The following is a 130079-nucleotide window of genomic DNA, read 5'->3' as shown; positions in this document are numbered from 1 at the left end:
ATTTTCCAAGAGCCTACTAGCCGCTTGGTCCAGTTCTAGGCACTAGTAGTTCACAAACAGTAAACAAAATAGACAAAAACTCCCACTCTAATGGAGCTTACAGACTAGTGGGAGGGAAAAAGATCATGAAATTAACAAGTAAAATACATAGATTGTGATCATTGTTATGGAGAAAAATAAAGGAGGGAAAGAGAATAAAGCAGGTTTCTGTTTTAAATTATTAGGGTAACTTCTGAATAAAGACCAGATGGTTGTGAGGAAGAGGAAACAGAGATGAGGCCAGAGAATTTGGCACAAACCAGATCATGAAGATCCTTGGAAGCCATTGTGAGGACTCCTTGGCTTTTATTTTCAGTGACTGGGAAACAATTGAGGGTTTAGAAGAGACAAGTGTCAGGATCTGATTTACATTTTAGAAGGATCACTGGCTAGTTCTATCTTGAGAATAGACTGCAGGGCTGGGGACACAGGAGGAAGACCAGATCAGAGGCTATGGCCAACAGAGATGCTGGTAGCTCGGACCAGGGTGGTGGAGGTGGTGAGAAATAGCAGATTCTGGCTAGATTTTGAAAGTAGAGACAACAATATTTACCGATACGGGATGTAAAAGAGAGGAGTCAAGAATGACTCTAAGATTTCTGGTTGAACAACTGGATATATGAAGTTACTGTTGACAAAGACAGGGAAGGCTGTGAGAGGAGCAGGTCTGAGGAAAGATCAGGAGTTCGTTTTTCCACCTGTTAATTTCAAGATGCCTGTTACATATGTAAGAGGAGGTGGCGAGGAGGCAGTTCACTCCTCCCCAAAGATGATGGCCAACCTGCTTCCCTTACAGACTCCACCCCTTCCTACACACAACCCATCTCTCTCTATCACTCCAGGAGACCCTGGTCTGAATACAGCAGAGAAAGTACAGACACCAAGCCTAGATGACTGAGAGCCAAGTGCTAGGGAATGCCAAGCTGGCAGGAGCTCTGGGCCTGAGTCTCCTGGGGTTAACTAAGGCTCTGCGATTAATGGAAGTCTTAGGCACAGGAAGGAAGCTCTGGGACTGGAGGACTCTGACGATGAGGTGGGAGGTGCTCTCAGGGAGGGGGAGCAGGCGGGAACAGCATCCACTCTGAAGAGAGCTGGGAGGCAATGGGGACTCTGAATCTGATCTTCAGGTCCTGAGAATGTTGCCCAGCAGGATACTGGGAGTGAGAAGAGGAGGCAGGCTCACAGGGGAGGCTCCAGAACCTAGATCTTCTGGAAGGCCCAGAAACCTAGATTGGGGAACCCTGGAGATCCTTGCCCTGTGGTGGGGAGTAAGTGGGGGTAGATAAAAGGTAGGCGTGGAAGAAGCAGTCATAGCCTGAGTCCTGGACAGCTGATCACTGTGATATTGCACAAAAGGCCCAGGTGTTTGGAGCCAGACAGACTTGAATTCAAATCCTTGTTCTTTCACGTATTCATTGTGTAAATCCTGGACACCTCTTTGTAACTGAGTTTCCTCATTAGTGACATGGGGTTAGTAATACCAACCTTGAATCTAAAAAAAATTATACAAATAATCTTATTTACAAAACAGAAGGAGACTCACAGACAGAAAACAAACTTATGGTTACCAAAGGGGAAAGGGTAGGGGGAAGGATAAATTAGGAGTTTGAGATTAGCAGATACAAACTACTATATATAAAACAGATAAAACATTATAAATCAACTATACTTCAATAGAAAATTTTTAAAAATTAAAGAAAATAGATAAACAACAAGGTCCTATTGTATAGCACAGGGAACTATATTCAATATCTTGTAATAACCTATAATGAAAAACAATATATATTTATAACTGAATCACTATGCTGTACACCAGAAACTAACACAACATTGTAAATCAACTAAACTTCGAATACAAAAAATTTTTTAAATAATAATACCAACTTTTCAGGGTTTTCTGAATACTGAATTGATTAATAGATGTGAAAACACTTTGTAAACCAGAAAATGCTGCTAATCTATAAAGTACTTTGTATTATTACTTTGCTCCCAGGGATGAAGCTGCCCTCTTCAGAAGAGGACAGGTATGATTTGAGGCTTGTCATACATTCAAGGGGATACCCCAAGCGTCTACTACACCAGAGAAGCCCCGGCCTGAGCCTGCTTCCTGTTCCTACTGTTTCAAGCTGGTTTGGTTCTGCTAGGTTTCTGTTCTGCTAGTCCCTGGACACAGCTGTAGCTGCCGCTGCTGCCACCACTGCCACCCAGTGGCCACTTCAGAAAAAGAGCTTTTCCAACGCGCCCCAACGGGAATCGAGCTTCCTCTGACATCACCAGGGCCAAAAGGAACGCATGTCTTTATGCAAGGCTTCAGAACAGACTCTCTCCTGTGAAACTCTTCCTTATTTTCATTTCTGTGACTTTACATTGCTTTGATTCTCCTGTTCCTCTGGACATTCCTTCTGACTCCTTCCCTGGCTCCTTTTTGTTCTCCTTCCTCCAAACGTGACCCTTACCCAGGGCTTACTTCCAGAATCTCTTCACTCCCTCTCCACTCCTCCATTGTTTTTCTCTCTCTCCTCTCTCTGTCTCCTTCTCTACCTCTCTCTCCATCCACTCTCATGATTTAACTTAGAAGTTATGAATAATTATAATGACCAATGAGATTTCAGCATAAAGATGTCTCTCTAATCAAAATTTCTCTCACACTCTTACCACATTTGATTTCTACTGAGATTATGGCACATACCACAGACTGCCTGGAATTGTACTCATTTGTGTTTTTGTTGATCTCCTCCCGATCCTCCCACCCCTAAACCATACCCAGAACTCCCTGAGGACAAGCACCTGGTTTTACTTCTGTCTTTCTCACAGCCTTCCAGGTAAAGTTATGATAATATATGTTTCAGGTTTTTTTCTCCAAATTATATACCTTGTTGTCCAAAAAATGCCTTTCAATTCAGAGTTAAGAAAATAGATACCTTGCACATAGTAGGTGTTCAATCAATGTGTGTTGAATGGATGAATGACTCAGTTATAGTTTGTTGAACTGAATGATTTCCACATCTATAATCTAAGCCCTTTATATATAGTTTGCTGTAGGACATATCCACTTGGGTATCTCATTGACATCTAGAATTTAGTGTGTCAGGCAAGGTTTATTATCTTTTTTTAAATAATTTTTGGGGTAGGAGTAATTAGGTTTATTTATTTGTTATTATTTTTTAATGGAGGTACTAGGGATTGAACCCAGGACCTCATGCATGCTAAGTGAATACTCTACCACTGAGCTATATCCTCCCCCCAAAGTTTATTATCTTCTTTTCCCTGGCAGAGATAAATAAGCTGTATGGAAACCACTAGTGCCGAGAGCCTTCCATTCCCCTACTCCTCTAGTCTTTTCTAGCCTTCCCCTTCTTGGCTCCTCACATCTAATATTCAGAAATATCTTGGTGACAGTTTGTCTGCAATGTTTGCTGTTTCCTTGGGGCCTAAAGAAGGAGAAGGGGGAAAGGCATGGTTTCTAATCTCTTTCTCTGAGTTGGGGTGGGGGGTGCGGTGGAAGGAAAGAAGGAAGGGAGGGAGGGAGGAAGGAGAAGGAAGGGAGGGAGGGAGGAAGAAGGAAGGGAGGAAGAAAAGGGAGAGGGAAGGAAAGAATTGAAGGAAGGAAGGAAAGTGAAATAGTGGAATCAGACAGACTTTGAGTTTAACCCTGGCTCCATCACCACAGCTATATGACTGTGGATAAGTCTTCCTGAACCTCCACTTCCTCATATGTAGAAGGAAGATACCAGCACCTATCCTGTTGTGAGGAGAAAAATAAGGCAATGCATGAATGCAGAGTATCTGGCAGTTATCAGCCTCTTCATCATTAGGAATTAAAATATAGGTGAATTTGGAGGGTGTTGGAGATGGGGAGGCTCACCCCAATTGCCTGGGTTTCCTTTATGAAGTGAAAAAAGGAGGTCACCAGCTGAGGAGAATAAGATGCAATGAGTGGAACAAAACAGTCACCACAACCTTGATGGAAAGGAGCAGTAATCGGAAATCCCGGATAATCCAAATTGACCAATAAATTCATGGTAAAGTGACTGGCTCCATGTAAATGCACCCAAGGTAGCCTTGTCCAGGTGTCGTTTTTGTACTGTACCCTTTTAGTCTTTCTGAATGTCTGTTCTTTATTTCCAGCAAGGCTCTTAACAACTTTAGAAGAGATCAGTACCGCTGTGTCCAGTACCTATGACAGCAGTGGAAGTCTCCGTTTCTACCATTTGATTCATCTGTCTCCTTTCCATCCACCCCAACTGAGTCAATGCCGTTGTCCAGATCTCACTTAAGTCAGCTGGTATGGTTTCAGCTACAATAACAGAAAATTCTAACTCAGCTGACTTTAAAATAAGGAAGTGTGTTATCTTGCATCAAAGTCCAGGAGCAGGCAGCTTTAGAATTGGCTAATTCAATAATTCAACAGTGTCATTTAAAAATCTTGATTCTTCCTTCCATCCTTCTGATCTGCCACCCTCAGCATGTTGTTCAGCGAGTCTCACGGTCACAAGGTGGCTGTTGTATTTCAGGCACTGTATCCAAACATGGAAATATCCAACGGTAGGAGAGGGAGGCCTCTCTTCCTGTGTGTTTATTTTTATCGCCCTTGAAATCTTTCCCAGATTCTCCCTAGCAAGCGTCCCCTCATATCTCAGTGGCCTGAGTTTCATCATGCCTATAACTAAACCAACCACTGGCAAGGAGGATGAAATGATCGTGACTGGCTGAGAGGAACAGAGGGCCATGTGGAGGAGGGTGGAGCACCTAAAAAATTGGGGATTCTGCCCACAAGAAGGAAGGAAGAGATGCCTATTGAGCTGATCAACAATCCTGTCTGCTACAATCCCTTACAGAATATCCCAGCCCTTCCTCACTTGAGATCTGATCATCAGTCACTTTCTAACTGGAAAGCCTGGGTGGGAATACCATTGGAGTGTGCAGAGTGAGGGTTCGGAAGGACCTGAAAATACCTCTACCATCAATCTATCATAGGGGCCAGAAACTCCACCATTAGAGATGCATTCCCTTTGTCTTCTTACTCTTGCTTCCTCATAAAATGCAAATACTTTTGGTCAAAATGAAACTATGGTGATTGTTCTCTTTGGGAGACTACTAACTGGAAAGGAACACGTGGGAATTTTCTGGGGAGATGGAAATGTTCTGTATCTCAATCTGGGTGGTGGTTACCTGTGTGTAGACATAGGTGTAGTTGTTTCGTATTGCTGCTATAAAAAATTACCACAGACTTGGTGGCTTAAAACCACTCATTTGTTCTCTTACAGTTCTGGAGGTGAGAAGTCCAAAATCAGTTTTACTGGGCCAAAATCAAGGTAGTAGCAGGATTATGCCTGAAATGCGACAGCCCCCTTGCAACCATGAGAGACTACAGAGGAGAATAGGAGAATCCGTGTCCTTGCCTTTTCCAGTTTCTAGAGCTGAATTCCTGCACTGTGGCCCCTTCCTCAATCTTCAAAGCCGATAGCATAGGGTAGGAGGGTAATAGCTCAGTGGTAGAGTGTGTGCTTAGCATGCACGAGATCCTGGGTTCAACTCCTAGTACCTTCATTTAAAAAAAAAAAAAGCCAACAGCATAGCATCCTGCTTCAGTCCTCATATTGCCTTCTGTCTCTGCTATCTCCCTCTATCTCCCTCTGCTTTCCTCTTATAAAGAGACTAGCGATTACCTTTAGGGCCCACGGGGATGATCCAAAATAATCTCCTCATCTCAAGATCCTAAATTTAATCACACCTGCAAAGTCCCTTTTTACCATATAAGGTAACATTCATCGGTTCCGGGGATTAGGGCCTGATTATCTTTGGGGGCCCATTATTCAGCTTTCCACAGTAGGTAAAAATTCATCAAGCTGTGCAATTAGGATTTGTGCATTTTACTTTTTCTAAATTATACCTCAGTCAAGAAATGCACATACTCCTGAAAAAGAGAATTATTTAAATTCAATCATAATAACAAATGAAAGGCCTACCAGATCTACTTTCTTCCTGCTGAGAAGACCAGGGATCAGAGTCAAAAGAGGGCCTAAGCTTCAAGGGTAGGTCTCAAGACAAAAACGGGTTGAAGGCTAGTCCAAAAGTACATTCATTCGGACTTTTCACCTTCCCCATAGACACCAACCTTCCCTGCAGAGTCCAGTCTTCTGGCTCTAGCTGAAAATCCCTGAGGAGAGAGTTACAACAACTAAAAGCCCTGGGGCACATACTAACAAAGAGTGGCAAAGGCTAGCAGTTATTTGCGCAAAGGGATTACAGGACAGCTGTCCAGAGCCCACAGTGGGGAGCGGGAGGTAGGGAAGGTCCAGCCCTCTGAACCACAACCATAGCTACCCTCTGAGGAACCCACAGCCTGTCGTGGAGGGTTGAGGCCTGCATCTATGGATAGATACTAAATACTGACCAGCACTATGGCGAGGTGAAGGGGGTAGAGTCCTGTATTCCCCAGAGCTTGAAGATATATTCTCCATGTCCATGAAGCCCAGGCCTGGGCCCTATGGGAAGGACAGCCAAGAAAGAAAGATTACTTTTGTTGCTACCATTGTGGGGGTCCTGGCAGCTGTTGGACAGAAATATCTCTAATTCCATGAGTGGTCATATGAGGCAAGGGAAGCTGCTTAGAGCCTATAGCGTGGACTTAGTTTTAGGGATTGGAAAGAGTCAAGGGCTGGGGGGCGGGGAAGGTATACTTTAGGTGAGGGTGATAAAGATGTCCATTGCTTTTTCCTTTCAAATGCAACATCCTACCAGGAGAACCTGCCCCTGGGCCAAGAATCCTTTGTTACCTTCCTCCCCAACAAGAAAAGAAGTTCAAGGCTCACAGAGGATGGGTGCACGCACAGCTCAATACACTCAGCTGCCCCTCCCCCAACCCACCCTCATTTACAGGAGATTGACTCCTGCTGTGCACATAAGCTGGGATAATCAGGGTTTCAAAACATCCCTTCCAGAGTCCCAAGTCCCCAGTAGTTGGAGGCTGGGGAAGGGGTGCTCTTTCCCATATCCTTGGCTTTTGTGTGGCCTGTAATAGCTGATCAAGAGATATAGAAAGACTGGAGTGTAACACAAGGCTCCTTTCAGAATCACAAAGGCCTATACTTTGAGCCTTCCTATTTCTATCCCTCACCATGCTTTTCTTTTAATGTCCCTGACTCCCCTTTTGATCCTGGTCCTCGGGGTCAAGGCCTCACAAGGCCAAAACCCTGTAGTTCCCCTTCTCAAGCTCCCCTCACTTTAACACCATCAGACTCAACCCCTGACCCCCACCCTGTCCCAGCAGCAAGAGCCTACTAATCTTTTAGCCACTAATCTTAGGCCTCTAATCTGCTTTCCAAACTCTTGGCACCTGAGCTATTTATAAAGCAGTATTTCATGCCCCCCCCAAGAACCCCATTCTTCTCCCCTGACCCCCACCAATCTAAAAACTCAGAGGACCTTGGGTATAAGAGGTTGGGGAGGCGAGCATAGCAACCAGAGCTGGAGACGGATGTGACCTTCATCTCCCTCCCAAGGTAATAGTCCAAAATCCTCTATTTCCAGCCCATACTAGGTCCCATATCCCCTCCCCTTAGCACCCCCCTCAATATATCAAGAAGCACTTGAGGGGCAGCTTTCCTGACACAGCTGGCAGGCACTCAGGCTGAGAGACCCTGCCAGAGACCTCCGGAAGCTCCCCTAAGCTCACCCCTCGGGCCAGACCTAATATGCATCAAAGAGAAACACTTAGAGAGACATCTTTCTCTCTCTAAGGATCACTACTCCAAGGCCTAATACCTTGGGCCATGGATGGGGATAAGGATGGGAAAATCTGGGGAGGGTGATGAGAGAAATGAATAGGTTCAAGGATGGCTTTCAACCTCCATAGAGGTTTCTGCCACCAACAACCAAGAGCATGAAGGCAACAACCTTTTCTCTCCCACACCTTTCTCCCTTCTTAGCTGAGTGTTAAGGCCGCAGTGAGGGGAACTCAGGCTCAGAATCCATTGCAGGAGCACAAGCAGACAGAATCTGGTTTTTCATTCATTCATTCATGTATCTAACAAACATGTCTTGGCACCTACCGTGTGCCAGGTGATGCTCAGCCTCATCCAGTCCAATTTTCCTCATACTTTCTTGGATGGAGGGGCCTTTCTCCAGCCCCTTTCCAGGTGAATTCCTTCTCTTTGAAGGCTCTCAAGAGTGTCCCAGCTATTTCAAGAAGCTTTCCCCTTTCTGGAGAATAGACAGTATGGTTAGTCAACAATTCATTAAAAAAAAAATAGGGAAGGTTTCTTCCTGTGTCTCAGATAGCTGAGAGTATGGCTGTTTAAGAAATCTTGGCAGGAGGGAGAATAGGACGGGCTTGATGGTGGTGAGCTGTCTATCTAAGGAGGAAAGGGTACATCACACTACATGTCTGGATGGTATACCAGAGTCGGGTAAGGAGAATAGGGACCAAATGATTGAGCCTTCCTCCTTCTTTCCCTCTTGCCAGAAAAGGCTCAACATCAACACCATGGCCAACACGTCCAAGTAAGTAAGATCTCCTAACTTGCTGATGCTGTCACTTGTCACTTACCCAAACTCAAGTAGTTGCCTTTAAGGTAGAGGGGTTGGACACCTCTCCTCAACCTGTGTCTTGGACTCTATCGCAACTACCTCCACCTTTGTGCCATTTCATGCTCCTTGGGCCTCTTCTAATCCTAGAAATATTTCCTTTTCTCCCCACTTCCCTGCCTTTCTTTTCCCTTCTCCTCTTCCTTTCTCTTCCAATCCCCCTCCCTATCCTATGATTTCCTCCTCATAGGGTATTTAAGAAGACCTGCTCCAATGGCAAGGTGAGAGAACCTGGCCCAGCTGGGCAAATGAGAGGGCAAAAGGGATAGGTGGGTACATCCTTCGAGGTCTCAGGGGTTTGGATTGGGGGCATCAGGGGAATCCATTCAAAGATGATTATAAGAGTAACATGGGAGGTTGTTCCACAACAGCTCTCCATCTACCTGGGGAAACGGGACTTCGTGGACCATGTGGACATGGTGGAACCCATTGGTCAGTGAGTTTAAAAAGGGAAAGAGCCTGGGGAGAAGGGAATGGGAGCCAGGGAGTAAAGGAAAGCCAAGAAAGGACCACACAGAAGAGGAGGCCAATTAAAGGGGAAAATCGGAGGAACCATTCAGGGATCAACTTCTGTTTCATGGTTTGAGGACTATTCCTGACCAGGGTGCCTGTTGTCTCTCCCTCTCCACAGATGGTGTAGTCCTGGTTGACCCTGATTACTTAAAAGGTCGAAAGAGTAAGTAAAATTCCTTGTTTGTTTATGTGCCAGGGACCCCAAACTAAAATGTCATGCATACCAGACAAGCAACCTGAAAGAATGGTCTGGACGAGTGGACCAGAGGGGTATAAGAAAATTAAAAAGTGGTGAGAACTGTGAATGTCTCACCTGGTGGAGGTCAACAATTGGGAATTTCAGCCCAGTGTGGCCAAATTTTCTGATTATTAAAGAGGAATCAGAAATAAAGCTCAGAATAAGACCTTTAGAGATCCAAAGTCTGAAAAAGATTATAATGCCCCATTCATTCCCAAATGACATCCAAAATAAATATATTTCTAAAGCATATGTGTTGAAATCAAAATAGTTTTTTTCCCTAAAATTTCTGATTTTCTCCATTATTGTTGGTAGTACCCCCCCTTCACTGCTGTGCCTATAGGAAGATCCAATACACCAGAGATTGAGATTTTTATGCAAATTTCCTGAATTTCAAGTGTTAGCAACTAATTAAAAGATTTTGAAAGGCCTGGCTAGGTCAGAAAACTTTATTTTTTCATAGGCTGGATGTGGCCCTCAGGCTGACATTTTGCAGTCTCTGGCATATGTCTTTCCATCTCTCCCTTATGTAGGGAAGCCATCTTTTCCATTAAAAAAAAAATCCCAAATAAACAAACAAAACAATAACTACAGCAAGTAACAGCAAGAGACATTGCTCTGGCCACAGAATAAGATACTACAGATCAATATTACACTGAATTGTTTTTTTTACTGCTTTTTTCTCTTTTAATTCTTACTCTGTGATCCAACTAGATTGAAATTGAGTTTGATTTGAAAAAGTCTCAGAACAAATTGATGAATACTAGTTCAGATATAATCTTTAGATGTTGTGGAATAAAACAGACTTGAATCTCTCAGATTAAACAGTATGGAAAGGCAGTCCACCCAGTTTTAAATATCAGAGGAACTTTGGGAACTAGCCAGTAAATTAACCAACTTATTTAAGACTCTCAATTACTCTGTAGTTCTAAAATCTAAATCATTTTTTACAGCCCTACAAAATCTTCAGAATAATGTACAGAAAGAAAGCTTTAGTTTAAAAAAAAAGAATGTTGATCCAGGAATAAGATGTGTTTTTTCCTTTGATTCCAATCTTTTTTATGTCCCTTAATAGGTTTATATTACTATTAAGTTGTATATATTTCTGGAGTTTATTCCTTAGCTATTTTATATGTTTTGTTACTTTTATGAATATAATCTTATTTGCATCGTATTTTCAAATATGTTTTTTTTTTTCCCGAGGTGCATTTGTTGATGTAAAATATGCTTACACTATACCACTGAATGAAAACGGCCGGTTGTAGGGCAGCATATGTGGTTGTGCGAATGAAGTGTTGTTTAACAAAAATCTCTGGGGGATTTCTCTGTATTATTTCTTATAAGTGCATGTCAATCTACAATGATCTGAAAATAAAATGTTTAATTTCCAAAAGGCAATGAGAGAGAAGTCATAAATACCTAAGGTGGCCTTATGTTTAATTACAGAAACAAATTTGGGGAGCAAACTCAACAGACATCAATAATAGTTATCTCTGGAATATCATGTATGATGGCAGAGCTTGGATTTCCCTTTTGGTGTGTGTTTTCTGATTGTCACACAGTTAGTACGTATTGTTTGTGTAATAAACACAAATCTAAATTAATGACTTTATAATAGATGTTGAATTAAAAAAATAAATGCAAGCTATTTACTAACAAAAAAAAAAGATGATTCTAAACTGCCCAAGAGCCAATAAGATCTTGGGGGGCGGTGATGTCCTCCCCACATGCCAACAGGAGGATGTGCCAAATACAACTCATCTGATTAACATCCTCACGTTAGGGGCTACTAGATACCCTTCTGCCCGGCCCCTCCTGATTGTTTCCTGTCTTATTTCTCATCTCTTTCATTTCCTCCCATTCCCTCCTTCCTTCCAGCCACCTCTTTTCCTCTTTTTCTCACCTTCTCTGTCTTTTCTTTTCCTTTCTCCCTTCTTTTCTTTTGCTTTTCTTTTTCTCTCCCTTCTCCCACTTTAATTGGCATAATTGAGAACCAAGGTGAATTTATCTGTTGTTGATCTTTTGAAAATTAAGTTTTTCTTCATTGTAGAAAAATTACAAAGTGCAGATGAAGGAGGAAAAGACTGTAATCCTATCTTCCAGAGACAATCACTAATATTTTAGTTCATATTTAGTCATATTGTCTGTGTAAAAAATCTATATTTTATTAAAAATGCTATATTATAAATAATGTTTTCTAATCTCCTTTTTTACCTATGTCAATATATAAAAACCTATAAATTTTTAAGATGCCTACCACTATATTGTATGGGTGTACCATAATGTATTTAGCCAATCTTCAATTGTTGAACATTTTTTGCTATGATAAACAACCCTGTAAGGTACACACTTGTATAGATTTTTTTCATACCTGTCCAATTATTTCTTTAGACTAAACGCCCAGAAAAAGAATGAATGGCCAAAGGGCAGTCACACAATTTTAAAGCTTTCTATCGCCAAATTGCCCTTCAAAATGATTGTACCAATTAACTCTCCCTCCTGCAGGGTACAAGGCTGCCCATTGCCTGTGTCCTTATAAACACTACCATTATCATTACTTTCAGTCTTTGTTGTATCTTTTGAATATAGACTCATTTTCTTTGCTTGTTTGTAATTTTAAAATCAGATAATCTGACTTTTGATATTCTGATCTCTTAAAAACACAAAAATAGATTGCTTTCTATTAGTGTGTGGCTTTTGGTAGTTTTCTTTTCATTGGGTCAGGGCTCCTGATAAAAATAAGATTCCCCACCCTTGTTCTAAATCTTTCCTTCCCCCCATCTCTGTTACTGTCCTCTGTACCCCATCCCAAAATCCACTAGAGCATTGAAGTGGCTTTCTGTTTGCCCCTAATCTTAGGTACTAGCTGCAAAGTATAAGTTCCATTTCTCCAATATTCCCATGCTGATGATCATAATCAACATCGTCCTCATCCTCCACATCTATAATTACAATTTCCAAAGGGATTTCTTATACATCAACTCCTTACAGCCATCCTATGAGTTAAGTTGGGCACATACAAGTCGAGGCTTTGGAGTCAGACTGGCCTGGATTGAAATCCTGGGCTGTCACTTGACAGCTTTGAGCTCATTTTCTCTCATTTTCAGAGGATTATTGTGAGGTCTAAATAACATATGGAGAGCTTTTAGTGCACTCCTATTATTGACAGGTGAAATAACTGATGCTAAGACAACTCGAGGGATTTATACAAGTCATATTCAAGCCCAGGTATTCTGACCCTAGAGAATTGTGTAAGGAATACCCTGTACCCACTACGTAGCTTTAAAAAGAATTACAGAAACAAACTGAAGTCTCCCATGTGTCCTTCCCTGATCCCATGCCCCTTCTTCCCTCCCTCCTCTTTCTTCCTTCACCCCCAGGTAACCACTATCCTGAATTTGGTGTTTATTATTCCCATGATGTTTCTACACTTCTACTCTACATTTATATACCTGTGAGCAACTTCGGTATTGTTCTACATGCTTTTCAATTTGATATACACGATCTCAGGTTGTGCATATCATTCTGCAGCTAGCTCTTTTTTCTAACTCAACAGTTTTTGAGATTTAACCATGTTAATACATGGAGTTCAAGTTCATTTGTTTTATCCCCAGTTTAGTATTCCATTATATGAATATACCACAACTATTTACCCATTCTCCCATTGATAGGTACTTAAATCGTTTCCAGTTTTATGCTATGACAAACACATTGGCTCAACGGACATTCTTATGTGTATCTCCATATAGACATGAGCAAGAGTTCCTCTAAATTCCTTAGGTCATAAGATATGAGCAGATTCAGTTTTTACTGGATGGCGCCAGTTTTCCAAAGTGGTTATATAACACCGCAGTGTGTAATGAACTCCTATTGCTCCACATCTGGAGCACAGCTCAATACTTGCTATCAGACTGAAAAATTGCTGACTATCCCAAGGGTGTGAAATGTTATCTCTGTGGTTTTAATATGCATTTATCTGATTACTGATGAGACTAGACATGTTTTCATGTCTTATTGGCCACTCCCCATTTTGCACTTCTGCAAAGAGCCTACTCACATAATTTGCTCACTTTTATATTGGGACATTTTTATTTTTATCACTGATTTGTGGGAGTTCTTTATATACTATGAACACTAAACTTTTGTTTGTGATATATTTTGCAAATGTTTTCTCCCAGGCTTTTATTTGTTTCATTATTTTAAAAGATTTTAATTTTTTTATTGAAGTATAGTTGATTTACAATGTTGTGTTAATTTCTGGTGCACAGCAAAGTGATTCAGATACAGATATATATATAGAGATATATACATATATTCCTTTTCATATTTTTTCATTATAGGCTGTTATAAGGTATTGAATATAGTTTCCTGTGCTATATAGTAGGAACTTGTTGTTTATCTGTTTTACTTAGAAAGACTCAATGTAAAGAAGTTTTAAGTTTTACTATAGTCAAATGCATTAATCCTTTTCTTTAAGGCCATACTGTTTTGATCATATTACATTGTCTCTCCATGTCTTCCTGTGAGCCATTTAAGATCGCCTTTCCCTCTCAGGCCTGACAGGTCACTCTCTTCTTCCTTTGCCTACAGTGTTTGTCATGTTGACATGTGCCTTTCGCTATGGCCATGATGATTTGGATGTGATTGGTCTGACGTTCCGCAAAGATCTGTATGTACAGGTCCAGCAAGTGGTCCCAGCTGAGCCCAGCAGCCCGCAGGGGCCCCTCACAGTCCTACAGGAGCGACTGCTGCACAAACTGGGGGAGAATGCCTACCCTTTTACCCTGCAGGTACTGACCCCAAGTCCTGGATAAGGCTTTCAGGGAAGATTGAGAGGAAGTTACAGAAGGAGAACAGAGAAATGGGGTCCTTACTTCTTCTGTTTGTTGACCTCCTTCTGATCCCCTAGATGGTTGTCAACCTGCCCTGTTCAGTGGCATTGCAGCCAGGTCCTGACGATACAGGAAAGGTGAGGTCTGGGTTCTAAGAAAGAGGGGCAGATGTCAGTGCTGGGAGGAGGGACAGAGGGATAAACAGACAAGACTGGAGAAATGGACAGCTAAGGGATGGGATCAGGTATCTTTATAGAGCCACAAGTAAGAGACGGGCAGTGTTGGAAACAAGTTCTCTTTGTCCCTGCCCCTTTGCAGTCCTGTGGTGTTGACTTTGAAGTGAAGAGTTTCTGTGCTGAAAACCTGGAGGAGAAAGTCTCCAAGAGGTATTCTTTGGTCCTCTCCAAAACCCCTGCCTCCAGCCTGTGCCAGGAAACAGATCTCGCTTTCAGGACAGAAACAGACCTACTTCTAACCTCCACAGCACCATCACCACCAGCTCAGATGCCCAGTTCTGAGTCCCCTCTGACTTCTCTTCTTTGCTCTAGAGCAAAGGTCAGCAAACTTTCCCGTCAAAGGCCAAAAACTAAATAGTTCGGCTTTGTGAGCAATATAGTTTCTATTGCAATTACTCAACCATGCCACTGTAGCATGAAAGCGGCCACAGGCAGTCCGTAAATGAAGGAGTATGGCTGTGTGCCAATACAGCTTAATTACAGACACTGAAATTTGAATTTTATATAATTTCCACATGTCATGAAGTAGTATTGTTCTTTGATTTTTTTCCCAGCCATTATAAATGTAATAACCATTCTGTCCTTGCAGGCCATACAGAAACAGGCAGCAGGCCAGATGTGGCCAGAGAGCCACAGTTTGCTGACATGTGGTCTAGATATCTCACTGAGGGTTCAGAGGTGTTGTTGGAGCGAGGTTTTCTGCTACCTCCACCCCGCAAGCAAGGACTGGGCTATGGGGTTGGCATGGGAAAGGTCTGTGGGTCCTAAGGAGACGTTCTAGCTGACCTCTTGGCCTCTACTCAGAGACTCTGTGCGGCTGGTGATTCGGAAAATACAGTTTGCACCCTTGGAGCCAGGCCCCGGCCCCTGGGCTCAGACCGTGCGCCGCTTCCTCCTGTCAGCTCAGCCCCTACAACTCCAGGCCTGGATGGACAGGGAGGTTCGTTACCCGCCTTTCCTGTCCCCTACCACAAACCCCTTTGAAACCCCTTCTTCACTGATCTCCTACTTGGGTAAGACAAGGATTGAAGCCAGGGTGGCAACAGCACTAAGGAAACAAACTCAAGGGCTTGATCTGGGTGTTCTCCCTCCAACCTCGCCATGAGCCTCCCCTCCTGCTTCAGGTTCACTACCACGGCAAAGCCATCTCTGTCAATGTTTCCATCAACAACTCCACCAACAAGGTCATCAAAAAAATCAAGATTTCAGGTGAGCTTCTTGTCCTATCCCCAGGTACTTGGTCCCAAAGCCACAGGTTTTTTCCAAAACTCTGCCCCACTTCCCCAGTCTGCATTCATCTAGGCTTTCCCTCCAATGCAGGTTCATCAAAACACATATCTTTTGTGCTGAATGCATGGTGTGCCTATGTATAAGGTCACATCTGAGGGCCGTGAGTTGGGGTCTTGAAGATGACTGACTAATTGTAGTCATGTGCTTTTTCCTGGCTCTTCAGTTGATCAGATCACAGATGTTGTCCTGTATTCACTAGACAAGTACACCAAGACTGTGTTCATCCAGGAGTTCACGTGAGCTGGGGCTGGGGCCAGGGTCAGAGAGCTGAGGGGTAGGGTGGTGGGAAGGGGGCTGGGGTCTGGATGCAGAGGAGGGGGTTGAGGAAACAAGGAAGCAGAGAAGAGCCCAGGACTGAGGAAAGTCAAGGTGAGGGTTGATGTGGAGGAGAACTAGAGGGAGGATACCCCCAAGAGGATCATTGAAATGCTGAGAGGGCAGGGGCATGAGGATCTCTGACCGGAGTGAATCGTTCCTACTCTCCACAGCTAGACATGCCAACTCCCTTGGATACTCTAGTAGGTTCACGGAATCGTGCAAAATGCTCTTGAGGATGAGAATTACTTAGTTGGCAAGCCTAGCTTAAGATCTTCTCTTCTTTTCCTTTTGAAGGGAGACTATAGCTGCTAACTCCACCTTCTCCAAGAGCTTTGAAGTAACCCCACTCCTGGCTGACAACTGCGAGAAACAGGGCCTGGCACTAGATGGCAAATTTAAGCATGGTGACACCAATCTGGCCTCTAGCACAATGTAAGCTCAAATGTAACTCCCAACCTTCATTTTCTATCCCCAACCCATTCTGTGTGCTATATATACAGTCCTGAGGTTTTGTCTTCAATGAAGCCTACCTAGTTTAAAGAATGTCCCTAGGCCAGTGTTCCGACATCCCTCCAGGCTGGAGGAACAGGATGCTAAATAATACCCATGGGACCAATGGCAGGTTTAGGTCCTAGGCCCTAGGCAACAAGAAAGGAAAAAGTGGAATGGAAAAATTCCTTATGTTGTATATTTTACAGCTCACAAAGGCCTTACATATGGTAGTATGTCATCTTCATAAGAAACTCATTCAAGTTGGCTGGATACGTGTTCTTGTTCTGTTTTACACTTAATGACCCTAAGGCTCAGAGAGATGAAGGAACTTGTCCAAGCTTCCATAGCTAATAAGGGGCAGAGGTGGAACAGATTCTATCTCACGTCATCTGGCTCTAACACTGCAATCTCTATAGCAGCTACTCTCCAGTGAAGACAGGAGTGGAGTGGAAAACTAGGAGGTGAGAAATGGAGGGAAAGGAAGACAAAAAAGGAGAATAATACAATAGGAACTGACAGAATTCTATCAAATCATTCATTTGGTCCTATGCCTAAGACTTGGCTGCCCTAGTGTTGTATGTGTCTCCCACCAAAAGCCATCTGCCACCCTCTGTCAAGCGTTAATTCCCACTGCCTCTCTCTATGCCCTATCAAACATGTAGCTATAGACTGTTACTGTTAGAATGAGCCTGCAAAATCATCCAGACAGCATTATTTTATAGACAGAGGATCAGCATCCCAGAGCAATGAAGAGACTTTCCCAAGATCATATTGCTTTCTGTGTCTTATTTTTCAGTCAGTGGGTTTCCACTGAACACCTGTTACATGCTCATCCCCATGCTAAAAGCATTGTGGGAGGACATAGAGAAGTTTAAGACTCTCCGCCTTCAGTCAATTTGTGGCCTAGATAGGGAACAAAGAGGAATGCAAATGCAATCTAACAGTTAAACGTTAGTATATGCAGTTCAGACAAGAAATTAAACAGGAGTCAAAGAAGCCAGCGTAGTTGGCGAGGGCTTCCTGGAGGAGATAGAATGAGCTAGATCTTCAAGCATGTGTTGGATCTGGAGAGCAACAGAGGAAGAAAAGAGCATTCCAGATTGGGAGCCTAGCATGGACAAAGGCTGGAAAGCAGGAAGCCGCGTGGCATGTTCTGAGCATGGAGAGATGGATCGGCTTAGGTTGTAATCCAGGTGTCAGGAAGTTAGGGCAGGAAGGTTCTAGAGAGGCTAGGTGGGGCCAAATTGTTAAGGGTTGTGAAAGTCAAGCAGTGAAGTAGTTACATTCAGAAAGGTAGGCTCTTAAGCAGAGGGTGACGTGGTAAAAACTAGATTTGAGGAACAGAAAAGCAGTCCCCAAGAGTAGGAGATCTGAGCCTGGGAGACTTGTTAGATGACAAAAGGTGCACAGGACTATTCAGCCATAAAAAAGAATAAAATAATGCCATTTGCAGAAACATGGATGGACCTAGAGATCATCATTGTAAGTGAAGTAGGCTAGAAAGAGAAAAAAATACCATATGATACCACTCATATATGGAATCTAAAAAAATAAAAATGGACACTATGAACTCATCCACAAAACAGAAACAGACTCACAGACATAGTAAACAATCCTATGGTTACTGGGGAAAGGGGGTGGGAAAGAATAAATCTGGGAGTTTGAGATTTACAAATATTAGTCACTATATATATAAAAATAGATATTTTTAAGTTTTTTCTATATAGCACAGGGAATTATGTTCAACATCTTGTAATAACATTTAATGAAAAAGAATATGAAAACGAATATATGTATGTATATGCATGACTGGGACATTGTGCTGTACACCAGAAATTGACACATTATAATTGACTGTACTTCAAAAAAACAAAAAAAACCCCAAAAAACCCAAAAGGTGCACAGGAAGGGATGGGGGAACTGAATGGATTACCCTCCCCCAACACACAACAATGAATACTACCCGCTTTAGTCTTCGACCAGGAGTGGACAAAGAGCTGCTGGGGATCCTGGTGTCCTACAAAGTCAGAGTCAACCTGATGGTGTCCTGTGGAGGGTGAGTGAGGGTGCAGGGTCCATCTGGGCAGAGGCTAGGGAGCCACTTCTGTTTTCCTCCCAGTTGGACTGAGCCAATCAAGCTATTCCCCACTCCTTCTCCTGGACCCATTTCCCAAACCTGTGCGCTCTATGAGCAAGCCAACAAGCCACTCTGTGGCTGAGTTGGCCTTTTGATCCCTCATCCCCCAGTAAAATTAGGTTGCCCCTTTCCATTTCCAGCTGCTAATTTTAGGGTGTCATTCTGCCCTCAGCATCCTAGGCGACCTGACAGCCAGGTAAGAGAATGCAGGGAGGGGGGACAGGGGCAAGAAGGGGAGGATGATATCAGGAGACCAAAAGAGACATGAGGGAGAATCTGAGGGCAACCCAGGATCGGAAAACTGAGGGAGAGAGGTTCGGGGTGTGGACATGGAGGGAAATCTGTAATCCCACCTTGGGATCCTCACAGTGATGTTGGTGTGGAGCTGCCCCTGATCCTGATGCATCCGAAACCATCGAACGGTAAGTGACCTGGTGGGACTCACAGGAACAGACGGGGACCAAGCAGTTCTGATCTTGTGAATCGGGAACTGGCAGTTTGGATAGAGACTGAATAGCAGTAGGTAGGCTGGGTGTCTAGGTTTTCAGAGGAAGTTGTGTGTGTGTGTCTGTATGTTGTGCGTATGGGAGGAAGAGCGTTAAAAAGGACGAAGGAAGAGAACTAGACATTTCTGCTGGGAATTGAAGGGTCCCTTATCAGCCTCAGCTCCATATTTCCCTCCCTCTCCATGCTTGTTACAGAGGCTACCTGGTAAGAAAATGTGAGGCCTGGAAACCCCACCCTCCTTTCCCCATTGCACTATTTTATGATGATGGCAGTGTAAAAAAAGGTTCCCTGGAGTTTTGCTTACAATAGGTGTGCAGTAGCAACATGTGGTTTAGCTTTGTGTCATAGTTCAGTGCTTTTCATGAGCCCGCCTTTTCCTTCCTGAGTCCCCGCCCTCCACCTCCTGCTCTTCTCCCAATCATCCCTCCCCCTCATCGCTGTCATTTTTGTTTTTCCGTTTCCCCGCCCCCTCGCCATTCTCCTGTCTTTCATGCTTCCATCCCTTCTCTCCTTCCTACCCTCCATTCTTATTTCCCCTCCAGCCCTCAGGGGGGACTTTCCTGTTGGGAGATTGGGGAGGGAGCGAAGGAAAGAAGCCAGTGCAGTTGACGCGGGGCTGAGGATCTGAGCTGGGAAGCAGGGAAGGGATCACTCCTCTGGGATCAGGAGCTAGTACTGAATGTGGAAGACATGCAGACAGTTGTTTCTAACCCTCCATTCCCCTTCGCTGCTTCTGCAAGCTCTGAGGACATAGTCATCGAGGAGTTTGCTCGGCAGGAGCCTGGCAGCGAGGAGAGCCAGGAGGCTTTGGCAGCTGAGGGGGATGAGGGCAGCTGAGTGCCTGGCTCTGGTGCCTCTGTGTGGGAGCCCCACTGTAACGCTCTAATAAATCAGCTTGTCCAGATGTGCCTTGTGATCTCTCTTGTATTTCCTCCTCCGGAGGGTAATGAAACTACCTAGAATGAGCCCCTCCACCCCTATCAGTGATGAGATCTCCTGTAGCACATGCTTTTCCTCAAAATGAGTCCTGACTTCCCTCTGGCAAGGCCACTCGCCCTCTGTGGGTCCTTCAGCTTTCCTTCAAGTCCTGGCCATCCCCGCCTGACTATCACCCTCCCACAATCACCCACTGCCCCAGCTTCTCCAGCCGCCCCACCATGGGAGCCACAGAAGCTGAGGGCAGGGCCTGAGGAGGCATGGCCCTGAGCCCAAGCCTGGGGGCAATGCTGATGGTTGGATAGAGAGCACCATGTGACCTCAGGCAGCAGGTGCCGCCCACCTGCCCACATCCCTCGCATACTATGAGGCCCACAGACTAGGCTTCGGCCTGGAAACCATCAGACTCACTTGAGTACCAGTCTATGTGTGAAACCAAACCGCATAATCCTTGGGGAGCAGAGCAGTGGGGGCCTGGGTTGGGCTTTGGGGATAGGGAGGTGAGATGGAGTGGGGGTGGGTTCTCTAGGGAATTGATTAATTTCCTCCTGGCCCAGGGTGACAGTTGGCCTACGTATCATCACTTAGTTTATGTACAACAGCTTGAAGGCACCTGCCAAGGCATCACACAGTATATTTTTGCCCCCTTCTTTGGCCGACTTACCCGGGGATTCTTCTCCTCAAAGTTATCTACTGTAAATGTTGAGAAGCTGAGTCAGGAAACTGTTTTCAAGGGCCATTCTCCACTTCCGGTTCTAAGACTGTACTGGGGGTAGAGGAGAGGTACAGAGTTAAGTATCTGACTCTCCTTTGCAGGTAACCTTTGGAATTGACTAAGATCATGTACTTGGAGGACTGAAGAGTGTGTTCACTCTCATAGTCCTAACCCTATACCTCAATCGATTCATCACCATCCCATATTATCTGTGCATAAAGGGGAAATAAAATATGAAACCTCCTCAAATTACCAAACCCTGTGCTGTTTCTTATTCTCTCTGCCCTCATCTTATTTCCAGCTAACAGTAACAAAGTCCAAGAGGCCTTGCTTCCTTAAATCTGCTGCTCTATAGTCTTCCTTAATCGAAACAGTCTATTGGGATTGGACCTGACCTAGGATGGTAGGCACTTGGTTTGTGGTCATGCCAGCCACTTTTCAGGAACCCGATTTCCTTGACTCTTTTGATTTTGCCTTTATTAAGTTCTAGCCTTTAAGAGGCAAGTTTTGTTTCTTTCTCTGCCTTCTTTCTAAACATCTGTTTTATGCAGGTTCAGCTGCAGCTATGGAACACAGCTGGCCAGGAGCACTCTTGTAGCCTAATTTCTAGCAACATTCATGATTCAATAGCCGTGGTTGTCTATAACATCACGAGTGGGTGTTAAGCCATGTTTTACTTGAAAAAGGGATTGAGGGAAGCAATAGAAAGGTTGGTAAAACTAGCAGAGAGGATGGACAGGTACATTCTCTCTCCAACCCTCTACTAAATGTTTCAAATCTCTGCAACACATTCTCTTGTAAACAGTGATTATTTTAAGGAGGCAGATAAGTGGGTAGAAGATGTAGAGGCAGAAAGAGGCAATTACAGCATCATCATGTTGCTAGTTAGACTGACCTGAACAACAAAAGGAAAGGTATAACTACAGCTGCTCCTGGCATACTTAGAGCTCAATCCCTGCTGGGAGGGTCTACTCTGCTCTATTGACTTGGGAGGAGTTATTCATGTCAGGGATCAGAAAGGTCATGGGTTCAGGGCTTTGAGGGTTCCTGGTCCTAGGGAGGCATCATTATGACTCAGAAGGATCAATTTCTTTCCAGAACTCTGGTTCAGAAGGGGTCTTACCACTATCTGGTCCCTTACATCATTGTTCATTTATCCAGACAAGTCTCTACAAAGGAGGCAGAAGAAAAATTCAGAGATCTCAATGTGATGTTTATTGAGACCAGTGCCAAAACCAGTTACAATGTGAAAAATACTCATTTCTCTTTATGATCATTCTTATGCACTCATCTCTAGCTACCCACCACTGCTTACTCTTTGGATAACCTGGCTTGTCCTATCATGGGTTTGGGGGTAAGGTTCATCTCCCCATCATGCAGTGCAAAGGCCTGGAATCACGTCTCTGAACTTGACCTTTTTTCTTTTGAGCACACACGCACATTTATTCCAGTGCACAGCTTTTGCCCTTCCTGCTGGAGGTTAATTCGTCTCCACTGAGGGAAGAGAGGATCCTTTCTCCCAGCTTTGCTGGGAGAAGGCAAACTTCCTTTGCTGAGTTGATGGCCCTACCAATTTTTCTGCCTGATACTTAAAGGAAAATGGGACTAACTTCAGCCCAAAGTAGCTCCCTGGTTTGCCTTTAGGTGAAATGGATAAAAATTCCTTTTCTGTGTTTCCTAGATACCCCTGGGAGTTGAGATTTGACCCCAGCCACCACACTCTATTATCCTCCTACCTTCACACAGACCTCAATGGTAAAATCCAACTGGCACCCTCCAATGAGCCAGACATCAAAAGCCATTATTCCTGTTGATAGCTTAGGCTGTCTCTCTGCCTAATTTAATAAATTCATTGCATTTGGGCTTCCCAGTACCAGTCCTTCTCCCCCAACCTCACATTTATGGTTTAAATACTTGGCCACTAAGTAAGTAAGCTCTTGTCCAATTCCTAGGCTTAGGAGTAAAATGGAACTCTTGAAAATGCTATCATTTTTTCTTGACTGCTTCTCACAGCTCCTGGGTGGAAAGTTCTTACAGGGCCCAGGAATCCCAACTTACCTCCTCTGACTACTAAAAGACAATCTCTAGGGCATATAGCTCTATAGCAGCTGGGATACTTCACAGGCTGATACAGTTCCTTCTTATCTACACACTCAATAAATGACTGGTCCTTTCACCTTAGCCTCTGATTGCTTGCAGCTTCAGTACGCTCTTCCTGTACCTCCACCCTGCAGTTGTATCATGCTGGTGCCCCAACACAGAACCATTCAAATTCCTCAAAGTGAGAACCAATTTTGGGCAGGAGGGATTTTGCCTCTTAGGCCCCTGGCATCTGGCTGGGTTTGTTTGTTTTTTTCACCCTGTTTGCCACACTTCTTATATGAGTTGTTTTAAAGCCTTTTAACCACAGGGAGAGTCTTGGACCTCAACATTCAGTAGACTCAGCCAATATGCCTTTGTGTATCTCTGCCACTAGTTTCTTCCTCAGATGGCCATTGGGGGGCAGCAGAGCAAATACTACCATATAGTCTATATCGGGTGGGGGAGGGGAATTTCCCAGGAGGCATAGACACAGCTAGATTAATTCTACCTCCCGCAATGTTCACCAGGATGCTGCTACCTAACAATGGGATTGAGCCAACAGAAGAGGGCCCATCGTAGAGCTAGGGTGGGATTTATAGGAAAAACCAGAACTTCCTCACAGATATAGTACTAGTATTTAGAACTGTTTCCTATGTTTGTTATTCACCTTATTCAAAAATTCAGATTTCCAGGCTCCATCTCAGACCAAAAGAATCACTCTCCAGAGGAAGGGCTTTGAAATATATACTAACACTTCCCAGGATTCTTTCAAGGCAAATTTGAGACTTTTATTCCAGGGTCCTACTTCACCCCATACCTCTTTAGAAAACTTTCTATTCTGAATGGGTATTGTGAACACGCCAAGGAAATGGCATAAGGTGTGGCCTGGAATCTCTAACACAGATTGGTACGAAAGAACTAAGAATAGAGCAGACGGTTATTTGGGGGCTGAGGTGAAGAAAACTGGAGAAGTCAGAGGTCAATAATACTCAACCTATGAGGTGGAAATTGGGAACCAATTTCTTACTGTTGTCCCTGAAAAGAAGTGCATCTAAGTCTCTCCCTTAGTTTATGTTCCAGATGAATCTGGGAAAAGAGAAGACAGAATTATATTAATACTGCCCCCTTGCTGACAAATGTCCACAGTTCATGGGGGGAGGGGCACTGTTTCCTCCAGTACCCCTCACCCTATACCATTCCTTGGTTATACTGCAGATAAGCGTCCTGGGCCTCCCTAATGTTCTGGCCAGACAGAGATAGTTGCAAAGTAGGTACAGTGCTGCTCTGTTGCTTAGTGGCTCCTCTCTTTGGAAGAGCTTTTATTTTTCCTCAAAAGCATTTGACACCCAATCAGTATCATCCAAAAGTCACACCAATATTTCCTCAGCATTGTGTTTTACTTTTGGGGGGAAGAGATAGAAGGAGAGAGGGGGAAAAACAGGGTTCCACTGGAGTCTCCAAAGTTTATGAGACTGGTAGTGTAAGGATGGGATCAGAAAGCCAGGCAGATTAGATGGGAGAACCCCCCCCACCAAATCCCTGTTTTTCTACTGATTTCTATACTCTGATGAAAATGCTATGACATGTGTGGAACTGCCTAGCACATGGTATTTAATAAATGTCAGTTGCCTTTTCTAGCAGGGTTCTCCAAAAGCTAAGCTATACCCAGACATTGTCATCCTTCTCCTTTCCAGGAATGAAGCTCACCTAGAAAACTGGGGAAGTGAAAGTGCAGTACAGTTTGGATAATGCAGTTGGCTAGCTTGCTCAGTGCAGGGCCTCGTGTCTCCCCATCCTCCCCCTCCACTCTGCCAGGGTGGGGCTGAGAGTAGAGCTCCCCAAGTGGCTTCCCTGAGGTCTAGTTAGCTTTTCCTGGAAGATTCCACAGGGAGGGCTGTGGGTTCCAACTCTCTAGTGCACAGTCCTCTCTTTTTGGCGATGATAATCTGGGGAAAAGAGGAACAAAAAGGAGGAAAAGAGCAGGTTAGTTTCTGGCCTGAGCTCCCAATCGCCCATCTCCAACTTGTGGGGCCTCTAGTAATCAGCATTTAAAGAGTTCCTACTGAGGGCCCTGCCATGTAAGCGAAGAGTGGCACTTACTGTAGGGAAAGAAGCGGACACGCATGCTGATTTCGCGAGCTGTCTTCAGGATCTCAACAGCCTGGAAGGAACACAGCAGCTTGTACAAATGAAGAGATATAACCCAGGACAGAAGCACAACAGGAGGAAAGTAGTTTGCCACTCCAACCTCCTGGGTCACTAATAGCAGCTTCCCTCTTATCAAAGAGAGATTCTTTCCTATCAAGTCACAGATTAGGCTAATCCTGTCCAATGTGTCCTACCTGTGATGGCTTGTTGCCTGACCACAGCCCAGGTGCTGTGCTCACCTTGCTGTGCTCAATATCTTGGAAATCCACATCATTCACCGCTAGGACTTGGTCTCCTTCCTGAAGTCCTGCTCGATGTGCATCAGAGTCAGGAATCACCTGTTGGTAAGGAGAAAATAGATGTGAGAGAGAATAGATAATTTCAAAGACTGTAAGTGAAATTAAGTGCTATTCAAATGTAAGGTACTATTGTTTTGTGTGTGTGTGTGTGTGTGTGTGTATGACAATGTAGGGAAACAGATGGCTTGCCAGGTGGGAAGTTTTAAGTGGGCAAAGGTATCCTCATTATGCCCCTTCAATGAGTCTACTGAATCAGCCTGCTTCCCCACCTTGGGACATCAGGGTTCTGCAGTCTGATAACTTAATAAAGGGAAGTTGCTGTCCATACTGCCTACCAGGCATACCCACCTTGGAGATGAAGATACCTAGCTGGGAGGCCTTTCCTCCTCGGATGTTAAATCCCAACTGTAAGAAAAGAGCACAGAATAGGGGCATCTAGTAGCATCACTGTATGATAGCTTGGCTTGTATCCCTCAGAGAGAAGTGAGAAGTTGTGGAAGTGGTATTTCAGCTTTTCTGCCCACAAAAGGAAGTTTCTTTACTTCCCTGCCTGCGTCCCAATCCATCCCCCCAACCATGGCCAACTTCTGGGTCCGGTACCACCAAATCTAGCCTGGAATAAGATGCAATTGTTCCATAAGCTCACCTGAGCTCCAGGGGGCTTCTTCAGTGTGACGATACGGGGCAGAAACTGGGTCAACTCGTTGTTGTAGTCTGGGTGGTATACCCTCTGCAATACAGCAACCCCCCAAATCTTACTACCAGTCTTACTACCTTCATCCAGAACACAAATGCATCACCCTGAAGTCAGGAAAAGGTGAAGTTACAGACTTAGGTTAAGGAGAACAGGTAACACTGTCCAAATGGATATATGGATAGCATGGGGAAATGCTAGCAGCCCAGCAGCTCCCCACTTCTTTACTTCAACAGAATGGAAATTAGGGCTCCGAATTTCCAAAATTCTCTGATGTAAATGGATTCTATCAAGAGGATTCCATAAGAAGCTCCCAGTGGGCCCAGTTGCTCAGAATCTAATCTGTGGGTCTCCTGGCTATAACAAAGGTTAAGTTTACTCTCCATTGAGCTTTCTAACCCTGACATCCTACCTTGTGTATATCATCCCATTACTATGGGGAAAAATCCCCTACTCAAGGGTATAGATGGTTCCCACCTCATGGGGAGGAATCCAAGCTGGCGGATTCTCATAGGCAGGCAGGAAAACCACTGGGTAGTCATCGTAAGGAATCCGGCTGTCCATCTCTGGTAAGGCCCTATAATGGAAGGGTGAATCAAAGCTGATAAAATGTGTCCATCGACAGATGACTGGATAGAGAAGCTGTGGTATGTTTATGCAATAGACTACTACTCAGCCATAAAAAATAGTAAAATAATGCCTTTGCAGCAACTCGGATGAACCTAGAGATTGTCATTCTAAATGAAATAAGCCAGAAAGACAAAGAAAAATAACATATGATATCACTTATGTGTGGAATCTAAAAAAATAAGACAAATGAACTTATTTACAAAACAGAAACAGACTCACAGACATAGAAAACAAACTTCCCCAGGGGAGGAAGGGGTTGGGAAGGGATAAATTGGAGTTTGAGGCTTGCAGATACTAATTAATATATATAAAATAGATATACAACAAGTTCACACTGTATAGCACAGTAAACTATATTCAATATCTTGTAGTAACTTATGGTGAAAAAGAGCATGAAAACAAATATATGTATGTTCATGTATGACTGAAGCATTACGCTGTACACCAGAAACTGACATAACATTGTACCTCAATAAAAAATATATATAGAGAAAAAAAGCTGGTGAAAATGGTTCAGAAGGGCAAGTAGCCCATGAAGTTTCAGAAAACAACTCCAACCCATTCCAAGGCTGTCAGTCTACGGGCCCAGCCCACTTCTAGGTGATAAAGATTTTGGGAGAGAAGGGAGAAAACTATCTACTGAGTATCTGGATGCCAAGCAACCTGTTAGGCACACTATAGAAATAATCTCCTTCCTCACAACAATCCTGGGAAACAGATGTTACCGTCTTCATCTTAAAGAAAAGGAAACCAGGATTGCGTCTAAAAAGATCTGATTACTTTTGAAATCCAAGGGAATGCAGACTTCAACTCTCCACAGGGACTCAGGGCCAGGCCCCGCCCCCAGCTTCCCTAAAGTGATCAGTACCGGTCGGGGGGAGGGTCCCCAGATCGACCTTCCTTTACCACCAGCCACCTTCCAGATTCCCGTCCCGCATCCTGCCTGAGTCCCGCGAACACGACACGGTAAATATTGTACCACCTCTCCCGCCGGCAGGCCTCTGCCACCTCGGACTCAGCTCACCGCCAATTCTGTCTGGGAACCGGAAGCGGATGTTCGGCGGGGTCTGAAAGGGGCGGAATCGGAAAGGGGCGGGATCAGAGTGCGGCGCGCGGGCCCCCCTCCCCAAAGCGTCTTCTTGCGCGCGCCGCGTGCGTGCTCCTCCTGCAGGCTGTCTGCGCTCCGATTGGCTGGCGCCTCCGGGTCCGATTTGAAACTTGGCGGTTAAATCTCCGGTTGGGACAAGGGCGGCAGGAGACCAGAGAAGAGACGTTTAGTTTGGTGAGTTAAGGGGGCACACCTTAGTTCAGGATCTGACTTTCCCGGCACCCTGGGACTTTGGTTCTTTGTCGCCATCTCCGTTGGGCTTCTCCTTTCCATTTCAGACGCCACTTCGTTCTCTTCAGAGGGTCGGGCTGACGGGCAGTCCTGTAGTGGCCAAGTCCGAGGGACAGTGACCTCCCTGAGGCAGCGATCCCGCTGGTAGGGGGAGGCTGCCACCATAGGCTACCGCTGAGTTCCCTAACCCACCCCACCCCCCGAGGAGGGCCAGAACTGAGGGAGGACGCCCTCCCACCCCTGCTGACCCACCAAGATTCATCAACAAGCATCTTTTTTTCCCCCGCAGAGACGGTGTCGAGTTAGGATCATGAAGGAAGAGGTGAAGGGAATTCCTGTAAGAGTGGCCCTGCGATGTCGCCCGCTGGTCCCCAAAGAGATAAGTGAGGGCTGCCAGATGTGCCTTTCCTTCGTACCCGGGGAACCTCAGGTGCGTAGCGAAGTCCGGGGCCTGCCTCTTAACAGCTGGGGCCGAATGGCAGTGAGGGGCGTGGTCTGGCCTTTCGTTTTTTTACTTACTTCTTATTCTTTGCCTTCTCTAGGTGGTGGTTGGTACTGACAAATCCTTTACCTACGATTTTGTGTTTGACCCCTCTACTGAACAGGAAGAAGTCTTCAATACAGCAGTAGCTCCACTTATAAAAGGCATATTTAAAGGTGAGGCTGTTTGATTCTTCAAATGGTTCTTGAGCATACCTTTTGTGTCAGGCACTGTGATTGGGTGCTTCAAATACAGGAATGAATGAAACATAAGTCCTGATTTCAAAAAGCCCATAACCTAGGGACTAACACAATGTTACTTGTGAAAGTATCTGTACCCTTGAAACTAGTTTTATACTATATTAGCTTTCTATGGCTCTGCTCATCTTTAACCTGTATATATTTTTGTTTGTTTGTTTGTTTGTTTGTCCTGGAAACTCGTTAGATTCTAAGCTCTTTGATGGGTGCTGATGATGATCAGTGTGCCAATCTACCTGAGGCCCAGGCACTGCAGAGCCTGTTGAGGGATTCAGAGATAAATAACATAGCTTCCGGGCCCCAGAGGAGTTCAAAGTCCAGGGGTAGGAGTGCAAGTAGATGACTATGTACGTAGTTTTAAATACATAAAAAATTAAAACCAATTTTGCTTCTATCTTTAAGAAAAATATTTTAAAACTTAAAAATATACAATAGAAATAGTAGTGCTTTCATACAAAATGGGATAAAAACAAAAAGGATGACACTAACTCAGCTTGGGGCATTTGGGCTGAATTTCACAACATAGGGAACCTTTGAGGTAAGTCTTGAATGATGAGTAGAATTCATTTAGGTTTCCTAAAGCCCCTGAATACTCTGGCCAGTTAAAAATCTTTATTGTGGAAGCTAAAACTTTTGTGTTATTGAAGACCACTGCAAGGTTCTGAAGAGGGGAGCAGTGCCTGCGATGTGTCTAATTGTTATTCTAGCACAGCAGTTATTCAGGATTCAAAGCAGAAGGCTATTTAAAAGAAGCATAACTGTGACATACTGGTCCCTTAAAGATGAAAGGGACATTTGTACATCATCTAATCTAACTTTCCACCCCCAAAAAAATACTTTCTAGCAATATCTCTGTTAAGTGAACTCCCAGCATGTCTTTAAATTTTTTTTCTTTGACAAGGATATCACTGACTCACAAGGTAGTCCTGTTGATTGGTTTTGGGACCAATTGTGTTAGATTATAATTGTGTTAGATTATATTGAGATGAAATTTGCTTCCCAATAATTTCTACCCAGTGATGTTAGTTCATCCCTCTGGACAAACAGAAGCTTTCTTCCAGGCAACAGCTATTCGCATTTTTTTTCACTTTTTAAAAAAATGATGTCGTGGCTCAAGGTACATTGAACACTTTGTTTCAAATTTTTATTAAATATTAAGTTAATATTACATAGTATATACTTATATGTTTATTATATTGTATATTGTGTTATATAATATTAATATTTAATTTTAATATTAAAGCAATAATCTCAAACTTATTGAAATGTTGCAAGGATGGCATAAAGCACTTTTTTTTCCTGAACCATTTAAGGTGAGTTGTTGACCCAATGGCCCCCTGAACACTTCAGTGTATATTTGCTGTAAACAAGAAGTTTCTCCTACAAAACTATAATACAACCATCAAAATCATGAAATTTCCATTGCTACATCACTACCATCTAGTCCTCAGACCTCATTCACGTTTCATCAATTGTCCCAATAATGTCCTTTATAGCAAAAGGATCTAGTTCAAAATCATATGTTGTATTTAGTTGTACTGCCTCTGTATTCTCCTTCATTCTAAAACTCCTTTAAGTCTTTTTTTTTTTTTTTTTGACTTTCATGATCATAACACTTTTGAAGATCACAGGCCAGTTATTTTGTAAACTTTTTCAGTTTTGGTTTGTCTGATGTTTATTTATGATTAGATTCAGGTTGTAATCTTCAGCAGCAATATCACAGAAGTGGTGTTGTATTCTTCTCATCCTACTTGGCAGCACACGATTTTGATTTGTTCCATTACTGCTGATGTTAATTTTGATCATTTGATTAAGGTGATATCTGCCAGGCTTCTCTACTATAAAGTTAATCTTTTTCCTATTTACATATTTGGAGGGCCATTATTTGATTCTGTCGAAGTCTATTCTAATTAACCATCCCTCCTTTCCTTTAGACATCCCTTAGACATTCTTTCATTGTCTTGTCATTTTCCTCAGAATGTACCTTCACAGCTTAGTAAGAACACTATAGTTCTACTTTCATATTCTTAACTTGGAAAACTGTGAGAATTAAATTATAGTCTTTAGAGGCAATATAAAGTAGAAAGTGATTCCAATGTATACGTGTTTGTTTAACATTGCTCTCGGTTGCAAAGATAAAGCCAGTATTTTTCAGTCAACTCAACGGCACCCCAAGTTTTTTGTAAAAACTACTGAAACTTGGTTTCCCTAGTTATTACTATGAATATATATCTGTGGTTTTGCAGAAGATTGTGGAATGTTACTCTCTTGCCCCATAGTCAGGCCAGGTGATATTAGCAATCTATTACAGTGAAAACCTCAATTTAACATCTTACCATCTCCTAGAACATCATTTAGACAAACAAGTTCTTTCAAAAAGGAAAAAAGCAAAGGGTATATATCACATTAAATTATACTTAAATGATGACATTTCTGTGAGGAGGCTGATAATATGGTCCAAATGCAGTCTGAGAATTCAAATAAGGAGTGGATGCTTTCATTGACTGTAAAAAGCAACTTTGTTGCCTTTTCAAATGAAGACTGTTAAAAGAAATATATGTTGGAATCCCTTCTGTTTAATATGCAGCTTCTAATTCTACTAATTCTTTATAAAGCTCTGAATGAGTTTTAGACGATCACTTGGCCACCTTCATTATCTCAGTCATATCAAGTGTTTTACTTCCTAGCTTTTAAGGGCTGTCAAGAGAGGCATACATCCTGGGGTTGGTATTTTTCCTCTTTCCTTATTTGGAGTAGTGCAAACTCATGGCACCCATATAACTTTTCTTTGTGTCTGACATTTCTAAGAGACCCTTGTCTTTATAGAGCAGTCTCAATTTTGTAACAAGTAATTGCTGAAGGAAATAAAGTATATTGATTGGATGAAAATATGTGAGCACCACTATGCATGTGACTTCTATTTTGCCAGGATACAATGCAACCGTCCTGGCCTATGGGCAGACTGGCTCTGGAAAAACCTATTCGATGGGAGGTGCCTATACTGCAGAGCAAGAAAATGAACCAACAGTTGGGGTCATTCCTAGGGTAATACAACTGCTCTTCAAAGAAATTGATAAAAAGAGTGACTTCGAATTCACTCTGAAAGTATCATACTTGGAGGTAAATGATCTATATTTAATTATTTTGAGTTCAAATTTATCTTTGGGTAGAAAAATAAATACAAATCAGATTTTTCCTGGCATGACTCAAATTAATAAATTGCATTTTTAGTAAGTTACATTTTAATAAATTGATAGAGAAAACTTACTGGCTCAGTTAGATCTGGCTCCCACCCAGTTCTTTCCTTGTTGTCAGAATAGTCTGTTTGATTGTTAGAGCAGTTGGCATTGCCATATAAAAAGATGATAGGAATCCTTTAATTCCAACTTGACCTCTATTATTGATCCCCTGTAGAGTCTGTAGAGAAATATTTGCTATCCCTTTACTGTTTTGAGGTTTGAGTGATAATACTACCACTCCATGAAGAATATTAGAAAAATTGGATGAATTACTGAGATGCATAAGTGACAGTAGAGTGTGTTTGTTCAACAGATATTTATTGACTACCTACTATGTTACAGGCCCTGTTCTAGGTACTTGAGATGTATCAGTGAACAAAACAGGTTAAAGTCCCTGCCTTTGTGCGTATTTTCATTCTAGTATATATCAGTATTACAAGTAGATTGACCAGTTATATTTAGCCTCATGGCACCAAAAACACATATTCAGAGAAACTTACAGCTTCTGGGAAACTAGCTGGTTAATTCCATAGAAGTGATAAGATGTCTTAGCTTTAAAGAACAGTAATTAGATGTATATAATTTAAGAATGCAATTATAAATTGTATGAGGTAGAGTTGGAAGATGGGGAGTTAAACATCATTAAGATTAGCCTAAGATTAGCCTTCTTGAATCTCTTGATTAACCCACTTGTGTCCAAGTTGACCAAATGTGAAAATAACTTAGGAGCCTGATATATTAAATACTAGCAACAGCAATAATAGCAAACAAACATGGTGCTTACCATGTGCAAACACTGTTTTAGTACTTCAAGTTCTGGTTGCTGTTGAAATACTGATTTCTACTCCTTTTTGCTTCCCATTTCCGCCCTCCACTAAGGACCTGTTACTTACATTTCAACAAAATTGGTGAAGGTGACATTGTTATGACACCATCAAAGAACTGAATTTGGGATCCATGTAACTTTTCATTGTGTCTGCTATTCCTAGGAGACTGTCTTAAGAGAGCAGTCTCAATTTTGGTATAAGTAATATATAAATTTATTCTTTTAAGTATCAAATGATTACGTGCAGGGTTAAAATCCTTTTCTTAATCATAAAAACAACAAATTTGTTGCAAAAAAATATTTAATAGAGAAAATCACAAAGAATTTAAAAAATCACTTGTGACCCCACCACTCCTCAATGATCACTGTTAACATCTTATTTTTACCACTTTGTTTTCAATAATACCAGATTTACAATGAAGAAATCTTGGATCTTCTATGCCCATCTCGTGAGAAAGCCCCTCAAATAAGTATACGGGAGGATCCTAAGGAAGGCATAAAGGTGTGTTTGCCTCTCATTTGATGTTATTAAAAAATGTTGGCCACTACTGAAGTTCACACTCCTTTTATTTGCCCCTGTGGTTTTAAATGACTATTACCATCTCAGTCTTTCAGATTTTGTGTAGTCCTAATTCCCTTTATTAATCTAGAATTCCTAGATGGGAACTCTTGCAGAGAAGGAAGTTTTAGACCTTTCTGTTACCTCTTGAGGGAATGCTTAGTTTTTTGTTGTTGTTGTTTGTTTGTTTTTAATGGAGGTACTGGGGATTGAACCCAGGACCTCGTGCATGCTAAGTATGCACTCCACCACTGAGCTGTACTCTCCCCACCTTGAGGGAATGCTAATATCAGTTATGTGTTTATTAGCTATTTACAGAGTTCTGAGGCTGAGCTGTCCAGTATGGTAGCCACTAGCCACAAATGGCTATTTAAACTTAAATGAACTAAAACTGAATACAGTTTAACATTCAGTGCCTTAGTCACACTGGCCACATAGCAAGTGCTCAGTAGCTGCATGTGGTTAGTGGATACTGTATTGGATAGCACAGATATAGAACATTTCCATGGTCATAGAAAATTCTGTTGGACAGCACTGTAATGGACATTGTGCTAGATCTCTGGGATGATAGTTTAAAAATAAAATAATATAAAAAATTTTAAACTTATAAGTACCATAGGAAGAAGAGATCACTTATTTGAGAGGCTTCTGTTACAAGGTATAGATAGATGTAGGATGAGAGGCCGTAGCTGAACAAAGTTTGAGGCAAGGTTGGGAGTTTTGTATATGAGAGTGGGCCAAATCCAGAAGCCAGTGTTGAAAACAGGCAGAATTTGGTTCTAGCACCAGCTTGAGTATTCAGGAGTGGGAAAATTTATGTTGGAAGTGGATAAAAATAGGGTAGTACAGACTGAGGAGAACTTGGTAAAATAATACCTTGCCCATCTTCTTCTCCTTCTCATCCCTGCATAGAAAGTTGAAATTTAGGGTACAGGTGCTTGAGGGGCAGGTGCCTGTGCTTCTGAAATTTTTTTTCCTTCTGGGTCATTAAGTCATTAGCCAGGCACTAAAGCAAGGCTTGAAGGATCAGACCTATTTTGAAAGCCTGATAAACATGGAATACAGGAAGATAATTTGGATAGTTGGGATAAGAAACCTGGGTAATATGCATGCTTTCACCAGAAAGAAGGTTGGTACCGAGCTGGCCCTTAACCCAGTTCTAAGATCTTTTATATGCCCCCCATACTAAGGCAGGAATTAAGTCCCAAGCATTATTTGAGGTGAAATTTGCAATACAGAGAAGTGTGAGTTTCTGACTCAGATTGAGGTGGGTAAGGACAAGTTGGTAAACACTCTTCAGATGGGATGGATGGAATGTAAGGATGCGGAGAGAAAGGCAGTAAGGGTATATTTGTAGTAAGGAATAGCTTAAACAGGAAAGCAGAAAATATACTCATGGGGATGATAAGACTAGATCAGTCTGTCTGGATTAAAGGATATGGGCTGGCGAGTAATAGGAGATATGTTAGGACCAGATTATGAAACTGGACTAAAGAGCTTAGTTTTTATCCCTTTGAATAGTATATAAGCTATTTAATACTGCCAAATGAAGGACTGTGGTGGCTACTTTTACCAAGTTTTTATCTTGTGTGTATACCTCCAACTAAGTTAGCTCCTGGGAGGTTAGGAGAGTATCTTAAAGTCTCTTTGTACTATCATTATCTAGCACAAGGCTTAGGAGTTTGGTGACATTTTAGGAATCAGGATTTTCAGAAGACTAAACAAGAATGGATTGAAAAAGAGAAAGAAGAGGACGAGGAAGGCCAAGTGGGGAAACTTTACCTTATTTTTCAAGGATGAAGTAATATGGGCCTGAATTAGGCAAGTAGATGTGGAAAGGGAAAGGAAGCAATGGATTCAAAAGAAGAATGACTCGGAGTTGGTGATAGATGAGATTTGGAGGAACTGAAGGTGAATCTGAGGTTTTGAGAATAGAGATCTTAACAGAAATGGAGAAATGGTGGCAAGAATCAGTGGTGGTGGAAGGAAGATGATTTTGGCTTATCATTTACTGATTTCAAAGTGTAAGTTGCAGTCAATTTGAAATAAAGGACTAAAAATCAGGGCAACAGATGTAGATTTGGAAGCTATAGAGTAATAAAATCATAGCATATTGGGGCTAGAAGGGACTTCCTAATCCTCTAGTTCAATCTCCAGAGCCTCCAAGAGCCTCTTGACTTGTATAAATTCTCCTGGATAGATACAGTACCAAGCCTAGGACCCTGTTTTCCTGGCTTCCTAATCCAATGGAAACAGTAACATGCTATTTCCCCTGGTGAAAATTAGGTATAAAATGGGTCGGAGATATCAGGAGGAATATAGGGTCACACGGAGGAGAAAGTAGCAAAGAGAAATACCGTAGCTATTTGTGTTGCTCTTGCTGTCCTTAGGGCCAAAGCTTTCCTTCACTTGGGGCTCCCTGGAAGGCACCTATCCATTGCTATCCTAAAATCTAGAGATCTTCTCTAGCTCCAGTATTGATTAGCATCCTTACTTTAGGTCCCTAGCGGAGATTGGAAACCTTGGTTTGCAGTGATCACAGAGTTGCTAGTTAAAATGGTCCTCATTAGCATAACATTAGCATGACTAGAACATCAAGGCAGTATTGTTTTCAACCACTATTCCTTATATTTCTGATGAAGTGTTTGAAGTTGAATCATAAGAGAGTTTTTCCTTTCTCTGAATTAGATTGTGGGACTTACTGAGAAGACTGTTTTAGTTGCCCTGGATACCGTTTCCTGTTTGGAACAGGGCAACAACTGTAGGACTGTGGCCTCCACAGCTATGAACTCCCAGTCATCCCGATCTCATGCCATCTTTACAATCTCCATAGAGCAAAGAAAGAAAAGTGACAAGTAAGTTACAATTTAAAGAGTCAAGATTTTTAACATTAGTTCTACTAAGGTTGACTAATAGGTTGCTTCTTCAATTGATATGACAAATGATCAGGCATCAGTACTCTGAATACTAGTAACAAATGGAGCCATTTTGGCTGACTTGAAAGAAGGTGAGAGCTGGCAGGTGAGCTTTCCTATTGAGCTACCCTCTAGCTTGTGTACCATTCTCACTGGGTCCTGTTGTGATCACAGGAATAGCAGTTTTCGCTCCAAGCTGCATCTTGTAGACCTTGCTGGATCAGAAAGACAGAAGAAAACCAAGGCTGAAGGTGATCGTCTAAAAGAAGGTGAGAGTAATTAAGGCCACAGTTGTTGATAAAAACTTCTAGTCCTTTTATTGCTATTGTTGGTGTCTTGACTGGGACATTTCAGATCACATTCTAACAGTAGCTACAATTCAAGCTTGAGGCTAATTTCAGAAATAGTGAAAAATTGTTTCTTTCCCTTGCACTCATTTTTTAATTTAGGTATGAAATTTGCATCTGGCCCTTGGTTTGATTTCATCTGGCCCAGGCAAGTTTTAGTTTTTGTTTTGTTTTGTTTTACCCCCAACTACTTATAATTAAAATCAATACCCTGATTCTGTCGTCTCAAGTATTCACTGCCCTTCCCAGATGTTGTCACTTATAAACCTCATCAGCATGGTTTCCATATCTTCCTTTAAGTTGTTGGAGATAAATAATGAAGCTCCTAAGGCTAAAAGAACCCCATGGTGTATGCTATTAGAAACCTCTGTCTAGCATGATAGTGATTTGGTAATCTGCATGCTTTGGGAATGGTCTTTCAAGCGATTATTAATCTATCTAACAAAAATTAACAACCAGCTCCCATTTCTCAATTTTGTACTTAAGGATCTCATAAAAGATTTCATCAAATGCCTTGCTAAAGTCCAGATATACTATGTCTATCATATTTCTCATAGTGACCAGCTTAGTAACAGTACAAAAAAGAAATAAGGATTAGCCTAAATTGACTTTTTCTTAGTGAATTCAAGCTGGTTTCTAGTGCTTATTCCATTTCTAGGCTCTTGCAAGCCGTCCCTGTAATAATCCATCCCTGTAATAATCTAGAAGACTTATATCAAACTTACTGGTCTGTAATTTATGGAATTAACTTTTACCTCTTTTTTTTTTTAAATTGAAATTACATCTGCCCAGTCTTCTGGAACATCCTTCTCTGTGATTCCTCAAATATCATTGACATAGCTTCAGCATTCTTGTTTGAAATTACTCTCAGTTCCCTCAGCTATAATTCATCTGGTCCAAGATATGTGAACTCTTATTAAAGTAGTTGAGTTCTTACTTACTACCTCTTTACTCCTGTTGGGCTTCAGTTCCCTCTTGGGGACTGAGAAGGCAGAAGCAGAAATGGTAATTGAGGAATTTTACCTCTTTTTCATTTATCAGTATTATACTGCTAGCACAAGGCAGAGACCTATTTCTCCCTCCAGCTTTTTGTTCTGAATGTATTTAAAAGTGCCCTTTTTGTTCTATGTTTGTACTTTGAGATTTAGCTTTCTTAAGACTATTTTCAAAGGTTCTTGTGCCTTTTTAAAATCTTTTTTTTAGGTGTACAGTTCTGAATTGTTTCTTTTAACAGCTTTATTGAGATATAATTCACATATTATAAAATTCACCCATTTAAACTGCATTTCAATGGATTTTAGTTATTCAGAGTTGTGCAACCATCACCACAATCTAATTTTAGAATATTTTCATCACCCCCCAAAAGAAACTCATACCCATTAGCAGTCACTCCCCATTCCCACCCCCTTCTCTAGCCCTCAGCAACCACTAACCTCTATTTCATGTAAATGGAATCATATAATATGACATCTTTTGTGACTGCCTTGTTTCACTTAACACAAGGTTTTCAAGGATCATCTTATAGTGTGTATCATTACTTCATTCCCTTTTATTGCTAAATCATATTCCATTGTACAAATATACAACATTTTGTTTGTCCATTCGTCAGTAATATCCACTTGGACTATTTTGAATATTGCTCTATGAACAGCCTTGTATAGGTTTTTGTGTGGATAGATGTTTTAATTTCCCTTTAGGTATACACCTAGGAGTGTAATACCTGGATCATATGGTAACTGTTTAAATTTCTTTTTTAAAAAAATTAAGATGGAATTAATAGACTGCAAAACTCACTCTTTTTAAAGTGTACAATTCAGTGATTTTTTAGTATATTCACAAAGTTGTATAACCATCCCCACTATACATTTTAGAGTATTTTCATCACCGCAAAAAGAAACCCACACCCATTAGCAGTCACTCATTTTTCCCCGTTACCCACCCCTCCTACCCCACCCCCAGGCAATAACTAATCTTTCTGTCTTTATGGATTTGCCTGTTCTGGACATTTCATATAAATGTAACCATATAATATGTGATCTTTTGTGGCTGGATTCTTTCACTTACATCTTTTCAAGGTTCATCCATGTTGTAGCATGCATCAGTACTTCATTCCTTTTTATTGCCAAACAATATTCCACTACATTAATATATTATTTTTATTTATCCATTCATTTGTTGATGGACATTTGGATTGTTTCCACTTCTGGTTATTATGAATAATGCTGCTATGAGCATTGATGTACAGGTTTTCATCTGGATGTATGTTTTCACTTCTCTTGGGTATATAACTAAGTGGAATTGCTCAGTCATATGACAACTCTGTGTTTAACTTTTGGAAAAACTGCCAGACTGTTTTTCATAGCAACTATACCATTCTACATTCTTACCAGCAATATATAACGATTGTTAATTTCTCCATATTCTTAGTTTTATCATGTCTTTAATTTTAGCCATCCTAATGTGTATGAAGTGGTGTCTCATATTGGTTTTGGTTTGTATTTCCCTGACTGCTAATAATGTTTCATGTGCTAATCAGCAATTTGTGTATCTTCTTTGCAGAAATGTCCATTCAGATTCTTTGCCTATTTTTACAATTGGGTTATTTATCTTTTTATTGTTGAGTTGTGTGTGTTCTTTATATATTCTGGACACTAACCTCTTATCATTTATATGCCTTGCAAATATTTTCTTCTATTCTTTGGGGTTTTTTTTCATTTTATTGATAGTGTCCTTTGAAGCACACATCTTAAAATTTTTTTGATGAAGTCATTCATCTATTTTTTCTCTTGCTGCTTGTGTGTTTGGTGTCATATCTTTAGAAACTATTGCCTAATACAAGGTCACAGAGATTTATGCCTTTGTTTTCTTCTAAGAGTTTTATGGTTTTAGATGTTACATCTAGGTCTTTGATCCATTTTGAGTTAATTTTGTATATAGTGTAAATGGCAGTCCAAACTTTAATCTTTTGCACGTAGATACTCAGTTATCCCAGCATCATTTGTTGAAAAAACTATTCTTTACCCATTGAATTGTCTTGGCATCCTTGTCAAGAAGCAACTGGACTCTCAAGTCTATTCCATTGCTCTATATGTCTATCCTTATGCCATTACTACACCGCCTTGATTGCTGTAGCTTTGTAGTAAGTTGTGAAATTGGGAAATGTGAGTGCTCCAACTTTGTTCTTTTTCAAGGCTGTTTTGGCTATTCCAGGTTCTTTGCATTTTCATATGCATATTAGGATCAGCTTGTCATATTATGCAAAGAAGCCAGCGGGGATTTTCACAGGGATTTTATTGAATCTGTACATCAATTTAGGAGGCATTGGCATCTTTCAAGCCTTTCGATTCATGAACATCGGATGTCTTTCCATTTATTTAGGTCTTCTTTAATATCTTTCAATAGTAATTTAAAAAAATTTTCAGAGCATAAGTTTTACACTTCTTTTATTAAATTTATTCCTAAATATTTTATTATTCTCAATGCTTTTGTAAATGGAATTGTTACTTAATTTCATTTTCAAATTGTTTATTGAGCTTTGTGTATTGATCTTGTGTCTCCAAGCTTGCTGAACTTGTTATTTCTAATAGTTTTTTTAATGGATTCTTTAGGATTTCTATATACAAGGTAGATCACAAGATAGTCATCTGTGAACAGAGATAGTTTTACTTCTTCCTCTCTGGTCTGGATACCTTTATTTCCTTTTCTTGCCTAATTGTCCTGGCTGGAACCTCCAGTACAATGTTGAATAGAGGTGGCAAGAATAGATATTGTTGTCTTGTTCCTGACCTTAGGGGAAAAACATTCAATCTTTTACTGTTAAGTATGATGTTAGCTGTGGATTTTTCATAGATGCCCCTACCAGGTTGAGGAGATTCCCTTCTATACCTAGTTTGTTGAGTGTTTTTATCATGAATTTGTCAAATGTTTTTTCATCATCTGTTGACATGATCACATTATTTTTGTTCTTCTGTTGATATGGTATATTGTACTAATTGATTTTTGGATGCTAAACAAATCTTATATTCCTAAAATAAATCTAACTTGTTTTCGTTTAGTGACTTTACTGGACCAACTCTATTAATTCCCTGTAGTTTGTGATCACAGAAGTGTCTGCTCACTTACTTTAGTGGTTAGCTAATGATTGGTCTCATTTCCTTAAATGCCTTGAACCTGCAACTCTTCCAGCATTTCTCTAAGGCTCTGTGTATATGTTGGGGCTTGCCTTCAACGCTCAGGCTCTTTACAACTCTGTCTTAGTATTTGTATTTACTTCTTGAGCAGGGCTTCAAAGTCAGCCAGAGGTACAAGATGAAGGCCTTTTAGGTCTTTCCTAACCTTTTCAGGTCTTTCCTGAGCATGCACACAGTTTTCTAGCTCTCCAGAAATATATCAGAGCTTTTTAAAGTCCCCCATGGACATTTCATTCCCCAGATCTTCCTTTTAAGTTTTCAGCTAGGCTCTTGTTTGACCATGGCTATTAAGTTTGGTGTGTATCATCACTAGATAGTTTTCTATGCACATATGTATATGTACATTTAGTAATACATTTGTTATATGCCTTTTAAAATTTTGGCATTTCTAAATTTATTTATGTATTTAATACATGAATAAATTTCTAGTATAAAAACATAAACAATACGGATGAAGATAAAATCCCCCTTGATTTATCACCTAATCCTAATCTAGAAGTAACTACTTTTACCTGCCTGGTGGGTAGCATTCAAGATGTTTTTCTGTATGTCTGTGTGTGTGTGTGTGTGTGTGTGTGTGTGTGTGTGTGTGTGTATGTTCTCCTGTTGTTTTTAAAGATAAATGCTATCATACTGCATATATGGTTTTTCAACTTGCTTTTATTTCAACAATATATGTTTGAAATTTATATCAGTATACAAGTCTACCTCATTTTTGTAACTGCTATCTAGGATTCCACAGTATACAAAGTCTACCTTGTTTATTTAACTATTCCTGTTTTGATTGACATTTAGTTCAGTTGTTTAGTTCCTGGCTATTGCAAAATGATACCTCAGTCGATAGCCTTGCACATGATACACGAGTGAGAGTGTTCTCTAGGTTATATACCTGTAAGAGGAATTGCTGGTTTGAAGGGTATAAACATTTGAGATTTTTAAATACTGCTAAATATTGTCCTACAAAATGTCTATTCCAGTATGCACATCACCTACAATATATGAGACTATGTTTCCCTGTACTGTTGACAATATTGGATATGATTGACCTTTTTTATTTTTGCTTATCTTAAACATTGCATATTAGTTTTTGAAATTTGTATTTCCCCAATTACTTGTGAAATTGGGCATCTTTTCAGTTATTGGCCATTTCGCTTTCATTTCTATGAATTGCCTGCTCACATCCTTTGTTGTGTTTTTTGTTTTTTGTTTTTCCTTTCAGGTTGACTTTTTCTTGTTTTTCTTGTTATTTTTCTTGTTGACTTTAGAAGTTGTTTATATATTCTAGATATTAATCCCTTGTTACGCATATTGCATATATTTTTCTCAGTCTCATTTTTTAACTTTGTTAATCTTTTCATTCACGTCTTAAGTGTTTCTTCCTATATAGTTTTTTCTTGAGGTAAAATTTATATATAATAAAATGCACATATTTTAAATGCTCAATTTCTTGGGTTTTAATAGTTGTATTCTCTCATATAACTACCACCCAAAACATGATAAAAAAAAAGTTCCATCTCCCTTAGAAAGTTCTCTTGTGCCTTTTTCCAGTCAGTCCACCATTCCCATATTCTACCTTAAGCAGCCACTTTACTTCTATCACCATGGATTAATTTTACATGTAGGCTTCATATAAATGGGATCATACCATTTTTCACGTGTCTGGCTTCTTTTGCTCAACATAAGGTTTGGAGGGGGAGGTTTTTTTCATGTTCTTTCTTTGATTAATAATGTGTTCCTTTGTACTGCTTCATAATATTCCATTATATGATTATACCACTATTTGTTCTTCCATTCTCCTATTGATGGAAACTAGGGTTATTTCCAGTTTTTAGTAATTATGAATAAGGCTGCCCTGATGAACATTCATGTACAGGTCTTTTTGTTAACATATATTTTTATTTCTCTTGGGTAAATACCTAGGAGTGGAAGAGGTAGGTGTTTGCTGAATTGGATGAGGAAGTGCCTAACCGTTCTCTAATATGGTTTGTACCATTTTATACTCCAGCAATATATGAGAGTTCCAGTTTATCACACAAGTTCATAAACAAAGATAGATGTTATCTTAGAAGTGGATGTCAAATGCATCTCATCATGGTTTTAATTTGCATTTCCAAGATGACAGCATTGAGCCCCTTTTCATATACTTACAGTCTAGTCATATATCTTCTTTTTTGAAGTCTTAAAGTTTCTTGCCCATTTAAAAAAATTGTGTTATTCATCTTTTTATTGATGATTTGTGGGAGTTCTTTATATATTCTGGATTCAAGCATCAGATAACGTATGTTGCAAATTTTTTTTTCCTGTCTGTGGCTTGTATATCTTTTTTGATATCTTTGATAAGCAAACATTTTAATTTTGGTGAAGTCCAGTTTATCAACTTTTTTCTTTAATGCTTAGCATTCTTGGTATCCTATCTAAGAAATCTTTGCCTACTCAAAGTCATGCAGATAATTTCCTATGTTTTCTACTTGAAGCTTTATTGTTTTAGCTTTTACATTAGTTGTGTAATCTATGTTGTATTAGTTTTTGGTTATAAAGTGAGATAGGGGTTGAAGATCATCCCTCATCCCCCACGGATATCCAGTTCTTCTAGCACCACTTAGTAAAAAGAAGGTCGTTTACCCACTAAATTGACTTAGTGTCTTGGTGTACTGGGCTGACCATATGTGTTCTTGTCTATTTCTGGACACTATTCTACCCTATTAGTGAATTTGTTTATTCTTAAAACTTTTAATAAGTCTAATTTATTGTATGTTTTAATCTCTGGGAGGGGAAGTTTCCCCTCACTTTTCTTACATCAGAACTGACTTAATATTTTCTCTTCCAGGTGAATTTTAGACTCAGATTATCAAGTTCTATGAAAAATATTTTGGGGATTTTTATTGAGAACTGAATTCAATTTATAGACTAAGTATAACTGAGCCTACCCATCCAGGAGCATGGTCTCACCACATTTATTCAAGTCTTCTTTATGTCTTTCAGTAAGCTTTGTAGTTTTCTTAATGTAATTTTTACACCACATATCTTGGTAGGCTTATTCTGGAATATTAAAGTTTTTGTTGCTATTTTGAATACTTCTTTTTCTATTTTATTTTCTAATCCTGTTTAGGAAAAGTATTAATTTTCAAATTTTGGTCTTATATCTAACCACATTGCCAAATTGCTCTCTTAGTTTCTCATAATTTGTCAGTTTTGTTTCTTGGATTTCCAAGGTAGGTATTCACATTATTTTCAAGTACACACTTTGGCCTCTTCTTTTCCAACATTTGTATCTCATTTCTTTTCAGTATAAGGTTAAATAGTACCAATGATAATAGCCATTCTCATCTTTTGTTTCCTGTTTTTGCTCTAACCAGAATGTTGCTAGTGTTTCACCTTTGTCTACTGTACATTTCTGGCAGATAACCTTTATCAAGTTAAAGAAGTGACTTTTTAGTCCTAGCTTGCTAAGAATTACGTATTTTTAGAATAAGAAGTGAGTATTGCATTTTATCATTGATTAGAAATTAATGAACATGTAGTTTTTCTTTTTTTAACCTATTGATAGAATGAATTGTAAAAATTAATGTTCTGTCATTGAATCATCCCCAGTTGACCATGATAAATTATTCTTTCTGTGCATTGCAGGATTTCATGTACCATGTTCCAATTTATATATTTGTTCTGACATTTATATATCTGTTCCTGTGAGAGAGTAGCCTACAACTTTTTTTGTATGTATGTTCTTCTTGTTTTGGTTTGAAGTTTTGCCAAATGTATAAAATGAGTTGGGAAGCTTTCAATTTTTTTTCTGTGCTCTGGTATAGTTTCTATAACATGGGAATTATCTTTGAAGTTTTCTTGAAGATTTGATTTTCTATATCTTGAGCCAGTGTTTGGTAATATATATTTTCTTAGAAAATTATGTATTTTGTCTAGATTGTCAAATTTATTGGTATAATATTGCATATAGATTTACTTTGTTTTTAATCTCCTTGATATCTATAATTATGTTTCTACTTTCATTTCATTTGTTTATATATCTTCTCTATTTTTTCTATCATATTTGACAGATTTGTTATTTTACTTTTTTCCCCCTTTTTATTTTTTTTACTCTCAGGTATTGACTTCCTCCCAGATTGTTTTATTTTGTTTTATTGTATTCTTTTTATTGCCTCCTGAGTTGAAAGCTTAGTTCTCTTCTTTTCTTCACTTCATTGTCTTTTTTGTAAAGCTTTTCAAGAATATTCAGAAGAGGTCAGGATGGTATGAACCCTCCATGTACCTGTCACACAGTTTCAACAGTGACCAATTTATGATCAGTCTTGTTTTATCTGTATCCTAACCACTTTTTCCCTGTGATATTATTTTGAAGCAAACCCCAGACATATGGCTTTATTTATTTCAGTCTGTATCTGAAAAAAATAAGAACTCTTTTAAAAATATAATCTCTTAAAAATTAATAATAATGACAATATTATCAAATATCTAGTCAGCTTTCAAATTTCCAAGTCTCATTGATTTTACTTATTTGGATCAGGATTTAAACAAAGTCCACATGTTGTTATTATTCGGTAGGTCTTTTAAGTCTCTTTTATTTTTTTTATTTTTATTTTTTTAAGTCTCTTTTAACCTATAAGTATCTCTCCATCTCTCCTTACCCCTCAACTTCCTAGAATTTATTTATTAAAGAAAACAGGTTGTCTTGTAGGATTTCTCGTAGTCTGAACTTCATTGATTGCATCCTCATATAGTTTTTTCTTTACATTTTTTATTGAGTTATAGTCATTTTACAATATTGTGTCAAATTCCAGCGTAGAGCACAATTTTTCAGTTATACATGAACATACATATATTCATTACACATTTTCTTTCTCTGTGAGCTACCACAAGATCTTGTATATATTTCCCTGTGCTATACAGTATAATCTTGCTTATCTATTCTTTAATATGTTTCTCTTTCCTTTGTATTTCCTACAAATTGGTAGTTGGATCTAGAGGCTAAATCACATTTAGGATCCGTTTTTAAATTTTATTTGTACATACTGTTTGATTATGTCTCTTTTGGTGGTATAGTTCATTTATTTTCAGTTGTCCCTGTCTAAAAAGATATATTTAAAACTATACATTTTCTTCTAAGTATCTCTTGGGTATAATCTTATAATTTTGAAAAATAATACTCTTAACTGTTCATTTTTTAATATTTTATTTATTATTGTATTACTTAATTATTTTTTTGGTGGGGTGGGAGAGGTAATTAGAGGTACTAGGGATTGAACCCAGGACCTTGTGCATGCTAAGCATGTGCTCTAACACTTGAGCTATACCTCCCCCTTAACTGTTCATTTTTAAATAGGATATTTCCTTTTTAGTTTTCTCTTTAACCTAAGAGTTATGTAGAAGGTAATTCTATGTATTCTTTTGTTGTTAATTTCTGATTTATTGCAGTGTGATCAATGAATGTATGTGATACCTGTTTTTTGAAGTTTTTGCCTGATTCTTGTTTGATCTTTGTTAATATTTCAGGTGCATTTGAAGACTGTGTTTTCTGTTGAGTATATAGTTCTATATATACCTATTAGATAAGCTCATTAATTGTATTATTCGGAGTCTCTAGGTCCTGTCTTGTTGTTTTACTTGTTATTTTCTTACATTATGACCAAGGATTTGTCCATTTCTCCTTGTATTTCTTTGTTTATGCATTACATATTTTGAAGCTATGTTGCTAGCTGCATAAAGTATGATGGCATAATATCTTCTTAGAGGATTATATCTATTTTGTCTGATTAGTATTTCTTCACCTACTTTGTCTTTGTTAGCCCTTGCTTGGTATGTCTTTTTGCATCCCTTCTTTGAAACTATGTAGCTTGAGTTCATTCATTCATTCATTTATACCCAATGGGATGTTCTTTTAACAAAAGAGTTTTATTCTACATATTTTTATGTTTGTGTTTGGACTTATTCCTACCATATCATTGACTAATAGCCCATTGGCCTACTCCTACTCTGGTACCACAGCCAATTATCTTAATTATTGTCCCCAAACTCCCTCTTATTTGCTGAATCCACTACTTTCAAGTCTGCTCTACCCTTAGAGTTGGTACCATCCTTTTACAGTGGTTCTCTCCTGTATATTTTTTCTGCTAGTCTGGTTCATCCACTTTTAGTCTCTCAAGGATTTTGCCATTTCTGTTTCACCAGTGATAGATTCACAAATGGTTCACAGCTTTCTCACTTGGCAGCATCTTCAAAGGCTTTTAGGGGCTCTCAAAGGAATTTCACTGTTTCATTAGAGTTTTCCATACACATTCCAGGTTGCCCATTTTAACTTCAGAGCTTCAATTTCCTCATTTGTAAAATAGGATTTGAATATGTACCCCCAGAGAGATGTGAGGATTAAGTGAACTCATATATGTAAAAATGTAGCATAATTCCTAGTATATAGTAGCCTCTTAATAATTATTAATTCCATCTTCTATGTTTTTACTTGCTCTGAGTGGTGGTTAATAAGGAATATAGGGGCCCTACTGATATTTATAGACAAGCCCAGGTGGACTAAGACCCTTAGGAGCTTGCTATGGTACCTGTCAGCATTTGAGATAGATTTTGAGGGTGGAAGAGGCTTGTGAGGGTGTCAGTTGTACCAGTGGAATTAAGTTTTCTTTAGCTAACAGAATATCATTCCCAAAGCCAAGCCCTCTACTGTTAGAGGGAATCATTTTCCATCTATTGAGAGCTAGGAAGGTTCCTATCCCCTATAAAATATTTTCAGAGGGTGGATGTGGCCCATCAGAATTTTATTGCATATTGCATTACTACTGGGGGTGGAGGAAGGAGGCGTATTCAAGTGTCCAGTTTGATTTATGAAGCAAAGAGGTTTATGACAAAATTATGACTGAGTCTTAGATCAAGTGGGAGATGTCATTAGCTGAAAGGGAAGCTAGTGAGAAAACAAGACATAGGTGTATAGGAAGCAGACAGCAGAGAGAAAGGTAATGAGTGTGATTTTAGATCAGATTTGGAATGCATATTAGAAAAACCTAGGAGGAAATGGAAAATTCAGAACTGGAGCTTAAAAGCAACATCTGGACTGGAGATAAATATTTGGAGTCTATGGATGAGGTTGCCCAGGGAAATTTGTGTAGAGAAAGACTAGATAATGAATGAGGAGCACTAATATTTAAGAGTCAAGGGTAAAGGAGCCAATCAAAGAGGTCAAAGATACACAGGATAGTAAGTAGCTAAAAAACCAAGGTAAGAATTTCTAGGAAGAAGGGATTGTCACCTGTGCCAGATGTTTTAGAGTGGTTACATAAGACAAGGACTGAGAAGAAACATGAATCTGTCCACTGAAGTTTTTGGTGATCTTTACCAGAGCTGTGTCAGTGGACTGGTAAGGAATCAGGGCAGATTGTGTCAGATTTAGGTGTGAATGCAAACATCATTCTGAATGTGTTTATCTTTTCCATTAATTTCCTTATTCTCGTATCCCTTAACAATATGTGGTGGTATTTTGCCTGTTTCTAAACTTTCCTAAGTGGTTTCATAACGTATGTTCTTTCATCACTGATTTTTTTTCAATGTTATGTTTGTGAGATCCATCCATCTTAATACATATAGCTCTGCTCTAAGTTTTTTTAAACTGGAGTCTTGAGTTTTCTTAGTATAAAATCATATCAGTAAAAAGAAAATGATCTCTTTGCCAATATTTATTCTGTTATTTCATTCTCTTGTTTTTTGTTTATTAGCAAGGAGAAGGATGTTGAAGGATAATCCTGGGCTTGTAAAGTTGCTTTCCTGGAGAGGAGTCTAGTTGCTGATTTTAACTGAAATAGTTTTAGTATTTTAATATCTAGAATGATAATTGCTTCTGGTTTTGGTAAATGCTATTTAATTCTTTTAGTTCCAGAGAGTCTTTTTTATGCTGTACTTTAATCTCCTTGAGAGATCTTTTTTTTTAAAGCTCAAGTTGTCTGTTTCCTTTCAGCAACTCTATTTCATTAAAGGCCTGTTCTGTGTTCTGCTTGTTCCTCTTATTGCCTCTGGGTCTCCTTATATGTATTGTTATTTTCCTTCGTCTACTTATTGGAGCTCAAGTCCAATACTGGGGTGCCTTACATCGCAGCAGCCATGTTAAGTGGAAAAGCCACAGTAGTTTCTGCCCATGAGCCAGGACTGGAGCAGCAGGCATGTTGTCAGTCAGCTTGTCACACCCTTGGGAGGCATCAAGAGCAGGCCTCTCTGTACTCTTGCTCCCTGGTGCTGTCCTTGTCTCAAGGTAGAGGAGACCCAACCCAACTCTTCAGCTTCTTCTCAGTATTTTCAGATCCAGTGGCACACTCACATGGGCAATATCGACTATCCCCTAGGAGTTCACAGAGTCCTACAGGCCAAGCCTTCACCAGGAGCCGTGTTCCCATCCTTGCACTTTGGCCCTCCTACATCAGACCCCAGGCCAGTGGCCCAGAGCTCTCATCTGTTCCAGAGATGAAAACCCCTACATCATCCCTTACCCTCAGTTCTCAGACCCATCCTGTGACCTCATTCTCTTGGTGACTACAGTACCTACGTGGCTCAAGATCAAGACTAGATGGATCAGACTTGGGCATAGAGGGCATCTGGGATATCTTTAGCCTACCATCTTCCCCAAATCCATCTACATTTTCAAAATTCCCATGAAGGCATGAGATTATTCATTTTTCTGAAGTTTTCTCGCTTTCCTGCTAAGTATTATTACCAAATTGATAAGTGAAAAATGATATCTCATTTTCATTTTTGTAGTTATTAGTGAATTGAACATACTTTTATATTTATAGACAATTTATATTCTGGATTATATTACCCATTCAGGGTATTTCTTTCCCTTTAGTCAGTGTGGGTGCTGTACATTTCTTGTTAAGTTTATCCCTACTTTTTGTTGTGACTTTGAATATAAAACATGTTCAGCGGGGAGGTAATAGCTCAGTGGTAGAGTGCCTGCTTAACATGCATGAGGTCCTGGGTTCAATCCCCAGTACCTCCATTAAATAAATAAACCTAATTACCTCCCCCCCACAAAATAATAAACAAACAAACAAACAAATAAATAAAACATGTTTAGATCACTGCTAGATAGATTATAAATAGCTTACAGATGGATGATAGATAGATTATTCAATTGAAGTATAATATACATGTAGAAGGGTACCCAAATCATAATTATACAGTTTGATGAATGTTCACAAAATGAAGACACCTATATTAGCACCCAGATCCAGAAACAATATTACAAGCATCCCAGAATTACCACCTATGCCGACTTCCAGCCTCTATCTTTCCCAGAGGGTAAACTTTGTGTCTAACTTCTTTCATTCGATGTAAGGTTGCCAAAAAAATATAGGATGCCCAATTAAATTTGAATTTCAGATAAACGGTGAATCATTTTGTATGGCACATACTTATATTAAAAATGATTCATTTTTCTGAAAGTCAAATTTAACTAGATGTCTTGTGTTTTTTTTTTCTTTTGCTAAATCTAGTAACCCTAACTCAACATTATGCTTGTGAGATTCATCCATGTTATTGCATTTAGTTGTCGTTCATTCATTTTCATTACTACACATATTCCATTGGTGAATATACCACAATTTATTTATTCTTTGTACTATTGAATGGGCAGTTAGGTAATTTCCAGTTTGGGGCTATTATGAATAGTGCTGCCATGAATATTCTTGTACATATATTTTGGTGAACATATGGACACAAATTCCTTCAATCCTCCTGAATCCTCCTATAACTGCTACCCTATCTCCCTCCCTTTAGAGTTAAGCTGCTCAAAAATGTTTGCACTGCTGGATGACACATGTGATTCACTCTTACATTTTTTTGATGATATATAGCATGCATACAGAAAATTGCATAAATCATGTATGTAGTTTATTAATACTTAAAAAGTGAACACCCATGTAGTTAAACTTAGATTGAAAAACAAAACATTTCCAGCATCCATGTATACCCCTCACAGGTCACTACCCTGCCCTCTAGAGGTAACCACTCCCAACCCTTAGGATAGCAATTCCCTTTCTTTCCTTGATAGTAGTGCCACCTGTGTATACATCTCTAAACACATAATTCAGTTTTGTTTACTTTAAAACTTTATATAAATGGAATCATCCTGTACATTATCTTTTGTGTCTTACATCTTCTATTCAACATTGTATGTGAGAGGTTCATCTAAGTTGCGTATAGCTGTAGTTCTTTTATTTCCATTTCAGTATAGTTTTTCATTGTGTGACTATACCACCATTTATTCTTTCTACTGTTGATGAATATTTCAGTTCTCAGTTTTTGGCTATTATCAACGATGCCCTTATGAACATTCTTGTTCATGTATCCTGAAGCATATGTGTAAGAATTTTCTGGGGTATATACCTAGAAGTAGAATTACTGGGTCATCAGGTACATATACACCCAACTATCTTCCAAAGTGCTCCAGTGTATGAGAGTCCTTGTTGCTCCACATTACCCATGTAGTTGTATTCCCCATGTTTTGTCAGAATTTTAAATATTTGCCAACCAGTAAGTGTGGAGTGATGAACTTCATTGTGGTTTTAATTTTCATTACCTGGATGACTGGTTGATGACCTTTTCATGTGTTTATTGGCCATGTATATTTTCTTTTTTGTAAAATGCCTGTTCTAGTCTTGCCCATCTTTCTATTGTATCTCTGTTTCTTACTGATTTTAAAAAGTAGTTCTTTATATACTGTACAGTCTAGTCACTGTTCGGTTTTATTTACTGCAAACTTCTTTCCCCCCAACATGTTTTGCAAATATCTTCTCCTTTGTCTCTGGCTTCTCTTTTCACTTATGATTCCTTTATTTTACGTCTTATTTAAGAAATCCTTCAGTATTCTGAAGGTCTTAAAGATATTCTGTATTATCCAATAAAAGCTTCACAACGTTGCCTTCACATTTAAGTCTTTAATCCACCTGGAACTGTTTTCTGTACATGGTATGATGTACGGGTCCAATTTTGTTTTTCCATGTAAATACCCATTTGTCCTAGCACTGTCTATTGAAAAGTCCATCCTTTCCCCACTGATGAGCAGTGCCACTTCTGTCATATATTAAGTGCTCAAATATGCCTTGATCTGTTTCTGGGTACTCTATTTGGTTAAGTCAAATTAAGTCTTCCAAATCTATGTAAATCTATATATATCTCCTCAGTTATTTTGGACTTCTCTAATAGTTCCCAATAATTTTCCTTGTAGAAGTCTTATACATCTTTTGTTCTATTCTTAGATAATTTGTATTTTGACTTGATTGGAAGTGATATTTTAAAATCTTTTTAGTAAAGTATAATATACAAACAGAAAAGTACATATATCATAAGCAAGTAGCTTGCTGAATTTTCACAAACTGAACAAATCCACGTAACCAGCATTAATAGAGTCTTTTAAATTGTTATATTATAACTTTGTTTTTGGCATGTGGAAATAAAATTCAGTTTTTAATATAGGTTTTGTATCTAGGAACCTGATTCACTCTCTCAGTAGTCTGTCATTACCCATCTTGCTAAAACCACTATATAAAAGATCACCAGTGATATCTTAATCACCAAAACAAATTGACTTTTTTCAGTGTCCACCTTACCTGACCCCTCTATGACATTGACACTTGAGCATACCCTTCCTGAAACTCTTTTGGTTTGTAAATTCTCTCTTAGTTCTTTTCCTAACTCAAACTATTCCTTTTCAGTCTCTTTTGCTTTTTCTTCTTCCTCTTCCTAATGATATGCTAATTATTGCACTCGGCATAATTTCCTTGATTAGGAATGAGTATCCATTACCTGCTGTTAGTTCTTCCTTAGTAATATAGTGGAGAAGCACCCACTTCCAATCTGTTCCTGCTGCCTCTGCAAATTCCAAGCCTTCATCCTGCACACCTGGCAAGGAGCCTTCTAACACTTTGGCTCATAGGAGACATTCCATTCTAAATACCATAGCTATGTTAATTTCCTTAAAATACCACTTTGTACATGGTACTTTTCCTGATTAGAAACTAAGTGGCACATCACTGCTTACAGGTGAAGTCCAAAAACCGTAGCAAGTTTGTACCCTGACACTAGCATTTATACCCTGATCCCAGCCTACTTCCTCTGCTGACTCTGACAGCTTCCCTGTCCCCACTTTCCACTCCAGCTCCCTGGCCTCCACAATGTGCCCTGCTAACTCTGGCTTCTGTGAACTTTCATCATAGCTGTCTCCTCTTCCTTCCCAGAATGCACTTGTTCTCCCCATCCCCCCGTCAAACTTTCTACAACATAGCCACTTTTCAGGGTCCAACTTAAGTCTTGAGGTTTTCAAATGTCACCTTTTGTAATCATTTCATCTTCTAATGTACTTTTTCTCTTCTGAAATTCTGTAGTACTGGGGGACCACTTTGTCATTTTCTGGCCCCTCTGTATTTCCAGCCTCATCTCCTACCACTTCCCCACAAACTACAGGGATCCAGCCATAGCAGTCTACTAACTGTTTTCCAAACAGTACTGTTGTTTCAGATCTTTACGCATTGTACTTGTATTTTTTCTGCTGGATATTTTTTCCCCCACTGCCTCGGAAACCTTCTTCCTTAAGCATCCCTCTTTCTCCTATGTTTTTTTAACCTTTCCCTCTCTACTGGCTTTTCTCTGTCAGCATAGAAGCATACCATTTTAAAACAAACAGAATCCTTCATCCTCCTCCTACTACTGCTCTTTTCCCTTTTCCTTTCACTCTGCTTTTTTGGCAGCCCTCCATCCTCATCCCATTGAAACTGTCCGTGCTGAGATCACCCAGTGACCAGAATAACTGAATCCATTAGTCTCTTTTCAGTCCTCCTCTTCCTTAGTGACTCCACTGTGTCTGACACCGGCCCCTTTTTCTGGAGAGTCTCATTCCTCCCTGGGATCTCTGCCACTACCCTCTCCTGGGTTCCTTGAGGATTCTTTCTCAGGCTCCTCTTCTTCTACCCACCCGTACTTGAAACATAGCCCAGATTCTGTCCTGGGATTTTTTTTTTTCCTTTCTCTTCCCACTGTTCAAGCCCATCACCTTGCCACCTCTGCACCCCCCTAAGTGGTCTAACTCACTTAGATGCTTGTAGCTCCTACCCACATGCTACTGATCCCAAACCTATCTCCAGCTCATATCTTGCATCTACATTTCAGCCTATAAATGTAGTTGCCTGTGGGGCATCTCATGAATGCCATTCCACATATCTAAACTAAACTCCTCACACCTCCTGCCTCTGTAAAATCTACCCCTCCACCACCTGTATTAAATAATGCCAACATTCCCCAGTCATCCAAGCCAGAAACCATTGTATCATTCCATACTCTTCCTTCACTCTGGCTCCTCCCAATCCCATTAGTCACCAAGTCCTGTCAGTCTTCCTTTCTCACTTTCTTTTCCTTGAACCCTACTACCACTACCTTAGTTCAGGCCTTCATCATTTCTTAGCTTATCGCAAGCTTTCCAGCTGGATTCCCTATCTTCAGTCAGGCACCCTTTCACGTTACCTACTAACCAGGAGCCAGGATGTTCTTCCTAAACTGAATATCCCTGCTTAGAGTTCTTCCCAGAGCTCCTCACTTTGTACTGTGCTGCTTAGTGTGGCCTTTGTGCTCTAGCCCTGCCTACCTGGCTAGCTTCCCCTCTCCCCACCCCTTCCTCACACTCTGCTAAGCCACACTGAGTGTGCTAAGTTCTCTCTCTGTACATCCTGCTCCCTCTGCCAGAGATGCCTTCCCTCTGTCTTCACATGGCTAATTCTATTTTGCCCTTCAATACTCAGCTCCAGTTTCATCTCCAGGAGGAGACCTTCTCTGACTACCTCCAATTCCTCTCACTCCCACCCCCCGAATCTAGTGCTTACCCCTTTCCTACACTAACACTACCCTAAACTCTGCACTGCAGTCACCTCCTTACCTGGCTGACTCCCAGTAGACAGCAAGCCAACCAGAAGTGGGAACTGTGTCTTATTCATCTTTGAATCCCTGGGGCCTGGCATAGTGCCTGACATGTCGTCGTAGGCCCTTATTGAATGCCTGAGTTATTTTTCCCTTTTAGTCTGACTGGTAGTTCCTGCTAATATTTTAATTTGCAATTCAGATGTCGCCGACCTACGAAACCTCTACTTTGAGTTGAAGTCCTTCTATCAGGTGGTGGTCCCATAGTGTTTTTTCCTAACATTTTATTATGAAAATTTCCAAAGATGCAGCAAAGTTGTAAGATTTTACAGGAATATCCTATACCTAACATCTGGATTCCACCATTGACCTTTTACTATATTTGCTTTATTACATATTTGTTCATTTATCCACTCATTAATCCACATTCTTTTTTAAAATGCATTTTTAAAGTAAATGGCACACATTAGTGTACTTCCTACCAAATACTTAAGCTTACGTATTATTAACTGGAGTTTAATATTTGTTTCAATTTTTAATGTAAAATTTGCAATGAAAAGCATAAATTTTGTGTATGTTAGCTGAGTTTTGACAAATACATGTACCTAAAAGCCTGTAATCCAAAGCCTTATCATGATATAGAAGATTACCTCTCTTCTCAGTCAGTTGTCACCCTACTAAGTCTCAGCATTCTTCCTTTTCATTGTAATTATTTATTTGTCTTTTTTTTCTCATTAAACTTTGAGTTCTTTGAAGGTAGAGATAAGTTCTTGTTTTCTTGCCATCTGTGCCAAGCACTGTGCCTGGCACACGATAGGTGTTCCGTAACAGTTGGCTGGCCGGATGAATGAATCTCTGCCTTATTCCTGTAACATGAGCACATGTTGTACTCATTCTCTTTCTTTCTCATCTCTCATATCCAAAAGGTCTCTTGGTCATGTCATTTTTATGTCTTAAACACCTTTGACTTCTGTCTCCTTCATTCCTCTCCGATTGTTCCAGGCCTTGGAGATCTCTCAACTGAACTATTGAAATAAATGATTTCTGAAACACCAGTTTTTCACTCCCAACTACCTTCCAAATGACTATCAAAGTAATATTTCTAAAATCTAAACTTGCTCATGTTTACCCCCTCTTTAAAATCTTTCATTTGTATCCATCATCTACAACAGATATTTTTAATCTGCCATTTATTTATTTATTTATTTATTTATTTATTTATTTATTTATTTATTTTAATCTGCTTTCCTTTTAAAGCAGAGGAACTCTTTTTAAATGAAATCTTAAATTTGAACAGTTGAAATAAATTAAAAAACAGATTTTGAATTCACATAAATTTATCTTATAAATTCAAATTTATACATTAAGTCAGTCTTCAAAACAATAAGAATATTATGGCTATTTTTATGATCACAAATTTCTTTATATCAACTCACATATAAAATTTTTCATGGTAAAAAATGCAATACATCTAACAAAGGATTTGTATCTAGAATATATGAAAAACTGTCAAAACTCAATAGTAAAATGCAATCCAAATAGAAAATGAGCAAAACACACAAACAGATAGTTCACTGAAGAGGATATTACAGATGGCAATAAGCACATGAAAAAATATCTAACATCCTTAATTATTAAGGATTAATACAAATGAAAACCGCAAGGAGGTATCACTGTACACCTCTCAGAATAGCTAAAAAGAAAAATAGTGACAACAGCAAATGCTTGTAAGAATGTGTAGAAATTGAATTTCTCATATATTGCACTATTGGACATTTATTCCAGAGAAGGTTATGTTCACATGTACATGAATGTTCATAGCTAGTCTATTTGTAATAACCCCAAACCAGAAACAACTCAAATGTCCAACAGCAGGGGAACAAATGGTTAAATAAACTGGTACCTCCATGCCATGGAATACTACTCAGCAGTAAAAAGGAATGAACTAATGAAACAGATGACTTGGATGGATTATTATTATGCTGAGTGAAAAAAAGGCCAGTCTCAAAAGTTTACATGCTGTATATGCCATTTATACATCCTTGAAATAACAAAATTATAGGGGAGAACAGATTAATGGTCACCAGGGATTAGAGATTAGGAGGTAATGAGGTAGGTCTGCCTATAAAATATAGCACAAGAGAGCCTTGTGATGATAGTACAGTTCTGTAGCTTGATATTGGTGATCATTACATAAGGTTATACATGTGATCAAATTGCACAGAACTGCATGCACACACACACACATACACAGAGTATGTGTAAAAACTGGTGAAATCTGAATAAGATTTAGGGATTGTGCCAACGTTAACTTGGTTTTGATATTGTGCTTTGGTTATGCAAGATGTTACCACTGGGGGAGGCTGGGTGAATGATGCACAATACCTTCCTGTACACTTCTTTGCAGCTTCCTGTGAATCTATAATTATTTCAAGATAAAAAGGTTTTTTTAGTGTAGTATAATGATAAGTAATTTTTTCTCTTTCTCAAAATCCCTTGTCTACATGTTTGTTTAAAAAATTTTTGTCGGGGGAGATAATTAGGTTTGTTTGTTTGTTTTTAATGGATGTTCTGGGGATTGAACCCAGGACCTCGTGCATGCTAAGCATGCGCTCTACCCTTCCTCCCCTCCCAGGCTATTTCTTTAGACAGTCTGCCTGTACAAATGGAAGTATACTACATACTCTGATCTAATCTACCCTTTATTTTTTTCAACTAAATGATGTATGTTGGAGATTGTTCCTTATCAGCATATATATCTCTACTGTGTTCTTTTTCATGTCCATATATTATATAGATATACCATTGTATTTATTATACCATTCCCCTATTTATGAACATGTAGGTTGGTTCCAGACTTTTGCTATTACACACTAGACTCCATTGAACATTCTTAATTTTTAGTACATGACATAATGGGGATACTGGATGACAGCTACAATCTTATTTAAGGTTTTATATCTAATTTTTTCTATAATTTGTTCTGGTCATACATCATCAAGAAAATCCTGATTCATACTGACACATAGTTGTGAGTTATAAACATTTTTAACAGCTCACTTTACAGTCTCAGGATGCTCTTCAATTATTAAACTGATCTAGAAGCTTCAGTGAAGAGTGATGGGACATTTAAATTCAAAGTTGGATCACTAACAATATCTTTCCTAATTTATGTTATGTAATAAAGCTTACAAGAAACACCGAAACCATCTTTTTTTTTGAATGCCATTGGCTAAATGCTTCATATGCACTATCACATTTAATCTTTTTTCCAGCTTTATTGATAGATTCTTGACATATAGTATATGTTAAGTTTAAGATGTACAACGTGATGTTTTGATACATGTATATGTTGCAAATTGACTACCACAATAAGGTTGGTTAACACCTTCATCCCCTCTCATGATTACTATTTGTGTGTGTGTGTGGTGATAACATTTAAGATTTACTCCCTAGAACAGAATAGTGGTTACCAGAGGGGAAAGGACGGGGAGAAAGATGAAATGAGAGAACCAGATTAACTACATGGTGATGGATGGAAACTAAAAATTTTGGTGGTGAGCATGAAGTAGGATATACAGAAGTAGAAATATAATGTTGTACATGTGAAACATACAATGTTATCAACCAGTGTTATCTCAGTAAAATTTTAATTAAAAAAAGATGATTTACTCTCTTAACAATCATCAAGTACATAATACAGTACTGTTGATTATAGTCACCATGCTGTACACAAGATCCCCAGAACTTATTCATCTAATAGCTGGAAGTTTGTACCCTTTGACCAGTATCTTCCCATTTCCTGTATCCCTCAGCCTTTGGAAGCCACCATTCTACTCTCTTTCTATGATTTCAGCTTTTCTAGATTCCACATATAAGTGAGGACATATAGTATTTGTTTTTCCATCTGATTTCACTTGGCATGATGCCCTCAGCGTCCATCCATCCATGTTGCCAAAGGCAGGATTTTCTTCTTTTTTATGGCTGAATAATATTCCTGTGTATATGTACATAACGCATTCTCTTTATTCATTCACCCATCAGTGGGCATTTAGATTGTGAAACGATCTTTAATAGCATATGATCTCAACAGTTTGAGTTCCATTTTCATTTGGTACTACACAACTGACTATAATGCAGTGATGAACACATGAATTCAGTAACTGCCTCTGTCTGGTGTTTCAGTACAAGCTCATATGCTATAGCAATATAATTATTTATGTGATTTTCCATGAGTGTGCATGTGAACTGGGAAGAGGTCTAGTACAAAGCCACAACCTTAAATTACACATTTGCAAAAAGTTCAAACATATGAACAAATAATAGAGGTATTTTCAAAGACTGCAGAAAAATTCATTAACCTGCTGCACGACATAATGTGTCAGTATACTCCAGTGTGTTAAGATTTGGTTTATAGCACATTGGAATGAGCCATTTAAATGCAGTTTTTAAAATAGTTAAAGTAAATCGTGGTAATGGTTGCACAACAATGTGAATGTACTTAATGCCATTGAACTATACACTTAAAAATGGTTAAAGTGATACATTTTATGTTATATATATTTTACCACAATAAAAATAATTTTTAAAACAAGATCCAAATTACAGTTGCAGAAATTCTGAAGTATTTCTGAAGGTCCCTAAAGAATCCCTAAGGTTCTGAGGAACACAGTTTGAAAACCACCGTCCTACATGATGAACACAAATACCTGAGCATGACATATCTGTCGTGCCTTTTGTGATCTATTCCTTACTGTCCTCTGGCCTCATTATTTGTCACTATCTCGTAACTTGCATTGTATTCATATTGAACTACCTGTAGTTCCTAAATGTATAATGCTTTCTCATAAATATGTCCCTTGACATATGTTACTTCTCTGCCTGGAATGCCCTTACATTCATCTTTCCTACTCTTCCTTCATCAGCATTGTCCTCGTCATCCTTCACAATTCAACTGAGATTTTCGATTCCCACTCCCTCCTGTGAGAACCCATTTTTGTTATACTTATCTCTTCATTTAACATTATATTTGCAGTCCTTTGTTTGTTGGTTTGTCTGTCTCCCTTTGGATTATGAACTCCTCAAGAGTAGAGATGGTGACTTATTCATCTTTGTATCTCTAATACCTAGTACAGTGCCTAGAATATTGTACATGTTCGCTAAATGATGAAAAGGACTCACATGTGTGGGATGAGAAAAGAAGAGTCCAGGACGTCTCAGGTTTGCTGTTGGGTGACTGGTTAGATGGTGAGACCATGAAAAGGAACAGTGCTGGAAGTAAAATAGATTTGCACCGAGAGATGAATTCTGTGTTGTTCACTTCTGTGTTCTGCAAGGCCACATGGGCACAGCCCGCTGGAGGTTATTCAGTAGGCAGCCGAAATATAGCTTTGGACAACATGAAAGAGGTCTGGTTTGGAGATGCAGATTGAGGGAGTCACTAATTTAGGTACTTATTGGAACTCTAGGTAAGAATGAGATAACCCAGGAAAGTATATATAGTAAGCAAAAAGCTTAAGACAGTCCCAGGAGAAGATCAACATGTAACAGGTGGATATTGGAAAGACTATCCCATTAAGTAGACTGGGAATGATTGAGAATGGGGGACACAGTAATCACATGGCTCTGGAGGGGACACTTGAGAGTTCAGGATTTCTTTCTTTTTTCCATTCTCCATATTTATTTTGGAATTACAGACAGGAAATATAAACATTAAATAGGGTGAGTAGAAATAATAGCAGTCTGGTTAAAAGATAATAGTTATGTGTATATGTATTTATTTATACTGTGTAGGGACACATAGGACAGACATTACATCAGAAAGGGAATCAGCAGGATTCCTTTCAACACATTTTCTACCAATCCCCTCTTTTCAGCCTCAAGTTTCCCTTCTTTCCAAGGTACCTGGTACCTCTAAGTGAGGAAATTAGCTCATTTCCATAGAGCACAGAAGTTAAAATCATGGACTTTGGAGCCAGACTGCCTACATTTGAATCCTGACTCTGCCACTTATTAGCTGTGTGATCTTAGGCAAGTTACCTAACTTCTTAATGCCTCAGTTCTCATATCTGTCAATACAGGGCTAGTCATACTTTATGCACACTTTATAAGACTATTGTGAGGACTAAGTGAGGTAATGAGTATAAAGTTCTTAGAACAGTGTCTGGCTTAGGTAAACACTATATAAACTTAGCTATTATTATCACCATCATCACTGTTACTGTCCCTCTGCAGGCACTTTACATTGAGGCTCTTCCATCTGGCTAAGTCAGTTATTGCTTCTTTACCTGTACTCTAAAAACATGTTGAAACCTCTTGCCTCCTATGCTCTGTGATATTTCCTCTCCTATTCTCTGTGATCTTGTGGGTTAGTACTTTTTAAATTCCTTTTAGCGATATCTTAGGAGGGAAAGACATGCTGGCAGTCAGTCTCCTATCTTTGAACAGAACTTCCTGTAAGGCTGTGGTTTTTTTGTATATGAGTTTGTTACATTGATTCCTATGAAGCTACATCAATTTTTGTTAGAAGAATATCTGACTAGATAATTACAATTTTATGTTTAGAAAGCCTTCTATAGTTTCCCCCCTTTAGACTTTTTGTACCCAAAAACTTAACTATCTTTTTTACTGGATTTTGGAGATCTGTTTTCTTAACATCTTGCATACTGGTGGTCTGACCATGTGCCTTGGTCCCCTACAACTAGATTCTCATCATTTTACTTACATAATTAGTTCTTCCATGTGTGTCAGCTTGAAAACCAAAGCAGCCATTTTCCTCTTAACCTGCAGTATCTTTTTGTTGCTGTTGTTGTTTTGTTTGTTTTTTGAGGGGGAAGTATTAAGATGTATTTATTTATATTTAGAAGAGGTACTGGGGATCAAACCCAGAACCTCGTGCATTCTAAGCATGCACTCTGCCACTTGAGCTATACCCTCCCCACCGCTTGCAGTATCTTTTGGGTGAAGAAATTGTCATCAGAGTAGATAAGGAATTTATCAGGTGCTCTGCTTTCAGCATCATGTAACTTAGCAAATATCCAAATTATCTAAGTTTCTCGACCCTATTATTAGTAACTTACATGTAGGTAGCGCTTTATAGATCACCTTTGACTTTTATCATAGCCTCTTGAGGTAAGGTATGTATTATACCTGGTTTGTGGATAAAGGAGTTTTGATGGCTTGTCCAAGGTCACACACATTGGTAAGTGGCAGAGGCAAAGTTTGAAGTAAAATTCTGTCTCCTAATCAAGTTCCTTTCCACTCTGTCCCCTCTCACTAGTTACTCCTCTAAGTCTTGTGATCTGTTGCAGTAATAGATTATTCCCTTCCTCTTTGACTAGGCAGGCCAAATTTGTGCCATAATATTACTTCTGTTTTTCACCCTAATTTACTTGGCTATGCTACCTGCGTTAAGCTCATACATAGTTTCTTCACACAGAGAGCAGGGTTTCTCAGCCGTGGCACTATTGACATTTTTGGTCTAATATTGGGGGACAGAGGCTGTCCAGTGCATTGTCGATGTTTAGTGGCATTCTTGCCCTCTGCTCACAAGATGCCAGTAGCACTGCCCCCAACCTAGCAAGTTGTGACAACCAGGATGTCCCCAGACATTGCCAAAAGTCTTGTAGGAAGCACAGTTGTCCCCAGGTGAGAGCTGATGTGTGTATAGCTACTTCATTTCTCTCCTACCTCATTTTTTCTCCCCCATTACAAATATACCGTTTTATTCTAGTTGTGAAACCCATTGTAATGTGCCTCCATGATACATGTGGAGTTACATTTCCCTTTTTAAGTTAAAATCTCTACTTTATTATTTGTTTGTTGCCATAGTGAACAAATACCCAAAGCTGTTGAGTAGTATTTTTGATCCTCTCCTCACTTGATCTGTTCTCAGTCTTTTAGAGAGAACTTCTGGCTTGATAATTTTATCTGGGCAGTTTTCTCTGTAGTAATCCTTGATCAGAACTTTTAAGTCTCTGCAAACATATTCTTCCCAGTCTTTATGATGTATATACTCTATCCATGTCAAGAATTTATCATTTTGAAGGGGTATGGCTCAGTGGTAGAGTGCATGCCTAGCGTGCATGAGATCCTGGGTTCAGCCCCCAGTACCTCCATTAAAAATAAATAAATAAACAAACAATCAAACAAACAAACAAACCTAATTCCACCCCCCCTAAAAAAACCCCAAAAGAATTTTAATCTGTTAACAACCCGAAATGAAATGCTATTTTGTGATGATTTCTTTCCAGAGAGACATTAATTTCCCTTGCTCCTTTCTATTCCAAAACCCCAACTCTCATTTTAAGAAAAAAGAACAGCCTTTTTATCCTCAAGTCTGTGGTTCTTTGCTTAGATCACAGTACAGCCATAATTTCTTCTCAAGATTCATCTGGACTTTTGTTGTTGTTCCTATAGGAAACTACAGATGGACGTTTTGCTCAGCAGGTTTGAAAAACCTTAGCAGTCTCTCCTTCACATCCCAGATGGGCTGTGGGCCAATAAGATGGCACACTGTTCTGTTTGGCTAAAAGGGAAAAGAAAAGAAAGGACTGAACTGATACGAGGATTAGTACAGGCATTGGTGAGGTTTTATCAGTCTCAGCAGGTTCTTTTTCCTTCACATCCTGGAAGCAATAAATGGCCCTGAAAAATGGTACCCCTTCCAGTTGGCAATAAAAGGAAAAGAAAGAGATGTTTCCGTGAGGGAATTGTTTCTATTTCAGATTGGGGAGATTTGAACATGTGTATAGACTGAAAAGAAGAAATCTGTGAACGGAAAATAAATTGAAGATCTAAGAAAGAGGGGGAAGATGGAAGGATCTAGGGTCCCTGGGAAAACAGAGGGAGTAGAAACACTGGCAGAGGCTAAAGGGAAAATAAAGGTGGTTATTTTCTCCTCTGAAACAAGAAGAAGAATGAAGGAATCAGTAACAGCAGAGGAAAGACTGTGAAGTGAGGAGAGGGAAGGTTAGGGAGCCCTTGTGACTAATTTTGATCACCATAATGTAATGTTAAAATCATCTACTAATAGAGTGAAGGTAGATTTACAGTCTTGGATATGATGAGTGTTTAGAATAGCTGCTGTGATGAAGTAGGAATGAAGAAGAATGAGGAAGAGAAGATTGTTAATTGACTATGGGTTCAGCTAAGGTCAGATAACATGTTTTATCACGGATGGATCTAGTCCATTTGGTTACGTGACTTTCTTCAGCATTGCAGCCTACAGGAACTTACACACAGAGTTGATTTAACCTATGGCTGGGAATTAACATAGTGGAAATGGCAGAAGATCATGGGTCCAGTGAATGCTTGGGAAAGCATAACCAAAATGATTGACCACAGGGTCCAGAAGACGTAGCTTAAGGCCCAGGAAAGATGATCTACTGGGAGTATTAGAAATTGTCAGTAAATTTGTAGCCACAGTAAGGGTGAAGAACAGGATCCATGAAAGAAACAGAAGGATAGTAGAATGCAGTCAGAGAGGAATTTTGGAGTTCAGGATCTTTTAGATGTAACTGTTTCAGATTATTAAGGAGTCCAAAGTATAGCTGAATAAATAGAAGGTAGAGTAGCAGTAACAATGATACCATTTATATATCATTTAACTTTGTTTTGTATAAAGTATCTTGTTAATTCCCCACCACAACCAATAAGTTGGGTTGATTTGTCTCATTTAATAGAGGAACTTACCCAAAATCATACAGCTAGTCAGTGATAGAACCAGGATTCAACCCTAGAGTCTATCTGACTCCAATGCCTGTGCACTTAACCATTATACTATATAGACTTTCCATGATAAACATAACCATGGGAAGGTTGGGAGCTTTAAAGGGACCTCAGAGATTACAACAATGTTTAAAAAGTAAACTTTGGAATTTAAGAAGTGGAAAAGAATCTTTACCCTATTTAAGCAACAAGAGGAAAGCTATTTCATTGTGGTGTAATAGAAAGAGCATAGGATTTGACTGCAATCTTGAGATGGAATCTCAGGCCTACCACTTACCAGCTGTTTGACCTTAGACAAGTCATGTAACCTTTGAGCTAATTTCCTTATCAGTAAACTGAAAATGATGGTAAAAATAATGATAATAAAAATAACTAATCTAATTACACAGCATTAAAAGATTAAGTGTGACAATGTATATAAAAAGTGAATAACTGTACAGATGGTTGTTGTCATGGTGATAGTTATCTGTCTGTCTGCTTTGTTTCCATGGGAAAGGACAAGAAGTGCCAACAGACTCAATTTTTCACTCACCTTTGTCCTTTGAACTTTACTTAAAGAGGCACTCTCAGAAAAATGAACAGGATGAAGTTTCCTTAAGACTTGTGACTTAGTATTTCTGTGGGGTCTTTATTTCTTTTCTCTTTCTCAGGATAAGTGTAGATATATGTTAGATGTTTTACCAGACAATTTAAATTTTATTTCCTGCTATTAGGTATTAATATTAACCGAGGCCTCCTATGCTTGGGAAATGTAATCAGTGCTCTTGGAGATGACAAAAAGGGTGGCTTTGTGCCCTACAGAGATTCCAAGTTGACTCGACTGCTTCAAGGTAAGCCCAAAATGCCTCTAAAAATAAGAGAGTAGCTCAGAATGATAGTACTCAGAAAGCAAAGATGGAACAGGTAAAAAGCCAAATTTTTGGACTATCACATACAGAGCTGTCTAATTGATAAACAGGAGAGAGACCTGTTGGCAAGCAGGCTTCTAAGTTAATGGAAAGATGTCTTCATATATAGCTTTGAAAGCCAAGAAATCTGTAGAATGCCAATTGTACTTAGTACTTTGTACCTGAAAATGAACTTGGTTACTGTCTTTATCAGTGCTAATAAGCAGAATTCCCTAAAGAGTTAAAAATCTACATAGAGGGGGCATCCAAAGAATGTTTAATCCTAGCAGTGGCTCCTAACTTACTTGAGCCAGGGCTCAGTTGTTTTAACCTGGTTAACTGCTCAAATAACAGTCTCTGTTGAGAATGAGGACACATACAATAGGATTCTAAATGATATCATTTTACACAACAGAAATCTTAGTGTTTTTATATTGACACAATAGAAAATTTTTTTTCTTATAGCTCTGATGTGGAAGTCACCAACCCAAATAGACAGCTTTGTTTGCATCCTACTTGTTCAATTTCATTTCCTTCCATTGTTCTCTTTCAGATTCTCTAGGTGGTAATAGCCACACTCTTATGATAGCCTGTGTGAGTCCTGCTGACTCCAATCTAGAGGAAACATTAAATACGCTTCGCTATGCTGACAGAGCAAGAAAAATCAAGAACAAACCTGTTGTTAATATTGATCCCCAGACAGCTGAACTTAATCATCTGAAGCAACAGGTAGAAGGGACAACATTTGATGGGGAAAATTACAAGTATGTGAGTGGAATGATAGAACTTTTTGTTTCTCAACTTCTCCTCTACCAGAAGTTTAGAGATGTTGGTTAAGCATTATGTTAGTTTGGATAAATCTTAAAGAAACTCCTATTAACATGTTTTTTGGTCATATTTAAGATTAGAGGATGGCACTGGAGATTTCACTGATAAAGAAGAAGTGAGCAGTGAGCGAGAGGCAAGAGAGGTAGGCAAGAATCAGATCCTGAAGGTCCTTATAGGACTTGTTAAAGAATTTGGAGTTCAACCTGAGAGCTATGGGGAGCCATTGAAAGATTTTAAGTAACAGGGTGACATGGCGAAATGTGTGGTTTAGGGAGATTACTCTAGCAAGTATAGAGACAGCAGATTTGAGGTACGTGTGGCTAAAAGTTGGAAAATAAATTAAGCTATTACAATAACCTAGGTGAGAACTATGGCCTGAACTAAAGACAGTAGTGATAGAGCTGAAGAGAAAGGTACAAATTAGAAACAAAACCTAAAAAAAAAACCAGGGAAGGGTGGGTGGGGAGAATCAAAGTTGATTCCCAGGTCTCTTGCTTGGACAATTGAATAAATGATAGTAATAGTCATGGAAGCAGGGAATACAGGAGGAAAAACGGGGTCAGGTAGGAAAATGGAAATGATGAAATTTAGTTTTGGGCATTTTGAATTTGAAGGGCTTGGGGGACCTCTAAGTGGAGTTGTTCAAGTAGAGCTGGCCAAATGGTAATGTAGAGAGGTCTGAGCTGAAGCTACAGAGTTGAGAGTCATCACCGTTTAGACGTATCTGAAGTTATGGAGTGGATGAGATCAGAGAGTGCCTAGCATGTTAAAGGCACTTAATATTTCCTGAATGATCAAATGGCCAAGAAGAGAGAAATGTAGACAGAACTCAGGGGTAACATCAGCATATAAGAGATGCAGAAAGGAGGGACGATGAGAGACAAAGAAGGAGCAAATAGGTAGGAAGAAAATCACTGGTGTCCTGGAAGACAGGGGAAGAAAGTTTCAAGGAGAGCTGTCAAAAGTATAAATTTATAAAGACGTGTAAAGTAGAATAAGGATTGGAAAGTGTCCACTGATTTTTTTTTTAATCAACAAAGGAGGCTACTGGTGACCTCAGTGAGAAGAGGGTCAGGGGAGTGATGGGAACAGATTGCTGGGGGTTGGACAGTGAATGCTAGATAAGGAAGTGGAGGGAGTTGAAAGGCTCTTTTTTCAAGTAGGCAAGATGAAAGAAGTCAATAGCTGGTAGTCAAGGGTCAGAGGATGTAGGTCTATTTGTTTTTAAAAATGGAAGAGACTTGAACATGTGAAAGAACCAGTTGGGAGAGACTGAAACTGAGAATAGGGACTGGTTGATAATGGGTTGTCTCAAAGCAGTTGAGATCCTGAGCACAAATAAATAGGGATTTGCTTTCAATAGTAGAGAGGTATTTGCCCCCATGACTAGAAGAAAAGAGGTTAAGATAGGGAGAATACAGTGACACTAATTTAGAGAAAGAAGGGAAATTGAGGGATTTTCAACCTGATGATCTTTCTCTTTGCAGTGAAGTAGGAGGTGAGGTCATCTTCTAAGAGCAAGCAAGCAGATCATAGGGTAGAGGGATTGAGGTGACCACAGAAGGCTTACAATCATGGAAATAGAAGTAGCTGGCTAGGGGCATGAATTTGTGGTGGTAGCAGTATGACTGGCTATGCAGCAGCTCAGTAACCCTGGCAGAGGAGCTGAGAGGGCAGAAGGTTGGACTGACCTCCTTGGGGATCAACTTTTCTCTTTCCAATAGGAATCTACTGTTTCCCAACTGTCTAGTGCTCACTCCATCTCTGGCCTTCCTCCTCAGTGAGAATTATTACTATTCAGCTAACCTCTTGTCTTGCTTCCCCTTCTCCTTTATTTCCTTCCCTCCTAAGGGTCGCTGTAGAAAATATAAGTAATTTACCTGTTCACAAAATCTTCTCAATTACAAATACCTTATTCAGTTCTGCTCCTCTGTTCTCTTTCATGTGTATTCCTATTGCCAAAAATGCTCTTCTTCCTAGTCACTTATTTGTTCTTCCATTCCAACAATAAATATTTATTGAATGCTATTATGTGCCAGCTACTGTGCTGGGATACATTGTTGAGCAGAGCAGACATAGTCTCTGCCTTCATGGAACTTATTGCCTAGTGGGAGGGACAAACATTAAACACATAATCATACCAACATATCCTTGTAAACTGGGATGGTGTGCTATAGGGTGCTGTGAAAGTATGGAACAGGATCTTCTGTTATGTATCTAATTTGAGAAGGCTTCCCTGAGGTAGCAACATTTGAGCTTGGATCTGAGGGACTGAGTAGGAATCATCTATGCAGAAAAGAAGGAAGAGGATTCCAGGGAGAAGAAATAGCATGTATAGCAAAGTACAATGGTAGCAAGCATTGACACTGCAGCCAGACGGCCCAGGTTCAAATCCTGGCTCTGTAACTCACTGGCTATATACCTTGGGCAAGTTCTCTGTGCCTCAGTTTCCCTGTCCATAGAATGGAAATCAGAATAATACCTACTTCATAGGGTTTTTGTGAGGGTTAAATGAGTTCATACATGTAAAGCACTTAGAACAATGCCAGGCACATAGCAAGTCTGCAGAGGCCTTGAGTTAGGAAGGAGTATAGTTCATTTGAAGAACTCAGAGAATGCCAGTGTGGCTGGAGTGGAGAGAGCAAGGAAAGGGTATTCCAGTATGAGCCTAGAGAAGAAGCAGAGGCCTGATCGAGACTTCATGTACTGTGTTAAAAATGATTTGAAGCAAGGTGGCCACAATGATCATTTACATTTTTAAAAGATGGTGTGGCTGTTATGTGAAAATGGGTTCTAGTGGAGCGAGAGTAGACTCATGGAGACCACTTCAGAAGTTACTGCAGTGATCCAGGAGAGAGAGAAATGGGAACTTAGACTTAGGGTGTTGGTGGTGTTGGTGAGAGAAAGAAGTGACCAGTGGATTAGATGAAGGGGTGAGTATGACACCCAGCTTTCTGGCATGTGAAGCTTCATATTCACTGACCTAAAGTGCACTGGAGAAGGAACAGGTTTGGGACAGCAGACAAGTGGAAATATTAAGTAGATGGTTGAATATAGAGGTTCTAAATTCAGAAAGATCTGTGTTTCAGATAAATATGGGAGTCACCAGTTTATAGATGGTCATGGAAACCACAGGCAGAGTTGAGACTTTAAGGAGAGAGTACAAAGTGAGAAGACTGATGCTGAGCTTTGAGAAACTTTATCGTTTAAAGGACAATTGGAGCAAAGATGAACTAAGAAAGAGACTTAGAAGATCAGCTTAAAGAATAGAGGGAAAAGCAGGAAAGTGTTGTGTCTGGTAAGCCAAGTTACCAAACAGTCAAATAAAATGAAGACTGAAAAATGCCCATGAGATGAGGTGACATGCAGATTATTGATGACCTTAGTAAGAGTTAGTTCAGTGGAATGCTGTGGGCAGAAATCAGATTGGACTAGATTAAGGAGCAAGTGAGAAAAGAGCAAAAGGAAATGGAAGCAGTGGGTGTAGACTATTCTCTCGATCTTTATGAAGGAGAGAAATCGGGCAAAAGAGATAAGTGGAATTGGGAAGTGTGCTTTTGTCTTAAGATGGGAGAGACTTGAACATGTTTTACTCTTAATAGGAAGGATCCTATAAAAGGGGAGAAGTCAAAGATATAGAAGAGAGAAGGGAGAACAAATAGAGTAAGATTTATCAGGAAGCAAGAAGAGTTGGGATCCAAAGCGCAGGCAGATCAGCTCCTCTTTTGTTGTGGGAGGGAATGGAGAGGATGATTGCACGTGTACTCTGGTTTAAGATTCATCCCCATGAAGCCTCCTTTTGACTGTTTTGGAATTTCATTAATTTGCTTCTTCTCAGAACCCTAAAGTTCCTAACTATACTTGATGACAGCATCTTTTGTCAGGCCTTACACTTGTCTTCGTCAAATAGATTGTAAACCTGAGAATAAACCACAAGAATTTATTCTTGTAACCCCTGACGTTGCCTAGCCCAGTGCTAAGTTTGATTTTTTTAAAATAGATGCTGCTAATTATAGTTATTTTGCTGATAAGGGATAACTAGCTTTTGATTGGTAACTAGCTGACTATTTTTCATTGCCTTTCCCAGGTACAACAGCTACAGGTCTTGTTGCTGCAAGCCCATGGAGGTACCCTGCCAGGATCTATAAAGTAAGAGTCATAGACTAGTTTTAAATGTATATTCTAGCAGAGCCTATTTCTCCCTATGGTTGTTTTCCCCTTATATTCTAAAGTTTTTGGTAGCACTTGGTATCAAGGTAGGGATCTTAACAAACTTGCTGACTATTTAGGGCTTAGCTAGTTAGCTTTCAGGCAGTGTGATGTAATAGAAAAAGCATGGGTTCCAGCCTCAGGAATTTATTGATTAGAATCCTACTATGAGGAAGAGCTGTCTTTTCACCCCCTTTTATTTATTTGATTATGTGTTTATATCCATATAGACTCGTGGCTATTTATGCTATGCATTAACATCCAGTACTATCATTATTTGTTTTATTGCTCAAATTGTTTCTGCTTTGTCCACTAAGATCTCCTTCAGGGTGGCTCTTGTGTTCTTTAACATGCGATCAAGTTTTTAAGCATTTCCACCAGATGTTAGACACTCATCTTGTATTTTCCCTGCCCCAATTCTGGATTCAACCATATGTCCAAAGAGCCCTGAGTTTGTTTGTTTGTTTTTTTTCAATTGGAAAATGGTGTTTAGAAACCAGATCTGGATGCTAGGTGTGCTCATTGTTCTTGGGATGTCACTACTTCCAGGTCCTCTCGTGAGTAGAGCTAGGAAATATCTGTATGTATAGTAACCCACACATATACTCATATCTGTATTCTTGTATCTATATCTGTATGTATATTAAAAACCATGATTTTAGACTGATACCTCTGATTCCAGTCCAACACTACACGATTCATTTTAATCTTCTCACTCTCCTTATTTAAACTTCTTTCTCCAAAGTAAGAAACCAGCTCTCATTATCTGCAGCCTATTTGCTACTTGTTCAGTTCTAATATACACATAAAATAATTTAAGAATTGCTAGCCCACACCCCTGTGAGGAACACTTTTAGGAGCTAGATTACAGCATTTATGTACAGTTCTTTTTGTATTTAGGCTTAGAGTATCCAGGCAAGATACTGTTTTCCAGATTTACTGTTTGTATTACATTTTGGGTCCCCCAAAATGGTTGGTTTTAATTGTTTATATCTTGGTTGGTTTTAATTGTTTATATTTTGAGTATGTGAAGTATATGAAACATTATGATGGTCTAAGAGTCAGAGTTATACAAAAATATATACTCAGAGCACAGAAATGCAAATCAAAACCACAATGACATATCACCATACACCCATTAGGGTGGCTACCAACAACAACAGCAACAAAAAAGTACCAGAAAATAACAAATGTTGGCAAAGGATGTGAGGAGGATATGGAGAAATTAGAACCTCTGTGTACTATTGGAAGGATTATAAAATGATATGACTGCTATGGAAAATAGTATGGAGGTTCCTCAAAAAGTTAAAAATTGAACTACCATATGATCTAGCAATCTCACTACTGAGTATATATCCAAAAGAATTGAAAACAGAGTCTCAAAGAGATATTTGCATACCCATGTTCATAGCAGCATTATTCATAATACCTAAGAAGTAGAAGCAACACAAATGTACATCAGTGGATGAATGGGTAAATGAAATGTGGCATATACATACAATGGAATATTATTCAGCCTTAAAAAGGAAGGAAATCCTTTAACATATTACAACATGAATGAAACTTGACGGCATTATGTTGAGATAAGTAAGCCAGTCACAAAAAGACAAATACTGTATGATTCCATTCATATGAGGAATTTAAAGTACTCAAATTCATAGAAATGGAAAGTAGAATGGTGGTTACCAGGGCTGAGGGAGTGACAAATGGGGAGTTGTTTAATGCATATATAATTAGAGTTTTACAAGATAAAAAACGTCTGGAGATCTGTTTCACAACAATGTAAATATATTTAATGCTACTCAACTATATGCTTAGAAATGATTAAGATGGTAAATTTTACATTATATTTTTTTTACCACAATTTAAAAAAAAACCCACAAGAGAATTAGAAGAAAAATATAAGCGAAGTTCTGTATGCATATGGATGAAGATAAAGAGCATTCTATAAATAAAAGCAATGGCAAAAAACTAACAGAATAGACTAGGGGGTGGGGAGTTATTGAATAATGGGTATGGAGTTTCAGTTTTATGAGATGAAAAAGTTTTGGAAATCCAGTACACAACAGTGTGAATATATCTAACACTATTGAACTATAAACTTAAAAATGGTTAAGGTGGTAAATTTCATGTTACTTTACCACAATATTTTTTATTTAAATAATTTACTGATGTGAAATTCACAATCCAGAAATTAACCATTTTAAAATGGCATTCAGTGGCATTCAGTCATTCACAAAGTTGTGCAAACATCACTTCTATCTAGTTCCAAAACATTTCCATAACCCAAAATAAAACCTCTTACACATTAAGTGGTTTCCATCCATTGGCATCCTCCTCCCATCCCCTGGTACCCACCAATATGCATTCTTTCCCTTTGAATTTATCTATTCTGGATAATTCTCTTTTTTTAATCTACATATATGTACTGTTCATTATTTCTAATAACAGTTTAGAGCTTTAGCTTTTTAAACTTACATAGTTATCAAAGGAATAAAGCCAACCACAAAATAAGAATCGACAGAATGCAGTAATCCAATCATAAAGGACAGTCAAATGTGCTTACACATATTCAAGAAATCAGTCATCTGAGTTATAAATAATAAGTAGTTCATTTGTGTCCTTTTTTTCAGATTCCACATATAAGCAATATCGTATGGCATTTTTCTTTCCCTTTCTGACTTACTTCACTTAGAATGACGATCTCCAGGTCCATCCATGTTCAACAATTAGTGATGTTGAGTATCTTTTCATGTGCTTGTTGGCCATCTGTATGTCTTCTTTGGAGAGATGTCTATTTAGGTCTTCTGCCCATTTTTTGATTGGGTTGCTTGTTTTCTCTGATATTGAGCTGTATGAGCTGTTTGTATATTTTGGAAATTAGTCCCTTGTCAGTCACATCACTTGCAAATATTTTCTCCCATTCTGTAGGTTGTCTTTTGGTTTTGTAGATGGTATCCTTAGCTGTGCAAAAGCTTTTAAGTTTAATTAGATCCCATTTGTTTATTTTTGCTTTTATTTCCATCATTTCAGGAGCTGGTCCAAAAAATATATTGCTGTGATTTATGTCCAAGAGTGTTCTGCCTAAGTTTTCCTCTAGGAGTTTTGTAGTATCTGGTCTTACATTTAAGTCTTTAATCTATTTTGAGTATATTTTTGTATATAGTGTTAGAGAATGTTCTAATTTCAGTCTTTAACAGGTAGCTGTCCAGTTTTCCCAGCACCACTTATTGAAGAGACTGTCTTTCCTCCATTGTGTGTTCTTGCCTCCTTTGTCGTGGATTAATTGACCATAAGAGCATAGGTTTATTTCTGGACTTTCTATCCTGTTTCATTGATCTATGTGTCTGTTTTTGTACCAGTACCACACTGTTTTGATTACTGTAACTTTGTAGTATAGTCTGAAGTCAGGGAGTATAATTCCCCGAGCTACATTCTTATTTTTCAAGGTTGTTTTGGCTATTCAGAGTCTTTTGTGTTTCTATACAAATTTTTTAACATTTTTTGTTCCAGCTCTGTGAAAAAAATGTCATTGGTAATATGATAGGGATTGCACTGAATCTGTATATGGCCTTGGGTAGTATGGCCATATTAACAATATTGATTCTTCCAATCTAATAACATGGTATATTTTTCCATTTGTTTATGTCGTCTTCAGTTTCTTTCATCAGTGTCTTATACTTTTGTACCATACAGATCTTTTGCCTCTTTGGGTAGGTTTATTCCTAGGTATTTTATTCTTTTTGGTGCAATGGTAAATGGTATTGTTTCCTTAATTTCTTTTTCTGCTAGTTCATTGTTAGTGTATAGAAATGCAACTGATTTCTATATATTAATTTTGTATCCTGCAACTTTACCAAACTCATTCATGAGTTCTAGTAGTTTTCTGGTTGCTTCTTTAGGGTTTTCTATGTATAGTATCGTGTCATCTGCAAACAGTGACAGTTTTTTACTTCTTTGTTTCCAATTTGGATTCCTTTTATTTCTTTTTCTTCTCTGATTGCTATGGCTAGGACTTCCAAAACTATGTTGAATAAAAGTGGCGAGAGTGGTCATCCTTGTCTTGTTCCTGATCTTAGAGGAAATGCTTTCAGCTTTTCACCATTAAGTATGATGTTAACTGTGGGTTTGTCATTTATGACCTTTATTATGTTGAGGTATGTTCCCTCTGTGACCACTTTATGGAGAATTTTTATCATAAATGGATGTTGAATTTTATCAAAAGCTCTTTCTTCATCTATTGAGATGATCATATGGTTTTTATATTTCAATTTGTTAATGTGATGTATCACATTGATTGATTTGTGGATGTTGAAAAATCCCTGCATCCCTGGGATAAATCCCACTTGATCATGGTGTGTGATCCTTTTAATGCATTGTTGGAGTCAATTTGCTAGTATTTTGTTAAGGATTTTTGCATCTATATTCATAAGTGATATTGGCCTGTAATTTTCTTTTTTGTGTGATATCTTTGTCTGGTTTTGGTATCAGGGTGATGATGGCCTCATAGAATGAGTTTGGAAGTGTTCCTCTGCAATTTTTTGGAATAGTTTCAGAAGGATAGGTGTTAACTCTTCTCTAAATGTTTGGTAGAATTCTCCTGCGAAGCCACCTGGTCCTGGACTTCTGTTTGTTGGGAATTTTTAAATTACTGATTCAATTTCAGTGCTGGTAATTGGTCTATTCATATTGCCTATTAATTCCTGGTTCAGTCTTGGCAAATTGTACCTTTCTAAGAAAGTGTCCATTTCTTCTACGTTGTCCTTTTTGTTGGCGTGTAGTTGCTCATAGTAGCTCTTATGATCCCTTGTATTTGTGTGGTGTCAGTTGTAACTTCTTTTTCATTTCTGATTTTGTTAGTTTGGGCCCTCTCCCTTTTCTTCTTGATGAGTCTGACTAAAGGTTTATCAATTTTGTTTATCTTTTCAAAGAACCAACTTTTGGTTTCATTGATCTTTTCTATTGTCTTTTTAGTCTCTATTTCATTTATTTCTGCTCTAATCTTTATGATGTGTTTTCTTCTACTAACTTTGGGTTTTGTTTGTTCTTTCTCCAGCTGCGTTAGGTGTAAGGTTAGATTGTTTCCTTGAAATTTTTCTTGTTTCCTGAGGTAGGCTTGTGTCGCAATAAAGTTCCCCCTGAGAACTGCTTTTGCTGCATCCCAGACATTTTGGTTCATTGTGTTTTCATTTTCATTTGTCTCAAAGTATTTCTTGATTTCCTGTTTGATTTCTTCAGTGATCCATTGGTTGTTTAGTAACATATTGTTTAGCTTCCACGTGTTTGCAGTTTTTTGCAGTTTTTTCTTGTAGTTGATTTCTAACCTTACAGCTTTGTAGTCGGAAAAGATGCCTGGTATGATTTTAATTTTCTTAAATTTACTGGGGCTAGCTTTGTGGGCCAGCATGTGCTCAGTTCTGAAGAATGTTGCATGTGCACTTGAGAAGAGTGTGTTCTGTTGCTTTGGGATGGAATGCTCTATAGGTAACAATTAGGTCCATCTGGTCTAATGTGTTATTTAGGGCCCGTATTTCCTTATTGATTTTCTGTCTGGATGATCTGTCCATTGATGTAAGTGGGATGTTAAGGTCCCCTAGTATTACTGTGTTTTTGTTGATTTCTCCTTTTATGTCTTTTAACAATTACCTTACATATTGAGGTGCTTCTATGATTGGTCTATATATATATTTACAATTGTTATATCCTTTTCTTGGATTGGTACCTTAAGCATTATGTAGTATCCTTCTTTGTCTCTTGTGACAGTCTTTATTTTAAAATCTATTTTGTCTGATACAAGTATTGCTACTCCAGCTTTCTTTTAGTTTCCATTTGCATGGAATATCTTTTTCCATCCTCTTAATATTTAGCCTCCATGTGTCTCTAGTTCTGAAGTGGGTTTCTTGTAGAGAGCATATATATGGGTCTTGTTTTTGTATCCATTCAGCCAATCTATGTCTTTTGGTTGGAACATTTAATCCATTTACATTTAAGTAATTATTGATACATATGTTCTTATTGTCATTTTGTTAATTGTTTTGGGCTTGTTTTTATAGGTCTTTTTTTCTCTTCTTTTGTTCCCTTTTCTTGTGGTTTGATGACAAGAGAAGTTCCTTTAACATTTGTTGTAAGGATGGTTTGGTGGTGCTGAATTCTTTTAGCTTGTTTATCTGTGAAGCTTTTGATTTCTCCATCAAATCTGAACAAGAGCCTTGCTGGATAGGGTATTCTTGGTTGTAAACTTTTCCCTTTCATCACTTTGAATATATCGTGCCACTCCTTTCTGGCCTGTAATATTTCTGCTGAAAAATCAGCTGATTAACCTTATGGGAGTTCCCTTGTATGTTATTTGCTGCTTTTCTCTTTCTAATTTTAATATTTTCTCCTTATCCTTAATTGTTGTCAGTTTAATTACTATGTGCCTTGGTGTGTTCCTCTTTGGGTTGATCCTGTGTGGAACTCTCTGCACTTTCTGGACTTGGGTGACTGTTTCCTTTCCCAAGTTAGGGATGCTTTCGGTTATTATATCTTCAAAATTTTTCTCAGGTCCTTTCTCTCTATCTTCTCTTTCTGTGACCCTTATAATGCAAATATTAGTGCACTTCTTGTTGTCCCAGAGTTCTCTTAAACTATCCTCATTTCTTTTCATTCTTTTTTTCTTTTTTCTGTTCTGCAGTAGTGATTTCCACTAATCTGTCCTCTAGCTCACTGATCCATTCGTTCTGCCTCATTTATTCTTGGTTCCTTCTAGTGTGTTATTCATTTCAGTAATTTTGTTCTTCCACTCTGTTTGGGTATTCTTTATATTTTCCAACTCTGCTAAAAACTTCTCTCTGTACATCTATACTCCTCTTGAGTTCTCTGAACATCTTCACCATCATTACTTTCATGGATAAATTGCCTATCTCCTCATCACTTATTTCTTCTGGGATTTTATCTTGTGCCTTGGCCTGGAAGATATTCCTCTGCTGCCTTGTATTGTCTATCTTTCTATTTGTATTTTTAGGTAGGTTAGTTACATTTCTCGACCTTGGAGAAGTGGCTCCCTGTGGGAGATGCCCTATGCGTCCCAGCAGTACACTCCTCTCTTGTCACCCAAGGGCCAGAGTCTAGCCAGTCCCAGTGTAGAGTCTGGCCTGTGTTTGTGGATTCCTTCCACAGGCTTTGGGATTGTTGTTTTCTTATTTCTGATATGTGCCCCCTGGTGGATGAGGCTGGACTAGAGGCTTATGCAGGTTTCCTGGCAGGAGGAGTCTGTGCCTACCCACTGCTGGTTGAAACTTGGTCCTGGACCTCTGGTGGGTAGGGTTGTGCCTAAAGGCTCTGGTTCTGCTGATGGGTGGGGCTGTGTTCCCACCCAGCATGTTGTTTGGCCTGAGACTTCCCAGCCCTTAAGCCTACAGGCTATTGGGTGGGGCTAGGTCTTGGTGCCAATGATCCAATCAAGATGTCAGTCTCCCGGAAAGCTCATGTAGATGAACACGCCCAGAATATCAGCTACCAACTTTTATGTCCTCTGGGTGAGCCACAGACATCCCCTGCCTCCCCAGAGGACCCTCCAAAACCGGGTCTGGCCCAGGTTCCTATGAAATCACTGCCTCTGCCCTTGGACCTGGCACATGTGAGATTCTGTGTATGCTTCCCAAGAGAATGAAGTCTCTGTTTTTCCCAGTCCCGTGGGGCTCCTGGAGCTAAGCCCCAGTGGCCTTTAAAACGAGATATCCTGAGTTCTCCTCCCCCCCAGTGCCAAAACCCCAGGCCAGGGAGCCTCATGTGGGGCTCAGAACTCTCACTCCTGTGGGAGGGCCTCTGCAACTTAATCTTCAGCTTGTGGGTCACCCACCTTGTAATGGGGCTCAATTATATTGTGAGCACAGCCCCCCTACCGTGCCACTGTGGTTTCCTCTTTATTTTTCCACTTCAAGAAGATCTTTTTGCTATGTTCCAGTCTTTTTTTTCAATGGTTGTTTAACAGTCAGTTGTGGATTTGTTGTAGTTGTGAGGATAGGGGAGCTCGTGGTCCTACTGCTCCACCACCTTGACCAGAAAATCACAATATTTTTTAAAGAGAAAAAAATATGTATACTCAGAGAAGTGTCATTACCTGTTTGTGCCTGCTACCCTGTTCCCTTCCACCCTTATTTCTACCCCTTTACCACCACTATTCTCCCTCCACCCGTGCTTAACCAATCTCTTTAGTTTCTTTCTGTATTTCTTTTGTACAAATGAGTAGATACTTATGTATTTTTTCATACTCCCTTCTTTCTCATATGAATGATAGTAATACTATAGATAGATACATTTTGTGGCTTTGCTTTTTTCAGTATTTTCTCACAATCATTTCTTATCAGTTCATAGAAGTCTTCCTCATTCTTTTTTTATAGCTGCATGGTACTTTTATTGTGTACATGTGCCAGACATAGTAAACTTCTTTTCTATGAATGGGCATTTAGGTTGTTTCTAATATTTTGCAATGACAAGCATGCTGCAGTGAATAACCTTGTGTGTATATGTTTTCATATTGTTAGTTATTTCTTATTTTTAGTTATCTTCTGGGTAGATTTCTAGAAATGGGCCTGCTGGAGCAAAATGTAAGTGCACATGGGGCTTTGGGAGATATTGCCAGACCCTCCAGAAGGGTTAGCCGATTTGCATTCCTGACAGCAGTGTCTGAGAGTGCTTGTTTCCCCACAGCCTCACCAATGAAATGTGTCATCATACTTTTTTCAATTTTTGCCAATCTGATATGTGAGAAATTCTATTTCAGTGTTGTTTTAATTTGCATTTCTTTAATTATGAGTGGATTGAGCTTTTTTTCATGTTTTAAAACTTCTTTTTCTAATGAATTGTCTGTGTGTCTTATTTTCCTATTGGGTTTCTTGATCCTTTGGCCCTTTTTTTAAAAATTGTGGTAAAATATATATAACAAAAAATTTACCGTTTTAATCATTTTTGAGCATACAGTTCAGTGGCATTAATTATATTCACAGTGTTGTGCAGCCAGCACCACCATCCATCTCCAAAACTTTTTTCATTTTGCAAAACTGAAACTCTATATTCATTAAACAATAACACCCCCACCATTTCTCTCCCTAGCCCCTGGCAAACACCATTCTACTTTCATTTGAGTACTCAAGTACCTTATATCAGCAGAATAATACAATAGTTGTCCTTTTTTTGACTGTTTATTTCACACAGCATAATGTTTTCAAGTTTCATCCATGTTGTAGCTTGTGTCAGAATTTCCTTCCTTTTAAAGGCTGAATAATATTCCATTGTATGTATATACCCCATGTTGTGTATTCCTTCATCTGTCAACAGACATGGGTTGCTTCCACCTTTTGGCTATTGTGAATACTGTTGCTGTGAACATGGGTATGCAGATATCTCTTTAAGACTGTGCTTTCAATTCCTTGGGTATATACCTAGAAATGGAATAGCTGGATCATATAATTATTCTATTTTTAATTTTTAAATTAAATTGCCATAGTGTTTTCCACATCACCTGCACCATTTTACATTCCCACTAGAAATGTACAAGTGTTCTGATTTCTCCACATCCTTGCCAACACTTGTTATTTTCTGTGTGTGTTTTTTTTAAATAATAGCATCCCTAATTTTGGCCCTATTTTCAATAGTTTTTTGTATATTAGTGATACCAGTCTCTTGTCTGTAGTGTGTGTTACAAATATTTTCTCCTAGTTTGTTTTCTACTTTGTTTATGGTGTTTTTGTCATGGAAAAATGTTTAATTTTTATGTAGTAAAAACTTTATCAGTTTTTATTGCCCCTGTTTTTTATTATATTATATTTATTATATATTATATTTATTTTGTTTCTATTTTTATTTTTTAGCCTCTAGATTTATTGAGATATGATGTATATATCATCAAGTTCACTCATTTTAAGTGTACAATTCAATGATTTTTAGTAAATTTACAGTTTTGGAACTATTACCACAATCCAGTCTTAGAACATTTCCATCCCCCCAAAAAGATCCCTTGTGCCTATTTACAGTCACTCCTATTCCCACTCCTAGCCCCAGGCAACCACTAATTTGCTTTCTGTTTCTACAAGATTTGCCTACTGTGGACTTTTCATTTATGTGGAATCATGGAGTATGTGGACTTTTTGTCTGGCTTCTTTCATCTATAATGACTCTGAGATTCATCCTGTTATAGTGTATATCAGTGTTTCACTCCTTTTTATTGCTAAATAGCCTTCCATTGCCTGGATATACCACATTTTGTCTATCCATTCACCAGTTGATGGACTTTTGGGTTGTTTCAACATTTTGGCTGTTATGAATTATGCTTCCATGAACATTCACTTGCAAGTTTTTGTATGAGCATGTTTTTTAATGTGTAGATACCCAGAAGTGGAATTTCTGGGTCATATGTTTAACTTTTAAAGAAACTGCTAAATTGTTTTCCAAAGTAGCTATGCTGTTTTCATTCTTCTCATGTTTCTGGATTTTGATTCATCCTTAGAAAGCCTTTCCCTACACCAGGATAAAAGAGGAATTCACCCATGTTTCTTCTAGTACTTATGTTGGTTTTATTTTTTACATTTTATTTTCCCATTTGTGGTTTATACTTGTGTTTGGTGTGAACCTATTTTTTGTAATATCCTTATTTTCATTAACTCAGTCATTTTTTTCTGATTATAAAAATGATACATTGCTTCTTATAGGACATTTAGAAAAGTATGAAGAATAAATCTTAAAGTTGCCATAATTTCATCACCCAGAAATGACCACCTTTCTCTTTGTAATTCTCCCTCTTTGGATAATTTAATCTTGGTTTCCTGGTAATATTTTAAGAATGTTGGATAAAGAAACTGAGGAAAGCTGGGATCTCTTAAAGGGTCTCCTAAAGACCTGTTCTAATATACCCAGTTTAGAAGCAGTTGACCCATCTTCCTTTCTTTTCAACTTGTTTTGTTTTTGAGGGGGAAAGTAATTATGTTTGTTTGTTTGTTTGATGGCAGTACTAGGGATTCAACCCAGGAACTCTCTACCACTGAGCTATACTCTCCCTCTCTTTTCTTTCAATTTAGCACAGACCTGTTTCATGTAAGACAAGACTAACATACACATGACCAGTGAAAGCCATTCCAGGCTTCCAACTACCTAGAATATCCTATAGGATATAGTTTCAACTACAAAAGTAGATTCTAAGAAACAGTTGATGAATCAAACAACTGAACTCAAGTATTCAGTGTTTTTCAGAGAAATAAAGATGCTACTTCTTTTCTCAAAAATGTGTATTTATATTTTTAAAGACATTTTGTAAGGCTTTTTACAAAATGTACAGCTTATATACATGAATTTTTTTTTTTGCTTTTTTCCTTAGGTTATGTTCTTTTCTTTTTAAATGTATGTCATTGAAGCTTTTGTATAGATTTTCTATGTGTGATGCAGGAGAAACAGATGTGGTGCGTGAGGAGGGCCATGTCTCAGGTCTCATTTGATTCCCTGGGACATGCCCCACCAAGTGTGGGTATTTGGCTTCATGTAGGAAAGAATTCAAGAATGAGCCACAGTTGAGTAAAGGTAGATTTATTTAGAGAGATACATACTGCATAGTGTAGGCTATTTTGAAAGGCAAGGAAAAATGTGTGGGAGTTGGGTGCTCAGGTTAAAGTAAAAGTAAGTACACACTCCGTAGACAGAGTGCCGGCTGTCTTCAAAGAGGAGGGAGCTAGAGCAGTGGCCATAAGGTGTGGTGTTGACATTTTTTATGGGCTCAGTAGGTCCACGCCTACAAGTGGGAGGACTATTCCAGCTACCCTGAGGAAGGGGCTGGGATTCTCAGGAATTTGACCACTCTTTGACCTCCTATGGCTAGCCTTGGGACTGTCATGGCGCTTGTGGGCATGTTATTTATCATGCTAATATGTTACAATGAACATATAATGAAGCTCAAGGTCTACTAGAAGTCAAATCTCCTGCCATCTTAATCCTCAAGGCCTACTGGGAGTTGAATCTTCCACCATCTTAGTGTTAATTGCTGTCATTCCTTGAATGGCTCTGCCCTGCCCTCTTCCCTCCTGTCTCATGTATGTTTGTCAGTTTGTACATACTCAACTACCCTGAATTCCTAGCATTGGTAATTAAATAGCATGTGGAAGAGGAAACATTGATTTCCATCCCCCATTTGGAGAAACCTTGGAAACTTTTAGAGGAAAAAAACTGTTATGTTAAAAGTATCATTACCTTGGAGCTTGTCAGCTTACATGAATGATGCATGGAAGTTTTCAGTTTAATAACAATAAGAAAATCAGACCACTCTAAAATAACACTAAATTTACTCATAGTTTATTTTTATAATCCACATTTTAATTGAACATTCCTTCATAAGAGTTCTAGTAAATTCCCAAGAGTGTAATATGAGACCCTATGGTGTGGCCTTGCTATTAATTTTTTTGATAAAGAGCATGCTAAGATCTTCTATAAGAATTCGTGGAGGTCTTAAACTGGGTGAGAGAGCATCTATTCCTGAAATACTTTTCTAGCCTTTCTTGAGATTAAGAACAGCTGTTCCCTGGCCTTTTTTCTTTTTATTGTATTCTTGACAACTTTTCATTTTTCCCCTTCAGTTTCCTTCAGATCAGATCTTCGTATTTCTCCTGATCTTTTTTCACCAGTCTTTTCCAATCTTTTGAACAATTAATCCCAGCAAATTACAGAAACAAACATACAGACTTCTTATTGATCTGCTTCATTCTAGAACTGAGAGCAAGTAATCTGTAGAAATTCCACAGGTTCTTATCTTTCAAGCTATTTCTGTCCCTCCCTTCCACTCCTATTTGAAATGGACACCATTGTTGCCACCACCCACTCTAAGTCATTTAAAATTGATAGACAAATGAACAGGAGGCTATAGGTCATCAGTTTCAAGCAAGACAAACATTTAAAAGGGAGCACTTATTTATGGAGAATTGTGAAATGTGCTCTTAGTGGCCACAGGTCATCATTTCAACTTTTTGACTTCTTTTTTTTAATTTGATTTGATTTGGTTTTTTAATAGAGTTTATTTTTTTTAGAGCAGTTTCAGATTCACAACAGAATTGAGCAGAAAATACAGAGAGTTTGCACATAGCCATCCCCATCCACACATATATACTTCCCTACCCTCAACATCCCTCATCAGTGTGGCATATTTGGTACAATTGATGAACCAACATGGGCACATTTATTATCAACCAAAGTCCATAGTTTACATTAGGGTTCACTCTTGAAGTTGTATATTCTATGGGTTTTGACAAATGCATGACATGTAGCCACCACTATAGTATCATACAGAATAATTTCTTTGCCCTAAAAATCCCTTGTGCTCCATCTCATTCATTCCTCCCTGCATCTCCTCAAACCCCTGAAAACCATGATCTTTTTATTGTTTCTGTAGCTGTGCCTTTCCCAGAATGTCATTTGGTTGGAATTGTACAGTTCAAATATTTGACTTCTTAAATGCTATTTCCCTAACCTTACAACAAATGGGTAATTGACTTATGTTGATGAGGTTAAATTTTGACCCTGAGCAATGTCACTTCTACCTCCTGCATACCTCTTCCTTCTCTATTTCCCTAATCTTTAATGGCAGATTGAGAATGGGAAGAAGAGAGAACATGTATCTTAGCTACGGTTTGTCTTTACTTCTTACCTACATGGCACAAATAGAAAGATCCTACACCAAGTGTCAAGGGTAGAGGTTAGTCATTCCTGTTGAAACCATATCTGGCTCTGAACTGTTGCCTTCCTCCAAACCGTTCATTTAAAGCAGTTAATTCTCATTTATCCAATATACTACCTGACTGGGAAAGTAGATTGGAACTGACACTTTTCCCAGACTTTTTAGAGGTAATTTTGAACCAACCCCTCCACACACCCAGGGGATATATATTTTTATCCACCTTTGATATAGGTATTATCAGTCAGGTATTTTTCTAATATGGTGCTTTCTTTGTTTTAGTGTGGAACCGTCAGAGAATCTACAATCCCTAATGGAGAAGAATCAGTCCCTGGTAGAGGAGAATGAAAAATTAAGTCGTGGTCTAAGTGAGGCAGCTGGTCAGACAGCCCAGATGCTGGAGAGGATCATTTTGGTGAGACTCCAGGACTCAACTGCTAGCAGTCTGGACATTTACTAGCTTTAGTTTCTGAAATATTTAACATGCTTCTCCTTATGAGAGACAAGTTATGTGGAAAGAAATGTCTTAGTATTACATATCCTCCATGGAGCCCCTCTGGGAAAAATCCAAGAGCTTATAATCAAACATACATAAAAATTAAAAGAATTAAACCATGAACACCTATGTCTCTACCACAAAGAATCTACGTGAATCTCATTTTAAAATGGATTTGTTCTAAAATATCAAAGAGGAAAAACCAGGTCCCTCTGTCACCTTATGTTCTGCCTAATCATCCATAATACCAAGTAACTGCCCCTTCGCTAAGATTTTAGTTCCTTTCTATGTCCCTTCCCCTAACATTGTCACATTTCATTTCCCATTCCGACAGCTGCCATGGTGAGATAAAACATCTGGGAAATTAATTTTAATTCCTTTTACATATGGTTAATTTCCAAACAGTGAATCACTGTGTAACTGATTATACCAGTTCTGTATCCTTCTACCTGTCTGGTAGTAAGCTGCTGGATCAGTGCATGCTGGCTCTGTCACTAACATTTTTCTACTAGTCTAAACACAACTCAATCTTTGATAGTACAGCTATTGCCAGAAGTGAAAGAGTTTCCACCAAAATGTAAGTGAACATCTGTAATTTATACAGCTTCACGCATCAGTGTACTCTAGTCAAGGAAATGTAAGCTGCCTAAAGATTTCGTTAAAGGGGGCCAAATCCTAGGTCCATTGTAATGTCCATTACTAACAGAAGGATGAAATTGAGATCTAAGGGATTTTTATATACAGTTTTCTATCTCCAGTGCTGCATTTTATGTCTTTGAAGAAATTCTGGAAGCTGTATTTCACATGTGAGTGTGGCTGACGTAACAGACAGTACTTTTTTCTAGCCACATACCCATCTGACCTTTATAAGGTTTTATAATGGCTGCCCAGTAGCTTTATTGTTTGATGTCCTGTTAGAACTTCATAACAAGCACAACATTTTTGTCCTATATAAACTGTCCTTCCCAAATCTGTGGCAGCATCTAGCAAGTTACAGATATGTGATTGAAATAAAATGGAAAATATCAATCACCGTTCCCCAAAGGTAGCTGCCTCTGCCATTTCTTCTTCTCTGCCACCATTCTTATGCCTCATCCTTTTTCTTGCTTTCTGCTGCTAAAACCAGCCTACCAAATCAGATAGTGTAACTTGAAAAAAAAAAAAACCCAGCTCATATTCAGTGTGAGGCCCTTTTATGTTTTAAATGCCCTTTTTCTGGGACTAGGGAACAGTGTAGTGTAGGAGGTAGTTTAAAGCAAGTGGGTTTTTTGCAAACAGCAGGGAGTGGCATGCCAGGAAGCATTGCTTTTTCCCACAGTTGCAAAGTTCTGTATGGAACTAAGGCTTCACACTCCACCCCATAGTCTGAACTTCATGGCAAGCATAAGACCCAGCTGCTTGAATGCTATTTTTAGTATCTCGTATTGACTGGAGGGCTAATTTCCATGACTGTTAAAAAACACATTTCTCACTAAATAACCAAAGCCCACTAAATCCTCTGTTTCAGCAAAGAAGGCATCCTCTCTACCTAGGTTTAATCCACAGGAATAGGAAGGGGGGTATAATTAGGTGAGGCTGTCAGGCACTGCCACTGATGATCTCCTGGGTCTTTGTTGCAGACAGAACAAGCAAATGAAAAAATGAACGCCAAGCTAGAAGAACTCAGGCAGCATGCAGCGTAAGTTTCCTACCGGATGTTTGTTAGTAACCTATACCACCTTAGTACATCATCATGGCCCCACTGGCCTTTGCAGTATGACTAACCCTTGGGTTCCTTTGCTTGAATTTTCAGCTGCAAAGTGGATCTTCAAAAGCTAGTGGAGACTTTGGAAGATCAGGAATTAAAAGAAAATGTAGAGATAATTCGTAACCTGCAGCAAGTGATTACCCAGCTATCGGTAAGCCAAGTAGGGGCAGTGTAAATAGACATATTGCTTTTGTTTGTTTCTCTTGGTGCATATAAACATGTCTAACTCTGTACCTTTTACTGAAACAACTAAATTGTGAGCTGTTTGAGGATCATGGATCATTAGATATGATCTGAATATTGAATTTGTTAAATCAAAACACTCATAGGTTACATTTGCAATGACACATTAACATTTCAGTATTCTAATCAAACATTGGAAGTAGCAACATAGCAGTGCAAAACTGCCTGCGTAGCATAAGCAGCAGTCATTGATTTGCTGTCCTTTCAGTGTAGGCTAACTTTAATAAGAAGCCTTATACCATACCCCTATTTTAAATAAGCTGGGGTCTGACAGATAGCTTAGAGCCACCAAGGAATACCACAGATCTCTTTTATAACCAGTAATAAATTAATTTGAATGATCATTCTGCTATAAGTTCCCATATTTATCTATGTTTAAAACTATTATAGTAGTTGTGGGTGGGTTTTGGTGGGGGCGGTGGGGTAGGTGTTGTTTGTTGTTTTACCCAGAAGAAAAATTCTTACAATCCTTCCACCCTAAAAATCTCTTTTTATTTTGGGTATTCCTTCTCTATCTTAGTCCTTAGGCATATATACTTTTTTAAAATTGAAATCATATTATGTGAAGGGGTTATGGTTGGCAAAGGTTTGTTTTCTATCTATCCTCTCTTGTTTATTATTCTGAAGCAATAGTACGTATGTAAATGCCTGGTGGTAATTCCTCGCTCTGAAACAGCGGTTTTAACTTTACCAGAACAGTCATTCTCCGCCCCAGGTCTTGCCCAGCACTTTCTAGAGTTGTCAAAAGTTGACAGAATCATCCATATCTATATTTTACTCTTAAAGGGTCAATGAAAAAAATACCATACAATACCATTAAAAAAAGCCATAATGTGAGGGGAATGGTTAGGATAGCCAGTTCCAAAAAATTAAATGAGTAAAATTCCAAAAGAGTAGAAAGCAATGTCTTAAAATAAGTAGTACTGTACAAATTATTACAGGTAGTCCAAGATGACAGTTCATTTATCTAACAAACAGGCCATAGTAATTGAGAATCTGAGCTCCAGAGACAGACAGACCCTGGTTTAAAGCCCATTCTGCCACTGACTAGCTGTGTAACCTTGCTAAGTACTGTATTAATATCAAAAGAAAAGAATTTATCCAGCTGATGCACTCAGGGATCACCTGAACTCTAGGTAACTCCCCAAGTTGAAACAGGCTTGAAGTTTCATAGGGTGAGAAGAAAGGGGAGTATGTCCTTGTAGTTTGGCTCAGGTAGCAATTTTTGTTGTTAAGTGCTGTGAAATTTTTGATTGGAGGATGCTCCAATTTTCTTGCTTCTTGCTCAAGAACGTTGGTGCAATCCTCATCCTGATAAATGTCTGATTATTTTCAAGAGTTGTTCTTGCAAGACTTGTAGTTTGTCAGTTGGTCAAGGTTCACAGGTGGGAGAGGTGGCAAAGAAGGAGAAAGCGAAAGGAGGCAAGGAAAACTAGGAACCCTCTCTCATGTCTGTTTTAATCCTCTTACATTGGCAGTATGAGCTAAGTGTGGTGGGAGCGCAAAGGAAGGGGTAGTTGACTGCCTAGAAAATTCAGGAAGGCAACACACAAAAAACTGGGTCCTAAAAAATGAGTAGGAGTTTGCCACACAGAGAAAGGGGAAAGGACAATCTATAAAGAGGAAAAGGCATATGCGAAGGCAAAGAAGTTTGAAAGTTTAGAACATGGTGAGAACTTCACTGTGGCTGAAGTATAGAGTATGTGCTTGAGAATGGCTATCACAAGGTTAAATTTCACCATCTATAATTCTACTTAAATATAGGTGACCCATCTTAGGTATGGAAACCTTGTGTGAACTGCCTCAGAATTAAGACAATTTAGGCTGCAGAACCCTACTGGATCCAAAGCTTGTAAGATCAGAAAAGAGTGATCCGGGGCACCGTTGTTCAAGGCCACCACACCGATCTGAAAAGATTTCACACCACCTCATTTCTGGAGCTTTGAGTCACATGAGAAAGATGAAAAAGGAAACCCATGGAACCAAGTTAACAAAATAAGAGAAGGCATATCCTCAGTGAGGATCTGGCAGTATGACTGGTGCCTGGTGTGCCTATGAAGGAAGTTGCTAGTGGTGGCTGGCTCAGAGGCACTCTGTAGAATCGCTGTGTCTGCCACTAAAATTCACTTGGCACATGCAGCAGGAGGGTGCTAGGGATTGCCGCAAGCTGACAAAGTCCCTGGCTTCCATCCACTGTCACAGTTAGGTAGAGTAAACCCTTTTACCCAGGGCTCCTGCTGGACTCTTGAATCAGAGTTCTCTCCTTTATTGTTTGGAGACCCTCCCAGCTACATGTTTTTTTTGGAAATACACAACAGTGTATCCTGTGGCTTTTATTAAGACTCACTACAGTGAAAGCAAAATGTTTCCAATGTAAGTGCTTGTGCCCCTCATTCTGGATTAAAACTATTTTTATTTTAAGTGATGGGTGAACACCCCCTTTTCAGTTATGAAGGCAACCATTGTTCCTAGTCCTTTCTCCTGGGGCTTTAAGCACTAAACTGTACCATTTCTTCCTTTAAAATATAATTCAAGCAAGCCTCCTTGTTGCAGTTACCTGTGAGGAAATTCATGCAGTCCTTTCAGCTCCAACAAAATCAAATTTTTGTTGTTGTTTTTACCCCCTCCTCCATGACCAGTTCCATAAAAAGAATTTTGCATGCCCAGTAATGCTGTTCCCACAGCCTGCAAGCACAAAGTTCATTTTGGAGAGTGTTGCTTGTTGATGTAGCTCAGTGTACCTTAGTCTTGTTCCCGTGACCATCACCTTCAGCAAATCATGGCTTTTTATTACAAAAGATCATAGTTAATAGCCTTAGAATGAGTTAGAGAGAGGCTGTTAGATTGAAATAAATCCTATTGTTATCTATTTGCATTTAGGATTATAAACTCAGAATCCTGCCATGTTCACGCAGAATGTCACCAAAGCTTAAACCTTAGCATTGTGAAATTTCATTGGGCCAAGACCCAAAAGGTAAACCCACAGTAATAATATGTCTTCCTGAAGACATGCTGCATCAGATATACTTTGATCCTAAAGTCCTAGAAAAAGTCTCCAAAAGCCAGTGTCATAGGCCCTACTAATCTAGGACAAGCTTATAACTAGTCCTTTTACTGATACTGAAAACGCCAGAAGGAGAAAAGGGTAACCATTAACCTATAATATATTGAAGTGCTCTGTTTTTTTTAAGAAGGATTTAGTATGTCCTGCCCTTGGAGAATCACCAGTATTGTAAATCATGATGAGAAAGGATGTAGGAATACCGGAGCTTCCTTTGAATTCTCTTTGAGTCTCACTGGTTGGGAATTTAGGCGCAGAAAAAGGGAAATGCTTTACAAACAGCATTTACTAAGGGACTCTTCACTCCTCGCCTTAAAGGTACTGAGATTCAAGTTTCAACAACTGCGTAATGTTTCACTGGGCTGGTGCAGATACTCCCTGCACTAACCCTAAATTCTTTCCTTGCTGTTGAGCCAATAGCTCTTTCACCTATGACCTTAATCATGTGACTTCCTGGAAATAATCCTTTCTTCCCAGGGCTTTGCAGCATCACTTAAACAGAAGTGATAATCCTTATGGTGCAATACCAAATAAAGCCTAAATTCCAGTGAGGAGAACAGAGCTTGCTCATATGATAGCCTATAAACAAATTAGTCCTAATAAGTGGTTTTAGGTTTCCCTTCTAGGTGGTTGTTGTTCTAATGCCCCAAAAAGGAATTTGCCTTTCACTCGGAGGAAATCAGTGCTTACCCTTTCCCTTCAAGTAACTACTACCTGGAATAGCTGCATATGATTGGTTCCTATTTATATGAGGGACAGGGGATAAAGTATATTTGACTTCATGAGCACATTTTTCTGGGGCATTCGCCTGTGGCATTTATTTCCTTATAGAGTAGGCTGTTGCTACCTTGACTGGCTATAAAACAAAAACCAAAAATAATCCTTCATTCTATTCACTATTCTGCTGCATTCCCTTTATGTGACATGTCTGGTCTTAGAATGGTATGTCCTTAAGAACTGGCTAGACCTGTACATTATAGAGATAGACTTAGTAATAAAAACATAAAAAGAAAGGGTAGAGTCTATAAAGTAGGTTAAACTTTGGCCTGTTGGAATGACTATGTTTCACTCTGGCCCAGTGATCTCTGGCAGAACAGGAGAGGTGCAGTAGATATGTCAGTTGCCACTTGACCCTTTTACAAAGACTGCACAATCAACCTTTATAAAGAAGATAGACTCTTGAGAAAAGAGAGGGGGAAACGTGTGGCTATTGGGGTCTATGTGACTACAAAACTGGTCTAGCACCTTAAGTGGTCTCTATATACACTTGAACAAACTAAATAACCCATATAAAACCCACTAGTAACCTCCACTTCAGAATCTTTTCCTAAACTGAAACATGTCATTTGTCATGGCAGGATGAAACTGTTGCTTGCATGGCTGCAGCCATTGATACTGCAGTGGAACCAGAAGCGGTAAGTAATTGGCCCCTTTGTGTAGAGCCAGGAGCTCTAACTGTGCCATTTCTTATGATTTATCACTCAGCTAGGGAGGAGAATCCCTGATTGCTACCATCCTCCATAGAATGCCTTAGAAATCCAGAAATCTTGAGTGTAAATTTCAACTAACTGTAAAATCCCTCACTTGGATAGGGTCTATCTCTAATAGTATGACTGCAATGGGTAGCAGGGCTTCTCAGGGATGCCAGTTTCCATATTTGCAGTTTGGCTTACTGATTTCTTACTAGATGCTAGTATTCTGCATCAACTGTCTAGCAAGTTAAAATGAGGATGGAAACAAATTAGGAAATTATGGCAAAGTCAAAAAGGCATTAGAGAAGAAATGGAAGAGAATTTTTTCTCAGCATACTCTTCTGTAGATGGGATGGTTAGGGGCTAAGAGAAACTAAGAAAATATTTAGAGCATTCAAGTTGCAAGAATAGATAAAATGTATTCGATATTGGCTTAAGGTTATAGATCAGAATCAAAATAAAAGGCTGGACAATGGTTTGCTTGAGACAGCTTTTTCCCCCTAAAACAAATATATATTGGTATTTTTTATAGCCTGAGAAAAGAAAGATAAGAGATAACTCAGGTGTCAGAGGTCAGCTTTGTGAGGAAAAATGAAGCCTCTTCTCCATTTCTACCATTCCTAAAGTGCCATTTCCAGAGCCCTCTCTACTCTAAGGGCCCCTTAGAATGAGGGGAAATGTTGGCCAGACCCATGAAGGAAAGAGCAAGAAACTTGGTTCACTCTAAAAAAGTCAGTTAAAGGATGTAAGAAATAAGGTGCTTGTGAGAGCAGAGAACTTGGATAAGTCAATTTATTTCGGATGTTTAAATGAGAAGCCACAGTTTTAAAAGAACAGAGGTACTGATAATGGGGAAGTGGCTGTGAGACTTGATGAAACAGTGCCTCAGGAGCTCCAGTTGCTTGTACTCTTACAAATCGTTATCCTGATCTTTTCCAGCAAGTGGAAATCAGTCCAGAGAGCAGCAGGTCTTCTGATGCTTTCACCACTCAGCATGCTCTACGTCAAGCTCAGATGTCTAAGGAGCTGGTTGAGTTAAATAAAGCCCTTGCACTGAAAGAGGCCCTAGCCAAGAAAATGACTCAGAATGACAGCCAACTACAACCCATCCAGTTCCAGTACCAGGTGAAATAATTACTAGAGCACATATTTGTTCATGTCTACCACCTCTCTTTAGTTGTGTTTGAAGAAAACAGGTAACACCATTTTTGATGATGACAAGGCCACATAATGTGCGTAGTACAGCTGGAGTTGTGCTGTTGGTTTAAGAAAAGGATACATTCAGGATTAGGAAACTGTGATTTTCTTTCATTTAATCTAACACCTTATTTATGCAACAGGTATTTAATAGATCATGTTATAATAATCGTGGTTCCTACTTATAGAGAAATTTTGTTATCATAACTATGCTGGGATTCTCAGAAAGGTACACCTCTTATTAGATGGTCTGGGTTATAGTGAGAATTATGAAGAGACTTGTAGTGTTTGTCACATGACTTGGCAAATGGCTAACCTGCTTTTCCTAGTGGTAGTCCTAAGTGACCCTTGCTAATTAATAATCAGGTCTTTACTTGAAGACAAGTCTTTTGCTTTTAGGTTATCCACAAGGTTACCCTTGCTCCAGACCTTGTTTTCCCTTGTAGCCCAGTGTTTCCCATCCACAAAGGGATATTAGCAGGACTGGTAGGGGGAAGGGTGGATTGTTTTCCCATCCAGCTATATCCTACCACCCCCAAAATCCTATATGCTGTTCTCAAGAAGTCGCTGTATTACTCATACATTTCTACCACCAGCTTCCCTAAATTTTCAGAGTAAGAACAAGAAAAATGTTTCTCCTAAATAATTTTCACCGCCTTTTTTTGCCTAAGGTAGAAGTTGCTTCTGAAATAATAACAGAGTTGCCAATAGAGGTTTTATTTCCTTTTTGTTATCACAGTCTTAACTTTTTAAAAACTTACTTTTTATTTATGCCACACAAATGCATGTATATCATTTTTACAAGTCAAATAGTACAATACTCAGGAAAATAAAAGCAATCTCCCACCCTACTATCTTCTCCCCTGTTCCCTAGGCTTATACTTTTAAGCTTTAAAAAACTTTAAGCTGTTTCTTCTGACATTTACCTCCATATTTCTAGATAAGAGCTGGTAGTATAATTGTGTTAATTAAAAAATTTTAGCCATTATCAATTGACTTCCCACTATGGGAGATCGGAATATAGCTCTCTTATACCTCTCACCATGCACACAGCCTCACCTCTATCTTTCAAAATGGTTATATCACAATTTTTGATTAAAAGAAAGAAAAATACCATATGATATCACTCATATGTGGAATCTAAAAAAAAGAAAAAAGGACACTATGAACTCATCCACAGAACAGAAACAGACTCACAGACATAGTAAATAATCTTATGGTTACTGGGAAAAAGGGGGGTGGGAAGGGATAAACTTGGGAGTTTGAGATTTACAAATGTTAGCCACTATATATAAAAATAGATTTTTAAAAAGTTTCTTCTGTATAGCACAGGGAACTATGTTCAATATCTTACAATAACCTTTAATTAAAAAGAATATGAAAATGAATATATGTATGTATATGCATGACTGGGACATTGTGCTGTACACCAGAAATTGACACATTGTAATTGACTGTACTTCAATTAAAAAAAAAAGAAAAAAACAATTTTTTTCCCAACATTAAATAAGTCTCTTTACTCAAAATGCTCAGAGAGGCTTCTGTTTTCCCGACTAAACCCTAACTAAATACTTGGGATTTCTTCTTGCAACCTTTTGCTTTCTTTTATGGGGGGGAGGGAATGTAAACTTTTTTTATTGAGTTATAGTCATTTTACAATGTTGTGTCAAATTCCAGTGTAGAGCACAATTTTTTAGTTATACATGAACATACATACATTCATTGTCACATTTTTCTTCGCTGTGAGCTACCACAAGATCTTGTATATATTTCACTGTGCTATACAGTATAATCTTGTTTATCTATTCTACATTTTGAAATCCCAGTCTGTCCCTTCCCACCCCCCTCCCCTTTGGCAACCACAAGTTTGTACTCTATGTCTATGAGTCTGTTTCTGTTTTGTATTTATGTTTGAAAAAAACAATTTTTGATTAAATGAATATTTAGTGTTTAAATTTTTATGATGATGTAAATATGCTTTACAGCTGAGCCACATAGTATAATATGATTCCATTTCCAATCTTGTACAGCTTTTTGCATTTCCTGAGGTTAATAATCTCATTTTTTCATTCACTTAGTCTTCTGTGTACCTGTCAATAATTTCTCTCCAAACTTCTTGACAGAATTATAAAGCTCCTCTCCATAGAGTCAAACGTATCAGACAATTTATCAATCCGTTTCTTTCTTGAAGACAACCCGCCTGGAACCTTCTTTCCTGGTTTGCTTTCTCTTGGCCTACTGCCCAGCCATCAACCTGGGACCATCATCCTGGGAAACTGCTTCACTTCTCATCTGTGTGTTGAAACAGATTCCATGTCTTCCTAATTCTTGGAATACCCCTTTGTGTTGGTGAAGTACAACCCAAATGGCTTTCTGAGAAAGTGTGTGTGAGAGGAAAATGTTTTAAACCATTGCATGACTGGGAATATCTTTTTGTTTTTGTGGTGGTAGTTCTTGTTTATTTGGCTGGGTTTAGAATTCTAGAATGGAAATCATTTTTCTTCAGAATTTTGAAGGCTTTGCTCCATTGTCTTCTGTTTGCAATGCTGCCGTTGAGAAGTCCATTATAATTCCTGACTTTATTTGACCTGTATTTTTCCCCACTCTGGAAACGTTCACAATCTTTTCTTTGTCCCCAAGTATTCTTTAATTTCACAATGATGTGCCTTGGTGTGGGTCTTTGCTCATATATTGTGCTTGGTGGGTCCTTTCAACCTGGAAATTTATATTCTATTTTAATGGGAAGTTTTCTTTTATTATTTCTTCAACAATACCCCATCTCTATTTTCTCTGTTTTCTCTTTTTTAGCACTCCTCTTAGTCAGATATTGGATCTCTTAGATTTAGTCTCCGCTTTTCTTGTCTCCTCCCTCTTATTTTCTATTTCTTTGTCTTTTTATTCCACTCTCTAGGAGATTTCCTTCCACTCTTTCTGGTGAATTTTTTTATTTGCCTATTTCTAAGATTTTTTTTCATCCTCTAATTGTTCCTTTTTATAGCCTTCTCTTTTTCATGGATGCAGTGCTCTCATCTCTAAGGATAGAAATTAAATTTTGTTAAGGTTTTTTTCTTCCTGCCTTGCCTCTGTTTCCTTCAAATTCCGTTCTTTAGTGTGTTTGGTCTGTCCTTCGTGTAAGCTTTCCTCAGATTTCCAGTGATCTTTGATTGTCCATTCATATTTAACAGTGAGACACAAACAGACAATAGGAAGTTCTGTATGTATGGGTTTCTCTGGGCTGACCTGTTTCCAATAAGGAAATCTTTCATTCTTCTGCCTGGAGTTGTGTGGGCAGAGTAGTGATATGCCCTGTTTCTGGTAACTCAGAGAAAATAAGGGAGTTGGTGTCTCACCAGTCATATACAGACTTTTATTTAATCCCCTATCAGTAGTATGTTGTTTAATCCTTGCCTTTCACGGTGTCTGCTGCCTATGAGTCCAGCCTGTCAGGTTCAGCCTCTCCAGAGAGGAAACCTCTGCTTCTCTCTGTGGTTCTATGGTACAAATCGGCTTGGTGTTTTTTTGTTTTTTGTTTTTTGTTTTGTATGTGTGTGGGTTTTTTTGGCATTTGCCCTATAGAAGTCATAGTTTAGCTTTTTCTATTCTGCTAAGTCAGTTACCACTTACCCAACTATTTTCCTCTTCCAAAAGTTTGTTTATATCTCTTAACTTCTTTCTTCATCCTTGTTGATTTATATACCCTTTTGGGGGGCTCATTTTAGTGAGATTTTAGGAGAGAGCAAGTTAAGTATATAGTTCAATCCTTCATATTAACAAGACATAAAATCCAGTCTTTTTTAGATCGAATGTATTTTGGCCTTTCCAGGATAAACAAAGGATTGATGACAAAGCTAAAAAATTATTCCTCTCTTCTTGTACTCTTGCCTAGAAACACAGGGACGTATGTTCCCCCAGCGAACTTCTAACCCTATGGGGGGGTGCTGATGATGAGCTGTAACTGTAGCTGTAGTAAGATAACTTGTCCTTTTCCCCCTTTGGAATCATAGGTACTTAAGCTTTCAAATCGTAAAGTTAAAAGGAAATAAATTCTTAATGTAACAGTACCTTTTAATCACTATAAACCAGTCTCTCTTTTTCTAAGAAATAAAGGTTGGTTTCTGTTCTAAACGGATTTTTCCTATCACTGTGAAGAAATGCTGTAGAAAAATTTGAGGAAGTATAGGTTCTGGCTGATGGAGATTACTATGAGTTCCCCTGTGGAGTCAGTAAGACAACTATTGACAGCATGTGCATATATAATGAAGAGGTACTATTTTTTACCCAGCCAATTGGTAAAAATTTTGAAGTGTAGTAATATCAGATGTTGACAAGGATGCAGGGAAACAAGTACTCTCACACATAGCTAGTGAAAGTATAAATTGAAATAGCTACTTTGGCAGACAGTTTAGCAGTATCTTAATTGAAAATGTGTGCCCCCATGATCCTGTAATTCCACTTGTCATTCCGCTTGTCTCTACCCTAGAAAAGCCTTGCACATGTGCACAGAAGGCATGTACAAGAATATTTCATTATGGCAAAAAAAAGAATGAGATAGATCCGCAGGCACTGATATAAATAAATCTCTAAGATCAAGTTCTTTTTTTTTTGAAAACAAGTTACAGAATAATATCTACATAAAGTATAACTATGTATCTTTAACGTTTTTTAATAGGTACACACATATATGCACATGTATATGTGTGTAAATAAAATGTGTATCTTTATTTACATATATTATTATATATTCTATTATATATTGCCACAATATATTAATTATATGTGCATATATGTATATATTTATTTATTCTAGGCATTTACATTTATATGTAAATGTGTAGAATATATAGATATCCAGATACATAGTATGTAAATGTCTAGAACAAAATGTCTGGAAGATGTGGCCCAAGCTGATGACAATGGTTACTTCTAGAGAGAGAACGAATTTTGGCAAGGGTTGAGCAGTCAGGGGACTTGCCCTTTATATGTATATCTGGATTGTTTTTTACAAGAGCGTTTCCATGTATTACTTCTATAAGTAGAGACACACACATTTTTGCCAGTTTAAATATGCAGAGTAACTACAGAGCAATGAGATTGATTTTTATTGGTTATATAGGAATGGCTAAAAGTATATTTCATGGAAAACAGCTCTTGCCTATTTAGAAAGCTTCTCCAATACAGCCCTACCTAACCTGCCTTTACTTTGTGTTATTTTAATACTGGTTTAAGGCCCTCATATCTTCTTGCCTACCAACCACTCATTCAGCCAGTTTCCTTTAATCTTTTTTGGTTATAAGAACAGGAAGGAATCTGTTCATTGAACTTTCCCAGTCTTGGAAACTATCAAACTTCAGTTTCTAGAATTTGTTTTTCTAAATGATGCAGATCTGTAGTTGCTATTGAATACAAATGTTTGAAAGTTCTGAATATAAGAATGTTGGTGCAGCTCAGTACATTTTACAAAATATCTTTACTTTTTTGTCTTATTTGATCTTCCTAATAACCCTGTGAGGTAGGTGGTATTGTTAATTGTTTACACAGATAGGGAAACTCTTGGAGGTCCCTAAGACCACCCCTAGATTCAACGATTTGCCAGGAAGACTCACAGGACTCAGCATATAGTCATACTAACAGCTAAGATTTATTACAGTGAAAGTAGACAAAGCAAAATCAGGAAAGGGAAAAGGCACATGGGACAAAATTTGAAGGAAACTGGGTCCACACCTCCAAGGGTCATCTTCCAATAGAGTCGTACAGTATGTACTTAATTCTTCCAGCAATGGATTGTGACAACATGTGAAATGTTGTCTATTAGGGAAGCTCCCCTGAGCCTAGGAGTCCAGGATTTTTAGCAGGGGTAATTCACATAGGCATTCTCTGCTTAGCACATACAGAAATTCTAGACTCCCAGAAGGAAAGCATGTGTTCAGGATAAATCATATTGTTTGCACAGTTTAGGCATAATGAACCACTCTTATCAGTTAGGGAATGGTGGGAATCCTGCCAAGATCCAAGTTCCCAGATGTGAGGCAAGGGCCAACTTGCAAGCAGGTCTGTTTTGGGGGATAGCAGTCTCAAGCCTGCTGTATTAACTCTTTTTTGAGCAGAAACTAAGGCTAAAAGAGATGAAATGACTTTTCCTTAAGATATTTAGATAGTATGTACTCAGCTCAAGATTCAAACCCAGGCCTTTGGATTCCAAGTTCATACTTTTCCCACCACATAACTTTAATCTCCATTGAATCAAGTACATATGTTTTTAGTGTGCAGTTAAAGTGGTAAACTTGAAGCGATTTTCTTCCTTTACCTTAAAATGCCTTCTTTCTCTCGACCTATAACATTTCTAGGATAACATAAAAAATCTAGAATTGGAAGTTACCAATCTGCAAAAGGAAAAGGAAGAATTGATTCTTGAACTGCAGACAACAAAGAAGGATGTCAACCAAGCCAAGTAAGAAAGAAGTCAATAAATATTATTTCAAGTCCCTACTATGTGTGAGGAGCTGTAGAGGAAATAGAGAAGTAAGAGTTACTTCCCCATAAGATTTAAACCTAGTTGTGGAGAGGAGACCTAAAACAAAAGATAGGTTAAGGAATTGAGATTTTAAATAATATCTCATGGTGACAGTAAAAGAATGCCATAATTTAGCACATGATTAATAGCCCAATGAATTTCTTGTTCTTTGTCTTAAGCTCCCATTATTGAGATAGTTTTGGTTGTTTGGGTGGTACTGATTATTTAAAGATGGCTATGTGACTGGTCACCTGTTTTATATATATCAAGGTTGTGTCTTTTGAAGTCGGTCTTTGTTGCTGCTAGTCTTCATTCCTACAGCATCTGTGTTTAGGTTGAGTGAGCGCCGCCGGAAACGTCTCCAGGAGCTAGAGGGTCAAATAGCTGATCTGAAGAAGAAACTAAATGAACAGTCCAAACTTCTGAAGCTGAAAGAATCCACAGAGCATACTGTCTCCAAACTGAACCAGGAGATACGGGTAATAAACTCCTATCCTTGCATTTACCCTGTAGAAACTTATAAACATAAGTGTTCTATTTAGAATTATACTTCCAAGGTGCTTTCAGGTGAAAAAGGAGCAGGCAGGGCCCATCATTTCAAGAGTATGAATCTCTACAAATGTCCCATTTGTAGGACATTGTGCTAGTAGTCATCAAGAATCTGAATAACAAAACCCTGCTTTGACATTGAGAGTTTAATGTTGGATTCTCTGAAACCAAAGGGCAGAGGCACCTTAATATTTAATGGTGACTTTCTGACCATTTTCCATGAACATGTGAAATAATTTTGTGCAGTGGTTGCAAAATGACAGACATCTAGAGAAAATGTTCAGTCATTGAATGTTTTAACTTCTGACATCTGAAAAGTGGGTTACAGGTCACTATACTGAAACCATTCAAATACAGTGGTTGCTAGGTAGATTTGTCCTTGAGGCTTAGTAGATGCTTCCTTGAAATGTCATTTATACGCAGTGAATTTAGGGCTGGATTTAGCTTATAGGTACATTTTTCCTATTATTTCTTCAGAGTGTTCATTTGTGTAATCTATACTTGAAAACCCTGTGCAGGCATAGCAAGGGGTATTGCCAGCATAACCAGAAATTCTGTTGGCAGCCTTCTCAGCTCAACTCTGGATTTCCTCTCTTCTTCTTTTTTTTTTTTTTTTTGAGTAAAGGTAGATTTATTCAGAGAGATGCATACTCCATAGAGTTCAGGCCATTTCAGAAGGCAAGAGAAAGGCCATGAGATGTGGGGGTTGGGTGCTCAGTTTAAAGTAAAAGTAGATACACACTCCACAGAGTGTAGGCTGTCTCATTCAGAAGGGAGAGCCTGGATTTCCTCTCTTCTTAATGGCTAGTCTATCCATCTGCACATCAGCCAGAACAAGTGCAGGTGACTATTCATACTGGTTTTTGTTTTTATAGGTGATGAAAAACCAGCGGGTACAGTTAATGCGTCAGATGAAAGAGGATGCTGAGAGATTTAGACAGTGGAAGCAACAAAAAGACAAAGAAGTAATCCAGTTAAAAGAACGAGTAAGTAACTACAGCTTCTCAAAGTCCTACTTAATGAACTCTTCTCTGGACTGACTAACATTAGACCATTAAAGCTTCTCTTCAAACAACTGGTATCTCAAAATATGTAACACATTCATGAATTTAACTATTTATTAAATGTCTACTATGTGCAAGATACTATCAGCCAGATACCATAGGAAGTAGAAAGATGGGTAGTATATGAGCTCTGCCCTTAAAGAATGTCTTGTCTAAACGGAAAAGTGAGACATAAGCCTGATTTTCTCCAATACAAGAAGTAAAGAGATCTGTGCTTTACAAATAGTCTAAAATACCAAGGTAATTAAGAAAGGGAAGCACACTTCCAGTCGGAGTGAAAAGATCATAGCTGAACAGGCCTTGAATAATAGGGAGGATTTTGATAGAGGTAAGTGCAGGCATTCCAGATAAATGGAACAGCAAGAACAAAGACACAGAAATGGCAACTTTATAGGATTATTCAAGGAATGGCAAATGATCCAGATAGGATGAAGGATAGTAGGAGAAGATTCTATTGGAAAGACGAGTTGAAGTTGGATTGTTAAGGTTCCAAGAAGTTTGAACTTTATTTTGTTAGCAGTGAAAGATTTTTAAGGTTTTTGAGAAACAAGGTGATATCAGCAAAGCACTGCTTAACGAATATATGACTGGGAGTCATGTGTAGAACAAACTGAAGTATTGAGAAACTGGAGGCCAGAATATGAGTTAAGAAGATATTAGAATTAGAATTAGAGTAGCAACCGTGCTGTTGGAAAGCATATAGAAAGGACCTTGATTTGGGGTAATTCTTAGAATTGGCCAGAATGTGGTATGTTGGGTCAAAAAATGAGACAAGAAGTACTTTAGGAATGGTGACATTAGATAAGGTGGCATGAGGAGCTTTGTAGACTCTTCCCAACAAAAGAAACACAATCGGTGAAATTTATAAGAACAACCATTAAAAGTCTCTGGAAATTGTCATAAGGGCGATACAGCAAATAAACAATCATTCAAGGAAATCTACTGAATCACAGTAAGAACAGCAAGAGTCTATGGCATTTGAGCCACAACCAACTCCCTCCCTTCATCTCCCACAGCTCCATGTTGCTGAAGCTCTGTTTCAGGCAAGAGCAGCCAAGAGTTCTGGGGATCCTTTCTTCCACCTAGCCCCACGTGTAAGGTGGTAGGTCTACTCCTGCTGCAGAAGGCCAGAAATACCAGGGCCTGATTACCCTAACCCACCTAATCATAGGATGCAGGTTCCATGTCAGGAGAGGCAAGCCAAGAAAAATAGAGTATGCTGCCCTTTCCCAGCATCCTACTCATAGAACAGAGATGTCACTGAGAGAAGTGGGCTTCTGTCCCCACCCCTAGGTCCTGAGCAGTGGTGCAGAGGAGTTCTGCCAGGGGGAGAGGCAGGCCATAGGAGCAGCCATAGGAATGCAGCTCTCCCTAAGGAACAGACTTTATTTGGAGACAGAGTTTACGGAAGTTGAAACTTAAAGGTGCTGTCAAAAACAATGGAAATTTTGGTGGTGAGCAATTAAGAGGGGATGGTATCTCCATGAGAATGATAAATGAAACAGCAGTAAAAATATTCAAAGGTCTAATGACTGAAAACTTTCTAAATTTGATGAAAAACATTAATCTACTTATCCAAGAAGCTCAATCAACTACAAGTAGGATAAATGCCAAGAGACCCACACCGAAGACACATCATGTCCAAATGTTAAAAGACAAAGACAAAAAAAAACCTTAAAAGCAGCAAGATAAAATGACTCATTACATACAAAGAAATCTCAATAACATTAATAGCTGAATTTTCATCAGATCAGAAACAAGACAAGGATATCTACTCTCACCACTTCTAGTCAGCATTGTCCTAGAGGTTCTAGCCAGGGTACCTAGGCAAGTAAAATACATAAAAGGCATCCAGATTAGAAAAGAAGAAGCAAGACTATATCTGTTAGCAGATAACATGATCTTGTATGTCAGAAATCCTAGAGAAACAGCCAAAAAGCTGTGAGCACTAATACATGAGCTCAGCAAGGTTGCAGGATATAAGTTCAATGCACAAAATTCTATTATATTTCTACTCACTACCTACTAACAGTTTGAAAATGAAGTTAAGAAAATTCCATTTACAATAGCATCAATAAGAATAAAATACTGGGGGGAGGTGGGGATAGCTCAGTGGTAGAATGCATGTTTAGTATACATGAGGTCCTAGGTTCAATTCCCAGTATTGCCATCAAAAAAAACAAAAGAGAGAGAGAGAAAAGAATAAAATACTTAGGAATAAACTTAACAAAGTGTAAGACTTATACACTGAAAACTACAAAACAACACTGAACTAATTAAAGATCTAAATAAATGGAAAAGCAAGCCCATGACCATGAATGGTAAGATTTAATATTCTTAACATGGAATACCCTCTAAACTGATCTACAGATTCAACACAATCCCAACCAAATTTCATCTGGCTTATCTGTAGAAATTTACATGCTGATCTTAAAATTCATATGGAAATGCAAGTGACCCAGAATAGTCGTAACAATCTTGAGAAGAATAAATTTGGAGATAGAAGTCACAATCCTGATTGCAACACATCCATTGCCTCACATAGTTACCCTTTATTTTCAGTGTGGGGAGAACACTTAAGATCAACTCTCTTAGAAAATTTGAAATATACAATACAGTATTATTAACTATGTTACCAAACAAAAGTTCACGTGCCTGATGCACAGTGAAGCCAGACAAACCAAAATGTCAGAGTTTGGAGCAAAGAAAGGTTTATTGAGAGGCCAAGCAAAAGAGAGCAGATGGCTCATGCTCAAAAAACCCAAACTCCCTGATAGTTTTCAGGGAAAAGTTTTTGTCAGCAAAATTTGAGGTGAGGGATGCAGGGTATATGACTTTCTTCTAATTGGCTGGTGGTGAGGTAGTGGGCGGTATGCCAGGAATCTTGTGCTCAGCCTGAAGTTACCATCCTGTACCTGGATGGGGACCTTAGTTCCTACAGAAGAACTCAAGAATATTATTATGTATATTCCTTGAGAAAGAACCAGGACCTGCCCCAAGGCTGCACTATTATTTGACTGTTGCTCCCTTGTTTTTACATTCCCTCCCTTCCCTGATTAGCAACTGTTTGAATCTGCCCTGTGAAATTCAGGGAAGGTCGAGGAGTCTGCATGAAGCATATTTCCTACAAACAAGACATGGGGGACATGGAAAGGATGTGTACCAGGGAGGACCCCGCTGGGTCCTGCTATGTCAACTACAGTTACTATTTTATACATAGATCCCTGGAACCTATTTATTTTATAACTAGAAGTTTCTACCCTTTGACCAACCATTCCCCATTTTCTTTACCCCACAGCCCCTGATAACCAGCATTCTACTGTCCAGTTATATGAGTTTAACTTTTTTAGATTCTACAAATAAGTGAGATCATATAGTATTTATCTTTCTCAGTCTGGTTTATTTCACTTATTATAATGACCTCCAGGTTCATATGTGTTCTTACAAATGGCAGGATTTCCTTCTTGTTTGTGGCTGAATAATATTCCATTGTATATGAAGTTGACTCTTGAACAACACAGGTTTGAACTGCACAGGTCAACTTATATGTAGATTTTTTTCAATAGTAAATACTACAGTACTACATGATCCACAGTTGGTTGAATTCGTGAATGGAGAACCACAGATACAGAGGGCCAACTAGAAAGTTATATACAGATTTTTGACTGCGTGGGGTTGGTACCCCTAACCCCATGTTGTTATACCACATTTTCTATATCCATTCATTTGTCAATATTTAGTTTATTTCCATATCTTGGTTATTGTGAATAATGCTGCAGTGAATAGGGAGTGTGGATATCTCTTCAAGATACTGACTTCATTTCCTTTGGATATATACCCAGTAGTGAGATTGCTAGATTATGATCTTTCTATTTTTAATTTTTTTGAGGAACCTCCATACTGTTTTCCATAATAACTGAACCATTGAAAGACTCTTCAGTTCCATTATAATTGGTAGCCGAATAGCAATTAAAAGTCTGACTCTTTCTTCTCAGGACCGTAAGAGGCAATATGAACTGCTCAAACTTGAAAGAAACTTTCAGAAACAGTCTAATGTGCTCAGACGTAAAACTGAGGAGGTAAGAAAATCCAATCTGCTAGGTCAAGTGTATTGTCATTTTCAGGCTTAGATGCTGGCGCTGTAGTATCCCTTAAATGAGCCAGTGTCCTGAGAAACCAGGGACACCAATCTTGAGCAGCAATTCCTAAGTCTTGATCCCTGTTTATGTCATGAACTGTGAGCAGATAAAAACTTGATGAAAATGGCACTATTCAAATAAGGATTTTTTCCTGATTGGGCTTGCTTCTTTCCAAAAAACACAGGATAATATTCATATGTGACATTTCCAGACACTTTCAGTCTGCAGTACTTCCTTGAAATGTATACCTCCCTTGGGCTCTAAAGCAGTAGCTGTTCACCAGTGTTATATGCATGGAGACTTATAAATATGGTTCCTATAAGAATTCAAAGCCATAGAATGTTCTTTATGTTTCTTGACTAATATGCTAGAAATTAGAATATTCTTTTTACCCTTCAATTCAACATTACTATGAGCTATTTTTATTTAGGCAGCAGCAGCCAATAAGCGTCTCAAGGATGCTCTCCAAAAACAAAAAGAGGTTGCAGATAAGCGGAGGGAGACTCAGAGCCGTGGAATGGAAGGCACTGCAGCTCGAGTGAAGGTATGGACAGCTTGAACTGCCATTTTTCTTATGTACATTGGGAATAGGAAAAAATAAGAAATAGCTTTCTTTTCATTTAGAAGTAAACACTGCAAAATCTGAAGTTCTACCCTACACCGTTATTTCCTAAAAATACGTTTTGCTTGATTGTTTTTGTTTTTGGTGGGAGGTAATTAGGTGTATTTACTTATTCTTAGAGGAGGTACTGGGGATTGAACCCAGGACCTCATGCTTGCTAAGCATGCACTCTACCATTTGAGCTATACCCTCCCCCTCTAAAAATATGAATGTCTTTGAACCGTTATTAAAGACCAGGAGTGGTAAACCCTTTCTATTCCTGCCCCTGTTCAGTTAATTTTTCACAGCTTTATTAAATTATACTTGACCTACAATAAATTATATATATATCTGAATTGTACAGTTTAATAAGTTTTGACACAGACATGCACCCATTAAATCATCACCACAGTCAAGATAATATCAGTGTCATGAGGACCAAAACTTCCTTTGTACACTTTTGTAATCCCTCCCTCCCCTCCCCAGTCCATCCATCTACTCCCCATCTCCAGGCAGTCATTAATCTGCTTTCTGCCACTGGATTTTCTAAATAGACAATCATGTCATCTGCACACAGGGACAATTTTATCTATTCTTAACCCACTCTGTATGCCTTTTTTTAAAAAAGAAAAAACTTTCTTGCCTTATTGTACTTGCTAGAACCTTCAGTAAAATATAGAATAGAATGGTGAAAGACGACATCCTTGCTTTGTTTCCAGTCTTAGAAAACATTCAGTCTTTCAACATTAAGTATAATATTAGCTGTATGTTTTTAAAATATGTTCTTTATCAGATTGAAGAGGTTCTTGTCTATTCCTAGTTTGCTGAAAGTTTTTATCATGAATGGATGTTGGGTTTTCCAGAAGTTTTTTTCTGAATCCTCTTGAGATGATCTTACGGTTTGTTTTTACTCTGTTAGTATGGCAAATGACATTGATTTTTTTCCAATTTATTTTATTAAGGTATAACTGACGTACAGTAAGATTTATCTTTTTTAATGTACAGTTCTGCAAGTTTTAACATCACATACAGGTGTATAACCCCCACCACAATCAAAATATAGAACAGTTTTATTATCCCCTCAAATTCCCCTGTAACCTTTTGTAGTCAGCCTCTCTCACATCCATATCCCTGGCCCTTCACAGATACTGATCTGTATTCTGTCATTATTGTTTTCACTTTGCATTGTATCAGTGTCATATAACTAGCAACATAGAGTATGGCTTCTTTCACTTAGCAGAGTGCACTTAAGATTCATCCATTTTGTTGCCTGTTTTATTTCATTGTATGGATGTTCCACAGTTTACCTGTTCACCTGTTAAAGGATCTGGGAGGGTTTTTCTTCTAGTTTTTGGTGATCATGAGTAAAGCTGCTATAAAAGCAGTCACATACAGGTTTCTGTATAAAATAAGATAGTCATTTCACTTGGGAAAATCCCTAGGAGTAGGACTGGTGGGTCACATGGTAAGTATATGTTTAACTTCATAAGAAACTGCCAAGTTGTTTATCTAGTTGTTCAGTGCTGGTATATGGAAATACAATTGATTTTTGTGTATTAAATTTGATCTTCTGACTTTATTAGTTTAATAGATATTTTGTAGGTTCTTTGGGATTTTGTAAATACAGTTTTATTTCTTCCTTTATAATCTATCTGTCTTTTATTTCTTTTACTTGCCCTTTTACATTGACTAGGACCTTCACGATGATGTTGAATAGGAATAGTGACAGTAGAGACCCCTCTGCTGTTCTGATCTCAGGGGGAACATATTCAGTCTTTACCATTAAATAAGATGTTAGCTGTAGGTTTTCCATAGATGCCCTTTATCAGATTGAGAAAGTTCGCATCTATTCTTAGTTTGCTGGAAGTTTTTATTCTGAGTGGATGTAAATTTTGGCCAATGCTTTTTGTCTCTAATTTGTTGATCTAGTGATGACTTTAATGTTCAAATATGGAACCAGCCTTGCATTCCTTGAATAAACTCCACTTGGTTGTGATATATCATCCTTTTTATGTATTGTTGAGTTCAATAATACATAAAATTAAAATTTTGCTAAAATGAAAATTTTGTGTAAAATTTTTACATCTGTGTTCATGAAGGATATTTGTCTGTTGTTTTCTTGTAATGTCTTTTTCTGGTTTTGGTATCAGGGTAATGCTGGTCTCTTAGAATAGGCTTGAAAGTATTGCCCCCTCTTCAATTGTCCGGAAAAGTTTGTATAGAATTAATATTGTTTTTTCCTTAAAAGTTTGGTACAATTCACAAGTTAAGCCATCCGGGCCCGAAGGATGTTTTTGTTAGTTTTTGCTTCTGGTGGAGGGTGGTTAACTGAAATGCAATTTTTAAAATAGATATAAGGTTGTTCAGATTATATATTTCCTCTTGAGCGAGCTCTGGTAGTTTGTGTGTTTCATCTAAATTGTCAAATTTATTGGCATAAAGTTATTCATAATATTCTCTTCTTGTAATGTCTGTAAAAGCTGTAGTAATGTTCTCTATCTCATTCCTGTTATTGATATTTTATGTCTTTTCTCCTTTTTCTTTATCAGTTGGCTAAGGTTTATCAAAGAACCAGCTTATTCTTACAAATGGTTAAAATGGTAAATTTTATGTTATGTGTATTTTACCACAAAAAAAAAATACCCCCAAAACTCCAGCTCATTAATTTACAATCTGAGCTTTATTATTTCTTTGTTTCTGCTTTGGATTAAATTGGTTTTTTTCTATTTATTTATGTTAGTTTCTTATGTAGAATGTAGAAGCTGAGGTCATTGATTTGAGTTCTTTCTTCTTTTCTAGTATAAACATTTAGTGCTGTAAAGATCTCCTTAAGTACTTCTTTAATGACATCCCACGAATTTGATAGTTAAGTTTTCATTCAATTCAAAATACCTTCAAATTTCCCTGTTGATTTCTTCTTTGACCCACAATTATTTAAAAAGATGTTATTTAGTTTCCAAATATTAGGGGATTTTTCCAAATATCTTTCTGTTATGATTTCTAATTTAATTCTATTGTGGTTAGAGAACATAGTTTATATGACTTGAATCCTTTTGAATTTATTGAGACTTATTATGGCCTAGAGTATGTCAATCTTGGCAGATGTTCACACTGTGTGTACTTGATATGAATGTATATTCTGCTGTTGTTGGATAGAGTGTTCTATAAATGTCAATCATGTCAATTTGATTGATTGTACTGCTCATTTCTACTGTATCCTTGCTGATTTTCTGCCTGCTTGTTTTATCAATTACTGAGAGATGGGTATTGAAATCTTCAAATAGAATTATGGATTTGTCTTTTTATCCTTAGAGTTCTGTTTTTGTTCTATATATTTATATACTTTTAAAATGGAGATACTAGGAATTGAACCCACGACCTTGTACATGCTAAGCATACACTCTACCACTGAGCTATACCTACCCTCCTTTACTCCATATATTTTGAAGCTCTGTTATTTGGCCATAAACATTTAAGAGTAATTAATCACTTTATTATAATAAAATGATCTTTTTTATCCCTAGAAATATTATTTGTTCTGAAATCTACTTTTCTGATAATAATATAGTCCCTCCAACTTTCTTTTAATGTTAGTGTGGCATTTTTTTTGAAAGCCTTTTAGCTTTAACCTCTTTGTGCCTTTGTTTTTAAAGTGTGTTTCTTGTAGGCAATGTATAGTTGAGTCTAGCTTTTTTAATACAATCTGACAGTCTGCATTTTAATTGGGGTATTTAGACCATTTACATTTAATGTGATTATTGATATGGGTTGGTTTGAATTTATCATATTGCTATTTTTTTTCAATTTGTCCCATCTGTTCTTCATTCCCTTTTTCCTTGTTTTCTGGCTTCTTTCGGGTCAATTGAGTATTTTATGATTCCATATTATCTCCTTTGTTGGCTTACATATGATTTTGTTTCATGTATTTTGGTGCACTGTATATTAGGGGCATAAACACTAAAAATTAAGTTCTCTTGAATAATTGAATTACCATTATGAAATGATCTTTTTTTAATCTTTGATAATATTCCTCTTTTTCTTCCAGTTTTATTGAGATATAATTGATGGTATAGCACTGTGTAAGTTTAAGGTGTACAGCATAGTGATTTGACTTACATACGTCATTAAATGATGGTCACAATAAGTTTAGTGAATATTCATCATCTCAAATAGATACAAAATTAAAGAAATAAAAAAAATTTCTTGTGATGAGAACTCTTAGGATTTACTCTCTTAACTTATATATAACATACAGGAGTGTTAATTATATTTATTATGTTGTACATTATATCCCTAGTATTTATTTATCTCATAACTGGAAGTTTGTACCTTTTGACTGCCTTCATCCGATTCCCCCTTCTCCCACATCCCACCTCTGGTAACCCCAAATCAGATATTTTTTTCTGTGAGTTTATTAGTTTGTTTTTGAAGTATAATTGATCTACAGCACTATGTTCATTCCTGTTACACAACATAGTGATTAAATATTTCTATACATTTAAAAATGATCACCGTGATAAGTCTAGTTAGGATATGTCACCACACAAAGATATTACATAGTTATTGATTATATTCCCCACACTGTACATTTCATACCCTTTACTCCTTTATTTTGCAACTGGGAGTTTGTACCTCTTAATCTCCCTCACCTATTTCTTCCCCCCCTCCCATCCCCTTCCCCTCTGGCAATCACTTGTTTGTTCTCTGTATCTATACCTGTTTCTGTTTTGTCATGTTCATTTGTTTTGCTTTTTATTTTTTTTTTAAATGATTTTGTCTTGCTTTTTAGATTCCACATATAAGTGAAGTCACACAGTGTTTGTCTTTCTCTGTCTGACTTATTTCACTAAACATAACACCCTCTAGGTATATCCATGTTGTCACAAATGGTAAGAATTCATTCTTATGGCTAATATTCCATTGTATATCCATACCACATCTTCTTTATCCATTCATCTATTGATGGGCACTAGGGTGCTTCCACATCTTGGCTATTATAAATAATGCTGCAATGAACATAAGGGTGCATATAACTTTTCTAGTAAGAGTTTTTGTTTTCTTTGGATAAATACCCAGGAGTGGAATTGCTGGATCATATGGTAATTCTATTTTTAATTTTTTGAGAATCTCTATAGTGTTTTCCATAGTGGCTGCTCCAATTTACATTCCCACCAAAAGTGCATGAGGGTTCCCTTTTTTCCACATCCTTGCCAACATTTGTTATTTGTTGTCTTTTCGATAATAGTCATTCTGACAGGTGTGAGGTGGTATCTCATTGTAGTTTTGATTTGCATTTCCCTGATGAGTAGTTATCTTGAGCATCTTTTCATGTGCTTGTTGGCCATCTGTATATCTTCTTTGGAAAAATGTCTATTCAGTTCCCTCTGCCCATTTTTAAAAATCTGGTTGTTCATTTTTTTGATGTTGAGTTGTATGAGTTCTTTGTATACTTTGGATATTAACCCCTATCAGATATATCATTTGCAAATATGTTCTCTCATTCAGTTGGTAGCCTTTTCATTTTATCAGTAGTTTCCTTTACTGTGCAAGAGCTTTTAGTTTGATATAGTCCTCTTTTATTTATTTATTTTTTTTGTTTTCCTTGCCTGAGGAGACATATCCCCAGAAATATTACTAAGACTGTTGTCAAAGAGCTTACTGCCTATGTTTTCTTCTAAGAGATTTATGGTTTCAGGTCTTCCATTTAAGTCTTTAGTCCATTGTGAGTTTATTTTTGTGTATGATGTGAGAAAGTAGTCCAGTTTGACTCTTTTGCATGTAGCTGTCCAGTTTTCCAATACCACTTATTGAAGAGGCTGTCTTTTCTTCATTGGTATATTTTTGCCTCCTTTGTCATAGATTAATTGCCCATTTCTGGGCTGTTATTCTGTTCCATTGATCCATGTGTCTGTTTTTGTGCCAATACTATACTGTTTTGATTACTGTAGCATTGTAGTATAGTTTGAAATCAGGGCACATACCTCTAGCTTTGTTCTTCGTGATAATCTTTGATGTGAATTCTATATTATTTGATATTAATATATCTACACTAGCTTTCTTATCATGGTATATCTTTATCCAAAAGTGAAAGTTTTCTCAGGGAGGGTTAATTTTTTAAAAACTGAATTAACCAAAGTTAATTTTGTTTGCCTTTTTAAAAATTCCATTAATCTATTTTAAAAATTAATAATGGTTATCTATTTATTAAATGGAACAGATAAATCAAAATATACTTCAGTTCTATATTATGACTTGCTAAGGACAAAGGTTAAGGAGAAAATGGAAACAGTAAAGACAGAGAACATAGAATGCTAGGATATCTGGAAAAAGATTTTCCACAGAAAACCTGTTTCTTATAACCCTTTGGAATATTGCTGTTAAAGGCTTTTAAAGAACTATTGGGATTTTGGGTGAGTGTAGGCACAAATGGAAATCTCACTTCTAGTTACTTGGGCTCTGTCAAGTGAAATTAAATCTGGAACTTAATCTAGCCCATGGGCCAGAGATTCCTCATCCCTAATCCAACATCACTGATTTATCTTCTAGAGTTGGCTAGGAAATGAAATAGAGGTTATGGTCAGTACTGAGGAAGCCAAACGCCATCTGAATGACCTTCTTGAAGATAGAAAGATCCTGGCTCAGGATGTGGCTCAACTCAAGGAAAAAATGGAATCTGGGGAGAATCCACCTCCTAAACTCCGGGTAAGTTCCCTATGGAAATATGTTACCAGAGACCAGACTCTGCACTCCCCAGAAGCCCTCACTACTTTACTTTGGAGAATTACTTATCTTTTAGTACTTCACCCTCATTCCCACTATTCTTTACAGAGGCGTACATTCTCACTTGCTGAGCTGCGTGGTCAAGTTTCTGAGTCAGAGGATTCCATTACAAAGCAGATTGAAAGCCTAGAGACGGAAATGGAACTCAGGTAATTGGACTTTCTCTAAGGCATTATAAAAATTTATGCCTTGAATCAAAATAGAACCTATCAATCAGTGATTCAAAGGTTTGTTTTTCAAAAGCTTTGGGATGTTGGAGAAAGTAACGATTTTTTGAACTGTACACATCACTAGACGTGTTAGATACTTTTTCCCGTTGGGTCTCTCCCCATGAGGTATATCTTATGAGGTAAATATCATTCTTCTCGCTTTAGAGATCTAAACTAAAGTTCAAAGACCTTAAGGAATTTGCTAAAGGTTAGACAGAGATGGGATTCAAAACCCAGTTTATCTGATTCCAAAGCCTATGCTCTTTATAATACATCACAAGAACTGACTAGAAACAATACTTTAAGGAAACCCAAGAAGTAATACCAGCAGAGCAACAATCTAGGAGGAGGAGAACTTTAGAGATCAGCAGCAGAGTGAATATAATAGAATGTCGAAGTAAAATCATCATGAGCATTAAAAGAGATTAGTAAGTAAAGTCCACAACACAGTACCTGGCGTATTAAAAGTGCTTGAGGGGAGGGTATAGCACAATGGTAAAGCGCATACTTAGCATGCACCACGTCCTGTTCAATCCGCAGTACCTCAATTTAAAAAAGAAAAAAGTGCTCAATGAATGCTCTTCTGTTTACTCACTATTATTGTCATTTAAGTATCTATGACATCTAGAAGGAACAGAACTTTGACAGATATTTTATAGTGTCTTGGGATAATAGAATTTTATTGCCCAGAAGACCTTAAAGATCATTTAATTTGTGTTTAGCAACACAAACTAGCTGTGTATCTTTGGGTACATCTTTAAGTCACTCAGTATTTGAGTTTCTGCTTTTTACTGCACTGGATAAGTTGGGATATATAGAAAGAATAGAATAGATGACATCCTCCTTGCTCTCGAGTGGAAATAGTATAATGACTCACAGTGGTGTGTTGGAATTGTTAAAATTTCAGGAATGTCGTAAACTGTTGATAGCTTACAATTGGTTATGGTGAGAGTATTTACACTACAGAAACCAGGAAAAGCTGTAAATCAGGTCTGACTTTTTAGGTGCTGTTAAACATTTACCTGCATACCACTGTGCATAAGTAAATGATTATGTAAATATAGGGTAGGTGCCAAGTAGAGGGCAATTAGACAGAGGTGAGTTTAATCAAGGGAATTGCCCTAAGGGTGATGAAACTTAAACTCAATTTTGAAATAGCAAAGGGGCATGAATTATCAGAGAAGACAAGAAAAAGCATTTGATAGATGACAACTCGAGTGTTCTGACCCACCTCTTCTAAAAAGCCTTCCCTGACTCTTCATCCCTCACTCATTTTCCTCTTCTCTAAATTCCTTCAAAACTTACAGTGCTCAGTCATGTAGTATCAATGATATATATGTTATATTTATTAACTGTTTTCATTTATTAGTCTTGTCAATCTAGGCAGATTGCAAGCTTGTTGAAGGAAAGGACTATATATTAGACCAGGGTTCTCAAAGTGAGGTCTACAAACTCCTGGGGGTCTCTGAGACCCTTTCAGGGAGTCTATGTGATCAATACTATTTGTATAATATTAAGGCATTATTTGCCATTTTTTTATGTTGACATTTGTCATGATAGTGCTAAAGCAACAAGAGAAAAAACTGCTAACACCTTAGCTTGAATAAAAGCAGTGGCACAAACCTGTACTAGTGGTCATTGAATACTTTACCACCACACACTCTCAGGATTTTTTTTAAACTCAGTCTTACTTCAGAATAGCTTTGATAAAGCAGTAAAATTTGTTAATTTTATTAAATCTTGACCCTTGAGTTCAGATCTTTTTAATATTCTGTGTGACAGACTGGGAAGAGCACATAAAGCACTTGTGCTGATGCCAAAGATGATGTTCGTCTCCAGCAAAAGCATTTGTGCGATTATTTGAGGTGTGAGCTCAACAGGCCTCTCTTTTCTGTGAACATCGTTTTTACTTGAAAGAACGACTAACAGACAAACTATGGTTATTCAAACTTGGGTGCTTGGCAGACGTTTTCTCAAAAATGAACAGAGTGAGCTTGTCACTTCAAGGAAAACAGCTGCCAGTGTTTGTCACCAAAGATAAAATTTGAGCTTCCAAGCAAAACTTACAATTTTGGAAAATGTGTATCTGCCACCGTAAACTTGACAGTTTTTTGTAACTTTTCTAATGAGACTGATATTAACGATAGTGATTTTTTTATTCTGTGTAATGAAATGTGTTAACATTTGAAGGCTCTACATGACTTGATGTTGTCCAAATGACAGGTTACAGAATTATGTGTGATTAAAAGATCCATTCAGATTGCAAGTAACCACATTTCAACTAACTTTTAAGGAACTTGCTGGGTTTTGGTGTGGTCTCAAAGAAGAATATCCACAATTATCTGAAAAGACTATTAAAATTCTACTCCCTTGTTCAACTACCTACCTATGTGAGACTGGATTATATTCATTTCCATCAACCAGAACATGTCACAAAAGATTGAATGCAGAAGGAGATGTGAGAATAGCTGTCTTCTATTAAACCAGATGTTACAGAGTTTTGTAAAAATGTAAAACAATCCCACTCTTCTCACTAAAAAATTTTTATTTTGGAAAATGTTATTTTTCATAAAATATGTTAATATATAATGGGTTATTATAATTTTTAAGTGAATTAAAATTTTTTCCTCACTTTTTCTGTAAGTATCTATAGGTGTAACATATATGAGCAGAATTTCTTAGAGGTCCTCAGTAAGTTTTAAGAGTGTAAAAGGTCCCGAGACCTGAAAATTTAAGAATTGCTATCTTAGTGAGGAGGGCTTAGCTCAGTGGTAGAGCATGTGCTTAGCATGCACAAGGTCCTGGGTTTAATTCCCAGTACTTCCATTCAAAAACAAACAAACAAACAACTTACCTAATTACCTCCCCCTAAAAAACAGCAACAAAAAAAACAACTATCTTATATTATTTTAGTATCCCTTTTCTTTATAGTCCCTTACATAGCACTGCATGTTACACACTTGCCAGTTTACTCCCTCTTACTGGACGTGTAGCAAATTTGAGAAGGAAACTATTAATGAAACTGAAATATTGTGTAGATCTTGGTCTCAAGCCATATTTGATCATGAACTATCTGGAAGCTCTAACCAAGGTCATAGTATCTAGTTTTCTTAAAAACTTCTCAGTCCTGTGGCACCCCAAGATACCCTCTCACAACACCATCCATAGGTATCAATTTGGTGTTCGATTCCAGCAAAGAGCATCTATCTGTTTGTTCTATTGAGATTTTTTTCCTTCAGGTCTCTAACCTGAATCATGTCCTTGCGTAGGTGAGCTACCATATCACAATTTGAGCTTATATGGCCTCAAGAGGAAGTCACATTATAGTCAACGCACTACAGCAAAAGCCTCACTAAAACAAGTCTTTCTAAGTCCCACTATATAACCCACTAATTTTGACCAGTCTCTAATAAAATGAAAGCCTTTGGATCATCTTAGAGTCCCTTTGTAACAGGATTTGAGATACTGCATAAAATCCTAACCAGATGACTCAATCATTGTTTAAATGACGTTTAACTGATAACTCTTCCCATAAGACTACTTGAAGTTTCTCCTCAGAGCTCTTCCCCTCTCCTTGGTGTTAAGGCTACTAGCAATAAGGCTTGTTTCTTTCCCTGAAGGAGTGCTCAGATTGCCGACCTACAACAGAAACTGCTGGATGCAGAAAGTGAAGACAGGCCAAAACACCGCTGGGAGAATATTGCTACCATTCTGGAAGCCAAGTGTGCCCTGAAATATTTAATTGGAGAGGTAAACATCACTCTTCCTATTAACGATTAGGGGTCTGGCTTGGTAGGTTGAAATAAAATGTTAGCCTGGAACACTGTCATAGCGTTATTGCCACTTTTTGTGGTAGAAACCACAACAACACTGACATTAGAGAAATAGTTTCATGGGTAAAGGTTAGTGTGAGCAAGTACAGGCCAGTCACTTAGAAAAATATATGACGTGCAAATTGATACCTGTCATGTCTGGCATATAATATAGCAAGTGCTCAATAAATGTTCATTGTTATTATTATGAAAAGATCAGGAGGCCACTGACCAAACATAAACTATTATACTGTACTTCTTTTTAAAATACCTGAGAAGTATATTCAAAAAGATTAAGACATAATCTAGGAAAGAGAAAACCCTTGACATGTAAAGATTCATCTTAAGAAAAATCCATCTTCACTAACCTTAAAATAATGTATCATCTTCCATTGTCACAAGAGGAATTAAAGTTGATCACCTCTAGTGACTGAGGCATTTTCACTTGAAGCAAACATACAAACTCTGACTCTGCAAGTTTGAGCAATGCTATCCTGTATACATTTTTGTGTTGGGTTAGCAGATTTATCCTACTGAGGAAATCCCAATTAGTCATGTGAACACTGGTATTTATGATTGGCTAGTAGAGAATATAAAACTAGGCCAGCATAAGATACGAATCGAGCTTGAAGAGGCAGAGCAGCAGTCTCAGCTAATGTGTCTTCAAGTTCCAACATGAACACAAGACATTCTGAAATGGGACATAATTAACCGTAAGGGTGTGTCCTATGGATTTCTCTTTAAAATTAAAGAAAAACTTCTTGAATATCAGAATTTGGAGTTGTCAGATACGTTTGTGTTAGATTTATTCTAGCCTTGAGGTAGAGCAAGAGGTCAAATGACCTTAGCGGTGGCTTCTAGCTCTAAGATAGATCAACAGATCTCAACTACCAAACTCTTAGCTTGGATAGTATTGTTGCTGTTCAATGGTAGAATCCATATGACATGAACTTAGATATGAAAGAACTTTTGTCAGGCCATTTCGAGAAAGCTGACATTTTCCTGCCTGATGAATGGGAAAAGGTGGCCATTCTCCAAATAAACTGATCTTTTATCCCTTCCAGCTGGTCTCCTCCAAAATACAGGTCAGCAAGCTTGAAAGCAGCCTGAAACAGAACAAGGCCAGCTGTGCTGACATGCAGAAGATGCTGTTTGAAGAACGAAATCATTTTGCTGAAATGGAGACAGAGTTACAGGCAGAGCTGGTGAGAGTGGAGCAACAGCATCAAGAGAAGGTAAACTGGCAAGCCAAGAAGCTATGCCAAAAAACAAACCATCATTGCTTTTTGTTGTTAGTTGAAGAAAAATAGTGGGGAGGGTATGAAGTTTCCTTCAAAAGACCATGTAGTCTTCTCCAATTTTTGCAAATAAGAAATCAGAAACAGAAAAATGACTTGTCTAAGTTTACATATACCAGTGACAATGGTTGTTAGCCTCCAACTTTAATACCAAGATGAACATGCTGATGACATTTGTGGCTGTGCTTACCACTTCAAGCCATGAGAGCAAAAGAGAACAATTTACTTGGGAATCACAGAAGAATGATCTGGATGATCTGGATCAGTACTTGGACTAAACCAAAATTACATTCTCCTCTTACTCCTTTGGCACCATTGGGTTGTCTCTTTGTCTAGGTGCTGTACCTCCTCAGCCAGCTGCAGCAAAGCCAGATGGCAGAGAAGCAGCTAGAGGAGTCAGTCAGTGAAAAGGAGCAACAGCTGCTGAACACCCTGAAGTGTCAGGTATGGTGATGAGGCAAAGGTCTCCAGAGATGGGGTCCACAGGCCTGACTGAGAGTCCTGTCTGGTTTAGACCATTGTATTTGCAGAAAAGAATAATGACCTACTGAAAAAGATTTATAATGGCAGCCTCTATCTATTGCATTATTAGCCCTATTTGATCAATTTCGGGATACTTAGGATTTAGCTAGACATAGAATAACCTCCGTTTGGACACAGAGAAGACAGTACAGATTCCATACCAGACTTTGAGGCCTCCTGGTTCTTTGCCTCAGCCCTGAGCTGTAAGGAGTTGAGAAAATTAAATCATCCAGTAGAACCCTAGGGGCATTTAGCTGTCTCTTCCTGTGCCTGATCTGAGTTGAGACCTGATGTATTTGTAAAATGCCTGGGGTCTGAATTTCTTCCAGAGGCTGGGAACACCACACCCTTTAGTAGAATGTTAGAACACTATTTTATCCAACTTAGAATCTCTTCATGAACCAGCAGTCTCTAAGATTTCCTTGGCACCTCCCATCGAAGATATAACCAAACTTGTTAAGGTCTATGTCGTATGCATGAATCCAATTGTCTTAAGTGCCAGGAATTTTCATCAGTCTTATAAGAGTAGCAAAAAACTGCTTAATCTGCGTTGAGAAGGACAAAAAGCATCTGTAGACTTTAGAGACACAGCTAACTCTCTGTGTGGGTTTCTTTATAGGCATCCTGATGTGAAGAAGGGATATGAGGCTAGAAAATAGAAAAGAATAAGAAAGGCACGTAGGGCAGAGCCCATGACTTTTGCGAGTGCTATCATGGCTGCTTGGGAGCGTTGGACTAGAGGTGGCATTCAGGACACCTAGAAACTGGTGGGAATCAGGCATTTCTCTGGGTGCCAGTGCCTGCTGTGCAAAAACCATCTGCTGCCAGCAACTTGGCAGTAGTATGTTTTTATCTCTGTGAGTTGTTTGGTAACTCACATGTAGTGCCCAAAATAACCCCACCTATCACTGCACTATCTGGAAATAGGATGAAGAACTTGAGAAGATGTGGGGAGTGTGTAAGCAAAATCAGCAGCTTCTCCGAGAGAACGAAATCATGAAGCAGGTAGTATGGCTTCCCACCCATTTCATAAGCCCTGGGAGACCCTGTTGTAACTGAGGCCAGTGCTCGGGAGCAACCCTGAGTATAATGACTTGGCTCTATTTTATGAGGTCTACATCTAGTTTCCATGTAATATAGTCATGTGCATTTCAAATTGTATAAACACATTTTTAAATTTGCTCTTTTCTGAATCTAATACTGATCTGGTAAAGTGGGAGTCCTTCAACTTACTTTACTATTACCCTGCCTCACTTTGCTACAGCTTAAAATTAAGCTAATTTAGGAATCTTTATGTTTTAGCTATGAACACTCCCAGAAGCTGCTCTGCAATATACACTTTGTCTCTTCTTTTCAAATAGAAATTGACCCTTCTCCAAGTAGCCAGCAGACGGAAATCTCATCTTCCTAAGGATACTTTTCTATCTCCAGACTCTTCTTTCGAATATATCCCACCTAAGGTAAACTGCTCATTGCCTGTGATACCTTCGCATAGCCAAAATTTAGGGTGAGTGTACTAATAAAATCGCCTTTTAGAAGAGGTTGAGGTTAAAATTCCCAAATTCTAGCATCTCAATTTTCCTTAAAGTCCCAGAGAAAATCTTGAGGAAAATCAGCATCCTTCCTCCCTAAGAGGCTGACTTTTGGCCATGTACAGGCATTGTGTAACACAACTGAGGAGGAGGAGCCTGAGAAAAGAACAGTGTTCAGCTGTCCATCCAAAGATACTCATCAGATCATGAGGCCCTCCCTCCTCCCTCAGATGGCTCAGCCTCTGTCTCTTCAGTTTCTATTCCTTCAAAGACTCGGTGAGGCCAAAGGCTAAAGCAGAATTTCTTCTGATTGGTAAAGCCAAGTGGGGTATATTTGAGGGAGTCTGAAATCTCTGCTCTGAGAATATAGCTGGCAGCAGCTACTTGGGAAGATATGATCCATGTGTTGTTGTTGTTGTTGTTTTAATTCAATAACCATCCCATACATTTTTTTTTTCTTAGCCAAAACCTTCCCGTTTTAAAGAAAAGTTCCTGGAGCAAACCATGGACATCGAAGATCTAAAATATTCTTCAGAACATTCTGTGAATGAGCCTGAGGACAGTGATGGTGATGGTGGTGATGGGGATGATGAGGAATGGAAGCCAACCAAATTAGTTAAGATGTCCAAGAAGAACATCCAAGGGGTAGGAGGCAGCTCTCCTCTCTTCCAGGGATTCTAGTCATTAATCTTCACTGCGAGTGGGAATGTAGCCCCAGACCCTACACCTCGGCCCCTGGGGCTAGTTGCAAGGGCTGCCTGGGTGCACAGGGTGGTTCTCTTCATGTCTTCACGTTCTTACCAGTCTAAACAGGTGGTAGTGTTCTATACCATTTCATTGAAACTGGTTCCAGTGTGATCATAATAATCCTTCACATTTTATAGCACTTTACAGTTTATAAACCATTCTCATATGTTACCTCTTTTCACTGTCGTGAAAAAATCCAGTGAGGTATCTATTATTTGAATTTTACAGATGGATCTGAGACACACGGGAGGGAAATGACCTTGCCTAATGTCATAAAACCAAGTGACAGTCAGGACTTGAAACCAAATATTCTGACTCCAAGTCCATTTTGTTTCTACCACATCACAGTCATGTCAGTAAAAATTACAGACCAGAAGCTGAGTGGGAACACACCAAGTTAAGGCTAGTTAGTTAGTTAATCTGACTTTGAGGCATGCTTTATTTACTTACACAATGACAGTCCTACATAATTATCCAACCTAGATGTTTTATTTTAAAACATTAACTTCCCAGGCACCTACAGTTCACCACTATCCCAACTGTGCCCTGCAGCCACATACCACTTAAAGAGAACACTTCACAAATTACCTTAGTTGGATTCCTGGAAGGTTACTCGATTTCATTAGCTGATAGCACACTACATGGGGAACTGAGCCTTGTAAAGCCACAGCACCAGAGAGAAGCAGGTCATGAGGAATAGATAGTTGTGGTGGCATTAAGCATTTCGAAGGTCATCAGGAATGCAGCATACCATGTGCTCTTAGTGGAACTAAGAGCTCATCCTTAGCCTCAGATATCTTACAATCTAATGGGAAAACAAGGCAAGGAGATAAGAGCACATCCTAGAACCTCAGCATATTCCTCTCAGAGAGTTAGACTGAGGGGGTTTTAAGAGTGACTATAAAGCCAAACCAAGTAGATATATTTTAAGAACATGCCATGAAAGAGATGACATGCTGTGTTATAAGACAGAAAGAAATACAGTCTTGGGAGCAACTGGGAGAACATTTCTGGCACAATGAATAAGATATTGTGAAGACTTGGTAGTAGAGGCAGTGGCAGGACAGAGTTGGGACCCCGAGAGAAAATGGAGCAGAACATGTCTGACATTCATTCACTTACTCAACAAACATTTATGGACTGTCTACTATGGTTGAAGTGCAGGGCATAAGCTGAATGTTGATAAAGAGGTCAGCCAAGTAATAGGAAGCAGAGGTGAGAAGTACACACAGAAGCAAATGGTAGAGGACCTAAAGACCCTGGGATGGAGTTTCCAAATGGGAAGCAAATATGAGTATACTTGTCCTCAAGGAAAGCTTATCATACAAACACACTGTGTGTGTGTGTGCGTGTGTGTGTGTGTGTGTGTGTGTAATAGCACTGTTGCCTTAAGCTTAGAAAGGAAATAGAGAAGTAGAACAAAAATTGCAAGTAAATAATATTTGCTATCAGTGATAAATCCTATGTCTAAAACACTGAGAGGATTCTTTTCTAGGCTTTTTCCGATTTCTCTAACTTGAGAATAGAACTGACTTTAAGGGGAGCAAGTTGGCATACAATCTAGTTTCTCCCTTTCGGCAGCTTCGAAGTACATGGATGCTGTGACTGCCCTTTGATCAGACTGTTCGTAGACACATCAGCTGTAGCCCTTGACGCTTTGCATGAAGGCCATCCTGATTATTCTTGCTTCAACCCAGTTAAAGCGGGCTGGTATTAATTACTAGGTATCTGCAAAGGAGACTGCAGCAGGCACCAAATGATGACTTGTCCGAAGCTAATGCTGAAAAAGTAGGTTTCCTCATTCAGCTGTGTTTCCTATATGTATTAAGGAGATGCTGAGGGATATGCCATGCACTATAGTAAAGAAAAAAGTGATAGCTTAGAAGCCAGGTAGACATGAGTTCTAGTCTTGACTTTGCCACTGTTCAGTTGGATGACCTTAAGCAAGTCACTTGATCTCCCTGGGCCTCAGATGCCTTATTTCTGTAATGAAAGGATGAGACTAGAATAGTGATATATAAGGTCTCTTCCAGCACTAATACCCCAAGTCAAAGTAACAGTCAAAATTGTATAAAGGGGTTTTGTTATTGTTGTTTTTAATAAATGGGTTTTAGTAATACCACCTTTATATGGTGTTATGGTATCTGAGAAGTTAAAAGGAGTATATGCAGAAGCACCCTGTGAAGGATAAAATATCATGCAGGTGTTGTTATTAAAGCACTGTATGCATTTTTACAAATATTCTTATTTGTCCCCTTTGGCAGAAAATAGGAAGTAGGTATTCTGGCCTCTAGTAATGAAAGAATGGAGATGAATTTGGGTGGAGTGACTTGTCCAAGGTCATGCCAAGTATTCACTATAAGACTAGAACCCAAGTCTCCTAATTCCTAGCCTAGTATTCTTTATGTTAAAATTTTTACCAGATCATGTCATTCTGAGATATAATGCAACACTGAAATCAGTGCTAAAAGAATTACAGACTCTAAAGAAATAATTCTCAACCCCAGCTGCACATTAGAATCCCCAAGGGAGCTTTTTAAACACAGGGAACTTGGGACCCCACCCCTAGATATTCTGATTCAATTGATCTGAGGTGGGACCTGACCTTTTTGAAAAGCTCCCCAGAGATTTATTCTCTGCAGCCAGGGTTGAGAACCACTGGCTTAAAGGAACCCCAGAGGTCTTTCATCTCTACTTCCCACACTATATAAAGAATCTCTATTATAGTGGTTCTCAATTATGGTGTTGGGACATGCTGGTGGGTTGCTAGCAGTTGTGATACACAGCACATGTACGCACATACACACACATACCACATACATCATATTGAGATTATGTCTGTGGCAAGGTCTTGCTCCTTCTCTTGTTCTGATCTGTGTCCTGGTGTGAGCAAATAGGATGAAGTTATAACTAGTGCACATGGCATTCATGTGAGTACATCTGTCATGTATGTCATGACTATTCTATAACATTACTACCAGCTGTTTACCTAGCCTCTGCTTGCTTGAAAACAAGCAGTCTAGTAGGGGGAAGCTCACAGTCGCACGGGGCAGCCCATTGTATTCCAAGTAACTGTTAGAAAGTTGTTCCTTCTTGAGCTTAAGTATGCTTTCCTATAAATCATCTCAGTGAGTCTTGGCTATAAGTCTAATAGTTCTTCCTTATGACAGCCCTTCAGGTACCACTCTCATCTTATTATCCCTTTGAATAAAGTAAAGACACGTGAACAGGGTAATGTAGTGTTTCTGAGGCATACAGAGAAATGTGTAAATGATCAGAGGACCATACTCAGCTTATAGCAATCGATGGATCAGTGTCATCCTGGTGAGGTGTCTCTAGGACATGTCATAGAAGTCTGTCTTTTGTTCTGTCTTATTCAAAGCAGCAAAGTTTTTTTTTTAATTATATCCAGTGTTGGCAAGGGTGACTAAGATGGGCATTCCTGTCTATTGCTGTTAGGAATGTAAATTGGTATATCTTTCTGGAAGGCAACTTGGAAATATGTATCAAAAGCCTTTAAAATGTTCCTGTTCTTTGGCCCAGTTATTATAAACATAGGAACTTATACTAAGGAAATAATCACTGATATGTAAAAAGATTTACAAATCTTTTCTGAGCGCCAAACTATGTATCAGGCACTGCTTCTAGGTTCTGAGGATACAATAAACAAGACAGGTAAGATCCTTGGCCTCATGAAACTGAAGACATTCTTGTGGAGAGAGACACATAGTGAACAGAAAAACGAAATAATTTTAGATAGTGATAAGAGAGAAAAAGAAAATATAGTTAAGTTGTAGACAATGATGGGGTAGTCAAAGAGTACTTTAGAAGAGTGCTTGGGAGAGGCCTCTCTGAGGAGGAGATACTTAAGCTGAGATCTGAACAAAGTGAAGGACTAAGCCAGGAAAAAATCAGAAGAATGTCAGGAGAGAAAAATCAGGAAATGGAAGCAGTAAAGGCAAAGGCCTCGGGTCAGGAATGAGGTTGGCTTATCAAGGAGCGGCTGAAAAGGCCAGTGGGCTGGAGGGTATTGAGAAGTGGGAGAGTGTTGTACAAGGTCAGGTCAGAGGAGTAGTCAGGGGCAGGTGTGGAGGGCCTTGTCACTCATGGTAGGATTTGGATCATATTTATGTACCAGGATATTTGCTGTAACATGATTTATAATGGCAAACAATTTCTCTCAAAACAGTCTTAATAGCTAACATTAGGGAACTGGTTGAGTAAATTGACATTGCCACGTGATGAAATACTCTATACAACCATTAAATATTAAAAATCATGCTTTTTATTTTCAGATTTTGTAAAGTAACACATATTATTCTCATAATCTAGGGGGGAAAAGATGTTTAAATGGTTTCTTCTACCTTCACAACCACAGAACAATGGTAACGGTTGTCATATGAAAGAGACTTGAGGGCTTGAATTGAACTGTAAAGGCGGTACAAATCCACAAAGAAAGGACAAGGGGAAAAAGCTACTGTGATTTTAGGACTCATTAACAGAACTGTTGAGTTCATAACAAGGGAGGTGTTTGTCTCAACCTGCTTCATGATGATCATACCACATTTAGAAAGTTATGCTTATTTCTGGATGTCACCATTAAAGATGAACTTGGACAAATTGGTGTATAGCCAAGATGATGAGGATTCTTGGAAACCATGTCATGTGGCAAATCACTGAGGAAGAGAAATATATTTAGTTTTGAGAGGATTTGGACAGGACGGGACTGGGGAGTGAAAATGATGCTCAGAGTTTGAACAGCTATGCTGTGAAAGTGGGGTTAAACTCATTCCATGTTATTCCAGATGGCAGAATTGGGTCCTGAGGTCAGAAGTTACATGGAAACTATTATCACCTCAGGATAAATAGAGCTTTGGATAAGACCAGGGATGTTAGAGAGGGACTTCATATATCAAATCAGGCTTTAGATCATCACTGAGGCTCTACTGACTCTAATCCATCGTTCTGTGAGCTCTGCCACCTGTGATTGTTCCAAGCCAAGCTTTCCCACTTTCTTCCACCACTTATAACATCACTTCCTATAATGCTGGTCACCTGCCCCTTTTTTTGTTTAATGTCCTCTTTGTTAAACATATATGCCCAGTGAACTCCTGAATGTGTGTGCAAGGAAACATACTTATTGATGAAATGGGCTTGATACATGGAAAGCACTTATAATGGTGCCTGGAACACATTACTGTCAGCTAGTACTACTGCAGCCTTGTTGGTAAGTGTGAAATATGGCCCTATGAGGAGTATGGATAAATTGTGGCATGTTCATAGAGTCAAAGAGTGAAATAGGAGCTACGTGCATCAATGTATAATCTATATGTAAGGTTTCAAATGTATATTAAGTTTCAAAATGTGTAAGATAATCTCTTATTTTTTAATAAAAGCTCATACGTAGAAAAAGACCTGCATGGGAATAATAAGCACCTAATCTAAGAGACTGCCCCTGGGAGGGAAGGAGGTGAATGGGATCAGGAAAGGGAAGGCAGGAGGCTTCAGTTATATCTGTATTTTACTCATCAAGGAAGGGTTGGGGATGTGAGTGGGGTTTTTTCATTGTCTCTACTTTTTAGATGCCTAAAAAAATTAGAGTGCCCTAAAATAAGGTACATTATTTCAAATGGGGTCTGACAGACCCAGGGTATAGTGAAGCAGTCACTCCCTGTGATTTCTCAACTCCAAATTTCTGCCTGACTGATTGGCTTTTTCACAGCCATTTCACACTGTTGACTCATGACCTTTGCTGATACCTCAAATCACCAGGCCCTTTTGGCACAGAATACTTTTAAGCCAGATCCCCCCTATGTTATATTTATATGGCTGATTTAAGAGAAACTTAAATGCCAGGCTTACATTTATCCCCATTATAACTTATTTTTCTACTTTCAGCCCATAATTCCAGCCTATCAAAATATTTTTGAATTGCAATTCTGTTATCTTACTTATTAATCATCCTTCCAGCTTTGTGTCATCATTACAACTGATAAATATGCCTACCTTGTAGACTGGTTATGAGATTCAGATGACATTTTGCATCTCTATATATGAAAGTACTTGGAAAACTGCAAAGTGCTATACAAATGTGAATGATTTTGTTTCATATCACCAGTGATTTATTAAAATGTTTAATGATTAAACTGCTGAGAGCAAAGCCCAGGCTGACACTAAACAGACTGTAGAACTGTGAGTTGGATGAAAGTACAGCTGGGCAGATCTAAAGATACTGAGTAACTATACTCAGTCCTTAGATATACCTATCTCTGCTACCATCCAGCTCACAGTTCTTCCACAAAATTGTCATGAGAATCTTTGTCAGTTGCCCTGCGTTATTATGAGATCCCTCCAATCTGTCTTTCAAGTATACTATCCAAAGTGTCTGGCATGACTTGTTCTTAGAAAACCTGTGGTGGTTCTTGGTGATCATTGTTTCACTTAAGAAGAGAGGACTGATAGGGGGAGGGATATCGCTCAGTGGTGGAGCGCATGCTTAGCATGCACAAGGTCCTGGGTTCAATCCCCAGCACCTCCATTAAAAAAAGAGAGAGAGATGACTGAGGAGATGGAAGCTTGGTAAAGTTGATGCTTACTTTCCATTTTTTCCAGAATGGCTTGCAAATGAAGGGGAGGTACTTTAAACTAGCCTTCTAACTCTTTCAGTAACGGGTCTTTCTACAAACCTGTTTTGCAGTGTTCCTGCAAGGGCTGGTGTGGGAACAAGCAGTGTGGGTGCAGGAGACAAAAATCAGACTGTGGAGTGGACTGCAGCTGTGACCCCACAAAGTGTAGGAACCGTCAGCAAGGCAAGGTAGGATTGGTGCTGCTGTCCCCTCACTGTCCCTCCAGATCTCCCACCAGTTTCTGCCTTTTTCTTCTACCTTCCTGAAACCTGGAGTCTCCTGTGCAGCCCTTCCTAGCTTTCTTCCCTCTGCAACCAGAAAAAGACATTTCGCTTCTCAGTCCGTCTTCCTTAATGCTGGCCTGTCCACACAACCCCTTCAGAAACCACAGGCCTTCCCAGGAGATTCCCAGATATGCAGCTCTCCACCCTCAGCCTTGGCTGTACAATTTCTATACAGTTTGTAAGGCGGGAACAAAAGACAGGAAAGCAAGCATTTACACACACACAGACACGCAAGATCAAACTAGTCCAGAGGCTTAGCTGGAACCGTAAGGGCCACGTGCTGAGGTAGCAGCTTCTAGGAAGGAAATGAATCCTTCTAATATCTTGAGATACTAGTTACTTAGACCTTTTCTGTGGGAACCAGCTATTCCATGGCTCTAGGAAAAGACCCACAGGAACTTGGTCTTTTCTAACAGTCACTGTATTGAGCCAAGTCAACTTGTAGCTGTTCTCCTTATATTGCTCCCAGGAATAGCAATCTCAGGGAAACAAAATATATACTGAGAAGGGCAGCGCCAAGCAGGCCGGATCCCCGTACTTGCCTTAGGCCTACCTGTGCCCAGGGCGAAAGCTCATTCCTACTGCTCTCTGTGTGATACATAGTAATTCTAGCAAGACGAGTTCACCATTCATTTCTTGAACATCTACGTGGGAACACTTTTGCCCTGGGTCTTCCATTTGAAAGACTTCTAAGGTTGATAATCATTAGAGGACTAAAGTGGCAAGCTAGAGGTCAGGCTAAGAATTGTAGAAGTAGCATTGTAGAAGGACCTTAAATAGTCTCTATTCCCATGGTTTTTTCAGTTTGGGTGCTAGAGTCCTATAGTGGCTCCATGGAAGTGCTTCCGGGCGGAGGCATGTGGCCCAATTTAGTTTGACCCCATGCCAACCAAAGCAACTTGCTCCTTATGTCTTTGTATATTGAGTTTCCTCTTAGAATTTCAGTTGTAAAACCACTGACCTAGTCCAGTACTTTCATTTTGTACAGAAGGAAACTAAGGCCCAGAGGTAAGCTTAAGTGACTCACCTGATATTATACAGCTGGTCATGACAGGTAAGATTAGACCTCAGGCTTCCTTGACTTTTAATCCAGTTCTGTTTCCATGACAACAGGCTATAATTCTACTCCAGGCTCTACCAAAGTCAACTTGTTACCTAACCAACTTCTTTTTCTTGGCCTCAGTTTCCTTCTTTGCAAGAAAGGCTAATATAGGCAGCATCCTGAAGAAATGCTAAAAAGGATATTGCAGACTCTGAAGTGGAGATTAAGCAAAGAAATGACCAACACTTGGCCTTGTTTTAAACCTTGCCTCATGATGTGTCCTGTCCGCTCTCCTACCCAGTCCTTTGCCTTCAGAGGCTGCCTTTGAGCATTGCAACCTCCCCATGCAGGGTCACCCTAAGACTTGCTTAGATTGACTGACGCGACCCTCTGGGCTGGTACCTCACTGGTTGAAGGGAGCAGACTGATTTTGTAACCCTAGTACCGGAATTTCTAATATGCCTGTCTGCTTGCTTCTCAGGAGAGCTTGGGCACTGTTGAGCGGACTCAGGATTCTGAAGGTTCCTTCAAACTAGAGGATCCCACAGAGGTGACCCCAGGGTTGAGCTTCTTTAACCCTGTCTGTGCCACTCCCAACAGCAAGGTATGTAGGCTAAAAGGCACGTGTTTCCAAATGTACGAGCGTCCGTCTCTGCATTAGAGCTGACAGAGCCATGGGAGAAAAGGAGGCAAAGGTACAGTCATCTTGCTGGGAAATGCAATCAGGTGTAGGCCAGAGTCTGGTTTTTTCAACAGAGCCATCCTGGAGGTCACCTTGCGCTACCGGGAGTGTGCTAAGCATTTGTCGTGAGTAGGCTTCACTGAGCCTCTTCTGTCCCTACCCCAGATCAAGTCATACCTATCTCTGTCCTCCCTAGATCCTGAAAGAGATGTGTGATGTGGAGCAGGTGCTGTTAAAGAAGATGGCTCCAGCTGCTTCCTCCCTTGGCCTCTCAGAGTCGAAATATGTAGCAACAGAATCCCATGAAAATAAAGCTCCAGGGAAGAAAAAGAAACGAGCTCTGGCTAGCAACACCAGCTTCTTCTCTGGGTGCTCCCCCATTGAAGAAGAGACCCACTGAAGTTGGACTCAGCATCTCTGCCCCGGTCTGGCTTGAGAGATGCTTTCAGGTTGCAGCCTAGAAGGGGTTTTTTAATGACTCCTCTTGATTTTCGGGTTTCTTGCTGTTGAAAAAAAGGAACAGTGTGTCGGTGTGTCACTGAAAAAGAGGGAATCTTTGTTGGATGTTGGCAACTCCGTCTCCAGCCCCCAGCCCCAGACTACTACTGTCTTCTCCAGAAGGGTGCTAAGCTACCTGCTGAAGAGAGAACCAACTGACCTTCCTGATGAGTCGTTAGGAACCAGTCCCCAGTACAATCTAGCTCTTTCTTGTGAGCAGTTAAGGCTGTCTCCCAGTAGAGGTGAGGCTGAGTCTGTCTTATCTCTAGGTTGTCTCAGCTTAACGGCAGAGCCTGGCCCAGGTGGGAGGCCTGGCCCAGATCCCTCACCCCACCTCCAGAATGGGGCTGGGAATCTTTTCTGTCTTGATGTCTCTGGGTTTTACGTGTTTTAACAGTAACCTCAGTTGTCTTTCATGTTGCTAAGGTAAATGAAATCTTTTTAAATGTTAATGTTAAGTAAATAAATAAATCTTGGTCCATCTGCTGTTTGGAAAGATTCTTCTATGCTAGAAGGAGAAATACAATTTCAGTCAATATTCCTAGGCCCCTGGCAAAGCTATTAAGGAGAGTCAGTGCAAGTACCTACGCCTCCCTGCCTTGTAGCAGCCCTCTTCCCCCGAAGGGAAGTCATGTGCCTGCTCTGTTATCTCACAAGATTAGGACAGTGCTAGCAAGGCCAGTGGCCTGACCTTCACCATACAGCCTGCCTGGCTTCCAAATTTAGGAGGAAGTCACCATACTTACTAAGCATCTCCATGCAATTGCCACCATTTTATTTGCTCCTCACAAAAAAAGTTCAAGGTGGATAGTGTTCTTATTTTGTAGACAAGGAAAACTGAGATACAAAGAAGTTAAGTCATTTCACTAAA

At 38.8% G+C, this 130079-nt stretch overlaps 3 protein-coding genes and 1 non-coding gene across 8 annotated transcripts; 3 read left to right on the top strand and 1 right to left on the bottom strand.

Annotated features, from left to right (window-relative positions):
* The first annotated feature begins 8432 nt into the window (after positions 1-8432).
* On the top strand, positions 8433-20028 carry ARR3 (arrestin 3). Its single transcript, XM_064483188.1, has 14 exons — positions 8433-8450; positions 8507-8544; positions 8819-8849; positions 9000-9060; positions 9260-9304; positions 13970-14169; positions 14289-14348; positions 14530-14597; positions 15252-15387; positions 15572-15656; positions 15901-15973; positions 16350-16487; positions 18520-18603; positions 19932-20028. Exons 1-14 carry the CDS (start codon positions 8433-8435, stop codon positions 20026-20028), a joined length of 1134 nt encoding a protein of 377 aa, XP_064339258.1.
* Positions 20029-24302: 4274 nt separating this feature from the next.
* On the bottom strand, positions 24303-27752 carry PDZD11 (PDZ domain containing 11). 5 transcript variants are annotated; one of them, XM_031446457.2, is made up of 7 exons: positions 27678-27752; positions 26543-26642; positions 26018-26101; positions 25720-25776; positions 25312-25410; positions 25025-25085; positions 24303-24870 (listed from the first exon to the last, which is right to left on the bottom strand). In XM_031446457.2, the coding sequence occupies exons 2-7, from the start codon at positions 26627-26629 to the stop codon at positions 24836-24838; spliced, it is 423 nt and encodes a 140-aa protein (XP_031302317.1). In that variant the 5' UTR covers positions 26630-26642; positions 27678-27752; the 3' UTR covers positions 24303-24835. The 5 variants fall into 5 exon arrangements, with proteins under 5 accessions (XP_031302317.1, XP_031302323.1, XP_031302318.1 ...); XM_031446463.2 differs by having other exon boundaries at positions 27675-27748; XM_031446458.2 differs by having other exon boundaries at positions 27592-27742.
* A 143-nt stretch (positions 27753-27895) lies between these two features.
* Positions 27896-129689, top strand: KIF4A (kinesin family member 4A). The gene is made up of 31 exons (XM_010978747.3): positions 27896-27977; positions 28324-28464; positions 28577-28691; positions 31702-31892; positions 33247-33339; positions 36085-36251; positions 36486-36580; positions 65199-65315; positions 65926-66101; positions 70288-70349; positions 84379-84511; positions 86212-86270; positions 86385-86490; positions 91002-91058; positions 92055-92240; positions 98657-98760; positions 99158-99302; positions 100248-100358; positions 104432-104515; positions 105006-105119; positions 111723-111878; positions 112005-112105; positions 115786-115915; positions 117042-117212; positions 117612-117719; positions 118725-118802; positions 119159-119257; positions 119792-119974; positions 126774-126890; positions 128510-128632; positions 128907-129689. The coding sequence occupies exons 2-31, from the start codon at positions 28345-28347 to the stop codon at positions 129108-129110; spliced, it is 3705 nt and encodes a 1234-aa protein (XP_010977049.1). The 5' UTR covers positions 27896-27977; positions 28324-28344; the 3' UTR covers positions 129111-129689.
* Positions 49777-49849, top strand: TRNAV-AAC (transfer RNA valine (anticodon AAC)). Its single transcript has one exon. It is a non-coding gene; the product is annotated as a tRNA-Val (tRNA).
* Positions 129690-130079: the final 390 nt, after the last annotated feature.

The sequence above is a fragment of the Camelus dromedarius genome, chromosome X, assembly GCF_036321535.1.
Source record: "Camelus dromedarius isolate mCamDro1 chromosome X, mCamDro1.pat, whole genome shotgun sequence".
NCBI lineage: Eukaryota > Metazoa > Chordata > Mammalia > Artiodactyla > Camelidae > Camelus > Camelus dromedarius.
Note: the sequence above shows the minus strand (reverse complement) of the source record. Positions and strands in the feature narration are given on the sequence as shown.

Coding starts and splice junctions, on each gene's coding strand:
- ARR3 (XM_064483188.1), top strand. Junction 14,170..14,288: donor CCTACCCTTTTACCCTGCAG/GTACTGACCCCA, acceptor CTGATCCCCTAG/ATGGTTGTCAACCTGCCCTG. Junction 14,598..15,251: donor GAGGAGAAAGTCTCCAAGAG/GTATTCTTTGGT, acceptor GCCTCTACTCAG/AGACTCTGTGCGGCTGGTGA.
- PDZD11 (XM_031446457.2), bottom strand. CDS start 26,629: ATGGACAGCCGGATTCCTTACGATGACTACCCAGTGGTTTTCCTGCCT. Junction 25,777..26,017: donor AGAAGCCCCCTGGAGCTCAG/GTGAGCTTATGG, acceptor CTTTTCTTACAG/TTGGGATTTAACATCCGAGG. Junction 25,086..25,311: donor AAGATATTGAGCACAGCAAG/GTGAGCACAGCA, acceptor TGTTCCTTCCAG/GCTGTTGAGATCCTGAAGAC.
- KIF4A (XM_010978747.3), top strand. CDS start 28,345: ATGAAGGAAGAGGTGAAGGGAATTCCTGTAAGAGTGGCCCTGCGATGT. Junction 86,491..91,001: donor AAGTGATTACCCAGCTATCG/GTAAGCCAAGTA, acceptor TTGTCATGGCAG/GATGAAACTGTTGCTTGCAT. Junction 112,106..115,785: donor GAGACGGAAATGGAACTCAG/GTAATTGGACTT, acceptor CTTTCCCTGAAG/GAGTGCTCAGATTGCCGACC.